We start from the raw sequence: 123755 nt of genomic DNA, 5'->3' as shown, positions 1-123755 counted from the left end.
AAAATTTCCTAGGTAATTGTATCTATTTTATTCCATTAAATAAATTCTTCTATTCCGTCACATGGAAATTTGTACGAATTCCGTTAAATTAAAAATTTGTTTTAAATAAATAGCAAAACAAAAGTACATGAGCGACACTATTAAAAATAGAAAATTGAAGTATTAAATACATTTAGGGTTCGAAATTTTTCAAAGAAATAGTGAAGAAATTTTCTTTTTGTTTACAGGACAATTAAGAATTTTTTCTTGCAGAGTTCTCCTCTAATCTATTATGGCTTGTATACATATGTTATAAATAATTTAAATTAATGTGATCAATTAATTCAAAAATATGACTTCTTCCCTGGTAGGTATGATTTCCAAGACCGATGCTATCTAGAAAAGGTAGCCATGATTTTTGTGGAAACTTCTATTTAAAAGCGAGTTTTTCTGAAGTAACTAAAGAAAATTTTTGTTCTTGAATGACAAGAAGAAAAAAACTTCGATGAATATAATTTCGCTGCAGACAAAATGCATTTTCTTTAGCACTCATTTTCTTTAAAAATGATTGAGGAGTTTTCTGTTATATTTTGTAAAAAAAAATAAGCAATTAACAATTAAAATAAAATAAAACAGTGAACGATAGAGACAAATGATATATTCCACGTGTGAGCGACATCCATTAATTTACTATTGAGTAATAACTCATGTTCGAGAAAGAAATCCAATTCCTGTGAAAGTTCCCCATTCAGCCACTCATACCCTTACCTTAATGATTTTGCCCTATTCAAATGAAATGAGTTTGTGAAATTGATATTAAAATGCACGAATCCCGTTCATGAGACTGAGAAAAGCTAAATGAGAAAAAAAGCAAGAAATATAATTCAAGAAATATACACAGCCGAATCCATGGAAAAGAGTTTTTTTTTCCTTTCAAAATCTTTTTTTCTTGGAGTTTTTTGAAATTCTGGAGAGCACTGAATTCGCACTGTTTTCTGAATCGCAGCTCCAGAAATTGATAATCTAATACTGAAGATGGTTTTAAAGCGACATTTTTATGAGTGACTACATAATTGGAAAGGAACGGAAAAAGGAGAGGCAGCGTATAAGCAAAAATATAGCATGTATGTAGAGTTTTATACTAATTGAGTGCAATCAATTCCACGTTGCCGAGTGTATTCACCTCATTACCCGTTCGGATCTTTCACCTATGTACTGAACAAAAGTCAAGAATTACCTATGCTTGTAAACCTGTGCTTGTAAGCTCTTCAACCGCACGAATAAGAGTCAACAACGAAGAATTTCTATACGACATCATTAGTATTATTATTTTAGCTCATATTTGAGCAATATTCCGACAGTAATACTATGATTGACAACGGTAGTACTTTCAATTCCAGGAGAAAAGTTGGCGATGGCCATATTCATACATAACGGTTGTCTCTTTCTCGATGATCTCCTTAAAGGCATCACCTCACGAATCTGAGGTGGTACGATTTTAAAAAAGAAAAAATTGGAAGAGATGACGTCCATTTCTTCCTAATTGCCGTAAAAAAACGGTCCGGAAGATGAGGCGCGTGCGCAAGGCTGGCGCGCTCCAATCGAACTCCTTGCAGAAAATAGCGTCCCGGATAGCTCGAAGCCGCATCTTCCGGGTCGTTTTTTACGGCAATTAGGAAGAAATGGACGGAATCACCCTCCTCACCATAATCTACTATCCCGTATACGAAAACTCCACCTGAAATCCGTACCACCTCAGATTCGTGGGGTGATGCCTTTAAGTTGATGATCCGCCCTAGTGCTCACCAAGCCTTTTATCCCTCCGGGGTCGATAAATTGGCACCAGACTTGTCTGTGAGGATAAAAACACTGACTTGACCCATCTGCTGGCCCCCGCAAGTCATTGTATAGGCCAGTTACACGTTCGTAAACCTCAAACGATTCTGAGTTGAAGTGAACGTGGGAGCGCAGGTCCCAAGCGGATTGATTAGCGCGACATTTTATCCTTTTTAAATTTTAATAATACAATTAGTACTTTACCTTATTCTAATAGTAATATTAGGCCGACAACTAATTTCTGTTACTTTGCGGCATTTCATTTGCTAACAGTTTATTCTCAAACATCTCGTTCTGAATCACTGACGTATCCTCCATCGGTATCGAAGCTGCCAACGTCCAGGCAGTTCTTGGTGGATCCCCTTCTTGTAGAAGTCCGGGAATCTGCGATCACAGAATGACTGAAGGTTGTTCTGAGCTCATCCTCATCAACGATTTGGCGTCCTTCCAACTGATGAGACAGAGATAGGAAGGAACAACTGGTGATCGGGCGGCACAAGATGGCCGAGTCGAGACCGTGCAGCTTCATCAGAGTTTGCTTCGCGACATGTAAGCCCGCGTTGTCCTTTAAGAAAAAAACTTTCCCTCTATCCCTCCAAGGCTTGTAGCCGCCCGGTCCATCTGATCGCAGCACTTCTCAGCCTTGATAGCTGAATCATGTGACTGAAGAAACTTAATGAATGACTCCTTTGATATTCCGCCAGCAACACAACAGGATCTTCAACACAACACAATTCCTGGACTCTGGTCGAAGCGTTGGGATTCACGAAGTGGAGGAAGAGCACCGCCAGAAGCGTTAACGATAGATTACGGTGTGCCTAGAATAGAAAAATAATCCATAAGGGGGTTATATCCATAAGGTAAGGCTGACAGATCGACTAAATACATTTCTGTAAATCTATAAGAAAAAAGATAGTCTATAAGAAGAAAATCCATAGGATGTAACAGAAATTAGTTCCCAGCCTAATACTCAAAAAATATTTAATGTTTGTCAATTTAATTGGTTTATTGACGGTAAATATTTTATTAAACATTGAATGTGAATTCATAGATCACAAAGGGAATTGCGTCCAAGGAAACAGCACAAAAAGATAATAATGAGACGACTCATATCCAACACTCAGTATAAGAGAAGAAACATCAAATTATAGGGCAGTTTCTCTATAGAACATTATTCTATTTCTTTAAAGTATTGAATTCTTAACGGAGCTGGGAGATCTTCCATTAAAGATGTAAAAGTCTTGCAAACGAAAAAATATTGCTACACAGCTGAATATTTTGGCGCTGTCACCGAATAGAGCTCCAACGAAATAAATACGGTAGTAAATGAAATGCTCATGTTCGGGAACAATAAATTTTCAGCTCCGAAGCTCCTTTTTCCTACCGTAGTCTGATTAAGATCGATTATATGATTCAATTCATCATCGGGATTCAGCATTCAACATATTTAAGCCATGAGCTCCACCAGAATCAACTAAAATCTTGTTCGAAACATATTTTGTTTGATTTCAATCTAATGTTCAAAACCAACGCATATTTTTGTTTTCGAAAGCAATAAAAATAAAAGATTCAGATTTTTTAGATTGAGAAGGGACTGACGGGCCATTTTTTATGAAGATTAAGGATGTGTTAAGGAGTGCTCAGATAGATCACATGTTCTAGGTTCGACGGAAAGTAGGAAGTACAGGAGCATGGATGGAAAAAAAGACAAGATGATCTGTTGATCTTCAATTGTCTCATATGTTGGATGAAGGATATACAAGGATGGAGCTACTGTTGGACCATCTACTCGAAACACAACACGCATACACGCTGAACTCCATCCATCCAATCGATATTTCATCTCCGATAATCCTCTCTAAATGAACGAAAATACCGGCTGTAGTACTCGATCAACGATTAATCATTACGAGAAAAATGTTCCTTTTCCGTTCGAACTGGCCGCTGTTCGGTTTTCTTTTTCTTCAGGACAAAAACTATCCTTGCGAAAAAGTCAGTCAATCCACGTAGAACGAAAAAAAACATGAAAAATTTGAGCGATAAGGAAAAGAACTGGTTTTAGGTGTACTCTCGCATTTTCTAATTCTTTCCTGTGCTTTGAGCCGATTATTCAAAGTTTACAGTGGACGTCCAGAGAACAAACATTTTGAACCATTATGTCAACAACTGGAAGCTGTATTTGCATCTTCCAGTTTTCTCCAAGGCTGGATGGGCTGGAGGGCTACCAACATATGAATTTTCTGGATGTTTTCCATGTTTTTCCCTTCTTTTTGGAAGTCGCCACACTGTCAAAGTAAGGCAAATTCTTTTTAGGTGCAACTTGATACGCTAAAAACTTTAATTTAAAAAAAACCCTACACGTAGTCATCCAGCATGAAAAAGTTGCTGTACGATTCATCTCGGTTATTAATACGACTCATAAATAAAAGTAGGCCGCGTGCAGGCGTGTGGATTCTTTTATGATTCGTACAGGTTCGATCGAGCTCTACCACAGTTTCGATCTGTTTCCCTCGTCCTTTTAGGTCCTTAACGTGTAAAGGTCCTAAGATCTGCCGAACCTAAGTTAAATAAGTGTCTTCAGCACATTTTTAGTAATCTATACAAAGTTTCAATTTTTTTCTTTGTTCTTTGAGATCGCTTCTTTTCCAAGGGATATGATATTTCCCCTGGAGATTTTTCCTGGAATTTCCTCTCTTTTTCTTTGTATTTTTCTCCTCCTCTGCTTTAGCCGAATGCTTCAAAACCAAGCAACTGAATAATTATTTGTCAGCTGAACTCGTATGTTGTACGATGCTTGAAAAATTATTTTAAAAAATGATAAAATAAAGTAGAAGTTATATTAAATGAAAGTAGATATATTCTTTGACACAGATCATCATTTTCTTTAATACTATTGAATTATCGTAACGTTATCGGAAGAAATCCTATATGTTCACAGGATCAACGATATGCACTTCCGTACCCATAGAAACTTCTGTTGCAGCAATTCTGTTGTGTTTTACCGTACACATTGATGTACGGTTTGAAACTACGTACGGAATGAAGATGATTTCAATAATTGAATTTCGGAAATTTAAATTTAAATAAGCAAATTTGACTTCTGAACTTATCCGAATACAATGTTAGAAGATTCCTCTCCAAATTCTCAAAAGTCCCCGCCTGATCTTCTCTTGTTTCGATGAAGAAGTTAGTGATATTTCTTCATAATTGTTTCTTCAAGTCATTCTATCATATTCCACACATATAAATTATACATTATTAGTAATTCTGCTCTAAGCTAGAAATTTTTTTTTGGATTTTGGAAGATTTCTTTCATTTTTCCATTCCTTTTCTTCTAACTATGTGTTTGGTTTTTCTTAGCTTCAGTAAATCTATTAGCACGATAACAAGGAACTATCGATTCAACGAGGAACGAGTCTAATTTTGAATTAAGAAATTTTTTGATACGGTTTTCGAAACTGTTATTTTTAGATGTTTTGACATACATTTTTCTCAGAAGCTTACCTTACGATTTCACACTAAAAAAATTAAATAAACCATTAAGGAAACTAATTTAGTGCAATTTATTTATTTATTGTAACAGTTTGGGATCCCATTACTTCTTGTAATTAATCGCGTCCGTCTTCGGCCGTAGGGTCATCCCTACGTTCGATCGTATAATTTTATTGGCCCTCGTATAGATAAAATCACAGTTAATTGTTGAAGTCAGTTTAGTAAAACGACAAAACTTCCTCAAGCAGAATAACCGCTTTAAATCCTTATTCTGACTTACATTCCTTCAGGAATCGCAGCACAGAAAACCTGTAGATCAGGACTTTTTGAACGATCAGCTGTGAGCACTCATTCTGAAGTTCTTAGGTCTCTTTAAATTGTTGACATTCACTGACTCATACGGTAACGTTCTCAATTCAGTTAATTGCTTGACTCAAATCTCGATCTACTCGAGATTGCTGTAGATATGAGTCGATAAAGTGAAAGTTGTTGTTGTGCAGTGAATCAGTCGACGTGTACGGGTCTCATGAGCTGTCCAGGTGTCATCGTATTTTCCACGAATTTTCCTGGAAGAAATGCGTAACGATACTTAAAGGCATCACCCCACGAATCTGAGGTGGTACGGATTTCAGATGGAGTACTCGTGTAAGGGATCATAGATTATTTAGATTAGAGATTACTAAATCGTCCCTTGCTTTACTGTTCGGGTGACTTATCCCTGCTTATTCTCATTCTACTCTTTTCTCGTTGTTGGATTTTCTATTGTTTATTTCTGGGCATGCCTTTGAGCGTAATAAATAAATAAATAAATAAATAATGGAGACGTGGATGATTCCGTCCAGTTCCGGGGCTCGTAGAAATTGGACTCGTAGAAAATATCGCCCCCGGAACGCTTGAAGCCGCATCTTCCGGGCCGTTTTTCACAGCAATTAGGAAGAAATGGACGGAATCACCCCCTCAATCTACTATGCCGTATACGAATACTCCACCTGAAATCCGTACCACCTGAGATTCGTGCGGTGATGCCTTTAACTATGAGTACGTTTTGAACACAAGAGAAGGCAACGATCCACACCTAAGATTTTACTAATCATACACTTTACCCTCTTCACTACTGGTTTCATAATTTCCAGAAAAATCTGGTTCATATTTGCTCTTCTTCCTAAATTTTCTTATAATCTATTAAAGAGTCGGCTAAAGATAATGTGTATGAGAGAAGAATACATTACGAATGGATCCTAAAAGACTCAAAACATCCTTAAAGTGGTACTGAGATCGGTTGAGGTGTTCTTAACTACTTTTCTTAAGTATTTTCTTTTTGTAAGTTTTCTTGAGTTGTTCCTTAAGTCCTTGATGGACCAAATAAGAGAGCGTATCTGGATAAATCCGAAGGATCTGGGACTCGTCATCGTCACTTGTGAAGCTGTCGAGCTTTCACGATGATGATTGCTAGATGAAGAAACGAATAAAAGCATCAAGTTCCAGGATCTATACGCTCAGCAAGGATATTTCATCTTAGTGTCTAAATAAACAGTATTATTACTGTAGTATTAAAGTAAAAAATTACTCTTAAATAAGGTTATCCCATAAATAATGTGATGGTCAAATTCTGACCTCCTTCACTTTTTAAAACCAGGGTGAACAACGACTTTTTTCAAGTCTAAAATGTAATATGCTTTATTTTTCGCGATTCTCTTCTATGTTTCTGGTAGAACTCTTTCAATCGTATCGTATCATTATAGTATCATTATAAAGGTTGAAGGATAAAGTGCACGAAATTGATTGGCCCCTACGGGGATGTGGACGCCTACGCGTTCGACTTCAATTCAGAATCATTTGAGATTTGTTTGTGAACGAATGCTTGGCTTTGACGAATGACTTGCGGGGGCTAGCCGATCAAAAAAGAACTCAGTATTTTTATCCTCCAAGACACTTCTGCTGATACGAATTGTTGACACCGGAGAGATAATATGCTTGGTTGGCACTAAGGCGGCCTCGAACCAACGATTGTTCGTGGAGACAGGAGGCGGTAGGTCTTACCGACTGCGTTACATCCTTCCTCTCATTATCATTCATCATTACTTTATACTCTTCTTATATTACTTAGATGGCCCGTCTTCACTGGATGTGCGGGCCCCACCATCTCTTCCACTCGTTTCGTTCCCTCGCCATTGTCATCCAAGATGTTCTCAAGTTTCGTCATTCACCTTTTTTTTTGTTCAATCATTCACATTTTTCTGGGATCCTGCTAGTAATAATAATACTATAATAGCATAATAGTAATACTACTGTGATCCCAGTAAAATGTGAATGTTTACCTCAAAAAACTGTTTACTCTCTATTTTTTTCTCTGAGATTTTTTTTAATCCTAGAATTTTCGGACACTGAGGACAATAGTCTTTTTAAAAAAAGCTAAGAACAGATATTTTGAGGTATTTTACGATCGGAAAAGGTTTAGGTTTTCGCATTTTTGGTCAATTCGATCGATAAACTAAGAATAGCATACCTCCTGCTGTACGATCGATAAGTTGAAAACATGTGCTGCGAAGGTGATAGCCAGGGTATTCTGGTTGAAACCCATACAAAAAAGATGCCAGGAAGGATTTTTAATGGATTTACGCGACATTTCATTTGCACACAAGTTTTGTATATAAGTTTAGAGTTAAAGATCAGTATGGAAGTTCGAAAGCATCCAGAACAATTCGATTTCGAGAATGAGGGGAAACTCTGTTATTACGTTTTGAATTTAGAGTTATTAACACTTGTCGAATATTTACATGACAAAATATGCAGAAATAGGAAAAAATTTTTTTTCGAAGAAAAAAGAAAAGAGCGAGAAATAGAACCTACTTTCAACCTTCTGTACTTATATGTTAAGGCAGTGTTTGCGAACTTTTCCGATATAGATTTTCAAGTAGATCATGCATGATCGGTGGCGTAGCTTCCAGAAAAAGAAGGGTGAGATCAGCACTGAAAATTCTCGTGAGACCTGCCTTTGTCATAACTCTGTGTTATTCGTGCATTCATATCCAAGAACCCCGAAAAAGTTCAATCGATATTTGAACTTCGAAGAATCGAAGTTGTTGAGCAAATAACTAGCAAATAATCACTGGAATTATGTCTACATATAAATAGATTACCTCTCTGATCATTTTCCTCTCTTAAACCACTCTTTACCATGAAAAAGTGAAGATCCGTCGATATTCAGGCTCAATAACCGGTTCTATGTGGTTTTAGCACATTTAAGTGTTCAAGTGACTAAGCCTATACACGTATAATCCACTTGTTAAAAAAAAAAACTCACTGTTGTTTTGTATAAATCCATGTAAACTAGTAATGCTACTGGAAAAATTCTTTTCTCTTTTTTTGAAGAATTTATTAAACGCATCTACATACATGGTGATGATTTATCCACTGATACAGTCAATATCCATGAAAAGCACACCTAAATACAATATTTATTAGCACCTGCCATGTTTATTTACGTATTTATTCTATTTTTAAATTTACCATAACCAACTTTTGTTGATGAAAATCAGATACATAGTTAAGTTGTCGACTTTTATTAAAAAGCGTTTTTATAACGATGTTTTGACAATATTCTTCTTCTTTGTATTCATTCATTCGCTCGTTCATTCATTCATTCATTCATTCATTCATTCATTCATTCATTCGTCTGCCCGGTTTTCCAGTCATTTTTCAATTCGTTTCTTCATTCATAAATTAGTTAACAATTTGGGGGCTAATTATTCGTCTATGGCATTCAGCTTAAAGTTTTGATTGCCGTCTTCACCGCATTTCGCTCGGGAAAGCAATGATACCGTGGAAAATCCCGAATGCTCAAGATTGGCTCAGTTCAAAATCCCGGGAGAAAAATGCATCAGCGGAAGTGTTTAGAATGAACCAGTTGAATTTAAACTATTTTGCTTACAACCTCATAATGCGCCGATGTTCCCGAAAGGATCCAGAAAATCCCAATTATTAAAGTGGCCAAGGGAATCTTATTCAACAAAGGAGGATTTTTTTTTGTCCTTACGTGTTCGAGGGAAATGCGGAAAAATCTGTAAGCATTGTTAATGCAGAACCTAAGCACGTGATTTGCATGAGACTATGAACGAATAGAAAACCAGATCCAACCATGGTACTGCAGCAGAAATCGAAATTATCCAAGCTGTTCTAGGCCTCATTCCATAAATTTGTGTCTTGCAAAAATATGTACGTAAACAAGTTTTTGAAGAACCGGGAAAACTTAAAAATTGATAGATCCATAAATCATAGGCGCAAAAATGCGTCTCGTTTGGAAAATTCGTCATGAATTTTACATCCAGAAAGCTCGAGAAAGCAGATGAACGCTCTTTTCAAACGTACATCAATGCTATTTTCAAGAGAAAAAAAAAAAAATGTTAATCAGTAAAGCAAGAAAGAACTGTTTCGCACAATTTCTACATACTTCCGATCGCTTACATAGAATTTGATTCTCTCAATTACTTTTAATTAGCGCTTATAAACACAAACTAATTACAGTATAGTTCTTTTTATTGTAAGTTATTTTTTACCATTTTTATTTTTTCTATTCGTATTTTCATACAACTATTTCTCAGCTTCTTGTACTGACATTTGTGATTTAGAAATTAATAAGTTGACATAAAATTACAAACACACATACAAATATGTAAAATAAACGAATATATAATTATTGTAATATAAGGAATTAGTAAAAAGTAGTAAAATTATCAGAAAAATAACACTTTCACTTAGAAATAAGAACACATTAAGAAATTCTATGGATGAAAGAAACTTGTAGGAATCGTTGTGTGCCTCGTTCGTTATAAATAAATAAATAAATTATTTAATCAATCAAATTAATTGAAAACCATTAATTGACAAACAGTAAATATAAAATATGTTTATAAATAAACGTTCGTTTTTGAAGAGAATCAGTATTATTCAAGTAGGCACTAAACAAGGAGAAATTTAGCAAAATACAAAACTAAGATCCAACACCAGAAAAATCATGTACCATTGAAGTTGTACAGAAATCATTTCTTGCCACTTTTCCAGAAAAAAAAAGAAATAAAAAGAAATAAATTCCCATCCCATCACCTTTCTCCGTTAGCAAACAAACAACATTTAACAGATCTCTATATTCACGTTTTTTTTTCATTCTAATCTATACTAATGTCCTAACACCTACTTTTTTAGTGCTGAAATCAATTTTAGCTTGAAGCTGGTGCTCCACAACTTTAAAGAAATAACATCAGGATGGAAATGCGCTCTGGCTTCGCGGGCGTCTGACTCAGGAGAGGAGAGGAGGAGAACTCGTAATTTCTTAAGAGAAAGTTCATCTAAAACGACGTTTTCTTCGACGTATTTGCAAATATCACTAAAAGAATCCTGGATTTTAATGGTCTATCCAAGCGTTGCAGCAGAATTGGTTGCCGCCGCCGCCGATCACTAGTCTAGGCTGGGTCGTCTACGGGCAGCGCCGCGGTGACCCCTATTAGACGAGGAGTTCGTGCAGGTGGCGTCCAACGAAGGTGCGACGACCGCAACGCATGTACCGTACGCGGCGCGGCCATGATCGTATGTTCCTCACCATCCTCGGTCGGTTTCCGAGTTGTTCATCGTTTTTACGATGCGCTTGACTCGATGTTTGAGCTGCTTTTGATGCTTTACAAGTGTTGAGGTTCGGCTCGGCACTTCATACGGTACTGGTTTTGGCGGGGGCGATCCAGTCATCATCTGTTCACTTCCCCTGCGTATGACTTTGTATTGCACTTTCTCTGTTAACGTCTATCTCTGTCGGTGCCGTGGAATTTCGTTGTGGTTCTTGTCGAAATAACTTTTTACCTTCCACGGCGATGTGCCGGTTCTTTCTGGTATTACTGTGGACTTTGTGCGATTAGCGGTAGAAAAAAGAAAATCTGAAAATCTACTTTTTTCCCTCATAGCATTTATTTTGGTTCTTTGTGTGAACGAATCCTTGGCTGTAATCTTGCTTCATCCTATTCTCATAGTTGTGTTAAGTGCTTCGTAGCGCTTAGTCATCCTCAAATCGAGTTATCATCAGTCCTCGACGAGTCTCCACGGCGGTTCGGCTGCCGACATCAACAGCAGCCTCACGGGGGGCTGATGCTGCACCGGTGAACACTTTGTAAAAGTTTCTCTCATTGCTCATCGCCTGTACAACATTGTCGGTGCACTTTCTGACCCGATCCCACCTGGTTTACCGCCTGCAATCCAGGAACTGGGACGAGTTACCGCCAGGCATCCATGCACACGTTTCGTTTAGTCGGCACTGTTTCGATTTTCTTTGTTCTTCTGCAATCTACTTTCACTATGTTGGTTGTCCTGAACTTTCAGGGATCTGTTTTAGCGCGTATCACTTCTTGATCAAGTAATTTCTCTTGAATCATGTAATCCCGTACACTTTTTTTAAAATCTAAATATGAAGAGCTCAGTAAATATATGTATTAAAAAGATCAGTAGTTTCTGTTAAGTTGATTTTTTTTTCAGATTCCTTTGGATTCTCTCATATTCAGCAGTAAAAATTTGAACTCTGTGAATCTCACTTTTTCTTATGGTCCTCATTCTCATTTTAACGAAAGGGAATTTCTCTGTTCCAGAAAAAAAAACCAATAAAGCTTTGGCTCATCCATGCTTGCATGAGGTGATGCTCTTCAACAGTCGTCACTAAAGCATCTAACTGTTTTTCTGTGCCATTAACGATTTTCCGAGGTAGTGCTGCTCACAGGAGCTTCTAATTTTCTGTAGCCCCTGTATTCTTTAATTATTTCAAGATGTCCTCTCTAAGGTTCTCTAAATTTATTACAAGAATTACTCCTTTTGAGTTTTAAGTCTATTCTACAACCTATCTTTTCCAGAACTGAGTTTCGCTGAGTTTGGATTTAGAGCATTTATTTGCTGGTTAGTGATTCTCTTCAACCCCGATACGGGATTGAAATATGAAATTAGATCTTTTTTTTCGATATAATTATTGTTTTTTGCTAATCAGTTACTACTTATCGTTTGTATCGTTGGCGCATAATTTATCTCACAAAAAAAAGGACAGAAGGAAAGAACAGAAAAAGAACAGAACAGAAAACAGAAAAAACTATGCGAAGTGTGCTCCGGGAAATTGCTGGAAAAGTTGTAGAACTGCGCATTGAATTTACTTCTCCAAAACCCTTTGGAAAGGTCTATTGTCTGCAAGCTGTCCGAGTTGTTCGCGTTTCGTTTTTTTCTGTTCGCCTCGCACAGCCAGCAAGCGACTTCTCTGGCGAGTCGCCGCCGCCGCCGACTTCTCGTTCTCTCAACGATTCTTTCGGTCTCACTCGTAGCACTTTTTTCACGATCATCGGTGCTGTTGCATGGTCTGTACGAAGTTGTTAGGCGGCTGGCGGCTCACACAAGAAGAAGAAGAAGCGCTCATTCACGAGTACTCTCTTTTTTTCCCCAGTCTACATGTGCGCGCCTGCGTCTACGTTCGTACTATAGCTTCGTCATCCTAAAGTGCATGCTATGTCACATCTTCTTCGTATTAAGCGCTTGTGTACATTTTAAATCCGGATCCGCATTGGTAGTTTTACGCCATTAACGTTGTTCGTTGCAACAAAGCGAGTTCTAAATGCATTATCTCAGCTCTAATTGAGGTTGAAGCGCTTTCTCTTCGCTGCACAAAAAAAAAGAAGTTGCGTAGAAGCTTTGAGTTCCTAGTTTACGTAATTACGGTGCAGAAAAAAACGTTTCTTCGCAGCTGCAAAAAGTTCCGAGCCATTCAAACTTCACCAACTTAGCCGACATTAATAGAGCAAGTCTAGCGTAGATCAAACTGGATTCCTAAACTTATCACACCAATTCTTTACCCTTCCTATGAGAAAAAACTGGACAGAAGAAGCGTTCCTGTCATACTCTCATGTTTTTTTGTATTTTTATCAAGTGTGCACATATATGCTATGTTTCGCCTCTACATATTACGGTATTAGATTTTTCCTTAATCTCTTGCTAATCCAAAATAGTAACTGATTATTCAAGCTTCAGTTTGATAGAAGAAAACAGTCAATTCATATCAACATCATGTTTTTTTTCACAGCGAAAATAAAAAAACAACACCAAGAAGACGTTTTTCTTCTCTCTTTTCATTTTGTTTTCTGAAAAACTACTAAAAATGCAAAAATCAACGCAATGATCAATAATTAACTAACATTTTGCCTTTTTCATGTCATTTCGTTCTATTTGTATTTACCGTTTTCTTTCTTTTCATGGAAAACCTTGTTTTTGATTCTCGTTTTTGATTCGATTGTTGATCTGCTGCTGTGCACATTTAAAACTTCTGGATATAATGAAAATACTGGTGTTTCGAAAAATAATTAGTTTTGTAATTGATGTAGATCTACAGAAAGAATTGCTTTCAATCTTTTCTCTATAAAATTTCTATTTGATTTTCCAAGTAAAAATTCTCTTATGGAGAAAAACACTTTATCGGTTTGACTTCAAACGCTAAACGCTTCGCTTTTGATTTATTTTTGAATCAGATCACCGCGTTTCTTCTTCATGGTCACGTTGTCGTTTTTGGAAAAATAATCCGAATCGAAGCTTAACCGAGAATCGATTAGGAATCAGCTATTGATGGTCTTTCCAGTCTTCTCTACATGGTTGTTCCGTCGCTGCTGGTGTATTTTCGTTTTAGATGCTAAGAGTTTAGCGTTTATTATCCTCTACTTGCGCTTAGAAAGCTTTTCAAGAACATTTAAATCCAAAATTTGTACTGGACTTTTTAGACGCCCCTTAAAAACCATTTCTCAGTTTAGCGTTTAGCAGACTCAGGCTTTTTTCGCCCTTGTTTACGGTATTTTTCTTTCATTTATGAAGAGGATCGTACTGAAGAAAAAAAAACTAGTCAGTTCCCCAAGCGAAATTTTTCAGCTACATTGATGGTAATAGTTCAGTTTCTTAACGGATAAAACGCAAAAATAATAATATAAAACAAAACAACATAAACATAAAACATGCAAAAAGTAATGCTAGGGAAATTGCGAACACAAGCGTATCTACAGTTAATTTTAGAATTATGTTACTTTTTTTGCTCATATATTAAATAACGTAGCTTCGAATTTCCAAGTCCCTTAGAAAAAGAAAGTCTCCGATTCTCTTTACTTTCTACTTCTGCTTCGGAACCACATTTTCTTTGGTCAATTTAGTTGCATGAATTTTGTTTATATATCTTCTACGTTTTTTTTTTCTTCATTATGCGTTGCTATTCTGTATTATTAATAGGATAGTGTTACACAACTAGTGGAAATTTACAGTGAGATAAAAAAATACCGTAAAATTCGTCATCGTGCAAAAGCATTCCATCATTTTTTTTCTTCTAACCCCCATTTCTCTCTTTCATAACTGAGTGCTGGTGTTTTTAGCAGTTTTGACGAACTGAATGAATGAAGACACAGAATTCGTTAAAGAAACGAAAGGTGTGTTTATTAGAACGTCGGTGAACACACTTAATAGTTTTACTTTGGTAGTTCTCGAAAAACAATTGTTATTAAAGATGTAGAGATGTGCATTGCTCACTAAAAGTTAATAACATCGCGAAGAGAAACCAGTTTCAGTTAGTTTCTTATGCTTTCGGAGACATCCTTATGTTTAATGTAGTGTAGTGCAGTGTAGTGGGCAGGCTTGACTATCTGTCACACTTGGAATGAGCCATAGCTCGGAAAACTGAAATATCACGCATCCGAGAGATTTGACGTTATCCATTGCTTTTTCCCCTTATCATGCTGTGTTTTACGCTACAATTGTTCTCTGATTTTTTTCCTCTTTTTTACTTGATCAAATCAATCAAAATCTCAATCAAAAACTTAGCCTAGGTATCAAATAAGTTGCAAATTTCACAGAATTCCCAAATTCTCGAACTTTACTTATTGGATACAACCATAATGGTGGCAGTGAAATGCCATAAATGTTTGAGAAGCAAATTCTTGAATAATTCAACAAATAGTTTGTTAATTAGTTGTAAAAAATTTTTGATTTTTCAATATTTTTTTTAAGAAATAGGGTTTTCAATTTGTTTCAGTACACTTAATTAGTATTCTGGTACAATTTTCCATCTTAAATATTCAACATTAGTAATAAAAAATTAAAAACATTTAATAATACTTGTTGAGTATTTAATATTTACTGTATTAAATATTATAATATTAAATATTATTCCAGTATTAAATATATCTAATCGAGTAATCTACCCGTTACAGGAAAATGGTGGATTTAATGACCAGAGCCTACAGAGTCCTTTTATGAGCCGTATGAGGATTCAGATAGTAGCAAGTATAGCGCAGTTGGTTGAAGGTCCGTTGTGGCGGCACGGTCGATGGTTGGTATCACCCCTATTCCCAGCCAAGCCTTTCATCCCTCCGGGATTGATAAAGTGGTATCGGACCCGTCTGGGAGGATAAAAACACTGACTTGATCATCGGCTGATCCTCGCAAGTCATTGTATAGGGCAATACGGGCGTTCCGAAACCTCGATGATTACGAATTCCAGCAAAACGCGTTGGCGCATCCCAAGTGGAGAGATACGCCAGTGACTATATCCCTTTATATCATCCAGATAGGTTGAGTAAGTAAATATTCTAAGTTCAAATAACTAGCGGCATTAGCGGTAAGATATTATTGAGTAAATAAGGGGGCAGCATGGGCATGATTCTCTCTAATAACCCGGAAAAAGGCGTGTGAACTGTCTTTTTTGATCTTGTCTCCCCAACGATACAACTTATTACGGGTAATAGGACGAGCGTTATTCTCGACGCTGTGCGATCTTAGGATGGTTTTGTTGCTTGTTTGAGTTACAAGTTATGGAAGAGGTAGTCATCTTAGTTCTTCGACTTCTCACATCAACCAGCACAACCTGGCCCAGCCATAATTTTTGCATAGGACTTGAAGTAGAATTTTGTTGTTTTCCCAGCTGAAAACGATGCTGTAAATTCGCACTCCTCGGGCCAATTTCACATTTATATTTTACTACACATAAAGACGTGTTTTATTGATGATATAAATCAGATCGCGGACTTTGGACGACGACACAGTTGCCCACATTTCGCTTTGAGGCGTAATAAGTTGTGTCGTTGGAGAGACGGATCCAAACAATCCTGTGCCACATTCCTCTTTTTGGATACATCGAGGGAATTTAGCCGGGTGACTATCATGCTCGTTAAGTACACCCTGAGTCCTAATTCTGGATGGCGAGACCCCGACTTCGCAGTTTTCAAGACTTTAATCAAGCCAAAAAATCTTTTCCCCCAACTCTCGGGTTCAGCTCAAAAACGTTGAATCACTTGATTTGCCTTATACTTCATTTGGTATAAAGCTCAGAGGAAATAGATGCGACAGATAATTTTTTCGATCGGCTACATATTCGACCAGAAATCCGCAATTTTTGCGCTGGATCCTACTTCGTTTCCTAAAGATCTACAGTAGACGTTTGCAAGGTGGAACACTTTCGCATACCCTTCAATCTTTATGCTGAGAACCAGCCTCATGCTCCACTGCAGGATGGTACATATGTTCGCTGTCTACGGAAAAACAGCTGAAAACCGTCCCTGGTATGTACGTTGTACATTTACGCGACTTTTGCTATAAATGAAAACTTTTTACACTCTGTGTAAGCTCAGAAAATGATGTCAGTGTAGAATTTGCAAACGTTACATGACACTATACCATGTGAAAAACACGGCTCAAGTATATCGTTCAGCTGACATTGTTTACTTAAAGGCATCACTCCACAAATCTGAGGTGGTACGGATTTCAGGTGGAGTATTCGTATACGGGATAGTAGATTACGGAGAGAAGGTGATTCCCTTCATTTCTTCCTAATTGCCGTAGACAACGGCCCGGAAGATACGGCTTCGAGCGTTCTGGCGTACTATTTTCTACAAGGAGTTCGACTGGAGCGCGCCAGCCTTGTGCACACGTCGCATCTTCCGGGCCGTTTTTACGGCAATTAGGAAGAAATGGACGGAATCACCCCCTCTGTATAATCTACAAACCCGTATAAGAATACTCCACCTGAAATCTGTACCACCTCTGATTAGTGGGGCGATGCCTTCAAGGACAGGTGGATCCTGGAATGAGCCGAACGCATGCCGTTCAATCCTTTTCTGAAGCGACAACACCTTTATTGGAACATAGATCCAAATTTCCTCACCAGCTACCTCCTTTTCAAGAGATCAGAAATAGTTGAATGCCTATGGCGCTCACTTACTCGGATCACTTCAATGGAACTCGTTATGTGAGCGAGTTATGGTCAAAGCGAGCGTACATCAGTGCCAGAAGAATAGCTCCTTCTGTAAATAATAGTGCCCAGCGCAGGATGAGCGAATACTTCCCTCCCCTTCTTATTTGCCCAAAAACACACTCAGATAGTGTCTATGACAGTATTTAAATTAGCTGAAGTAATTTCTGCCTATTGACATGAATTCCATCTCAAGTTCTGTTCTAAGGGGTTTTGTACGAAGGTTTTTTGTTTTGTGTATTCCTTGCATTTGGCCAGTAGTAGAGTTCGATCAATGCGGTACCAGAATTCCTATCAGGATCATCGGGATAAAATGTGGCATCCAAGGCGTTTTGTATGGCTCCAACGTTGGCTGTGCTTCTTCTACTTCAATTTTATTTGCTTATTTATTCGCTTATTTATTCCCTTATTTAATATGTGGCGATTTTCCTTCGATAAATAAAAGGAACAAACTAGGAAAAGTGCAAAATGGACAATGTAGAGATACCTAATTGATATTCTATCGATCAATATAGGAGGAAACTGGTTGCTTCCTTAGGGATTCCTTCTTAATTGGTTTTTTTTTTCAAATAGTTGCCGCTCGAATGGATTAAGGAACCTTTCGACAATGGTCGATTTAGTTTAAGCCAGGTCTGCTAGCGAAAAAATACTGCTTAATCCGAAAACATAGGACAGTAGAGCCTATTTTAAATTTTATCGATTTCTGTATGGGGAAGAAATCACAAAGTCTCTTGTTTCTCTAAGCATAAAATATGAAGTGGATATCTTCCCAGAGAACTGGTCTGGTACCAATTTATCGACCTTGGACCGACGGACTTGGTTGGCTCTAGGGCGGTTTCAAACCATCGATCATGCAGTAGGAGCCGAGCCGACTATGCTTCATCCTCCACACTTCTCATGCTACTTTAAGCATGAACTGACAAAAAGGACGTGCAAAAAAGGGGTGGATCATATCCTAGAGATCATTGCCTTTTCCTGTACCTATGAAGCTATAAAAAGCGTGCCTAAAATATGGTGTGCTCAGCTGTAATTCGATTGAAAACAACGGCTAGTGCTCTGTATGTACGTACGCTCGTGAGCTTAACGTATTTTTTCACAAGCTTAACTTTATTTTAATCATATTCCCTTCTATTTCTGGAAGCGGAAATCGGATTGAATTTCTTTGGTTTTCCAGTCTTCTGCAAAAAAAAAAGTTTCTGTGAAGTCCTATCAATCCTTTCTTTTGACATAACACCCACGTCTTCTCTTCAGTTCATATTCTTATAAACTGGGCGATGTCATCAGTCTTTTTCTTCTTTGAAATTAACTCCTACTAGTTTTTGGTACGGTATCCGAGTAAAAGGTCAAAATTAAGAGTTCGAAGAAGAAGGTTACTAAGGTTACTGCTCAATATACCGCATGGTATATGCTCAATATATAATACAATATAATATGAGAGAACAAACCTCTAACCACTGACAGCCTCCAGGTTACGTCGACCACAGTTATCACAGCTAGGTCTTTTAAGAAATAAAGTCTAGAAATTCTTATTTTGTCGATTTTTTTGTTCTTTTATTACAATACTAATTGTACGTGCTACTATAGTACATGCGAGCGACGCAAGCGGCCGTATGTAGATCCCCACTAATGCCGCAAATCACGTAACGTCGCGTCGTAGAAACGAATCTCTGACGTAAGTTGATGTCTTACCGCACTCTTCTGACAAGAGAGATGCTCTGAGTTTTTTTTTTTCAAAATAGCGAAGTTGAAGTTAAAGTAAGATATTCACCGGTTATAAGTCACAACATCGTTGTACTTCGGTAACGATTTTCTTTATCGATCACCCCTATTTACGTCTCGATTGATGCGGGCAGGAAAATTCATCCATATTTTACAGAAAGGAAACAATGATGCGTATAATCAGGCTTTGTTCCAAGACCTGTGAACTACATACAGCAAAGTGGAAGAAGGGATTAAATTTTCTTCTATTTATTTTTATCCCACTTGATGTTGGAAAGGATTTCTTTTGTTCTGGATCAGCTGAGGAAAATGTGTCTTCGGAAAATTTCCATAACAGTTTCTCCTAAAACAATTTTTTTCCAAACATGAGTGATTGTCGACGAATTGAATTGCTCCATGCGACAGTTCATCTGCAAAAGACAATTATAGCAAAGAAAAATAAAATGCTTCATGTTTTATTTATGTTTTTCTATGCGCTGAATATCAATCATTCTCCTCAGGACAGTTGTCATGAGAATTAGGAAACGATGAATAAATTTGCAAATATGCTATCTGCAAATTTTGTATTCACTAATTTTTTTTAGAAGTTTTGAGCAATTTATCTTTGAAAATAAGTGAATAACCATTGAAGTGTTTCTCAAAATTGATTTGAGATCTTCTTGCTAGCTACAATGGCGGATAGAGAGCTTACGGGCACATCAATTCAAAATCCAGAGGGAACTAGAGAAGAGATCTTCTTTCCGAAAGCCGCTAGGAGATCTTTCGAAGCACTAAACAGAAGACATTTCCATGTTTTTCTAATTCTTCGGCAATATTTTCCTGCTTTTATCGGCCGGCAGCTTTTCAAAGCACTTAACTGAACACGATTCTATGTTTTTCCAATTCTCTGCAATATTTCGTGCGTTTATTGGCTGGCAGCTTTATCGGAAAAATTGTTTTTATTGTCAAGTGAATAGTTGGTAAGTTTAATTTTATACGGAATTTCCATTGTTTTATTTGTGCATCGCTCTTACTGCTGTGTGCTGATCCATTGATGATTTTATTTGGTCTAACAAAGCAAAAAATTGCTGAAATTCACCAGATCATGGTGGTAGTTTTGATCTCTTTCTTTCTTTCTTCCTTCCTCCTTCTTCTTCTCTTTCTCCTTGTTGCTATCCTCGTCGTATCTCCACTTTTTTTTTACAGTCCCATGACTTTCATTAGCATGCACATGTTTCAGAACATCTGAAAAATTTCATTTTTTTTTTTCGAAAATTTCATGTAAGTCCATGTTCGAGCGAATACAAATGCGCTACAACCACACTATAACAATGTCAATTTACGTGGTGTGGAGAGTGAGGAACAGAGTTTCGTACAATAATTGTCGAAAATTTTCCGGAAGGTTTCAGTCGGATCATATAAAGAATGCGTGCGGCTTATTTTTTTATTCTATGCTACTACTACTTCAAATAGGTATTGATCATTGCTGTTACAGTAATAATAACCATAGATGCGATAGTCGGAGCCGGTGCTCTGACCCCCTTTACTTTTGAACAGTTGGCGAAGGGACCCCCTTCACTTGAGCAGGGTCCGGCTTCTCCCTATCGCACCTATGATGATAACTTATCAAAATTAAATTAGTTACACACTTTTGGTTTTGTTCCTCATTAGTTTCAACATGTATGTTGTGCCTTCCTCACTCAACTCACCCTGATACCACGACCTCAGTGTCGGCAGCCCAGAATCAATGTGGTGGTTGTCCTCTCTCTTTTCTCATTTCTCGGATTCAAAGAGTTGAAATTGCAGAAGTTTGCTGCAGAGCAGCGAATTCAGAAAAAATGAGAACACTTCTTATCAAGAAATCAGGAAAATGTGTGATTTTATGTGCTTCATATGTACTCCGTAAAGCACGCTATACTTATTTTTTAAAATCTGTTTTCGTATTCCAATGATGCATAAAAAAGACGAAAGAAGAAGAATTCCTCCATTCAATAACCTCTTCCCAATTGTTTTTGTTCAATGTTTGGATGACAGAATGATGTGGGATAAAGGATAAGGATAAAGTTTCTGGCGTCAATCAATCCGCTTGGGATGCGCCCCCACGTTCACTTCAATTCAGAGTCGTTTGAGGTTTACGAACACCTAACTGGCCTATACAATGACTTGCGGGGCTAGCCGATGTGTCAAGTCGGTGTTTTTATCCTCCCAGACAAGTCTAGTACCAATTTATCGACCCCGGAGGGATGAAAGGCTTGGTGAGCACGAGGGCGGATTCGAACCTCCGATCGATCGTGCAGGAAGCGGAACCTCTAACCGCTACACCACACCCGCCCCATTAATCCTCAAATGATGTGGGATCCTGTTCTAATGCAAAACACTCCAATCTCTCGACTCCAGAAGCAGAATGATTTTTAACGTACCCTTCGGAAAACAGTTGTTGAGGCAAAAACTTATTTTCATACGGATCACTGAAGGTAAATGTCAACGGTTAGCATGCATTTCCCATCAATCAATACGCTTCGAGTAATTTTTCTGTTCGAGAACAGCGATGAATAGAATTGAAGCAAAAACCCTGAATTTGTCAGAAACTGGATTTTATTCACAGGGATATGCGGTAATGGCACATCACATATGACACATATAATTTCCTCAAATAGCACTTTTTCTATAATCCTACATGAGTTTGTACTCTGGATGATCTTTCATATATGAATTTTTGATGGGACATGAACTATTGATTGCTGCATTCTATTAAAATTTACTTTTGGAGGATGAGAAAAAAAAACCTCGGTGAATTGACATCGCCTGAAATTTCCCTGTGAGCGGGGATGAAACGCAACACTAAAGGAATAACACTGCTACTTACTTCGTCGCAGTAATTAATTAATTAATAATAATTCGTCAAGTAATGTCAAATAAAAGGATTGGTAGAATTTCAGGAAAACTTCTTTTTTTTGCAAAAGATTGCAAAACCAATAAAAGGAGTAATTTGTCGCGAGCCGTCGGAATTCTTGGAAGTGAGCAAAATTAAAATTTGTAAGCACTATTCAATTTTAATTCATTCATATTCAAAAGCATTTATTCATTCATATTCAAGAGCAAATGAGCTGCTGATTTCAAATATACTTAATGAAGTTAGTTTTGACAAATATATGACGAATAGGTGACAAATATGACAACAAGTTCCCCAACTTTCGTTAGTTACTTTCACACCTCTGCAATCCTGCCATTCCTGGCACAGAAGGCCAAGAAGTTAGTAGCGGTGTTACATATAGTCTTATTGTGAAAAAACAATCAGTGAGGTCATTAAGAGTCATCAGTAGTTTATCAGTTTTTCCACTTCATCGAATGCTAGGGGAAAATAAGGAAATTCGATTTAACCTTTTTAATTTGTTGTTTCTTTCTATCTTTTTATGCTTATTTTATCATTTTACTTCTTCTTAACAATTTTTTTTTGGAATTTCGAAGCATAGGTGCGGTAGGGAGAAGCCTCAGGACCCTCCTCGGGTGAAGGGGGTTTAGCACATCGGGTGCAGCTGAGGTGAAGGGGTCCTTTCGCCAACCGTTTAAAAGTGAAGGAGGTCCCTTCCCCGACCGTTCGAAAGTGAAGGGGGTCAGAGCACCGGCTCCTTCTATCGCATCTATGTTTCGAAGCGATAAACTCCGGACTGGTATGGTGGTCTTGTGTGGAGTTCTTTGTTTCGAAATCTCTTAAATTAGTCCTTATTTAGTTTAGTTATGAAAATCCCTTAGCATTTAACCGCTAATATGACCCACTTGGTCAATTCTACCATATTTCCGCTGTCACACAAGTGTTTTCGCCGTGTTCGGGGGTGCGCTAACCAAACAATGAATGAGCAAAAGCTTGCCTGAGCACAGCACACACACACGACCGGGCATGAATTGTACGGTTTGGCTTAGCAGTGCATGGATACTGCACCTGTGCTTTTGGACCTCCACCTCCTCGCTGAAGTGAACGTGGGGGCGCATCCCTAGCGGATTGAATAACGCCAGAAGCTTTATCCTTTATCCTTACCTCCTCGCTCAATGCTTTTTTTTCGAGGATCTTTCACAGATATTTGAAGCGTCGTCACGTTTCTAACTTTCCCAATTACAGAACTATCTCTAAGTAACCCCTTCTTAATTTTTTTACACTTCACTCATTTGAGAAGTATTTGCGATTCAAAAATGATTTCTTATTTAAACTTTAAAGTCTCGTGCTGAATTTTTTTCCACTTTCTCCCAATGGGAATGACGATGAAACTTCATTTAAAATATAGAATTTTTTCTGAGTATTCGACTCCTTTTTAAAAGCCTTTTATGAATCTGGATACATTTTGAAGTATTTAGGGACAAATAAATATTTCTAGCCTTTATGTTTTCTTGTTATGCCAACAAGGTTTAGGTGAAACTTTTTTATTATTTTACTACTATTTTTACTTTTTTATTATTGTATTATTTTATTTAACTCGTCTTTTTCAAGGATCTCGAACCATTTTCAGGCCTTTGAAAAAGACGAGTTTGTCAGGCCAATAAAAAAGTTTCACCTAAACCTCGTTGGCATAACAAGAAAACATAAATACACTTTCAAATGCCGAGGTTTCAAGAAGAGAGAACTTGGAGATTATTTCTAGCCTTGTTTTTGCTTTGGTAACAATGAAAAATTACATTTTTGTACTTGGTCTGCTTCTGCTTCCCCAGAGTTTTGTTTTTGTTTGTTTTGTATAGTATAGTATTCATGCTTGAGGTCAATTCAAAAATTTGGTTGTTGAATAAATATAGATCGGTGATAATAATGGAGGGAACTTTAAAAAAAAATTCTTATGTATGGCGTAGGGGCAGGTGTGGTGTAGCGGTTAGAGGTCCCGCTTCCTCCACGATCGATCGGAGGTTCGAATCCGCCCTAGTGCTCACCAAGCCTTTCATCCCTCCGGGGTCGATAAATTGGTACCAGACTTGTCTGGGACGATAAAAACACTGACTTGACACATCGGCTAGCCACCGCAAGTCATTGTATAGGCCAGTTACACGTTCATAAACCTCAAACGATTCTGAATTGAAGTGAACGTGGGGGCGCATCCCAAGCGGATTGATTAACGCCAGAAACTTTATCCTTTTTATGTGTGGCGTTAAAAGGAACGTCAGTTTTATAACTTAGTTGTCGAGCGGATGGCGTGGGATATTTGCTGAACGATATTGTATGGAATTGCCCTACATATTTACACGTTCTGCTCCAATGTTAACATTTAAAGGGGATGTTGGAGAGAAAATTTTCGATATGAACTTCTCCTCAATTCCATGTAGGGCGCAGGAAGTCTTTTGCAAAAAATACAGTGGAAGGGAGAAGAACTCAACAAAGATATACTGGTCAAAAAAACCATAGATGCTCCAGTTTACCCAACGAAGCAGCTCTTTACACCTATGAGACCATAAAACGATGGCGTGCCCAAGTGAAGCGGAATGGTCAAATTTCCCAACTTAGCTAGTTACTTCTGGCTATTTCAATTCTGTTTTGTCAATTCATTCCTTCATTTCGTTCCACCCTGATGTGATGGTGCAAAAGGTTGCCTCGTCGCGTGAACCGATGCTTTTTTTGTTTTGTTTGATCCTAAATATGACCCTGTGTCTTTTACTGAGCACTTGACTCGATGAGGTTCGTTCTGAACCCTATCCATCGCTGAAGGGAGCTCGTCTGGAGAATTTTAGTCGAAGCAGAAAATTTTGACCATAAAAACAGAATTTTTAAGTTTGTTCTCTCTTTATATGGCCTCATTAGAAAAAAAAACAAATTGTTCCAATTGTAGGAACCCGCTTTTTGTTGCTTTGCCAAATTGTGAACGATTTAGAACCGTAACTAATTTAAAGAGAATAGATTCGGATGTTAGGAAATAAATTAGTTGTTTATAGAAAAACTTTTTCTCTTGCTACTAAGTGGCTATTTGAATTTTTTTCTCAATGAAATTTTCTTTAAATTGCTTCATACCTTTTTTCATGTGTTCCTGCTTTGCATCGTTAGTGGCTAATCGTTTCCGTGGTCTGAGGACCTGATTGACGTTGACTGCTGTCCGGCGAGGGTGGCTGGCTAACGCGACGGCGGCCAACTTGATGTTCCTAACTATTTAGTCAGACACTCTTTCTTACTTTGTTGCCGGTAATTCTTCCTTTTTCATGTTCGACAAGGTTTTTTCTGCACTTTTCTCTCCATTTTTCTATCTTCTTCGTATTTCCAGTTTGAACAGTACTTTACTTCACTGCAAATGTCTCACACGCTGAAATTTTACTATACTCGTCGTAGAAGAACTGTAATTTGATCTGTTATCGAATGGTGCCTAGAAGCAGTCCATTTTTTTAGGACCATACGACTAAGTTTGTTTTTTTTAATTTTTCAAGATAAGGTCTTTACCATTTTCTTACGATTTCCTTAATCCTGAAAAGTTTATACGAAGCTATGTTGGGAAAAATATATTTGCTCACATATTGTCAAGCTCAAAAATCACTCCAAATCAGCTCTCGTAAATATTTTTGTTCAACTAAAATACTTCATTTTGGACGGCATTCGAAAAGCAACGAATGGTGTGATCCAAATTTTAAAACATCTTTTTGTTGGCCACAAATTCAATCGAACACAAGAAATGTTGGAAAAAAAATGTGCCCGGTGCGTGATCTCAGTAATAGAAGTGAACCTCTTCGAAAAAGAACGAAAACAGCACAGTATCCAGAATTTTCGTCATAACACACTTTTTGTTCTCAGTTTCAGGATTTCTTTCTCCCTTTCCTTCCCTAAGGTGAACGTGTTGAGTACATTTGGCGTTGTCTACGTGATCTAAATTACTCACAAGAAGTGAATTTACTTAGATTTCTACTACATTCCTATATTTGCCATGGATAAAGTGATCCCGTAGGGTGTGTTTAGCCCTTAGGGGCGGGTGTAGTGTAGCGGTTAGAGGTTCCGCTTCCTGCACGATCGATCGGAGTTTCGAATCCGCCCCAGTGCTCACCAAACCTTTCATCCCCGCGGGGTCGACAAATTGGTACCAGACTTGTCTGGGAGGATAAAAACACTGCCATGACACATCGGCTGGCCACCGCAAGTCATTGTGGAGGCCAGTTACACGTTCGTAAACCTCAAACGATTCTGAATTGAAGTGAACGTGGGGGCGCATCCCAAGCAAGAAACTTTATCCTTTATCAGATTCTCCTTTATCAGATTCTCCTTTAACAGATTCTTCCTTCATCAGATTCTCCTTAACAGATTCCTTTTGTGATGCTCCGTTAAGATTATTATGATTTTAACTCTGCTCCCATTATAATGCGGAACAATGACCACAGTTGAACAGCACCCAGCAGAAGAAAGGATGCATTGTGAACGAAAAAAACGGTAGTGATTCCTCTGGATTCGGTTCTCGAAAGAAACTTGCAAAACAGCTCAGAGCTGCGTATCGGAAAAAGCGGTATCCATCTATGGTGGTCGAACAAAATCCACACTTTTATTAGATTTCCTTCCCCGATGTAAACATGCGTTCATGGTCTTTTTGGTGGACTAACGACGCGATTTGCTTATCCAGAATCATCCTTCTCGCAAAGCTTCGCAAAATGCGATCTAGAATATAAACCGCTCGGCTGAGCGCTTTTCCTTCCTTTTTCCGAAGGAATTAGAGGACTTCCTCTCGCAGTTACGGAATAGTTCTGCAAAATTTTCTTTCTTTAGTGGATTTCTTCTCGACAAGCCCTTTTTCAGTGTTTAGTGTTTTTTTTGAATTCATCGTGTAGCTCTAGGATTTAGTGCCTTTAGGGCTGAAATGAAAGTGACTTATGATGATAAGGTAGAATTTCCAGTTGAGCGGAACAATTGAGAAAAACTGATGAATTCTGTTCTTCTTTCAAGAGCGGTTTGAAAAAAAAAATTCCAAGTATTGTCGTTATTTGCTGCTATTTGTCTTGTGCTTTCCTTCCTTTGAATACATTAGAATATGTTCCTAGAAAAAATACATTTTTAGAATTACTTGAATAAAGTTCTCTATGGAATTAAATTAGAGAGTGTCATGATATTTCCCAAAAGATTTGTCTTAGTACATATTAATGTAAAATAGAGCTGAACTCTCTACACCCATCGTAAAAACTTTTTTTCCCAATCGTTTTCCTTTATTTTTTTTTTCTGGTCAGGTGGAAAGAACTGGCAGTTATATAATCTCCGGCGTCTGCCTAGCCTTTTTTATTCTTTAAATTTACATTTCCAGTTTTTTTACCGATTAAAAATGACTAGGAAGGATTATGGTATTCCTGTGACCATAGTATTTTTGTGAAGTTTGTCTCACTTTACGAAGAGATTTCCCGAAAAATTTCACCTAGAGTGTTCATCTTTGCGATTCGTTGGCTATTTTTGGTGTCGATAATACTCGAATTTCGGGTGAACCCCTAACCTCTGAAATGTGAGGCATAAGCGATGCACCTTCGCCGATGCTGTTCCTCTTTCCTAGCCTCCTTCCAGGTGGTAGTCTGAATTTCAGCTCATATGTATTGCGTGTTGCGTTAATTTCTGGATCTCTGGCTTCTGTTCTTCTTTTCGTCGCGTGTCGTCCTTAAAGGCATCACCCCACGAATCTGGGGTGGTGCGGGCTTCAGGTGGGTTATGCCTGTACGGGGTCGTAGATTATGGGGAGGAGGATGATTCCGTCCATTTCTTCCTAATTGCCGTAAAAAAAACGGCCAGAAAGATGCGGCTTCTAGTGTTTCGGGGCGTTATTTTCTACGATTTCGATTGGAGCGTGCCAGCCTTGTGCACGCGCCGCATCTTTAGGCCCGTTTTTTACGGCAATTACAAAGAAATGGACGGAATCACCCTTCTCCCTATAATCTACGACCCCACATAGGCATAACCCACCTGAAGCCGGCACAACTTCAGATTCGTGGATGTGATGCCTTTAAATACAGCGTTATCGAACTATCTCGATCTGCAGCAAAAACTCGCACAAAATCCACCTACTTTTCACTGTTGCACATCCTGAGACATTTACTTCTCGACTATACTGGCTAGCTACATAGAGTGGCTGTGGATGTGAGCAGTATCCGACAGATCAGCGTGAGGAAACGGAGACTTGCTTTCTCAAAGCTTCCATGCGTCCTCTGAGTATTTGATCTATCTGGGTGATGTGTTGGGAAGCACATTCTTGCAATAGTTGGGTGACTTACTGTGTAACTTTATATATACCGCTCCCAGAGCGTATACTCAAACGTCCAAGTGAAATAGCATATCTTTGGCCTTCACGAGCAGATATAGTCGGATCAAAACGGCATAAAGCTGACACTAGAATAAGTCATGCATCTGTGTGTAACCTTAGTTCTTTTATTTGCTTTAGGCAGAGGACTTTCAGGAAAATCTTTGGGATAGACAAAAGAACTAGTCGTGGACGGATGCGATCAGATATCCTGTGGCAAAAAAAAAACGAAAACAGCTCTGCGATGCTATGTTCCTAATCAAAGCTTCTAACATTTCGGAACTTCCAGCCCGAATTAAATTTTGCTCGAAGAGATCAGACTATCTTTTTTTTTACTCTTTTTTCTTTTTTTTTCTTTTTCTTTTCTCAAATAGTCTTCGTATGCTAATTTAACATTCGCTTTTCTTTCAAGTTCAAGATTATTACTAGGTCGGCTGAATCCTTTGTCCTTTGGGTTATGGTGTTATGGAAATTTTTCAAAACAATTTGTACATTTTAATGTAAATTGTTGATATTACCTGTTTTGCTTTCACAAAGTAAATTGTAGATGCTTCTTTTATAAAAACAAATGGGAAAAGATTCTAGATATTTGAATGAGAAAAAATCCATGATTTTTGAGGTTGTATTCGAAGCAGATCAGAGATATTGTCCTTGATTTGCACAGAACTCCTGTTTTCGTTTTTTTTTTTTTGTTTTTCAGTGAGAAGCCATTTATTTAGTGCTTACGCAGAATTTTGTAACACTTTACATTCAAAGCGTACACTCCACTCACTTTTTCCCTCCTTCTCTCCTCTCCCCATCTCTCTCTCTCTCTGTCCCTGTGCGTTCACGTCATACTGCCGATTTTCTGACTCGCCGTGCATGTTGCCAATCGTGTGCGGGAAATTGTGCGTGCGTCCTACTCTAAATTCGTTCATCTGAACGTTTTTCCCCGTTTGTCAAGCCTAATGATCCGTTGCGCATCCTCGAAATGTCGCATCCGTAAATGGTTGTCGGTCGCCGATGGCCGTGGAAGAAGGAGAGCGAGGTACGGAGAGAGAGAGAGAAGGATCATCCTAAACGGTAACGAGCGAGGTGCTCTTCGGATATGTCCGTTGTTCTCTCCACTTCTCATCCTTGCTGTCTTCCGTATTTCTCTCTCTCACGCGCACTTATTCGTACAGAACCGCAATTCCTTTCTCCGACACGAAGACACGCGCAGTCCAATCATATTTTCACTGATTCGCTATTCCATGTGTGTGTAACCTTGTTACAACTGCCCCCAAGTTCTTCTTCTTCTTCCACCACCACCCGCACCCATCCATGCTCAGTGCACTGTCGCCTCGTTCCACCAACGCTACTTCTAATGGCGTACCAAAGAGGTTGTCCGAGTTTTTTTTCCCCTACTGTTTCGTTCCATCTTCTTGTCTCATTGCATTCCATGAGCACGACACATTGATGTTGAGTCATTAATGACACTTTTCTTCGACGTCTCTTCTACTTCTAATAATTCTGACCTGTTTTTAACTCAAATATGCGACAGATACGAGCACTTGCAAGAATTTCCCAAGAAGAGTAATACCGTAATTCAGCAGCGTTTCATTATTCCAATTCTTCGATGGAATTTATGAGACATCTCATCTCTATATATCGAAAACGTCTTCGGAATTTGTGCGTTCGAATTGTAGGGCTAATTCTCGTCTTATTCTGAATTTACAACGAAGTTATGCTGTAACACTGTCACCACAGGAGCATTCAGAGGCAATTCCTTGTGGGAGCTTCCTAACGAGGATCCGATTCCTTCGAAGTTTTTTCTTTGAGTTCAAACGTTCTCTTGTCTTGAAACCTCGGCATATTCTGTCTATGTTTTGTGATAGTGATTTTTTCTTTGAATTTTTTCTTTAAAAAACCTCTAATAATCCCAATTTTATAGTTATAAGCCTTTTCTAAATGAATTTCTCTTTTTATTACAAACTCAATAGCTTCTGGGATGATTTCAAGTTGTTTCTTATAGATTACTGTAGTCTATCTTACACATACGCAATCGATTCTAACCAAAATTGTATTTTTTCACATTCGGTAAAAAAAATTTAATTTTATCTAGAAGAAGAAAAGTGGTGGAAGCATGTCGACTGACAGAGTAGAGTCGTCTTATTCATTTACAACTGAGCGCAATCATAGATCGGAAACATCTGATTGGTTACTGTTATCCACAATCGTCTTAGTCTTACTGTAACCGTGTTCATTTCTGAATTATGGCGTTAAGGTCCGTACTGAGACAAATCCAACTTCGAATAAAATCAGTCGGAATTAGTTGAATCCAGAGAAATTGAAGAAATGGTACTAGCTATGCGTGTTCAGGGGATGTTTCTGGTTTGCCTCAAAAACAAGGAATAAGCAAGAAGAATTATTTGCAGAAATTGAAAAAAAATATCTAGAAACTGAATTTCATAAATTGGACCTTTCAATTGTGTGCACAGTGTAACTCTAAAGCTTCATAACGTGCTGCACCTCCTCCCAATCACTTACGCTATGATGTTTCCTTTTTCAAGAAATTTCGTCCGTATTTTACATATTTCGGAAAAAAGAGCTGGGATTTTCACATTTTTTCTAGATGATTTCAATTTTTTCTACACTGTCAAGTCAGCTTACTGTTGGCGTTCTTAGAGAAAGGAACCATTTAGAGTATTTTCGATCAGTGTGATCAATCTGATCCATCTGATTTCTGGATTTTTACGGAGTAATTCTCCTCTTCGTTATGTTATTTGCAAAATATTTCCCGAACCCTATTTATTGCTGAGTAGGTGACAATATTGAAATTTTTCTTCCTTTAGCTTTTCCTTTGATTAGAGGAGATTTAAGCATTTTTCCCGTGCTCTGTCGTTAGGTCCACGATACTGTGGGATGTCGCGTGATAATCGGGTAAGAGGTAGAGACTTCTATTGAAGTGAAATCGAACTGCGAACATCGAGATACATTTCCGATGCATCGCTAGGAAAAACGACGATTACCAATGCATTATTGCGCAACGTTTTCCCCATGGTTCCGGTTTTCGTAAAGCGCAGTCGATGCTCCTGTAATCCACTTATCTTTTTTTTCTCATCGAATCCACAGAATCCGCGCACGTTGCGCATGTGAATCACTTTATTTTCCAAACGTTTCTTTTCTTTTCTTCCACCACGGTTTCTTTTCGAAGATGTTGCCATCGGATCTGATGTGAATTGTCGATCGATGATGCTGTGATATGGAGGGAAGTGCTTAGTTGGTCGAGCGACCTCAAGCGCCTCGCAACAAGTGTTGGCGGTTAGTCGCACTGTCAACATTGCCCCGCTCGAGCGGTCAACAAGGCTTTTCCCAAAAATCTTCCCACCACCACAATCTCCAGTCACGAACTCGGCCTTTCCTCTCTTTTCTCGATTCAGAGATTCTTATTACCATATTAGCAGATATCAGCGTTCAATTGCTTATGTTCTATTTTATTTTCAAATCGTAACGCTTTTTCTACTTGATCCTGAAAAAACTGAATAACTCGCATTTGCATAGCTAATAATTAAATAACTAAGCAATCTATCTCGACGAAAATTGGTTTCAAAATGGTTTTTTAAATTTGCTATCATCCCTTAAAAAATTGCAGATGATGGTCATTTTCACGTTGATTGTGCTCTGGTATGTATAATCTCCTAAACTTGATTTTTTTTTTTTGAATTTTTGACTATTGTAGATCTCATTCGTTGAATTTCCTGCATTGACTGAACGTCTGGGAAGGATAATGCACAAATTCTATTCGAGCAATCGAAGCAGAAGACGGTCCTTTCCATCTTTATTATTACTATTTTTATATTTACTATAACGTATAATAATTTATATACCTTTCACTTTATTTAATATTATCAATTGATATTTTTAAGTCGCTATTGGCTTTTTTCCGATATTGGTCACCTTTTTTACATTATTTCTTCTATGAATCCTCTTGTTCAGTGAATTTGTTTCACATATTCATGCACGTGGGCCTTCTACCCCCTTTTGCATTCTGCTTCTCCCCCTCTACCTTCTATGTTCTTTGTTTCCATTGAACTCAGCATTGCAGCAGTAGTGGATTTTTAAACAGAATGAAAAAATGATAATAAAACAACTGATGAGCTTCAAATTTCGTCCTCATTCGGTCTTTCGGAGAAACTTCTGCAGTCCTCTAGTATAAAATTTTATGTTGTTGAAAACTAGAAACCTACAGAAATTCTCGTCGTCTGGCAGTTCTTTTCGTCATCCAGTACTTCTTTTTTATTCTGTAATTAGGGAAATAAAAATATTCTGTAGGACTGATCTTTGGAAGGAACAGGGCAAACGATATTCGAAGTTGAATCCTATCACAACTCCTAAAATAATATGTATCTATACTTACCTTAAAGGCATCACTCCACGAATCTGAGGTGATACGGATTTCAGATGGAGTATTCGTATACGGGATCGTAGATTGAGGAGAGGGGGTGATTCCGTCCACTTCTTCCTAATTGCCGTAAAAAACGGCTCGGAAGATACGGCTTCGGGCGTCCCGGCTATTTTCCACAAGGAGTTCGATTGGAGCGCGCCAGCCTTGTGCACGCGCCGCATCTACCGGGCGGTTTTTTACGGCAATTAGAAAGAAATGGACGGAATCACTCTCCTTTCCATAATCTACGATCCTGTATACGAATACTCCACCTGAAATCCGTACCACCTCAGATTCGTGGGCTGATGCCTTTAAATAATATGTATCTATCCTTAGCCCACATAGTTCCTAAAATCATCGTAAGTCACATGATTGTGCTCGGATCAACCGATTAAAAATACGCTAAACGCTATTTCAAGAAAGAGAGAGCGAAAATGTGTATGTATGAAACTGTATTGTTGTTTGTTGTTTTCTTTTCCTTATCAAGGCTTTGCCTTGTGTGTTTAAGTAGTTAACGCCTTATGTTTGATATTTTCCCATTGTTTATTTACTTTTTTCCCTTTATCACATGAAAAACATACCACTTATGAGTCCTCTATGACAATAGGTGCGATTAGATACGGTAGAGGAAATGTACTATTTAGCTGAGAGACCATTGTGCATGCAATGTACTGTAGGCAGCAGAAATTGATTAGTTTTCGATGAAATTGAAATTTCCATTCAAGAAATGCGTAGAAATATTTTACTTTCTACACATCAATCCTATAATTCCTATAATTCCGCTTCGTTTTCCTAGTTTTTCCAGAGGAATATTCCTGATGTAGTCGATCCTTTTATAAGTTCTTTTGTATCGTTGGGATATGTAACATATATAAGGTTTACTGTATTTAAAAGTAGCAGCTAAAAAAATAAGAATATCACAGAAACTTGTATTTTTCAAAAATTTTAGTAAATTGAACTGTGTTCGGACAAATATTAACAATAAACCTCTCAGAACTGATGATACGCTAATTAAAGGCATCACCCCACGAATTTGAGGTGGTACGGATTTCAGGTGGAGTATTCGTATACGGCATAGTAGATTATGGAGGGAGGGGTGATTCCGTCCATTTCTTCCTAATTGCCGCAAAAAACGGCCCGGAAAATGCGGCGCGTGCACAAGGCTGGCGCGCTCCAATCGAACTCATTGTGGAAAATAGTGCGCCGGAACGCCCAAAGCCGTATCTTCCGGGCCGTTTTTCACGGCAATTAGGAAGAAATGGACAGGATCACCCTTCTCTCCATAATCTACTATCCCGTATACGAATACTCCACCTGGAATCCGTACCACCTCAGATTCGTGGGGTGATGCCTTTAAAGGAAGTTAGCTTTATGATTATGATCAAGTGTACATATTTTGAGATGCATGGACGAGTTTTCGCTCGCATTGCTTCCATTACTTGTCCACGTGAATCCGCATGCCCATAGATGACGTCATTTTACGTCACTTGGATTTATCCTGAAGTGGTAGTGTCGTGCATTCCTACATCAAATAAATCTGATGGATTTGATGTGCTTTATGGATGAGGATTTATGTCAGATAGTAGGAATTACAATTCGTCGAAATCCACCATAATCCACACAAAAAATTCCTTGATGCCGCCTCTACGCCTCGCGTGTGTTTATCTTTTTAGAATGGACACCCTAAGAAAAGAAATGTGGGGTAAAATATAGTTGGGAGGATGGGCGGCACTCACTGGCGCCGTTATTTCCCGTCGCTCTAACTTTATTTTTCTCTCAGTAATTTTAGGTTACTGTAGGTTACATGCCATAGATCCTCCAAGACCAATGCTTTGGCCCTATGGCTCCGATTGATCTGATTATTTACTTCGAGAAATAAGAGCGGCCACTGAGTGCTCCCCCTTCCCCCTCTCAACTGCACTTTACCCGAAATGTGGTATGAAACACAACGTGAAATTATAATATTCTGGAAGTTATTTTACGGATATGTCAATGATACCGTATCTACCTTTGAAGTTTCCCACTAACAACACTTTTATGCACATAAATACGAATAAAACCGGTTATTGAGACCTCTCAACGGTGGTTTACGTGTCATTCTTCTGATTTCTCCTGTCCTCGCGAACATTCCAGAAATTATCCTCCGCACTCGTTCCCGTATTTGCTGCGCAGCATGCAGCTTCCTCTCTGATATCTCGCTCATTGCAATCACTTCTCCGTCGCCGTTTATATTGATTGATAGCGACGGCATGTTTGGGTGTGGCCGTGGTGGTGAAGGAAGGAGTTTGACCCGGTTCAGCCTGGATCGAGCCTGTGACGAGCAACAACACCTAGATCTCATATTTGGTTCTTTGTCCTCAGATCTGTGGATTTCCCCTGTGTTACACTCTCAAATATTTTATCAGCGTTCTTTGAATCCTTTTTTTGAGTCAAACTGGGAAGAACTGAGAGAAACTCTCTCATTGAGCATCGTTTTGGATGTCCATATCTGGAAGAAAGTGAATTTTTCTCTTGGAGATGGTATTCGTGAGTTTGTGACAAAGATTTCCTCTGGAGAATTACAAAAAGTCGCTTGTTGCGCAAATTACTATTGATCTTTCGCAGTCCTATGTAAATTAGATGCTGCAAAATTAATTCAGAATAAAGATGATACAAGCGATTCATGGAATAATATTTATTTAGCTGGTTTTTGCATTTTCTCATAAAATCTAGCAATTACGCCCACTCTAAGTTAGAATTATCTGCAACAAGAGAAAATTTCTTGAAAAAGTAATTGAAAGTAGTTTCGATGCAAATTTTCAGTGCTAATTTCTCTAGATGCGAATAAGAGCGTAATGAGAAGCCTCGTCAGGTCATTTGATCACTTCAAGTGTTCCCGATGTACCTGAGCTCTAGATTTGTAGGAAATGTTTTCGACGTTTTTTGTCGTGACATTTGCAAAATGCATTCCAGCAAACGCTACAGAAACTCCTAGCTGAACCCAATTTCCGAAATTTCCCCAAATATTATCGCTAATGAATTTCCGAAAACATGCGAATGAGTCATGGAGATGGTGTAGGCGCAAAGAGGGGGGAGTGGCAGTAATCCAGCATAACGAGACGATCGTTCAGAATTGCTGTTGAAGCCATTCATCACTCGCAACTACTAAAAACCATCGCTTTCAAAAGCGAAAAAACCCGCCTCGATCACCTCCGTTGAACGGAGGAACTTGAAAGACTCTTTCTTTTTTCTCGAGGAGGCTGACTTTCCTCATTGATCAAATTATTCCTGATCGATCACATCATCGATTGAATTGCTCGTTCGCGACTTCTCGCAGTTTCTTTTTCTCCTCGTTTCAAGTCATTTAGTCAGTTTGCATCGAGAAGAAAGGGGGATTCACGCTGCTCGACGGTGAATTAGCCGACTTGATTAGGAGTGCAGATTAGCGTAAACGTGGCTGTGGGTGTGGCTGTGCAGCGGGTAGCTGCTACTGGCGTGGACACCGCCCCCGCCCGAATATTTTCCAATGTTTCGGTTTTTGAACCAAATTAATTAGTCTCACCGGTTGACAGCATCGCGTCGGTAAAATTTCTTCCACTTAAACAAAAATCTTCTTTTTCATAAAATCGAGTTCGTTCATTGGTTTGAAAAATGAAACAATACAAGTTTTGAAGAATTCTGTAGAAGTTTTTTTTCATTCAACGCACCGTTTTCAAGTTAAACTCTTTACTTGTTCTTGTACCGGTCTCACTTTTGATGATAGGCTGATAATTGTAGCTCTATGGAAATGTCGAATTATAATAAATGCTACTTCAGTTTCACTAACATCTCAGGATTAGTAGGTAGCGCCTGAAAAGCAAAGATTAGTTCGTCTTTATCCATTTTTATAGGATTTTTTTGTTGGCCGAATCCTGACAAGAACTGTTCTACGATATTTACGGTAACGCTCTTTAATAATTACAACAAAAAAAACCTTTTCTAAAGTTTATGTTGAAGTATGTAGAGAATTATAAGTGTTTGTGTGTTGACGAGAAAAAAAAAACCAGCAAACATTTTCTAATCTGTTTATTTGTTATCATGTTGATGTTACCTTTGGCAACATGAGTAATTTTTCGATTGTTTACTATTTACATTCGCCCCAACACTGTATACTTTAAAAAATCGCATGTGAAGAACTAAGAAAGTGTAAACGATTGAACGATCCCTCTTTTTTGTAACACCGGACGATTTGCGGTCCATTTTCACTGGTTGGATTTCAAATCCTATAAAAAAAATCAACGAAATAAATCTCATCCATTTCCAGGATATAAAGTGAATAGATTTTTTCGTGATCATAATCAGCAGAAAAGACCGTATCTAAGGATTTATTCATCTTTTTATACAGTTTCCTCTGTTTTCCCTCCCTCAAAACTCGAAGCTGAGTTTCATTGAGTTCCCCATCCTATTAGTCGGGTCGATCACCTTATGTCTCGGGCACGGAATTCCCGGTGTTCTGCCGCTCTGTCACTCTGTGGTTTCTTACGAATTCTTCTCCCTAGTCCGACCTGTTTTCCATACTCACATATGCATGCGGACGGACGGACGGACCGAGTCGGCCTTCACTGATAACGCACGATCTCTCGTCCAAAACATTTGTACATCCGTCGATGTACTCATTACTGTACTTTAGATAGAAATCACATGTCTTCTCACACAAATATCCACAGGGTGATGATGTGTGGAACGAGTTCGAAGTATATTTTTTAGATTTTTCCGAAAAATTTCTTCTTCTTCTTGAATCCGTTCAAGATAGCGAGAGAGCAGGAGGAGGAGGGAACGAAAGTAGTTACAAGGATCATGTTGATTTCTCTTTTATTTACTACATTTAGTCGTAGATCATATTGACAATATGTTACAACATATTGACAATATGTTACAACTTTGGTTTTTTTTTGCATTACTTATTTGTAGTTGTTTTCGGGTAATTCTATGATGAGAACTTTTTCATAAACTGAAAAAAAACCGAGAAAAAAGACATCTACACCCTATGTCTATGTGTCTGCTCTTGCACCTTTCTGGATGTACAGCTGATACTGATATGATCACACGTTATCCATAGCAGAACTCCTTTCTCCTTTATTTTTAGCTACGTGAATTTTTGTCAGCTTCTGCTCCCATTTTCCACTCGTCGTCAATCCATACTGTACTTTTCCGTTCCTCAAATCCTTTTCTTCCTTTCTTTCGTCCTTTTGTTTTCGCACATATCCATACTTTCCTACACGGTTTGTAGGGAGGTCGGGAGCGACAAGTGAGTCGCGCTGGGCCTTCACCATCTACCAACCATATCACATAATTCCATATTCAAATCGAGAACACTCATCTCCTCAGCAGAGTGACGACGATTCTTACCGGTTTGACTCATTCCCTTTTTGCTGCTCACATGTTCCTTGCGACTCCTTCTTTATCGTAGACGTCGTCGCAATGACTCACGCAAATGTCAAACACTTCCATGCGTTTCGATATGTATCATTTAAGCAACAGAAATTCCTTTCGACATTTGTTGTTCTTTATCGCTTCATGGAAAAAAAGAGGATTAATATTGACTTGTTAGTGGTAGAAAACGCCTGATACTGGTACAACAATGAACGAAAACGGCCACGAAAGGTCCCAGATTTGGTTTATTGAAAAGAAAGAAAGAAAGAAAGAGAGAAAGAAAGAAAGAAAGAATAGTCTCTTTTTACGTTACAAGTGAAATCTTGCGCTGCCAATTTTTTTTTCTGTTTTTTTTTTGTAGAGTACAAACTCTTCGTTGCGATATTCCATCGTTTGAGACGAGCGATTCTGATACGAGGAATTTCCTCAATCCTACCGTAATCAGTCGAATGTTTTGTAGAGTTCAAATAATTCCATGTAAACATCATCGGTGCAGATTTTGTTTGCGCTCGTTGAAAACGTGTGCACGCAACATTTTTGGTATGTTTGTGAATGTGTAAAATTTGTTTTCTTTGCGTAAGAGTTTCGCACGGAAATGTTCTAATGTTTGTAATTCTTCCGTTAACCTCTTATTTCTCTTCTACAACGGCTGTAAAAACGTTGAGGATATTGATGTGCGCTCCTATTACTGTATAGAAATACTGTCTAATTATTTTCTTTGAACGTTACTGAACAGTAGAACACGAATTGTAAACTAATTTCTATTTACAAAGTTCAAGAATGTCTTCAATGAATAAATTTTGCCACACAATTTGCACATTTGTTCTTTTCCAATCGGGATTCTTTTTCACAGAACAAGTTATTACAGTAACCGGTCGAAACATCCTATTTTAATTTTGGTCTGTTTGTTGAATACAGGTCTCTTTCTGCCGTCTATTACTGTTTTTACTGGAAAACAAATAATTGGATGTGAATATCTGAATAATTTCAAACAACCCTAAGAGAAACATTATTTTCATATGAAATAATCTTATTTTTTTAAATTGATTTTCCTGAGCTGCAGCCAAGATTGGTGTTGATCGTCTTTATTAAACAACACAACAACAACAAAAAATCTTATTTGTATCTGTTCTCCCTTACTGTTGTAATGTAATTTGATATCATGTGATCATGTAATCATTTTTTTCCCTATTCGTGTCATTTCCATCCATATTTCGACAATCATAACCCGTCTTTTTTTTCCAGAAATTCCTAAGCTATTCGCTCTTTTCAAGTCCTGCTTTGTTCCTCTCATTGGAAACATTGAAGGAGTCTTTCACTTTTTTTTTCTAAAATTTACTTTAAAGTCCAAGTTTTAATGCATTTAAACCTGTCATTCAATTGTACTCATACACTAAGTGTGTGTGTGTGAACATTCTTTGAAATCAAGTTCTGTTTCGATCCTGCAGCGCACCGTGTTCACTTGCTGGAAATTGTCTCTAAATGCCTAAATGCAACCATTAGAACAGGGTCACGTTCAAGGTTTCACCGTCTTTTGAACAACTCTCAGCCGTTTCTGGATCTTTTTGTGTGTTTCTTCTCCTGGGTCTACAATTTGTATTTTCAAAATAATTTATTCTACTTTTCTCTGTGGCCATTTTTCCATCGAAATATCCTTCGTTTTCCACATTTGTCCTCCACATATCCTGTATTTTCGGTTCATACCATTGTGTTCTTTATTCTGGAATAACCGTTGATATGATTTTTCTTGTTTATTTTTTTCTAGTGGAAAATTACTATCTTTTTAGATATGTCAACTACTTCACTGTAGAAATGCGACGAGGTATTGACGCCTATCAGAAGTGAGTCTTCCAAAGATTTCAACATCTCTAGTTTCAAAAAAAACAATTCTCATAAATAAGGTCTATTCGTATAAAAATTTTTCATATATAAAAAAATGTATAAAATTTCGCTTCAATTACAACCGTGTTTTGCAGTCGCCAAGTTCAGAAATCAATCAGGTCCAGATTTTTGAGCATCCGGTGGTCGAAGTTGATAACTGTTTGGTCCCTCGGGCGACAACGCCGAGTATAAACTCGATGTTCCAGTCCCAGAATTCAAAAAAAAAGGTTGGGGGTTGTGAACCGTGAAATTTGATGACGAAATTAAATGAACAATGCTGAATCGCCAAAGTTGCCATCACGTTCGCTGGCGGATACGTCTGTTCCCCTAGTCCTCATATGTTGAAACGCTTCCACACCACAAAGAATTTACAAGCGGTGACCGTAAATTCCTTCACAAACGAAAAACTAATTTACAATTATTAACGTTGTAAAAAGACCGTAATCGAAGGTGCGTAGTCAGCTTAGTAATAATTAAGATAACCAAATAGGATTGAAAAAAGGAACTGATTCAGACCGAAAAAACGACACCACTTTTTTTGTCCGAATCCGTTTAGCGAAGTTTACGTGAGCGTAAGAAGCTATGGATGGGAGGGTTAAAGTTAAGGAATTAAGTTTATGGAGACCCATCAAACGTTTTGTAGGCCATTTTCGTAGGGGACTCAGGATGTCGTTCTCAAAAACTACGCACTAAGGATGTCATTCTTAAGAACGGTCGCAAAAACGCGAAACACTGTAAATCCAGGAACTTTCAGAAGCAACCAACAGCATAAATTAATTAAATGAGGCAAATTTCAACTTCTGGAGAGTTAACGAAATGAAATCGCACAAAGCGGATTTCTAGTGAAATTATCCGGCTAATATGTTTTTTTTTTCTGGGAAATTTTCTAAGAGTTACAGAAATTGAATAATACTCGAAAACGGCAGCTTTTTCTGCATTTTCGAGTCTTTTTTGATTTAGACACATTTATAAGCTCATCAGTCCTCATTTGGTAACAGAAAATGCGAATGTAATCGCAGAGGGAAATTTTCCACATGAAATACTATGAAATACTGGATTTTCAGTAGTGATCCTAATTTCTTACTTTCCGATAATCAACTATACATTGTCTTTTGTCCAATACCTCTAAAAACGCTCAGTGCAGAAAGAGAACGAATTGGAGGAAATTTACTTCTCGAAACGATTTTTGGTGCTTTCACTGGCCTCTTCTCATCACTTTCGCTATCACTCTACCAACCATCACGGACGTATGGGCGTTGCTCCTTCGTGGATCACCACGTTTTTTATACGTTTTTAATCAAAGGTGTATCACACCTTCACAGGGTGAATTTTTCTACGCTAAAAAAAAAGAAAAGCAGTGTGGGAAATACACGTTCAGTGTTTTTAGACACCAGGAAAACAACAATGTGTTTCGATTGAATGATGATAAAATCTCGGAAATTTCTCTTTCTCAAATCCGAAAGTTTGGAAATATTGTTCCAATTGAAAAATATTGCGTCCCTCTTGGAATAAGAAGATTTTATTCGACTGCTGTCGCAAAGAGTAGGATTATCATTGGTGACCGAAGGTCTTTCGAATTCTGATAAGATGTGTCCTGAAACACCGAAGAATAAGCTGTACTCAATCCTTTTTCGCTGTCTCAGAAAAATCGGAGACCTTATAAATTTCTTCTTTATTTCCCTGCGCTGCAGAATTTAAAGACTTGCAGATTCTAGCTATTTATTTATTTATTTATTTATTCATTTATTACGCTCAATGACGTGCCAGGAAGGATAATATAACAAGGACGGATACAAAACAAATACAGTAAATACACAGTGAAAAGGTAGAAAAAAAAGAATACAATGAGCAGAGATCAGTTTTACTATCTATATTTGAACAAGAAAGCAGTAATAATAAATAAAAACAATAAACTTATCAAGCACGGAAAACACTCCAAAAATCTCTATAAAATCAAAGATAAAGTGCCTGGCGTTAATCAACCCGGTTGTGATGCGCCACCACGTTCACTTTAAAGGCATCACCCCACGAATCTGAGGTGGTACGGATTTCAGGAAGAGTATTCGCATACGGCATATTAGATTATGGAAAGGGGTGCGGTTCCGTCCATTTCTTCTTAATTGCCGTAAAAAAACGGCTCGGGAGATGCGGCGCCGCACAGGACTGGCGCGCTCCAATCGAACTTCTTGTAGAAAATAGTGCGTTTCAAATCAATGTTTTAATATCAATGTTTTTGCTTAAAAAAGTACTAAACAATGTTTTTATCCTTCCACACAAGTCTGGTATCACATTATCGACCCCGGAAGGATAAAAGGTTTGATTGGCACTAGGGCGAAATCGAACCGAGCGATCGACCACAGCCGAACCTCTTACCGACTGTGCCACATCCCCTGCCACACTTTTTTGCGATATTTGCGATTTTTCAGCACTAAAAAACACGTTAACCCCATTCCTTTCTGCCACCTTATTTACCCGTTGCTGTACTACACACAACAATCCCTCCAGCTCCTCTTTGACGCTCCGATCAGGCGCCAAACAGTCGTTATGTGCCCTTATCGCTGCCGCGTCTTTCCTCGCTGCTCACACCACTTCTAACCAGCGCTCATACATACTATCGTAACTCGTAAAATATTTCATTCTTCGCCGCTACCTTCATCGTACTATCTTAATGATTATGATAGCAGAATTTTTGAAAATCCAGGAAAGAGTCGATGTTTAATCGTTGCTAAAATTCTGATCCTTTCCATTCCACTTTTTCTATTTCAATTTATAAATTTACAATTGAAACTTTACTATCCATGGCCGCTTTTTCATTCTTCACCTTTCACGTCACGTTACCGCTTTCACCCGGCTTAGTTTCCCTATACAATATTGGAATATTCAATATTCTAGCGTATTCCTTGAATACTGATTTCCTTGAGCATCCCGAAGTTTTTTTTTTACACTTTCAAAAGTCGTAACAAAATTGCTACTGTTCAATTACAGATTCGACATGTTCCTGAGAAACGTTCATTTCGTTACTATCATAATCTCTGAATCTCAGGGTTAAGTTTTTCTTCGGCTTAATCCACACAAATATAATCTGAGATTAGACGTTTGTACTTATTTCGTCAGCGGATGATCGTCTGGAACATAGTACGAACATTTAAACAATTTGCAACAATTGTTCTTTTTTTTGGGAATTTACTATCCTATTGAAACGGCGTGATCAATACCCTTCTATCAACGTTTTCCTTGTTTCTTCTGTGCAAATTTTCTCGCCCATCTCGTCCTGATAAAATGTTTTCCCGGGAAACAACCTGAAAACTCCACGGATGATCCCACCTATTCGATCTACTGGTGGACAGCTGAGACTTTAAAAGCTAGCAATGTTTTCAGTCACAGACTTAGCTCCTCAAGCAGTAAGCGTAGAGCGAGGAGCGAATAGCTTAGAGATCGAAATACCTCAACAGTTGTGTAAGCAATTTTAAGGGCATTATTGATTCTAGTGGAGAAATTTGTGGAAATTCTATCCGAGAATTTTATTCCTAGAACCATCGATGATGTATATCTTCCGTTTCCATGACGATCTTGATTGCTTATTCAAATTTAATTTGTTGCTATGATGTGGTGGAGGTCATGCATCAAGAAGGCTTTAATTTGTAGATTTCTCAGATAAATTCAAATTTAGAAAAATCACTGGAATGGCGAATTTGTCCTAGTAATCTTCCTCTTTCCCATTAGCAGCTACAAATTCCAAAATTGAGTTCAAAGCAGCATATTTTCGAAAAAAAAACAGACCCAGTCTACATAAAATGTGCGTAATCAGTGCAGAGGTGATCTGCTAGCCCTCCACTTCTGTGTCATAGGTTCTCAGGTCCTCAGCTGCTTGTCCCCGAATAGGATTGCACCTCGATTTTTCTTGGAAAAATTCCAGTGTTTACATTTTTCTAGCTACACCTCAACTGAGACCGATAACACGCTCTAGTAACTATTTGAGTTGAATTTCCCTCGTTCCAGCGGAACTCACACTTTTACTTTTTTTTCCTAAGTAGTTTAAAAATACTCTCACTAACTACTTCACCACTGGTTCTTGTCTGTAACCACTCCTATTCCCTACGGACTCCTGGATTTTTACAGCGAAATTTTGAATGTTGAAAATGTCTTTTTTTCTCGATAGATCTTTGATATTCAAGTTGATCTGTACAGAGCGCCAGCAGTTGCTCACTGATTTTGTTACCATTTCAGACCACCTCCGTCTGGAGGGTACTATTACTCTCGTGTGGGAGCTGGTCCTCCCTCTAGTGCGCCGTCACCTTCGAGTTCACATCGATATTCCTCACAGGCTCCGATTCCTTATCAAGAGATGCAGAACAGTGCACGTGAGTGTATGAAAAAGAAAGAGTGAAAAAGAATCCTGTGTTTATAATGTTTTTCATGGATGTCATGTGCAAAAGTACAAGTGATGTAAAATATTGATTTTATGCATTGTTGCGTTGTTGCAATTTCAAGATTTCAAGAAGTGGGGGACTTGGAGATTGGTGTAGAATAGGCCGAGTGCAACTGCAACCCCGTGTGGCCCACATTGATTCGGGGTTGAATTGCTGACAAACTTTCCGCTTGATAAGTGACGGATCGCCCCGTTATCATCTCTGCCTTCAACGTCTCCGCTTAGCGCTCTTTTTCCACCAACTGTATAGCATAGTTTCTTCATATATTGATAACAACGAGCATATCATTTCTCAACCGATCCTTCTCGGCTTCTCGGTCTTGCAAAGAAAAGATCTCTTATAATTTCCAAGCTCAAGTTCATCCATGTCTTTCCCCACATAGAAACTTGCTAGTGTCTTCATTTTCTCATCGTTTTTTTTTTCTTCGCATTTGTTACATTATTCTTCGTAAAATGACCCCATCTTTTCATCCTTTTCATCCTGTATTTTTAGCAATCCTACATCAGGTTCATAGCCAGATCCCGCAATAACTTCCTATCCGTTTGATCACATACCTTTCACAGCAGCTCAAGCTACAATTAGGCACTCCAGATACAAAATCCATCTTTGGTTACCTCAGCTGTGGAATTTTCTTCCCGAAACCTGATGTAACAACGGTTTTGCGACGGCCTGTTAATGTTAGTACAACGCACTAAACCTTATCTTACCTTATCACTGTTTCGCCAAACTCGCCCCAAAACTGCCACTTCCATGTGAGAAATATCCACGGAATTTTTCCGAACCTCACCTCAACCTTCGATTAGCTGTCAAGCAAGCTGCTGCTTTTCTGCTTAAGGGGAGAGTGCATTTCGTTCCTCGCAGCGTTGATGCGCAGTGACGAGTAATTGTACGACTGAGACAGTCAACAACCGGCTTCTCGTTGTTCGTTCGCTTGCCGCCGCTGCGCTAGGCGAAGCGCTGGCGCACGTACTCCGCTGCCTAATTCACTGATACCACCTTGATTTGCTTCATTCAGTTCAGCACATCGTTCAGGAATGGGATCTCGCATTGATGACGTCACGCCGTCGTACTACGTCGAGCATCTGGCTACGTTCGCTGTTGGACGGCAATTTGGCCTCACCTTCCCGGCCGATGGCATCCGGAAACTGAAGCAAATGGAGAAAAACTCGGCGATTTGGGCACAACCGTTGGTGTTGAGATTCCGTCAGAACGGTGTCACTGTGGAAGATGAGAATGGAGATCTTGTCGAGCAGTTCCCGTTGGATCTAATCGAGCAGCCAACTGCGCACGTGTCCAGTGATCCGAGAGACACTTACAACAACATATTGTTGTTTATTGTTCGAGAAGACACACGGAATAAACGCTCGTCAACACCCACAGAGATGCATATTTTCCAGGTAAGATATGGATCTACCGTGAAAACGGGCATTTTTCCAATTATTCGCTTTTTTATTCGACTGCACAGTAGCTTATAATTATATATAATTCGTATTGAGAGCTGCTTCTAAGAGATTTTATGTGAAATTTATGGGCGTTTTTCTTTCGTTTTATTCTCTTGTAACGTTCTTGTGATGTATATTTGATGACCGTTCTTATTCCTCTGATATTTAATCTCTTTCTCTAAACGATACGATCACTGCTTAACATAATACGCCACTCAATTGGAGATTAACTAACGTAACAATAACTTTTACTGCCTATTAAAAGTAAAAATCTCCTAATAAGGGCAAAAGTAACGTTTAGAAGCGTAAACGTTCGACCTTCCTTGAATCTTGCGAAAAAGATTGCAACTTGTCGATTACCAAATTTAAGCAAGAGCCAAGAATCCTTACACATTTTTTTATGGCTACCGTTTCGGCGTCGACGCTTTCGTCAAAGCCTGGAAAGTCAGATCACTTGTGACATATCCTTTCGAAGCTTCATTCAGAACAAGTCAGCATTCCATAAGATACTACATACGAATCCGAAACCAAAAGAATCCAAATCGTTGTGTTTACCTGAGTAGCCGTGATTTGCCTCCGTGTGATAGAATCGCTCCGCTAACACTAATTAGGATGTGACCCGCTTATGACCGCGTAGTTCACGTGAAACCCGCGAAAGTCTTGGCACAGAGCCAGTTCGTTGGCACGGCTATGCACGTTTCCTTTCTATTTATTTCTGGACTTTAAGCGTTTATCCAAAACATCCCCAACGTTCTACGAGCCACAATTTCATGTTCTTACGACGTGATCGTGGCAGCTATGCAGAAGGGAGCATTTTCCATGACTTTGTCTGCGATGAGTTCCCAGAGGGGTTGTTGCGTTTGAATGTCTCATCCCATCTACATGTTCTTCAATACAAACACTTAGAGGTCCCCTGTTTTGCCAATGTATTGTTCGCCACATGTTTTGCACGAAATTAAATAAACTACACCAGAGACCATGCAGTCGCCTGCCTTACCGCATGAGCACTCACAGTTTCCAGTTAGGCAGAAACTATCGTGCATTCTGTTACGGTCTAATTGTTTCTTGAGATTTGTGGGAGGTATTTCCACAATTCTCACTTGGTCTTCCAGACCACATCTAACCAGACCGGCCCTAATCGGTCTACTCAGCTCGTCGGTTATGAAGCGCAAACAGAACTTGGTCTTCTTTGAGTCGTCCATTGTGGCATAATCTCGCTGCGCAGTAAGACGAAGGCGACGACGTTAAAACGTTAGCCATAATAAAGTGTATTAACAATCTTAGCTTCTGCTTCAAGCTTTGATAATCGACAAGTAAAAGAAAGGAATTTTCGATTCTGACTATCTTTAGTTGCTTTTGACAATAAATTCGCCCGATAGTCATTAATCTTGATATTAACGCCATAATTTGGATGCATCTAAGCGAACAATTTTCAACACGATCCATAATCACCAATTATTTCTTCTGAAAGTTGAGAATTTTAAATCAAATGGAAAGAATAATAATTATAGGAATAGTAATAGTAAATTTTTTGGACTTTATATCTAAAATAAGTTGAACTGCTAAGAATTAAGGTGATTAACCTCCTTCCTACTTCTACCAGTTCAGTGTAATCGAGTGGCAGCAACCGAAGTGGCAGATGACCTACAATGGTATATTCGTGGTCAGTTCAGGAAAGTACGACCTGGGCGACGAAGCAGTGGCCCTGCTCCAGTCCATGTACCTCAAGGTAGATTTTAATGAGCTCATTTCGTTACTCAATAGTTTTCGATATCTCAAATTATTTAGATTTTCTACATTATCCAGCAGATGAAATCTCACTACATGGTGATAATGCAGAATTGTTTGAGAGAGACGTGGTAAGTGTTCTATCCACAGATTTTGTGAATATCTCGAATTTTTGTCAACGTTTTCCAGAATACGCTCAATCGCTGTTTCGATGACATAGAGAGGTTTGTGGCACGGATTCAATCGGCTGCCTTTGCACAAAGGGAACTTGAACAGCAGGTAGGTGGCTCATGTGTAGCTCTTTGGTACTTTCTATTTGATCTTTGATCTACGTTTTTATTTACGATTTGCATTGAAAACAAAGAAATATGAGTGAAATTAAATAATGTTACTACGGTGAGTTTAGCCATAGATTTCCTTTTATGTTTTCGGTTTGGAAAAATCAAGATCTTCTATTGTAAATATACCTATTTTTTCTACTCATTATTCTTCCGTAAAATTTCTGCTTTAATTCGTTTATGGCATTCCTACTCACAGCACTTGTCTGGTAAAATCTTTTTTTCCTTTCTTCTTCAATTTAATAGGAAGATTTCGCCAATGTACTCTATACTTTCTTAAGGAACATCTTCCTAATATACATAAATAAATAAAGTCTATGATCAAATTTTTCATAGAGAATAATCAAAAAGACAATAGAAATATAAAAACATAAAAATAAAAAGGAAAAAAAGAAAAGAAAATATAAAGGAAAAATAATGTTTTCAAAAGAGAACTCCAAAGTAGAGACATTATTTCAATATGAGCTCGTCCCTTCCTAAATATCATACTGTCGTACAGCAGGAGTGTTTTCTGAGCACTTACTAGAACAAAAGTATTTTTTTTTTCATCCTGCCTTTTATTTGCCACTATTTGTTGGAACCATGAAAAATTGTAGTGAATCGTTTTGAAGTTATATGTCTGGTTTATTTATTTTTCACAATCTCAGAATTTATGAGGAGTTAGGATTTTACGCAGAATTAGTGAATGAAATCTGGTTATTCAGGCTCACCGCTACCGAACTGCGCAACGTAGAGACAAAAGGAGCGGTCCACCTCCACCTGATCCGAATGGGATACTTCAAATGCGGGCGCAGCTACCGATTGAGCCCGAGTTCGTGGACATATTCAGGAAGTTCAAACTGAGCTTCAATCTTCTGGTACGTGCTTGCCTTTCTTTTGACGTTTAAAGAATAACACACTGTATTATCTGTTTGAAGGCCAAACTCAAAAATCACATTCACGAGCCGAATGCTCCTGAACTCTTGCACTTCCTCTTCACGCCATTGACAGTCATTTTGGAGGCCTGTCATTGGGGACTTGGGCGAAATATCGCTCCTCAGGTACCTCATTCTCTATTTCTGAATAAATATGTGGCGTCGACTTGACGGCGTTCTTCCAGATCGTATCGCCCCTGCTATCTCTCGAAGCTCGCGAGTTGATGCAAAATTGCCTCACAAGTAAAGAATCGGACGTTTGGATGAGTCTGGGTGAAACGTGGAGGACACCTCCGTGAGTGTTTTTTTTTCTGGTCTTTTATTAATAGAAAATATTTTCTCCTAGACACAACTTCAAATTTTCACTGTTTTAGCGAGGATTGGGTCGGGCCACTTCCGCCCCCGTATAAGCCTGTATTTGTGGACGGATTCGCTCCGTACGGGCTCCCAGAGCAACAGCGACCGCCTCCGGCAGCCGCTTATCCTGCTCCACTTCACCGTGGCGAATCAGCTCCTCCAGTCAACTATAGACAATATCCACGAGATAGGAGTGTAGATACTGTAGGTTTTCCTACATTATCACTCTTGAAACTTCGCATGCAAAATTTTCCCTTCTGTTTTACCTCTCCCTGAAAATCGTATTAAGCCGGTATGGTGTGTTTGGCAGCACGAAAATGAACATTAAAGGCATCACTCCACGAATCTGAGGTGGTACGGATTTCAGGTGAAGTATTCGTATACGGGATAGTAGATTATGGAGAGGGGGTGACTCCGTCCATTTCTTCCTAATTGCCGTAAAAAACGGCTCGGAAGATACGGCTTCGGGCGTTCCGGCGCACTATTTTCTACAAGGAGTTCGACTGGAGAGCGCCAGCCTTGCGCACGCGCCGCATCTTCCGGGCCATTTTTTTACGGCAATTAGGAAGAAATGGACGGAATCACCCCTCTCTCCTTAATTTACTATCCCGTATACGAATACTCCGCTCTGAAATCCGTACCACCTCAAATTCGTGGGGTGATGCCTTTAATGGTAGGATAACCCAATGTATCGTGAAACATGTTGCTTGTCCTTCATGTTTCACTTAGAACCCGATTGGTATACAGTTCTGCGATTCTTCCCAGTCTTCCTCGGTCTTTCTAGGATATTCCGGAATCTCTTGAGGAGTACACCCCCTGAAAATCAACGACACCTTAAATAAATTATCAGGAAAACCGCTGAATTGAATTTGATTTTTGACAGTAACGAGCACCATTTGTTATGTTAATTTCGGTTGTTTTTGGCAGCCCTTAATTTCTGTTCTCCTTTTCTTCCCTAAATGTTTCCTCTACTACAGGCTCCTTCCACCCCCCTAAATAGCAGAACCAAATCACGTCCACAAAGGAATATGAGTGTCGACAATGTAAGTACTCTCTATTGTGTTATGCATGTCACCGTTCATTCCCTTGATTTCCCTTGGTTTTGGAGTCTCTGATCGTTTCTTTTTTTCAATTTCGCCAAACGCATCTATCGCAAAAGCGTTTCAGCTTGATTTGGATCGTCTTTCATTAGAAAGAGAACGGCTAGACTTCGAGAAGCAGAAAATGTTGGAAAGAGAGCGACGTCTTCTGGATGAGGAGAAAATGATCAAGTACTCTTTTCTCGTTCGCCTCATTTTTTTTACACGAAGCCTTTATTGTTTAAGTAACCTTTAATATTTAGGGCTGAGCGTGCACGACTAGAAGCTGAGCGAAAAATGATAAAACAAGAATCGGATTCTATGAATAGCAGCCGCTCTAAGTCAATATATGAGCCGTAAGTGGAGTCGTTACGTTGTTTTTTGTAGAATTGAAGAAAACACATTTGAGTTATGCTTTTCTTTCAGTCCACCATCTTCTCAAGCGTCACCTATGCCGCCCAGGGGTGGCCGCCCAGTAATACTTCCCGATTTGGGAGATCAATCACCCCGGCAAAGGTGAACAGTCTTTTGCGGTTTAGGTCCATTTATTTGTTGCCAGAGGTAAGGAAAGACAAGTACATGCGGATATGGAAGGTAGTTCTGTCCTACTAAGTTGAAAAGGTGGAGGGAGATACGTCGTTCTTGGTGGTTCTTGTTGTCATCTCCCAGGTTTGCAGTGCAGTGGGGAAGTGGAGACCAAAAATCCCAGCAATGGACTGGATCACTCACACTCAAAGAGGCTGACACTACCCATTCCAAAGTTGTGGCCTAGATCCTTCAGATCCTTGTGGGCGCTTCCGTTTGAGGGCTCAGTGCTGTCTCATCTTCTTTCTTTTTTCACCTAATTAAAGCAAGTAGTGCTATTACAAGGATTTTCTGGCTTGTACTCACGCGTCGCCAGGCTGTTGCCGCTAATGGTTACATGGTAGCAGACGGTAGAAATAACACAACCAACAAATAAGTGGATATATACTTCTTCAGCGGCTACTCAAAGACTAATTTTTAAACCAGAACCCACGGAATGTTTCGGTGGTCGAGCCTCATGGCCCGGAATAAGGGTCCTCAACTCGATGGGAGTCATAGTAGCCGACTTGAAACTTCTTCTTTCTACTCCAGCAGCGATTGATGTCAACGAATGACTGCCATATATGAGAGCAGACGGATAAGACGGGTACTTTTAAACGGCGCCACAGTAGGAAGTACTGTAGGAGGGAGCGGGCGACGAGACCTCCGCGACGCCTGGAGTCGTCCGCAAGGCACTGCCGACGATCGCTTTTGTTTCGAATTCGCTCTTCAGCATCGGGTTGGGAATTGCGTTTTCCCCAAAAACTTCTCATCCTTGGTTGCATTTCAAAGTTTTGTCGCAGAATATTGCTGGGAATATCACCAGAACAGGTCAACATAGAAGGTCTACATACGGGAGAAGACGACATGAAGCTTGGTGCAGTTGCGCAAGCGGGTGCGTTGGATTGTGGCGGTCAGGATCCAGTGAGGACCCTAGCACCATTTTTTGCTTCTTTAGTCGCACCTTGACTCCACCCTTTAGCTTTTTAAAGGCACTCCACGAATCTGAGGTGGTACGAATTTCAGGTGGAGTATTCGTATACGGCATAGTAGATTATGGAAAGAGAGAGAGGTGATTCTGCCCATTTCTTCCCAACTGCCGTAAAAAACGGTCCGAAAGATGCGTGCACAAGGCTGGCGCGCTTCAATCGAACTCTTTGTAAAAAAAATAGCGCGCCGGAACGCTCGAAGGCGTATCTTCCGGGCAGTATTTTTACGGCAATTAGGAAGAAATGGACGGAATCACCCTTCTCTCCATAATCTACGATCCCGCATACGAATACTCCTATACCATGATTCTACGATGTTACAGCAGTTCGCATGGAGTTTCACACGGCGTAGATTACCATGGCACCCTTCTGTATCTTTCGAATTCTATTATATGTCTTCACCTCATTCCAGGGCTTTCGTACAAGATGCTGTTGGAAGGGGAAGCAAATTAGTGGTAGCCACATTCGACAGAGTAGCTCAGAATGCAAAAGAATTGACTGTTAGTCGTGGAGAATACCTCGAGGTAGGTCTTCTTCTCTTATCTTGTCTTCTTTTTTTTTTATTCAAATTCTGGTGCCACGTCATCGAAGTGATCAAATTCAAGGTCCTGGACGATGCGAAAAATTGGTGGGAATGTCGTAACGTTCACCAACGGGTCGGCTACGTGCCTCATACAATTCTATCTGTGGTTCCTTTGGATCAAACTGATATTCGCGAAAATTACGTGAGTTTTTCGTGGAGGGTTCGTACTGCTTTGAGTTTTCGTGGCAGAGACTGCAGCTATGGTGAGCGCTAAAGGTGCTCACCTTTGCCTTCGATTCAGTCAGGGCAGTGAGAAGGGGAAATTCGTGCGGAAGAGGGAAGAGCGGAAAGACTGTACGTATTTATATGAGACAGTTGTCACGTTCAGTAATGTGGACTACAGTTTCTTACTTTTTCCGCTCTCTTCGTACTGGTTTCGAACATATTTTCTTGGTGTTATTCGAATGCAAATTTCTCCCTGCTAAACTAGTTTTTTCTTCTTTTTAAGCAATCTCAAACCTGTTTTCTTAGTCTTACTGTACATCCAATGTTTTGAATTTTCGGGATCTGCCAATCTGATCGAAATAGATTACGAAAATGTGGATCATACGTAGTCTTTCCCAGCATCTTAAGTTTTCGCATCTTTTTCAAAATAGTCGTGATCGCCATGTCCCTTAATATCGTTTTCTTTAAATGGTTTCGTCGTGCTGACACTTAGAGATAAACTAATTTACACCCCAAAGGTATAGTTACCGTAAAAAATCGGGATAACTGGCTTTTTTTTTGCCTGTGATCTATGAATAGTATTACATCATCTCAGCACGGTTTTTCATTAATTTCAGCTTTTATTTTGCTCCCAGAATGTCTCTTGAACTTTAGCTTGTTGGGATTTAATCTCTGTCCTATTTCTTGTGTAACTGCACACCGTTTAGCATCTTTTATAGTAATGAAAAGAAGGAAATTTTATTTTGGCTAGTTTGTTTTTTTTTTGATGCTAGGACATCTGCTCGAAGAATTTAGTTTGTGGATTGGATTTTTGACTCACCATTCGCGTAATTGTTCGCAGTTTACTTATATCTGTAATAGATTTTACAGTTTCAAGGAGATTCCTATTACAAAAAGTACTAACCATAAACAGTTACACGAAGAAATGGAGGAGAAGTCCAATCTCAGGAGGCTAAAATCTTAAAACCCGCCTAAGAACAAAACAAGCGACAAAACTAATGGTAATGATTCTGCCGGAATCTTGTGCTTTAACTTTAACTCTATTATTACTGATTATAAGTATTGTAACTGCCTGTTTCACGCGTGTCTCAGCCTGTAATTTTACCAAATTACTATCACACTTGGCAGCGTACGTAGGGAACGGTTCGGAAGGTAGGGGATGATGCCGCTGATAAATCAAGAAAATTCTTTATTTGTGGAATAAATCAATTTGCCGCAGTGTCACAAGTGGATATTCTTTTCTTCTTTTTTTAAAGGAGTCGTTAATCTCCTTTGTTTTCCTTCTAACTTTCTAATGCAAAATTTGCGTGGGATTTGAATGGGACTTTGAGTATGAGAGCATTCATTGGACAAAAGATTTTTTTTTCGCTTGAATAAATGAATGTGCTTGTCAAAAAAAATATCTTTGATCGCTGAATGTCATTGCAAGGCCTCCATAACTTACTGTTATCAGCGTCCTTTTTATGGCTGCCAGAATTGAAGGATCAAAGAGCAGAGAAGCCTATTGCTAGTTCGATATGCAGTTTGCTAAAAATTCCTAAAAATATCACATTCGAAGTGGTCCTTTCTGAGATCTGCATTATCTGCATTTTATTTCAGACGGCGATCCGTGAGAACCACTCCATACCGAACGGTCACGTTCACGGGAACAGCCCAAAACAAGGTATGCTGCCAGACGATGCCCCTCCTTACGTGAAAGAACGTCAAGGCAGGCGCGGCGAGTTCCGATATTTCTAAACTTTGTCGTATCGTACGCTTACCGTAGGAGCAGCTATTGGAAGCGATTTTCTGTGATATAGTGATGATGGATCTGCATATATCGGCTATAAGCGAGCCGCATTTTTGTGCTACCGTTCTGCTAACAGCTAACGGTTGCTTTCACTTATTCCCGTTATAAAATCGCCGCTGCTGCCGCTTCTGTGCTCAAATGTTTTGTGTGTATTCTTGGCGTTTGAGTTGTGCTTGTGCCAAATTTGTCGAGTCGAAGAGTTTTGGAAGCGTGCCCGAGTTCGTTCCTCGGCTATTGCATGGCTAGGGCTTGCATGTTCACTCTCTTCACATAACACACGCATCGTCAGTACTAATCCATACATGTTGTGGTCACCAGACATTCCTTTTCACCCGTCACTCACTAACACTTCGCCCACTTTTTTTCGAGAGTTCAGTTCACCATTCGTAATCACATATATGTCCTTGTGCACTCAGGACTGAAGCGTAGCATGACAGTCTGCCACTAAAGCCATTCCCTCAAAGCACTTCTGAATGATTCCCCCGTCACTCTGTCTCTAACAAATGATAAATATTCTCGTTATATAGTAATAGATGGTTTTTATACGTATATCTAGCGATTCTGAGCTTTTTCTAGATATATCTGATTAAATAACACAAGATGATGTTGCATTATTCAGCTCAATTGATATTCTCTTGACATAGTGCCTTTTTCATTCATGTTACATATGAAGTGAATGAAATGTTTGTAACCGAATTGTTTTCCACACAGCAACATAGATGCGCATTAGTACTGACGATGTACGTGTTCGTCTCTCAGATTCAAAAAAAAAAATCACTTCAAATGATTGTGTTCGCAAATGCATTACAAGACCACAAGCACATTCCTCCTAAAACCTTCCCGCTCCTAAATGTAGGAATGACTGATTCACTGCGTTTTCGTAACTGAAACGGTTAAAGGCGTCACCCCACGAATCCGTGGTGGTACCGATTTCAGGTGGAGTATTTGTATAATAGATTGTGGAGAGGGGGTGATCCCGTCCACTTTTTCCTAATTGCCTAAAAAAAACGGCCCTGAAGATGCGGTGCATGCACAGGGCTGGCGCGCTCCAATCGAACTCAATGTAGAAAATAGCGCCGGATCGCCCGAGGACGTATCTTCCGGGCCGTTTTTTCACGGCAATTAGGAAGAAATGGACGTGTTCATCCTTCTCTCCATAATCTACGATCCCGTATACGAATACTCCACCTGAAACTCGGTACCACCTCAGAATCGTGGGGTGATCTCTTCAAACTGTATGTCCACCGTTCATGGAGTTGTGCTGGAATTTAGCGATCAGATTTGGTCACGGTTCACTCGGGGATGAAACTATGCACTAGAGGCTTTTCTACAATGATCGTCGCTTATCCGTTACTCTCATCTTAAAATTGTACTTATTTGAATCAATCTCAGCAACAAACATCTCTTCCTACTTCCAAGTACTTTTTTCTTGCTCTTTTTTTAAATGATTTTAGGATTAACACTACACTTTGGCAGCCGTTACTACATTTTGTTTTCGATTACGGGCATTTCCGGAGATATATAGAATTGAGATGATATCCAATCTCCCATACAACTGCGTGGAAAATTAGAAACACCGTGAAAAAAAAAATAAGGAAACAACAAAAAAAGAACCACGAGTATTTAAGAAATAGACTACATGTAATAACTAGAGCTGCCATTTTTTCAAAAAAAAAAAACTACATCGTGTGACTGTCGATACAAACATATAAAAAATAAAATTAAAAAGTACTTTAAGCATAAATACTGTACCAATCCTATGAAACAATTCAAGTCATTAGACTAAGTCAGTCATCTCTCGATCATCAGATCAGGATTGCTCCGTCAATTGAAGGCATCACCGCACGAATCTGAGGTGGTACGGATTTCAGGTGGAGTATTCTTATAAGCGATAGTAGATTATGGAGAGGGGGGTGATTCCGTCCATTTCTTCTTAATCCCCGTAAAAAACGGCCCGGAAGATGCGGCGTGCGCACATGGCTGGCGCGCTTCAATCGAACTCGTTGTAGAAAATAGCGCACCGGGACGCTCGAAGTCGTATCTTCCGGGCCGTTTCTTACGGCAAACAGGAAGAAATGGACGGAATCACACCCCTCTCCATAATCTACTATCCGGTATACGAATACTCCAACTGAAATCCGTACCATCTCAGGATTCGTGGGGTGATGCCTTTAAAAGGTCGACTTGTTTGGTCAGAAAACCTAGCCACATAATATTTTATACTTTCCTGCAATTAACGAGGAACTCGAGCAGGTTGAGCGCTGTCCGTACTCGGGCCTACCGGTAAGATTTTACTTGAGCATTTACGACTGTATGACGCCGAGTAGAGAACTTTATCCATTAAAGCTAAAGAGAAAAATAAATAATAATCATAAAGCTTTTATAGTTTATATATAGTTTTTGGCAACAATTCGCCGGGACTGACATCACCCTGAATGCGTACTAGTGTTAGATTAGAACGTTTCTGAGTGGTTCAGTAAAATTTCCGGTGGTTTTATTCCGAACAGAAAGATAAGTTTTGCTTAGAAGACCAAAGGGCATAGTTTCGCTTTATCGATCTTTAGGACGAGTTGTCCTCCAAATTCGTTGAACACCATAGAAAGTAAGTAATAAGTTGATCCTTTTTCGTCCTGTTATATGCCACCACCGGAATTTATGAGATCTTTCATATTTTCTTTCCACTCATCTAAAGAGTAATTGAAGTAATCGTATTAGGAGGAAATGCTATTTTTAAAGGAACATTTTAGCGGATGTGCGCAAATCCGCGAATTTCAACTAGTGATGTAGAAGATATGTTCATTTTCCTGTACTCTTACCAGTGTAGTGAATAATTAGGAGAGAAGACCATCTTTTTTTCTTTTATTCAAGGGATTTTTTTATTCTTTGTTCTTATTTTTTCATTCTTTATTAATAGTCTTTATTTTTATTTATTTTATTTTTTGTTCAAAGAACTTCTATCAGTGGATGTATGTATGAGTGTTTTAGTTGATGCGCGGTGAAATCAGAGGTAATTTTCACCCGTGGATCACCCATAACGGTGCTCTGAACTGAATTCGTATGCTCTTCCGCTTATGGCGACTGGTTTCCATTCCATTCGCACGAAAATGTCATTTGTAATATCTATTGGGGACTTTTGAAAATCGATCATGAATTTTTCCTCATTAGGTAATCAGTTAAGGGTAAGGATAAAGGATAAAGTGTCTGGCGTTAATCAATCCGTTTGGGATGCGCCCCAATTAGGAATCGTTTAGGTTTACAAACGTTTATCTAGCCTATACAATGACTTGCGGGCTGGTAAGGTTTTTATCCTCCCAGACAAGTCTGGTAGCAATTTATCGAGGAAGAATAAGCTTGATCAGTTAAAATCTCTAACACTACACCATAACAGTTTTTTTTTTTTTTTCCCGTGGTTCTGGCTAAAGAAGGGAAGAATAAGCGATCAGTTATTTCCTGACATAACGTCTTAAAATTTTGTAATTTCAGCAGCACTGGTCGATTGAGCATTTTACCGCCACATCTCTAAACACTTTTGCTGCTATTGGACAGACGAATAAGATGAGAACTTTCTTTCAAGACGAATAATACGCATAAAAGTAGAGTAGAGACCATTAGCAAAATGATAGAGGTTTTTCGTAGATTATTTCTTTCTCTACCTAATATCTTTTTGAAACTTGATTTATTCGATTTTTATGTATTATGTTTGCATTAAATGAGATCTTGAGTGGACAAAACTGAACATCTACGACACTTTTTGTTTGTTGTAATCGAGGTGTTAGAACCGCCGGAACAGCGCATAAGACTTAGCCTGTTAATGGTGTGGATCGAAAGTTGGATGAGAAATTTTTGAAAAAAAAAACATAGAATGTCAAATGCGAGAAAAACAATTATTTCTTTTAAAAAAAATATGAAAATAATTAATGTGAAGCATGGAGAATCTTACTGAGTGGTAGCAGGAAGCCGTTGGGAACGAGTTAAGGGAAGAAACGGAGACTATATTATTGATCTATTTTCTGTAGTCTTTTTGTATCAGCAAAGTAGAAGAAAGTAAATTTTTCTTCCTTGGTCAATCGTTATGTGACTCGTGGTCGAGGTCAAAAATTCTCGTTTTGATGCGCGAAGGCCAAAGGCAGGTGGGAATTTTAGGTGTTTCTCCTCCTTCATGTACACAGCACTGATCTGAGATTCAGCGACTTTATCATTTCGATTAATTGTTAAAAAAAAAGAAAAGGTGTCTCAAATATTCATGTTGTGTGCATAACATTTCAATTTAATGCAAAAATAAAGCTAAAAAAATCAGAAGGATTAAAAGGTTAAAACACGCCATCCTGTTGAACAAAAGAAGTCGCCATCAAACACCGTGAACAATTCCTCTAACGTCTGTTTTTTCACGTGGATTTTTTACTGCAAAAAAAATTCGCTATTCATTTGTCTACATTAATAGTAAACATAGACGAGAAGAACAAGTTTATCATCGCTTACTGACGCTGATGATGCATGTTTGACCGTTTTTCTCATTTCTAATCTGGAGTACAGGAAAATTTTAATCAACCTACACATGTTTCTCGCTTTACCGGAGGTTTTTGATTTTTATGTGATTGGTTTCACGAATATATATCCCAAAAACAAATTAATCGTGAATTAATGGTGAATAAAGTCCAACTTCTTTGCTGAAAGTAGCGAATATTTTTTGTAAGTAATAGTTATTACTTTTAGTAAGTAAGTAATAACTCTAGCGTTGTCATATGTACATATGTAGAACATCTGCAAGTTGTTTTTTTCCGGGTGTTTTTTCTTGGTTTCATTTACGTCCAGTTATTCTGGCACGTGCAGGAGTCACTTATTGAGTTCTTCATCATTTTTATTTCAAGGAGTTCGCTAGATTACTTTCTCTTCATTTTATATGACTCACATAAATGCAGCTAAGTTCTTAGTGTTATTTCTTGAGAGTTTTTGATGAATCTGCGAAAAGCTGGTAGTTCTGTCTCGAGACGAATAACTGCTTCAAATTAGGAACAAAATATGTGCATCTATTGAATATAATTCATATATATTACGTGAATGACGAATAATTCCCTTGTGATTGCTACGAAGGGTGATTTTCGATGTAAAAGTAGCAGTTGATCTCTGATGCTGCATTGAATTCTATCATTAGTTCCAGTAGTTCGGTTTTGAATACCAATTTTCCGAATTATGTCTGAATTTCTGGAAGCACTTTAGCCATTCATCAACTACTACACGAACACGATAGATTTAAGTGAATTGACTTATTATCAGATTGTATGAAAAATATTTTTAAAAATATTTTGAAATTGAAAGAGGCGAACGCTGAAAACAGCTTATTAATCTCTCCATCGCATGAGATACAATTTTCAAAAGGCTACAACATGATTACTTTGCTAATGAACAATTATTTTCACTGTAAATTGGTGAAATTTTGCCAAGTTTTTCGACGAACTTATGGATGAAACCTGATTTGTTTCATGTGGGACATAGCAAGAACGAAGCTTATCACAATTTCTTCTTTGGACTATGAACTGTTTACTCATAACGCTACCTCATGCTTTGAAGGGCCAGTCTTGTTGTGTAAAATTCAGGCGAAATTCTAGTGAGCTCTGTTCCATCTTGTTCTTTTTTTGTTTTATGGCACACCTGCAGGTGTTTTCAATAAACAAACAAATAAATAAATAATGGCAACACAAATATTTGGTGATCTTTGCGTTAACCTCCAGAAAAAAATAATTTTGCACATGAATGATGTTAAATGTGCGGTTTAACGGGTGCATGTGAAGAGGGTCCCGCCAGATTTTCGACCATGCCTCGATCATGCCTCGGCAGAGCAATTAGCACTGGTGCGAGGAAGAGATTTACCTTCGTTGCTACCTAAATAGCTGACTCCGCTTACCTATTGCTATTCATACGTTGGATCACCAGCCTGGATATAATTAACGAGCTACTAATACTTTTGGAGGATCACAGACATCAACTGGAAACTTGGGATGTGAAATGATCTCAAATTTGTAATCGTAGCAGAAGCAAGAGAATTAACCACGTGAAATATGAGAGAACAATGCATCTAATAGCTTCAAATATGAAAAAACTCGCTCTCGTTCTCTTCTTTTCTACATATTTCTCATAACTGTGTAGTTATTTACGTCTCTATGGCTAAAAAAGCATCTAAGGCGGTTGTTTGAGTCTCCATGAACGAGTGGAGCGTGACCTCGTCGAGATATGTCCGCATATCCCCCGGGCATATCCACTGGACACTCTAATGTCTCGGAAGAATTAGCACAGATTCGCCGGGGCCCCTTCTTACCGTTCCTCCGGTCTATCAGTCTAAGTAGATTAGAGACTTATTTCCATTCATTAACATTTCCACAGAGCGTCCGCAATCATCAGAAGCCGGTGTGCAAACGAACGTTCATCTGACATCCACCCATCCAGCCTCAGTCTCTGTGAGTTAACGGATCTTTTTTTGGCTTCGAAGGATACCAGCATTTCTCAACCTCTGCTATTAAGTCGGACTCATCATCAGTAATACGCGATTCCACATCCAGCCCGGTCCTACAATCAGTAAGCGCAGCACCGCAGAATTACGCGCCCACTACGGATGTGCCCAACTACGTGGTGAGTCTTGAAGTTTTTTTTTTTTTAAATTCAACTTAGCACAATCATCACAATAATTATTCTCATTTGTAGTAGTATTTCACTCATTACTAGTACTTTTTATTTTATTATTCCTCTCGTTTTAATTATTTTGCGTTTAGCCTCATGAACCTGCTAATACAGTGCAACCAAAACCCAGGATCACTGTTGTGAAGAGGACTCCGGGTAATTTTACCTCAATTTCTCCTTGCACCGTGCCTAGAAAGTACATTATCGATTAGACTTCTAATTAATACACAGAAGTAATGCACAAAACAATTTGTCATCTGAAAAGTAGTTGAAACCTATTTTATGTGAGTGCAACATATTTGCACGCACTTACAGTATTGTCCAAATTTGTGCTATAGGTCAGAATGGTCAAAGTGACATGTAGCACGGTGCAGTTGCATAAGCAGGTGCGCTCGAAGCGGTGCTGTGGAGACAGCGTTTAGAATCGAGGTGGAACCATCGCAAACTACTGTAAGAAATGGTTTCAGCAAAGATTCTCCTAGATTCTAACCGCTACGTTCCCCCACGCTTCAAGAGCAACCGTTTACGCAACCACACCGAAATTCATGTCCCTTTGACCCGGCTATACACTCCATTCTGCATCCAGCGTACTGTACTGTTTTAACTTGTATTGGGCTTCGGTGGTTGACAGCCTCGTTATATGTGCCACGCGGGATACAACTTAGCAACTTTATTCGGCACTCCGTCAAACTTGGGTAATTGGACCATAACAGTAACAGTAACAAAGGCTAGTAATACATGAAAGCAAAGAAGAGCGAGCAAAATGACAAACAACATGAAGAGCAAGAAAAATGGCACAGTGAACTTTTTACGACTATTTATACGGTACATTGAGGGCGAAGTAGACTATGATTATGATGTCCTGCACATGCTAACACAAAGAAACACTCGATTGGCCTGTAAACATCTTTGTCCAAATGAATCATTTTTTGCAGCTGCGAGCCTAAGAACTACAAATTCGGCCGCCAGACTGCGTTAACTCAAGTTACATTATGAATCATCGGCAGACAAACATTGCTATAAGACACGAGAAGCAACTATTGAGCTAATTAAGTAGTATCACGTTCGTAATCCTCCCACCCGCGAATAGTAGAGAGTTCATGTGAATTTGATGAAGGGCAGGAGCTTTCTTCTCGAACCACAGCGTGTTACGTTGGGAGTTGAGGTCGTCCTCGATCATCTTCAGCTCTGGTAGCGGGCATATGGCCGAATGATGTTCTTCCTTTCGGCAGTACCCACAGCATCTTACCGCTCTGCGGAATTCCGAAATTCGGTGGTGTGTCCAGACAGCGTGTACATCTGACCATCCTCTGTTCTTCTCTTGCTGTCCTGTATGTCGGACAGCTGTCACTGTAGAGTTGGCCTTTAACGTCGCAGAAGGCACATCTCAGGAAGCGTTCTCCGTCGCGCAAACTGCTATGGCGCGAGAAGATTCCGTTTGGCATTTGTGATGATTTCTTAAATTGGTGAAGGAGCTATGCCATGCCAGCTATCTCTTATCCATTTCTTTCGTCTGTGAACATGGCGGTAAGGTCATCTCGACCTTGACTTTTGCATTTCACCAGTATCTTTTCTTCCAGCGGTTGTCCATGTCTCTTTGTCCTTTACTTGCTCTGAGGGTTCGTCTGCTTGGACTGGCACATCCGGTCGACTTTGCACCTCTTCGCCACCTAGGTCCAACAGGTCCTCTTTGACATCACCTTCAGGGGGTTTCATTTGCTAGTCAATTCTCACTGCTGTGGAATCATCTGACATTGGAGTTTGCTCGCGTTTGCGAGCTGTCGACATCAAGTTTCGATGTCTGGTCCCCATGTCTTCTAGGAAGGCTTGGAACGATGTTAGTTTTTCTCCAAAGCGTGTGAATTCCTGTCTGATGGTGTTGCCAAATTCTTCCATAAGTCGCTGAGACTCAGTGAAGGCCTTTAACGTTTCCACGTGGATGTTCTGGTCTTCATTTTCGATCTGTTGTATCGCCTCATGCATTTCCGTTTCGATGCTTCTTTGAAGCTCATCCAAAAATTCGAGCTCATTCTTGGTGAATTCATTAACGAAATCTGGCTCGAGTGAGATATCGTCCATTTCCTGGCCGATGCACCACTTGTACTGTTTGACTTGTATTGGGCTTCGGTAGTTGACAGTCTCTTTATATGTGCCACGCGGGATACAACCTAGCAACTTTATTCGGCACTCTCTCAAACTTGGGTAGTTAAACCATATAACAGTTATAGTAACAAAGGCAAGTAATACATGAAAGTAAAGTAAAAATGCAAAATGATAAACAACATGAAGAGCAAGAAAAATGGCACAATGAACTTTTTACGGCTATTTATACGGTACACTCAGGGCGGAGTAGAGTGTAATGATGTCCTGCACATGCTAACACAAAGAAACACTCGGTTGGCCTGTAAACATCTTTGTCCAAATGAATCATTTTTTGCAGCTGCGAGCCTATGAACTACAAATTCGGCCGCCAGACTGCGTTAACTCAAGTTACATTATGAATCATCGACAGACAAACATTGCTATAAGACACGAGAAGCAACTATTGAGCTAATTAAGTAGTATCACGTTCGTGATACGGACCAGCATTAGGCGTCTATGTGGTGAGACTCTAAGAGTTAAGTGCTACTAAAGGAGCGAATTGTTGCAATTGCCGTTGAATGATATTTTTTGGCAAAATCTTGGGTGATTCCATCGTTTTTGTCGTTGGATACAGGCTGCAGTAAGGTACCTACACAACACTGATCTCTTAAAAGCAGCATACCACGAATCTGAGGTGGTGCGGGTTTCAGGTGGAGTATCCCTATACGGGATCATAGATTATGTAGACGGGGTTAGTTCCGCTCATCTCTCCCTACATCACTGAAAACAGCCCCCTCCCCCAGAATGCTGTTTTGTACGACGCCATCTATTGCAACGCTCTACCCCTTGCGCCGCCTCCGCCCTGCGATTCGTCAAAAATCAGTTCGGACTTCCCATGATAGGCAGTAAGGGAGCTAAGCGTCCAAGGGTGGCGCGTTCCAATAGATCGTGGATCATCGTACAAAACAGCATTCAGGGGCCGGCTGCTTGTAGTGATTCAGGGAGAGATGAGCGGAACCACCCCGGTCTCCATAATCTACTACCCTGTATACGGATACTCCACTTGAAATCCGTACCACCCAGATTCGTGGTATGCTGCCTTTAAAACTGCCCCAAGGTTCGGCACAAACTACTCCTCGTTGTAGCACTCGAGCCATCGACGGCAGCGCACTTTTTTTGTGCATCAATGAATGAACGTTGGGAACTAAGTGTCATTGTAAGTGTGGAAAATAATCATTGAGAAGTGCTGGTCATCAGCGACCCGCGCTGTCGAGAAAAAAGTTAATTAATAAGATCTTGTGAAAAATTACCTTCAATTATAGAATCTCAAGCGTTGGTCACAGAATTGCAAGAAACAGTTGGTAAAAGTGGCGGACAGGTAGTGCGTAGGAAAGCCGGTAATACTGTAACAACAAAGCTCAACGCAAACTCTACTCCTGACGAAGTATTGACATGGTTGCAGGAGAAAGGTTTCAGTATGAGGTAGGTTAATTCTTATATCTATCCAGAATCTATTCAGAATTTTATCCAGAAGAGAATCCCTCAATGCTTTTGATGTTCAGAGTGATTGAGTTGCTAGATGGGCAGGATGGTGCGAACCTGTTCGCTTTGAATAAGGCCAGCCTAATACAGGCTTGTGGTCGGGAGGAAGGAAGTCGTCTTTATAGTCAACTTCTTGTCCAGAAAAAACAGAGTGACGTGAGTGTTTTTGACAGGAACCGTTTGAAAAAATTTAAACTGTTTGGACATTTTGTCATCACTGATTCGCTTCTATACTTGTGAGACCTGTGTCATCCTTTTTTCCAAGATGTCTGTCTCATTTTGTACCTATTTTCAAGTAGATCTAAAGTTTTGATCAATGATTCTTTTCAAAAAAAATTGATAAATTTAGTCTTCTTATTTCAGTATCGAACATATTCAAACGCGGAGCTGAAGGCTATTTTGAACTACCGCCGGAATCATGTTGAAGTGACTAACGAGGCACCGGACAACGAACCAAAGATCGTACCCATCTAACAATTTTCTCATCCATTTTTAATGTTCCTCGTATGTTTTCTCACCCTTTCGTGCAAGAAGAATTGCTCGTATACTCAAACAATAATTATTGTATTTTAAGAAGGTTTGGTGAAGCTTTCCAGAAACACTGCAAGTATTGCCTTCTCGCAAAAGCTGCGAACTGAACTGTGATAGAATTCTAAAACAATAGAATATTGTTAGATTTTACATGATATGTTTATGCGTGCCTTGAGTTATTGATCGAAACTAAACAAACTCATATAAATAAGTTTTTAATTAACTTTCCATAAATGACCTGTGCTACTCATGCTGATGTCGTAGAAATATGCGGAAGTTTATGTGGGGTTGAGTAGACGTCACTGATTCAAGTGTGGGTGATGTTCAATTCACATTCGCCTCAGCTACCCTCCTTCGTTCTTACCATTCCCATTCTTCTGCATGCAGCGACTTGTGGGCTTGTAGACTAATGTTCACTAGGATTATAGATCCATGTTGAGGTCATATTCGACTACCTCTTTATTCAAAAACACTGCTCACTGATTTAAGTAAACTTTCTCCTCCTATTGGGTTGTCCAAAAGGAGCATCCTGGGAACGGCGCTACAAGAAGTTTTTTGAGCGGATTTTGAATGTGGATATCCATAGCAGAAAGTAAATCACTCCCAAGTTTTTTGCCATGATTATTCAAGATAGCCTTATTTTCACTAACTCTTGTTATTTTTTCACATTTGTTGGTGCCTGTTCATAACATGTCTATTGTATTTTATCAGTTCATAAAGTGTGATAATAATAATCTTCTTCTATTAGCGTGACGTATCGTTCTCAACCGGTGCTGGTTGTCGATGGAGGTTCTGTTAATTCTTGTATCTGCCACCGCTGTTGATGTTGTTGCACCATTGTCTCGATGTACATTCTGAAAACATGCGCAAAACGGTGCAACTTCTATTAAATAGGAAAAATCTGCCTTCTAAGGCTTTTTCGTTCCACTGAAGACAAGTATATCCTTCGGCAAGTAGAACACTTCCCCTTTTCAGGCAGGTACACAGGCTTTTTCACAACATTTTTGACCTCCTGCACTTGATCGTCTAAGCATTTGTGCATAATGAGCGAGTGCTTGTAGAGGTTTTGCATTAGAAACGGGATTTTACCACAGACAGAGCATGTTCCGGAAGTTTACATGGCGAAGCAGACTGAAAACTGCTTCTCTTTGAAATTACAAGAGGAAGAGGAATGAAAGACAAAGCAACTGTACATGTAGATGTAGCGTATGATGAGGAAAGGAATGAAGAGACTATAAGGAATTAGTGTTATTTTTTTTCCTTGTTAAAATAGTCTCCTCTTACAAAAAAAAAACACTTTTCTTATGTGCGACTGAGATGGTCTTCTAGAACATCCTACGAGGTGAGCTTTCAGAGTCCATTATATACAGTTGAGTAGATCTTCTAGAATATTCTACGAGAAGCATTCCGAGTGAAAGGTCATTATATATGACTGGTGAGGCATTCTAGAACATTTATGTTCCATACATTCATGTTGTTTTGTATGCTGTGTACTTAATATAAGTATGCTCTCGTTTGTATGTTATGCATCTAGCATAAGCATGTTTCCAACTTTCCAGTCCTTAACGTCGGAAAAATAGTCGAGAGACGCGCCTCTCGTTCTGGAATGTCTAGAGGTGTTATCAAAATGGAACATTTTGCATCCATAGACAAAAATCCTAGAAGACTCATCTAGGAGACGGGATGATCGATGTCAAGAAGTCTACAAGTTACCAGCTAATATATATATATATATATATATATATATATATATATATATATATATATATATATCAGTTAAGCCTCTATCCTCAACCTTGCAATCTCCTGTTCTAGTGCAAGGACCGCATCGCCCATCAGGGCGCGCCTACCATGCAGTGATCGTGAAGAGCGAATATGGATACCGACACCCGCCTTAGGATCAGACGACTTCTTGCCGTAGATAAACGTGGTGTGGAGTTATCGGCACAACCTTGAAAAGAGCGTACTACGAAATTGATACAGAGACCGAAAAAAGTAGAGGTTAGGTCGCAGATTACAGAGGCAAGCGTGGAACCGCTCACTTTCTCGTAGTCGTCCTGAAAACAGCGTGGGAACCAATCTAGTTCCTACGAGTTATGTTAGAATGCAAACCCTTGTACTCACTCTGTTTTTCTCAGCAGCATATTCATTAGTTTTACTTAAATATACTGTGGAGGAGAGCTGATCAATCCTTGACATCTTCCACATGGACACGTTATAACTGATTTCGTAGGAAACAAAGCTGTCTCCTACGCCATCATCGAGCAATTAGGGAATTATGGGCGGAGCCACGCTCGTTTCCGAAATCTGCAACCCAAACTCTATTTTTCTCTAGGGTATCCGTATCACGTCAGCATCGAGATGCGCTATCTTTGAGAAAACATACTGAATCATATTCACGCCGAAATTCATTAAAAACCGTACATAGAGACAATTAGCCCAAGTTGCCGACCCCATCTGAATGTCCAACATGGTACGGCCGACGAGCCGTTCCAGCAGTACCTAAACTTCACCAATTCAGCAAACAATTCTGCTGATTACCCTGTGGACAAATGTAGTGCAATGATGAGAGGGAACTAGTACATCTGCGTGATCGGTGGTTCAAAACCGTGCCTTACATAATCTATGGAACCAAATTATTTGCATTGTTGGGCACTGTAGTATCCAGGCCTAAATTTGTGCAGAAATGATTGTTTTGATAGAAGGGCTAGAAAGCTTGCTCCTTCTCTGATACCTGATAAGAACAATTCTCAACGAAAGTTGGATGAGTTGGTCTCATTTACTAACTATGCTGCTGTCCCCCAGTCATATTCCTCCTGAAAAATCGGCGCCTTGTCCAAAAGAATCAAGAGAACGCTGTTCTCGATGTGGTCGATTGCGCCCAAAGAAGAAAAACAAAAAATCTGGTGAAAAGAAGCGTGCCGCTGATGAGGAAGTAGCTTCAACTAGATGTATTTCACGTTTGTGACATTTTTCTAGCATACTCTCCAGAGTAATGTGTATTTTTGACCACAGATGTCCATGAAATTCTGGCCGCTGAGCACGCTTCAACAGGGACTGGCTCGAAGCTACAAGGGTAGGTAGTAAATTAACACTTTAGTTACGTTTTTCTGCTGCTCTTCTGTAAAGCAACACTTCTGGATTAAAAGGGAGTAAACCGTAATCGAAATCAGTTTTTCATTTATGGAAGTGCCACTAACCCACTTCAGCCGCTAAACTGTTCCTAAACTTTGGTGTTGAACTCGAAGACTTCAATTATTTCGCGCAGCTCTATCACAGTTTTGGGGAAGAGCCGAAATAACGAGGAACAGCGCTGAGAGAATCTCATGGTAAAAACTAGGCTAAACAAATAAATATGAAAAAGCAATGGTTCTCGGCGTGTGTTTTGGCTTGTCGACAAACCTTGGTCTCTACTCCCGCTCTTGATAATTTTAACGACTTCTGAGAAATCTGAAAATGTAGTATGGCCAAAACCACATGAAGCACGGGACAATTGCGTATGTGGCTGCGCTCGAAGAGGCGCTGTGGAGAAAGTGGTTTGAGTCGTGGTGGGACCGCAAACTACAGCGAGGAATGGTGCTGGCAAGGGTCCCCCTAGATTCTAACCGTTACCTTTCACTGCATCACTTCGAATGCAGCCGCTTGCGCAACTGCACCGCGCATGACTGTAAATAATGCTACGGTCTTCAGGAACACGCATAAGTTGCTCGTTTAGTTGTTGGTTCCCTTTCTTTAAACCCTAAGGGTATATAAGTCTTCAAATTCAAGTATTATTATCAATACAAATTAAAGGCGTGGTTCTGTGTAGGTATTTCAAATATTGAGAAATGTTCCGTTTTTCTTTTTTTTTGGAGTCATATTGCCATTTTATGCGGTTGAAGCCACACGTATGTAACTTTTTTGGTGATTGCTTCTGTTGATTTTTTTCACACATATGCTTACTTTTTTTTAACTTTTTTTTGTATAAAGGTAATTGGTAAAAATAAACAAGATTCATTGCAGTCATAGTTAAAACGTGTGACTATTTCAAACCCATGAAACTACCATTTAAGCATGACGGATGGAGCTGCAACACACATCGGACAACTTGCAGCGTCTTGTTTATTTGTTCCCCTATTCAGTTGTTCGATCAAATGATGTCGATATATCTTTCATTATACTTTCCCGCGATCTCACTGATGTACAAATCCTTAGATCTTAAACGCTCTCTTGTTCCAACTTTTCAACATCAACGCACCAATCTTCCAAAGATCCCTATGGTAAATTCAGTACAATAAAAGCATTTTCGCGCGCAAAGGCGCAGACACAACGCACACGGACTAGGCGCGGTATTATATAACATCTTTCTTATAATAACAAGGTTATTTTGTCTATCTATGTCTGTTTATTTTATATGTGGGTGACTTAACTCCAGAGACCGGTAAGGCAGCTACAACAGAGTTAGATAGTTGTGCTGTTGCTCCTTTTCTTGCGCCTTACCGCTGCCGCTACACTCCCCTTCATGCATATTCTTTTGCACGCTTTCCTCATTAGGTTGGTAACGTCCTTCCCCCAGAAACTGGAAATTTGCGTGTAAACGGCCGATTAAATACTTGTTGTTTACGTGATCTGAAAAAACCAGAACTTGATCCTTATTAATACGATGATAACGCTCACGTCATTTCATGTTGGTACGTCATTCTACGTTTATTGCTAGGGGACAGGAGATAGAAACCTATACCTCGAGTAATGTTTCCAAATTGTAGCGATATCAAAGGAGTATGGATGTAAAATCAAGTTCTCTTTATTCCGCCAGATCATCGGCTACAAATATATTATGTTTATTAACTTCTCCACTGACAGCCTATCAAAATCACTCGATATTCGAATCTTTTCATTTCCCGCTGTGGATCTCCCGGAATAATCAGCTTGCAGGCTCCAGCTTGAGGGATACTCCTAGCACCGTGTCGAACACACTTGCGCCACGGCAAACAGTAATTCAAACACTCACGAGGTGCATCATGGTATCCAGTTCACCACATGAGATGTAGAGCATACACTAGAACAATTGGGAAGTACGAAAGATATTCAAATTCGAAAAGCGAAGAACATGCAATCGATTAGAGTAACCTTTCTAGTGCACGTAGCATGCATATGCGTATAAATGCGAGTGGATTGGGGGTGGCTACGTGGGCTAAATAACGAGGCAGATGTTGGTCAGCCCTCAACGTCAAGCTTCACTTTTTGAAGCGTGAAGGCAAGCTGCAGGCGGTGTCATCACGAAAAGCTCCTTCTCCTTGCACAATAGCAATCTTGAGAACGGTCTGGAAGTGTCCATGTGGCGCGCCGCTTCGTATCCAGAAGTCTAATGAGCATCGATAATTGCATCCTCGACTCCTGACTGCGTCATAATCGCCAAAGTAGCTTGGTTGCTCCTCTTGGGCTACGTCTTCTTGAAGCCCCGGCCATGACACTCTGTACGCCTATTTGCGTATTTCTGCCGCTGCGCCTGCCCAGTTTGAACACAGATCGAACAACAAAGAAAGGTGAATAATGACAGAATTTGATTAAACTTTGTATAAAGCAGAGTTGTTTAAGAAGTATGCATAAGTTGAATACTGTTCAGAAATGTTGATGGAAAAGTTTATTATCCTGTTTTGAATTGTTAGATTGAAGCCACCCATACATCTCCGGAAATGCAAGAGATGTTTCAAAAAATGTCCCACTGATCGATTTCATACTTATTCTTTTACTTTTCTCGCTTACCAGGCATTTCTTATTGCACATCCAAATAACCAGAATTGGCATCCAATCTCTGACGAGACACGAAGAATATAATAGATGATGCGAAGAATGCCTCGCAGGCACGCATTGGATCTAACCCTTATCTCGAAGACGCAGAGGTATTTGTTTGGCACCCACACATCTAATCAGTTAAGTTGATTTTATGTGAAAAAGATAGAAGTGAAGCGAGAAAACGCTTTAGAAAGTAGAAAAGAGTTCATAGAATTACAAAAAGTAGTATGGACTGATATGTCTACTTAGATCGTTGATCGAATTCATTTAAGCCTTGCAAGTTGCTGTGCATGTAGTTACTGAAGTTGAAAGTTGAAAACAGATAGGGAATGAAATGAGTGGAATAATGAGATATGTGAAAATATATGCATATTAGTGTTTGCCCGGGACCGCGTATACAATTGTTATTGTTACCTGTTCGTGGTGGCTATATGGTGCAAGCTTCCCAAACATGGCGAAAACGTGCTGTCGTCCAGCACGCTGCCTGAGTTTATACTCTTATAAGTCGAATGCCTAGAGAGAGCATAAAATATTTGGCTACAAACATCTGTTTCGGGACGTTGAACTGCTCGCAGTCGAGTGAACTCGAGGAAGCATCTCGGCACAGACTCCTGCGACACCTCACGCGCCGTTTGCTTTATTGCAGGTAACGCGGATCAGAGTACTTCTTGTCATCAGCACAAAAACTATACAAATACTGCAGCGATGCTGGTGACAAGAAAATAGGAGGGTGCGCGGTGAAAAACGACTACAATAAAATGGTGAAGGAATTTGACCCAACGTCGTGAGGAAGCGCCTTTGTACGAATGCTGGGTCGCAGAGGACACCGACTCTGGCTCGCAAGTGCTGCTGATCGCAATGCTCGTACACCTACGGAGACAGTTAAGGACTATCACAAATGCGCTTTTTATGATCAATTCAACACTTTAAGACCCAGCCAGCAGGCGGTTATCGTCGGCAGCGGAACTAATGCGAACGCGAAGATGTGTCCCGAAGAACAGTCCTGGAAAATGTTATTATCCCGCGAAGCGGAAGTCGGATAACGGCATTAGTCTGGCAGATCTTTGTGAGCAGATGAATCCCATCATTGTATCCACGTTAAAGAGGAATCATTGACCCTATCAGCTTACCTGGCAATGGGCAACCCCTTTAACAACAGTCCCCAACAACAGTCCGACGTGCTTGGAAAATGCCGGAAGATCAGCTCCAACGGAAAATGACAACTCTTAAAGTTCAGCTCGACTACGTTCTGACAAGAAACATTTTCTTGTCGGATATCCGAAAATCTAGAGCCAGCTCTTCTCAGCTTGATGGTGATGTTCCAGAAAAGGAGTAGTTGAGTTCAACATCAATCGAAGATCGGCTTGGCAGGACTGGAAGAGGAAGGATGCGGTAAGAAGTTCCACCAACGAGTGTCGATAAATATTGAAGCGCGGGCCAAAAAGACGCTTGAGGACGCCGACTCCCTTACCGGTTGTGTTCAGGATGCTGCAAAGAAGACGCTCCCAGTTTTGATGCCGAGAAAGAAGTTCGCCATTGCATCTGCAAAACCTGGATCCACATACAATGCTGGATTCTGGACGAGTTGTGTTATTTGGGTTACTCGCTAAGAAACGACGGCAGCTACGAGAGAGATATCCAGGAAAGATGTTCTAAGGGCGCTTCTGCATTCAACTCCTTAGAGAATTACCTGTGGTCTACCCCCCCCCCCCCCCTCGACAACGAAATCAAGCTGTCTACCTTTCCACAATTCGCCCTATCATGATGTGCGGATCGGAGACTGGGGCAACGCTGTCAATGGTGATGGAGAAGCTCGGCTGCATGAAAAGGAAGCTGTTTAGACGGATGCTTGGCAACTTTTGTTCAATGATGTCCGTATTCTTACTCTAAAGTAGTCGCAAAAAACCACCTTCGCTTTCTTGGCTCCATTATAAGGAGACCATCGGATCGGCTCGTTCAGGTTTTCCTGAAGATGGTGCTAGACCTAAACTGGAGAAGGCCATCCTTACGTAAAAGAAATTACTGGACGGAAGTGGTGAAGGAAGACTTCAAGAGACCTGGCATCGACAAGCAGTTCAGGCGAGATGTGAAGTTTCGCAGAATAATGAACAGGAACGTATGGATAGATTCTGAGCGAGCTCCAGCTGAAGGGTGAACAGGATGGGCCCAAACAGGTTCAAGGACAATCCACCTCAGCTAGGATGCGAATAACCGGCATTCACAAAATTCGCCCACCGTTCAAGTAAAAGTAAGCCAGTATTACTCCTGAAGCATGTTTTTGTTGTAGTCCTCATATGTGTGAAGTTTCTGATGTTGATATAGGTCTTGCATATCACTCTTATCACTCACCATATCACTCTTCGATAAGCCTCTGATGGAATATCATTTAATATGATAGAATGATCTTCTTCTTCCCTCCAATTTCCGATAATATGCGCTCAGTTGGTGCGGTGCAGCGTAGTGCAGTCGGTAGGAGATTCCGCTGTAGCTGCAGCATGATCGATCGGAGGTTCTTTTACCCACTACTGCCAACCAAGCCTTTCATTCAACCGGGATCGTAAATTGGTAGCACATTTGTCTGAGAGGATAAAAACACTGACTTGATACATCGGCCAGCTCCCGCAAGTCATTATATTTGCTAAATATGCGTTCATGTTAATGTGTTCCTCAAACGATTTTGAAATGAAGAAATTCCGGTTGCGCATCCCAAGCGACAAACATAAACTCCAGACACTTTATCCTTTAGTTCTTGTGCTGAGTTTTCCACATTCGTATATCAGTAATTGCTGCGTCAGTTCGCTTTTCGCTTTCACACCAACGCCGAACGGGAGGTGGTGTGCTCCCTTCTTTCCAACAAGTGATTTCATTATCTGTTGTAATGCAGCTGTGAACAGCTTCTGTTGTATATTATCGCCTTGTCGTACCAGCTTTCATCTGGGTACGGTGAGGTGGGGGGGGGGGATGAAAAAGATCATGGTCATGGTATGTATATCATGGTCATGTATCATGGTGGTTCATTAGCGGTAGCAACTGGCTATTGTGTTCACATGCAACGCGTCTACACCTCGATCGACAACACTGTCAGCATTGTCTTTTTGAACACTTTTGAACGAATCGTGGTGGTGCTTCGCCAATGAAGACGATCGAGATTTACACAGGAGTTGACGGACAGTGGAGGTTCAAGTAGAAAATCTTCATGATGATTTTTGTCACGCGAGGAGAAGAGGTGCGAATCTATCTTTGCTCAGAAAGACTGTTTGCGGAATATAATGTTCGCGGAGGTCTCATTTTCACCCTTAAGAAACGCCAGAAGCTATTCCTGAAGCCAGTAGTTATTTATTGAATTAACACTACTTTATTCTTCTAGGCTCATTACATTACAAACTTCTGTAAAGACCTATAGGTCCGATGGATCGACAAAAGAATCGTCGAGGAAAACTGGTAAGAAGAAATCAAACAGATCGAAATCCAAAAAATCGAAATCCAAGCGATCGAAATCCAAGAGAGCGGAATCCAAGAGATCGAAATCCAAAATGTCGAAATCCCAGAAATCGACGGCCAATAATTGTTCAGAACGAGAAAGATCAGGCGAAGCTACCGTCTCCAAGTACATGAAGAAACAGTACGTAATAAGTTTGTTGTTCTTTTAAATTTGCAAGGTAAACACTACAGATATAGATGAATCGCTTGCACAAGGTTGGTTGCCTCACGCCTCTCTAATAGGGATGCACGATCACCAAACAGGAAATAAATTGATTGAAATACGATATTTTAAAGCGTAGGTCAACGAATAAGTAGTGCAAAATTCTGAAGGTGTGAAAGTAAACCATCGCTTTGATGAAAAGGCCAGTCACATGATTTTTGATCTCTATCAGACGAAGTCGCTATCATTTCTCCTATCAAAAGGCTATTTTGTAGGGAACTTTTCTTGTGAATATTTTTTCTGCTTTCGAATTATTAACTTTGAACCCTAAGCATTCGGCTGTCGGCTATAGTGAGGCTCTGAAAGTTTCAAATTCTACTAATGAATAGTACTGCACTAATGCATATGGTTAAAAAATGAACACGATAAGGAATACCTACGGTAATCACTACGTTTATAATAAGCTGTGCGCTATATGTTATGTTCCAATGCTCATTTTTTGTGACTTTAAGGCATCACCCCACAAATCTGAGGCGCTACTGATTTCAGGAGGAGTATTCGTAAACGGGATCGTAGATTATGGAGAGGAGGGTGATTCCGTCCATTTCTTCCTAATTGGCGTAAAAAATGGCCCAGGAAGATACGGCTTCGAGCGTTCCAGCGCACTATTTTCTACGAGTTCGATTGGAGCGGGCCAGCCTTGTGCACGCGTAGCACCTTACGGGGCGTTTTTTATGGCAATTAGGAAGAAATGGTCGGAATAACCCCCTCTCCATAATCTACTATCCCGTATAAAAATACTCCACCTGAAATCCGTACCACCTCAGATTCGTGAGGTGATGCCTTTAAATGTAGCAAGATCCCGCAGATTGCACAGCGCGGTGTAGACGCGGTAAAATTTTTGATTCTTAGTAAGAAATAAAGTAGAATTTGGTAGACGATTTCTTTTGTTATTTTGGTAGAGTAAACATGCAGTCAACATGTTTTCGAAACGACATAAAATTTCGCACCTCAGGAAGTTTATTTTCTGTTTCGCCTTTGAACCGGTATTGCGTGAGACAAACAGTGATAAGCAAGCTTCACACCTCTGTTCCCTCTACAGAGATTAAGTCATTTATCCTTTCACTAGGACAAATCCAAAAGCGAACTGTTTTAATTGTGAACTCACGAAATGCCTTAGGACCGCCATAGCTTTGCTGGCAAAACAGACTGCAGCGCTGCCTCTTTTCCTTCCAAGACAAGACAACTACAGAGTTTAAACCAGACAAGTACAGTGCTAGCTTTCACCTGAAATGCATAAGTTCCCTTTTGTAGGAGAAGTTTCAAGTTTGTAGTTTTTCTTATACCTCCATTTGACTTTTCGAGACTTTCTTCTCGCGCAATTGTTGGGTTGCTTGTCAAATTCTCTCAACAACTTTTTCGTGCGCTTGTTTTAATCCAAAGGTAAAGATTCGTTTTTGTAAGCATTACAACCTTCACTTTCGTCACCACATTCGATTTTTTTGAATTAAAAACACGTGAAGCATAAATCTAACCTTATATGTAGCCATAGAAAATTAGAAGAACTCTTATTCTAAGCAGTAGTATGGAGTAGTATGGATAGAAAAACCTGTTCTGTATATTTTAGGACGACTGAACTACTTTTCTACTTTCAGCTTCCCTAATCGAATTCCCTAACAGTTTCTTTTTTTCTTTTCTAATATTTTTCCTTCCCTAATAATTGAATTGAGGGCAAAAATTGAGTAGCACAACATAGAAGCTCAGCACAGAACGAAATGTAGAACTAGAATACCTCTCTACTAGGTTTACAAACTCATTCACCAGTGCGAGTAGTATCTGCGCATTCATCTTGGTATAATATCGCCTAGATTGCAGACATTAGAGCAAATTTCACTTTAATAACTAATTTTGTTACTATTTTTACCGTACAATGACTAAGAATGCAGCAGCTTATATCCGCTTTAGCTTTTTACGAATCAGTCTTGATGACAGCAGCCATAGTTAGTCCGTATACATCAGCATATGTCTCTAAAAATTCTCGACAATGCTTTTTTTTGCAGCGGATACCGAAAATACACGATGTATCGAGACAAGCGCGGAAGATTCGTCAGGGTGCCACGTCGCAACTGATTTATTCTCACTGTGTGATAAAAAAAAATATCAGAATAATTTACCGGGAATGTTGCTCACCAGCTAACTGATTCTTTGGAATATGTCCAGATCCTTCGAACTAACTCCACATTCCAATCAGATCTTTGACTTTGTACCATAGTGAGGGTGAGCATGCATGAAGTCATTGTAACTAACGTATGATAAAAACTTGTTGCGGAATTTTGTTCTGTGCATTGTGCCTGTGGATGTTCGAGTTACAAATTTAATTTTTTTTCAGATTCCAAATTTTTCCAAAAATATATTTTTTAAACTTTTTTCTGTTCCTCTGTTTTCTTTCTGTTTTTTGTTTGGTTCTCACAATCTTTCATTACTACTACAATATTTATTTCACGGGCGGCGTAATCGATATGTATCTTAACGTCTGGTGCCGTCTTCAAAGAATATGCCACCGTCAATAGCGCAATATTTGGGGCAGATACCCTTCTCTCCGCCTTTACCAGATGTTCCAGGTGGCCCAACAGGTCCGGGTCCACCGTCAGGTCCAGGGGGACCATCAGGACCGTTTGGTCCTTTCGAGCCAGGTTGACCTGAAAGAAACTATTAAATTGTAAATAAAGAAGAACGTCAAAGATTCTTTACCAGGTGATCCGTCGGCTCCTGGTTGTCCGGGTGGACCCGCTGGACCCGATGGACCCTGATCTCCGGGTGATCCTGGTTCGCCTGGGACAAGATTGCCTGGTACTGCTGGAGCTCCTTGCTCTCCGGGTCCTCCTTGTTGCCCAGCTTCACCAGGTGCTCCTGGTGGTCCTTTTGGTCCTGGTTCTCCGGGAGCTCTAGAAATTTTAGTATTTTACTAACCACCGTGCTAAAGAGTTGAGAATGTCCAGTACTCCTCATTTTAGAAATATACGAAGAATCTTAAGACGGAGTAAAACTTTTGCCAAACTAGCCACTTTATCAAAACGAACTTCTTAATCTCAATTCGTACACAGTACAATCGAACCGTTTAGGCAATCAAATCCATACTTACCCATCAACTCCATTCCTTCCGGCCTGTCCAGGTGAGCCGGCGTCTCCTGGAAGTCCTTCCGCACCAGGTGCTCCAGGCGCACCTGGAGGGCATGGTTTGCATGGAGGTGGTGTCACGGCTTCACATACTGGTGCTCCAGGTTTACCAGGAGCTCCTGGCATTCCCGGTGCTCCGTTCTGTCCGTTTTTGCCGGGCTGTCCACCACGTCCAGGAGGACCAGGGGGACCTGGATTACAACAGGGCTCGCAAGCTTGAGCGGGCGCTCCCTCTCCTGCGTTGTAAGTGTTCTGACGAGTCACACGAGTGTGATTGGCCGGAGAATTTTTGAGCTGAGAAACTTCATGCCAGATTTCCTTGGCGTGGCTCTGAAAGTTCAAAGTTAATGACAGACATTCTCTTCATTAATTCCTCGTAATGACCGTACCCTACAGAATCCGATTTCAGAGTGCATTTGATCGCGTACGTGCATTACGTAGCTATAGATCATTGGCACAGTTATGCATACCTTAAATTAACAAACATAAGTCAGAATAATAAGAAAAAAAAAACGAAAACTTACAGAGAGTACTGCCAGAACAGAGAATGTGATTGCAAAAGAGGCGACTGCCTTGTAGGCACGTGTCCGACTTTCGAATTCCATGACGACGCGGAATCGAAGAGATTCGTCTGACATTTATAGCTGCGATCAAAGTAACTAGTTTCGTTAGATCGCGCCGAGATTCTCATAAAGTTGCGGAAATTCAGATCAGCGATAAGCTTCGGCTAGATTAAATGTTCAAACATATGTCAAAGTCTCTCACATACTTATGTGGTGGTTCCGGTTTTAATTGAGAAATGAGTGGAATGAAATTTCCCTTTCTGATTTAATCGCCCGATTATTCTACGGAATATTAGTAATTACATAGAGCTAACGTACTTCTATATGTTCATTATATGTACATATGTATATTATATGTGTACTGACATCCTTGGAAGATTCCTGGTAGGAAATCTCGTACTGTGGATCCGTTCTTGTCGTTCTTTTTTTTCAAATGACGGCACAATAATTCATAGAAGGAAATATCCATCTCGAATTGCTTTTTAAGGACAAAATTACTTTGTACGATAAAGTTTTTAGTGGTCCTACATCCAATGCCATTCGATGCGCACTTTAATCCTCCTTCTTCGTTATGATATGATTTAACATCATCAAAAAACCGAAGAATGACGACTTAACCGAGCAATAATGATAATAGCAATAGTAATAACAATATTAATAATAGTTTGAGATTAGTCTTGCATTTATTATTGATCTATCATTTAATAAAATAGAATCTTCCTTTTTTGTTTCCTATACGTTTGTAATTTACAAAACCATATTCTATTCCGAACTAGCTGCTATTTTTAATTCAATTTGATTCATTAACAGCGTCAACGAATAGACTAAATTTCTGTTAAATATTTTTCCTACATTTTCAATACGTGGTTGTCTTCTTGAAAAAGAATATGACGCAATTCCAAATGTTTCTTTCAATCGTGGAATTCTGCAGTAGTAAGGCGACTGAGAAAACTACTGTTGTTGGGAGAAGGCTTATATTTCATGCTAAATCCTAAGCAAATAAGATTAGGATAAGAACAGCTTGTTCGTAGGGTCCCAAGTTCTTAAGATTGACAAGAAATCTCTAGTTGTAAGCATCTCACGGAGATTAACAATACTAATAATTAAACATCTGTTTCACGTTAAAACTGTGCATCATTAGCTGACCATGCAAAGGTGAGAGGGTTCAAAGGGCTGGTCTAAAGGGTGCATCTGTGACTAAGTTGGCTGCTCTTCCGTTGATCTCAAGTGTGTTGAAGCCAGGTGAAGAATCACTGATTAACAAACAAAGTACGTTTATCCCCGGACTCTTTATCCCCACGAATTCAAACGCACAACTCGCAGATGATTGAATTCAGTCGCCAAAGTCGAATTTTCAGATCATGAGTCAGCGCTTTGTACTTATTCCGTGTCCAAGAATAAAGTGGATAAAGGATAAAGTGTTAATCAATCGGCGTTAATTAACGGGATACGTTCACTTCAATTCAGAATAGTTCGAGGTTTTACGAACGTGTGGCTGGCCTATACAATGACTTGCGGTGGCCAGCCAATGGGTCAAATCAGTGTTTTTATCCTCCCAGACAAGTCTGATACCAATTTATCGACCCCGGAGGGATGAAAGGTTAAGTGAGCACTACGGTGGATTCGAATCTCTTATCTGATCGATCGTGCAGGCAGCAGCAACCTCTGACCGCTACACTACACCCTCCCTTGTCCAAGAAAATTCTTGAAGACATTTCTCAGGACTTTTCTCCCTCAATGCAGAGGTTCAGAAGTAGTTGGCAACTATAACAACAAGAATGTGAAACACCGTCTAGAAAAGCAGGAGTCAGTGGCATCAGCCGAAGTCTCAGTGTGAACAACAGAGCAATACTCAACACCCACAATATAGATTAAATGAAACCTCTTGAAGAGGATTTTATTACTCAACAGAATCGATGGATAACGAACACTAATAAATTATAAATTAATTAGCAAAATGAAGGATAGGTTGAGCTTAAACGAACAGAGCACAGAGATACGTACCATTTCAAAAATTCGATGATGGAACACCAGTGAACGCCCAGTCGGGGACAGAAAAAATAGAATAAAGGAACCGAGAAAAGTTCAGAACCTAACTTAAAAAACTAATTTAATAAAGCAAATGGAGAATGTAAAAAACATTTCCTAAACAATTCTTATCCAAAACTTGTAAGGAAATGGAAAAATACGTTAAAATACCGTACGTTAAAAATTTTGGCGATTCATTTCTATCGTTCTTTCCTGTATCTTACAATTCTCAAAATGACGGCTACTGCAAGACTCTAGTTGTTAAAAATTTTGTGGGAACTGAGGCAATGTTTGGTAAAGCGCTGTTCGCAAGGCTGATCCGGAAGATTTTATTACGGAGCCATAGTTATACGATAAAAACCCGATTACGAATATAACTTTTTTTTTCCTGATTTTCCTTATTTTCTTCTTACGACGCTTCTATTTTACCATAAAAAATAAACCGTCTAGCCGATAAATCAAGTCAGTATTTTTATCCTGACAGACAAGTGTTTGGCCAATTTTCCGAGCCGGGACGGATTAAGGGACCGAGCGCACCCGCCCATAAATAACCTCGTGACTGAGATTGCTTAAATAGCTTTTATTAGCGGAAACTGTGCTAATCTAATGCTTCTTACTGTAGGTTCTTTAATAATAATTTTGAACATGATGTCAATTGTGAAGGTATCATTTTGTGGGTGAACCTCAAACAAGGTTGCAATAATTTATATTAATCTAACTTTTAGATATTCTATAACTTAGCTACAACCGCTACGTACAAAATTACATGAAATTCTCTATTTATATGTCAGGAAAAAATGAGAAAAATAAGGTTCTGCTGATCAGCGAGGTCTACAGAACAGATCTCTGCATGAATTGCACGATAGTCCTTTAATAGGCACGTACACATGATTAGAGAAAGAAATAAATTGGCCTTCTTCTATCATGTCCCTATATCGAATCCCTTCTGATGTGGAAGATACCAAATCTGATGTTAATGAGGGACGAGATGCTACGAGGAGTAGAAACACGCCACAATGACGACCTAAAAAGGGAATGTGTGGAAGATTCGTGGAAACGACGAGGACGACGTACCTGCTTCCATGCATCTTGCAGTGGGGATGATTGTTATGAGGTTTTCAGCTTGAGCAGGATGCCATTGTCGGCCAAACACGTCCTCCACGCACAAATCCGTATTATTTGAACAATAGTACGAGCCAATCGAGCCCAATGAAGTAGTGTCGCTTGTAGAAGGAGCATACGTGTACTCCATTCCAGAGGAGCAGATACACGAACATAAAAACAACTTTTGTGATCCAAGAAAATGTTCGTACGAACAAATCTGAAGAGTTCAACTAACTGTTTTTTGGTCCGAGCTGACCGTAAGTTGGTAGACTTTGGGCATTGTATGGGACAAAGAATGTGACCTGAAAAAAATGCGTTGTGTATCTTCTTATGCACTTTATCCAACGTGCGCCTATATACAACTATTATTTTCCTCAACTACAATTATGTCAAGCAACACACACAATAAAGTGATATAGTGAAATAGTTAATACAGCAGGAAAAATCGTTCACTGTCAGTAAATGTCCATTGTCTTGGAAAGTTTAGTTCCTTGGCGGCATTAAAATAGTCCAGATCCTCCTTTTCTCTTAAGCTGCCTATCCCATTTTCTTAACCTCACATTCCAGATGTTTTAATTTTATTACATAGCTGGGATTTTTCTCCCTGAATCACCGCTAGCAGCCGGCCCCTGAATGCTGGTTTGCACGATGTCTTCCATTGCAGCGCGCCACCATTGCACGCGTAGCGTCCCTTACAGCCTATCAGGGCAAAGCCAATTGATTTTCGACGAATCGCAGGGCAGAGGCGGCGCAAAGGGTGGAGCGTTGCAATAGATGGCGTCGAACAAAGCAGCATTCTGGAGGCGGCTGTTTGCAGTGACGCAGGGAGAGATGAGCGGAACCACTCCCGTCTCCATAATCTACGACCCCGTGTACGGATATTCCATCTGAAATCCGCACCACGTCAGATTCGTGGTATGCTGCCGTTAATTATGGAAATAGCAAATTTGGAAAAGGAGGAACCGCTGCACGAAGACTGCCGCAGAAAAGAGCAGTGATAAAGGTTGAACTGGTAGACATGAAGTTACTGTTATACTATACTTATAGTTTATAATGAAGTAAAGATTGTGATGTTGTAATATTGAATTATGAGAAACAAAAAACTTTCCGAGAGATCAGAACAATCGAGGATAAAAGAAATGAAGAAGGAAGAAACGTTTTGAACTAAGTTAAAGTAAAATACATATAACGAAATCCACATATCTAGGTTGATGAGAGATGGCGTGTCCTTTACTTCTTAAAACTGTACGAAATGTAGCGAGCATTATAAGAATTTAATTTCACTGGAATAAGAGTAATTCGAAAATGGCAACTACACAGATTGTGATGTTGTCATCTAACTATGACAGATACGATCCACATGCGTTTGAGAAGGAACGACATAACCAGAAAATCAGTGTTTTTTTAATCAATACTAATTTGCAAGAAGAACTTTAGTGTGTCTATTCATTGCGTCTACGCAAATAGTTTCATTCGTGAGCGTGTCACCCAAAAATTTCGGAAAGTTAATCTCTGGGAGCAACATGTCGGAAGATCTCTGGAATAGTGAGAACAAAAAATCCATTAGTTTGCTTCTTTGGTGTGATTGCAGAAAACACTAACTTTAACCTTAACGTATCCTTCTGGAGAAACAAACGAGCAAGCGCTTATGCCCAGCAAAAGCAACAGGTTCAAAAATACGAGTAGAACTACTCTGCAAGACTCACTTCCTCCTCTACAGGACTTGGGCAAACGTTCCGTGTGTTCTGACTCTGTTCTCCAGGCCCATTATTGTTTGTGTGCTGTACCTGCGTCTGCTGTTCCCCTGTCTGTTGTTGATTATTCGTTTGACTTCCATGCGTGTCGTAGTATGCTATCTAAAAAAAATCTTCAAGACTTCAAAAAAGCGCACTTGCCACCTTATTTTCTATTCATTGAAATCAAAACCCCCTAACATCGTCAGTTCCTTCTCCCTGTCCTTGAGGAGCTTCAGGATAATAATAGTAGTAGTCATCACTGTTCTGCTTCTTCTTCCCTTTTATACGATCCTTGTTTCTATCGCTTTGCTGTCGTTGTTGTGGCTGTTGAGACTGCTCTCTTTGTTGAGGAACAGAGGAATCACCCTGATCTAATTTCAAGAAACATACTAGACATGTCCGTCAGATTCCAAAAGGACTTACCAAGAGGGCTTGTGCTTTGTGGGTTGACTTGTGCAGGCGCCGAATTTTGTGAGAGAGGTGAGGGTTGTGGCAAGAGGTTTGATTGCGGTATCAACTGCATACTTACTACCGGATTTGAAAATGAAGGTGAATTGATAACTGGCTGTACTTGTACAGCATTAGGAAAAATTGGTTGTGCATTTGCCACACCGAAAGGAGGTGGTTGGAATAAAGTTATTGGCTGGGGAGCCACAGCCTGCTGTGGTAGTAGAACAGGTTGAGGTGCTACAACCTGAGCAGCTGGATTCAAATAAGAGGCATAAGAGCCATATGAAGTTCCAGTAGAAGGTGTAATAGAAATACAAGCAGACGAAAGTTGACCCAGTACGGTAGCTGTTAAAAGAAGTGACAACATCATGTCACCTAACGATAATAGCTGTGGGCAGCTTTATATGTGCGAGCGGAAAAAGTCCGGTTAGCCTAGCCGATTCCCCGAGAAAACTTCGTAATTAAGCATAGGATTTGGGTCGCCCTCTAATGCACTGCAGGGACCTAATAAGCATTTTATAACCCTGTACCCAATAGTTAGAATTTATGAACTTGGAAGTTAAGGGCACGAAATGAGTGAGGAGGTTTTTCATGGCTAAACAATTGAACTTCTACCTCTATTTTCTCCCCTTCACTGCCTTTTTCTGTTATTGATTAGGCTAGCGTTAATACAGCAGTTTAAGTCTGATGAGTGAAAAATTCCAATAACTGAGCTGCATCATATTCGCGCTAGCAACCAGGGGAGTAGCTAAACCCATAAACATTGAGATCTTTTCCGGATATCGAATACTGGCGTAATCGCGGAGAGCGTAGCGAAACCGCGAAAACCCGCACTTTCAACAGAGTTCTCCAGAGATCACTTTGCATGCTAACGTTGCTTTTCAAAGAAAAGGGATTGCAATATGGAAAGCTTATTAATCGGTGAACATACCTTTTGAATCCCCATACACAAACGCAGAAAAGAATACGAACGAAGATCAAAATCTTTCATTAGAGAAGCACTTGCTAAAATGGCTAAAAGCTTATATTAAGTAATTAAACTAATTCTAAGTCTTAACATCAACTAAACATTGGTGTAAATACCGATCCTTCAACCTCCGGACTTTCTAAATCTTTATGGTGCTCGCTTTCCTTAAAGGCAGCATACCACGAATCGGACGTGGTTAGAGAATCCGCTGGAAAATCTAGAGATGAGGTTGTGAATTGGGGGTTCCGGGGCGGTTTCGCTCATCTCTTCCTAATCCTCGAAAAAAAACGCCGTGGGAATCGCTTTTGTTCCTACGAGGTACGTTAGAACGCTTCTCTACCTGTACTTGTTCCGGTCCCCTCAGCAGCACATTCATTGGTTTTCCTTCAACAAGTTGGTGAGTAGGCCCACTTAATCCTCGACCGCTCGCACGTGGATGCGGCACGTCCAGAAGAGTGGAACGTAGCAACTGAAATCGTTCAAAAAAAAAAACGTCGTCTTCCACGCCGCCTTTTTCACCAAGATAAGGGAGAAATGGGCGTAGTCACCCGGATCCCGCAATCCACAACTCATCTTTAGCTTTTACCGCTGATTCCCTCACCACGTCAGATTTGCGGTACATTGCCTCTAAGTGGTGGGGAGAAGTTTCAATTATGGAGCACTTTTATTAAATTTCCAATCACAGAATCACAACTGTCGTTCAAGTTGAAGTGGTTTATCTCTCCTTCAGAACTGCTGCACCTTTTACAATACTCTCTCTTTCAAAATATTATATCATTGTATTAAAATTTTAAAATATCAACGGTTTTGTTCTTCTCTAATTCGACCTACGCACCTAATTCTCCTCTCTTTTTTTTGTCCTTTTATGAGATTAATTAGTATTTAGAAATATTTCATAGATTTTAGAAAAGAATAGGATAGAAAATAATTAGAAAAAATATTTTAATTCCAATATTTCAACAACAACAATAACAACAAAATTTCAATATATTGAATTGACAGACAACCGAGAACGGTCGCAGGACCTTTGGAGGAGGAGGAGGAGAAGAAGAAGAAGAAGAAATGAGTCAAAGGAGGATCGTATTAAAAAGGGTCGCGTCCCATGACTACGGGTGACCCTGACAATGGACTTACTTTTCGAGGTCTTAAAACTGACCAATAGAGAACCTCAAGAAATATCACCTATCATGAATATACGTGGCTGCAGAGATCCTCTCTTCATCCCAAATACCCTAAAATCCCATAGATAAGAGCGGTCCATAGATAAGAGCGGTTTGTGCTAGAAAATGAAAATTGACGTTTGTATACGTTTTTTTTTGGCGTTGTGTGCTCATGATTATCGCAATAATAGCCTACAACTCTACCTTTATTCTTACTGTTTTCTATACTCTTTCTATCCTGTATCACCTGCTATGAAACGTCGTAAATCGATACAGCAGCTTTCAAGCTAGACGCCGTCAATTATCGTGATTTGCATGGAACCTTGGCAGCGGCTAGTCATTTTGAAGTCACTGAAGCAATGATAAGAAAGTGGGTTGTTGATCGACAAAATCTTCAAGAGATGCCAGCAACGAAGAGAGCCCGACGATACAAAAAACCAAGCGTTGAAGAAGTTGAAGATGCCATCTACAACTGGGTTGTCAAAAACGAGAAAAAAATAGAGCTGTCACGGTGAAAGAAATAAGGACCAAAGCAAAGGAATTAGCAGAAGAGCATGGTCACCAAAATTTTAAAGCATCTGCGCATTGGTGCATCCTGTTTATGACGCGAAAAAAGCATCAACAAACCGTTTAAAGACCACTTGAAAGCTGGCTGGGAAAAATGGATGAGAGATGAAGCTAAAGCAACTTACACAAAAAGTGGAATAAGGGAAGGATGAGCTACGAAGAAGCTGCATTTTAGTTAGATTCCAATCCATTTCATCTGATGTTATTCAACATAGCTTTGAAAAAGCATTGTGTGATTTGGAAAATCTCAAAAACGATTTTGCCATGATGAATATAAACGATGATGACGAAGTAGAAATTGGAAAAGTTTAGTGTTATGTTTAGGTATGTTGAAGTCCTTGTTGTTTAATATACAAATAAAATTTTAAAAATATTTTTTCAAAATCATTTTTTACCGGTAAATTAAACCGCTCTTATCTTTGGAATTTTACTGATCGAATGGGCTCTTCAAGTTCTATCCAGAGATCAAATTCCGGCATTTCTAGGGAGATTCCCGCAGAAATTCCGTTAAAATCGCTATTTTTCTATATGAATTGTTTATTAAGTGGGCGGGGTTTAGAGTTGAGGGGGTGAGCTTCTTCTAAACTTCTTCTCCGATTTTTATTTATCCATCCATCAAGTTAGAGGGGTGACTGCATTCAATTTCAATTTCATTCCAATTCATTTTTCACCGGTAAATTAAACCGCTCTTATCTATGGGATTTTAGGGTATTTAGATCCGCTGGCAACGATAAATAGATCAGATTCGTTTACGCTCTGTATAACCTAAGCTGTATCGTTTCTACATCTAATTCGAAGAGAAATCTCTCTTCAAATTGTTTATAGGAGAAATTTCTTCCGGACAAGTGATTATTCATCTAGTTACATGTAATACAGAAGATTAATTGGAACTATTAGAAGCTTGTCTTAAAAACAAGATAGAGGCTAAAGTTAAAAAGGTGGATCATAGAAGTTACAGAACGAAGTGAAAAACAAAGAAAGAATACCACCTTTTATGATTCAAGGTAATTTTAAGCGTTTTAAATCTTAAGAACAAGATTCTTGTCTGGTAATTGAATGGAGCTCGGGACACATGAATGCTATACAATGAATGGGCAAAGAAAGCATAATTACAGTGTGTATGGACTTATGTAAGAGAAATGAGCATTTGTAATTCATTAAAGTAATTTACGGACACTCTAATTATGTGGGAATGACTAAGATAAAAATAAAAGGATAAATAAAAATATATAAAACAAGAATGTATAAAATAAAAATATATAAGATAGAAAAAGTAGATAAAAGAAATAACAAATAAAATAGAATCAAAGAACTATTAGATAACTCAGATTGTGTTTCCCTCATTTTTTTCTGTACGAGAAACGATTACGGTGTGTTCACATGACGCTCTAAAGTAAATAACTAAGTACATAGCTCTAAAGAGTACATAAGTTATATGTGCCAAGTAGGATATGTGAGTACTAAATTACAAATGCTAGAGAAAGTGAATAACTAGACTAACAATGAAGACTTTTTCAAACAATTCCAGATAATATGTTGAATAATAGTGTGTACTGGATACTTCAATAAGTAGGTGCAGTTGAATCAGACGCAAATTCTTTAGAGCAGATTTATTTAATTAAACCACATGAAAGAAACAATGTAAAAATAGAGGAAACATATCACTTTTATCCTTATACATTTCTTTGGTAAGATGCTGTCAAAAAAAGGACATGGCCTTACTCTTTAAGATGTGAAAGTGTGTTTAACCAAACCTCATCGGAGGAATGAGAACGAAACGATGTCTCAAGCTTTTGGCTTTTAATTATTTAATTATTTTCAACCATCTAGTTGTTATTTTGCTGTTTTAATTACTTTAATATTTCATATAAAAAGAATAGGCAGATTGAGTGATTGAGTGTAACAACGTAACGCAAAAGTCAAGTCAAGAAGCTCAACTATAGTTGGAAGTTGAAATTTGTTCGGGTTTACACACAGGCACAATTTTTCGAGGCCGTTCAAAATTATTGTATGGATGGCAACATCCACACAGGCGCGATTCTGGACAGTGCTGAGGTATGAGCATGCGTAGATGTGAGAAAAGATAACCATACCTTAGACGCCTATACAGCAGAATCGCTGAAAAGGTGAAAATCGTTTGCAAGCCTGGAAAATGAGCTATTTCTATAACTCGTGGTAGTTTTCGTTGTCCTTTACACTCCAACGGTAATTGATGTTGTACATCATCGCAAAATGTTGGCTTCACAGATTCACCAAACCTTTGACTCCTGAATAGGTTATAAGTAAATGTACGTGTGAGTGGAGTACTGAAGTATGAGCTACGAAAGAAATACGAAGGCCTCGTGGCTGGCATTACAACAAATTTCTCCAGGAATTATGAGTTTGAAAGTCTTTAAAAGCCTTTAAAAGACTTTAAAAGTTTAAAAAAAAACCAGCAAAAAATCAACACTCTGTTCCTAAGATAAGACAATAGTACGACCCAGGTTCGACACCCCGCTGAGTCAAATTTTTGCAAAAGAGTGAGAAAATTGAAACCACTTGTGGAAGATAGAGAATTTAATTCTACGCAGTCTGCAGCAGTTTAAAAATGGATTCATTGAAATTTAATTACCAAAAAAGCTCGGTTTCTTTGCACATTATTAAGTGTGGGAGATCCCGAATAACTTCGTCATGAGAGGACCAGAAGAGAAATTTTAGGTAGTTTCCAGAGAAAAAGGTATGCCCTAGAAAATAGTCATATCTCCGTTTTTCCCACGTCCTTGTCTTCTTGGAATTTCTTGATGGAGAAATTTTGAAATTTCCGGACTTTTTTTCAGATTTGGCACATCTTAATTTTAAGAGAACCAGACGGTCTGGAAAGGAGAAATTTTGCATGGTTTCCTTTGTCCCTCTGTCCGAGTATACTAATGATTGTTTAATACGCCGTAACATTTTTCTGGAATTGGAAAACACGCCAAAATCCCAATATTCGCTCGCGCACCAGAAAGTGTGTAATCTTGAATAAAATTCAGTAACTCAGAGTAACTTAGCGCGAAGGAAACGATCTTTTAGTACATTGTACCCGAGAATCTTCTCTATCAGATGCTTCATCAGTCAATTTCCAGGACGTCGCCATTTTTCCAAATTTTTGATGATACAAATATGGAAAAAATGACATTTTTCCCATCGTTATCACAACAAAATTCCAAGATAACTAGGAGGTGGAAAAAACAGCAACATGACCATTTTATAGAGCAAATTTTTTCCTCTGAAAAACTACCTAAAATTTTTCATTTGGGGCTCTTATAACGAAGTTATTCGCAATCTCCCAGTCCTAACGATGTGCACAGAATCTGAATTTTTTTGGTCATTAAACTCCATTCAATCCAGAATCTTTTAAACTGCTTAAAACTACGTATAATTAGATTCTTTATCTTTTAGAACCGGTTTCAAGTTTACAGGTCCTTGCAAAGATTTCACTCAGCGGATGTTGATTTTTTTCTTTTGCTTTTTTTCGTCGTTCTTATCTGATTCGACCTATGCACCTGACTCTCTTCTTTATTTTTTGTCGTATTATGTGCTTTAATCAGTGTTTAAAAATATTCCGTAGATTTTCGAAAAATGGAATGGAAATGGAAATGTTTCAGCACCAATCCCTAACATTGCTTCATAAAATTTGCTTTTTCTACGACTTGGTGGTAATTCGCTTCTGTCTGGTACAGAATTCCACATTTTCCATTTGTTCCTCAGCTAATTTACGATTTTGGTTCTTGGAAACACACGAAATCCTAAATATATCGAGTTGACAGCGACCAGGAACTCTCGCATAAGCACTGGAGGAGAAGAAGAAGAAGAAAGAGAAGGGAGGAACCTTATTCGAGAGGATCACCACGCTTGACCCTGACCAAGCCCGTCCCGCAAGATTATAGGCAAAGTCAAGTACTAAGCCTTCTGGTCTCGCAACGAAAAGGCACCGTATCCCTTTCCCCACTGTCGAGCAGTCATATTTCCTTTCCTACTTCTGGTTTTTGATATTTTATTCGCTTCGTTTATTTCATGATTTTTAGGTTCCCAACTAGGATTCGTTTTGGTTACCATCTTAATGTGTCTTTCAACTAGTAGCATGGCTTAGTTTGGCTTCAACTCTTTTGTGTATAGCTCCTCATTTTTTAATTTTTGTTAGTATTGAAGTAAGTTTTGATCACACTGTTTTCTCTCTCCATAAAGGGTTTCTTTTGATTATTTGTACCGCAGGTATCTATCTTTTTTCTGTTGACGACATTTGAGATCAAAATGGTATTGTTTCAAAACGTTTCATAGGTATTGTTAAACTTTTCTGTATTTCAGGGTACCCCTAAACTTGAGTACGGTAGAAGATGGTAAGCACTTATTAGTAAGAATTTGGAGTAATTCTTCTATTGCCTGCTGCTTTCAGGGTATCGATATCAACCATAAACATGACCGTAAGGTCCGCAGAACAGCTCCAAAGAGCGAAGATCCGTATCTCAGGATTCTTGCCAAGGTAAGTACCTCTGATCGTCTCTGAATGTAGGACTCCCGTTTCCTCTTTTTTTTTACAACCTTTCATGTTTATTGTGATGATTCAACGCGCTCTCATTGCAGTTGTACACCTTCCTGGCTCGACGTACTGGCGAGAAGTTCAACAATATCATTATGAAGAGGTTGTTCATGTCGAGGCGATTCCGTGCACCTCTTTCTATTGCTCGTATCACCCGCATGCTGAAAAAAAAGGGGAACGCTGACAAAATTGTTGTCACCTGTGCAACAGTTACAGATGATGCTCGCCTTTATGAAGTCCCGAAGTTCACAGTAAGTTTCGAATTTCTTTTCATCTCGACTAATTTCTTTATACTGTTGTCAGCATGCTCAATCCGTCATGCTTTTCAACATAAAATGGACTTTCCTTTTAGGATCATCCCCTTTTTGTTTGTCGTCTGTTTCCTTCTTCTAGTTTTTTTTTTATATTCGTTTGTTTAAAAACGTTCAAATATGATGTTTTCCGAATGGAATTTGCATTCATATTTTTGAAACTGATTCTTTATGTTTCGTTTCTGTTGTGGAAAGAACTTTTTTTTGGTTTACTGCTCTAATCTTCCTTTTTATTAGACAAAGAGTTTGTTCGAGTTCGACCAAATTAGCCTATTTGTAGCCTTTTATACGCATGTATTGGCCATTTGTAGGCTCTACCTAGCGTTTGGTGTTTTTATAGGTCGGTCATTACCGTAGTCGAATACGAACTCTTTTTTTTTTGCCAATATGGGCAACGAAACCCTGTACTATGTTCTATAATCGGGTTTATAGAGAAATGTGACGTTTAGTTTGGGTTAAGTCAATGTTAATGATAATTACACGTTTATATTGCTGTTCTGGAAGTGGTGTGGTTTTATGGTATTTCGATCTTTTAGCGGGATCTGTTACCACCGAAGTATTTTTCGATGCCATATTTCCAAGTTGGTGCACTTTATGTAATAACGTAAACGAATTCATTATTAGAATAGTAGAATGTACATGAGTGCTTTTAGCACCAGCTCTCATCTTCAAGATTTTATACAGGGTTAAACTCATAGTTAAAACAACTGCTAAAGATATGTCTATAATGGTGCTAAAATTGTCACTGCCACAAAACCTGTATTTTGGAGATACTTTTGTAGTTTCCACCGAAATTTTTCCATATTAAGAAATTTTTGCGAAACCACTGCTTATTTGTGTTGTATGCAGGAATTCAAGACTGTGATTGTGATTATCCAATTGGGCTGTTTTGGTTTAATTCAAGTCTTAGTGTTTTCTTGTATCTGTTACTTCCAAGATCCTCTTCCACACGTTCTTAACTTGTGTTTATTTGGTGAGACGCTTCGCGTTAGCTGTATCACTTTTGGAGTTGTGTTAGAGTTGTTGCTTTTGAGTGGACAGGGCGCTAGCAATATCACACCAAAGGAATCTCCAATGTGAAGACAGTTATAAAAAACTTTTCAATCATACGTTTGAAATGCGTCATATCGAATGTTTCTACTCAAAATTTTTTCTTTAAATAGATTTCTTCAAAAAAAATTTATTTCTGTGTGGGTGGAAAGTGCTTTGGATTTGTTTTAGATTTTTTAATTTGATTGTTAGTACTCATATGGTTTGTTATTCAGCAGTTATTTGACTGCCATAGTTCGAAGTTAAATTCCGCAGAGGAGGATTTCTTCATCATTGATCTACTTTTCTCCAGCGACTTTAGTATCGCAGTTGAATGCAATTATTACTTTTGTTAGTTGCATCGGTTTTTTGGTGTGTTGTTCTTCTTTTCAATTTCCATCTTTATAGGTAGCTGCTTTGAAAGTTACCGATTCTGCTCGTGCACGCATTCTCAAGGCTGGAGGCGAAGTGATCACATTCGATCAGCTTGCTCTTCGCTCGCCCAAAGGAGAAAACACGCTCCTCATCCAAGTGAGTTCCTTTTATCAATTCACTCTACTCTTTTGTGCATTTTCTCTTTTTAGTTGTTTATTTTTTTAACAACCAAAGACAAGTTTACGGTGAGAGTATCACCACAGAAGGGAGGAAGGTTAGAAGTAACAGATGTGGGGCCCTGAGGGAAATAGAGAATGTGGTGATGATAGACAGCCGAGAATTCTCTCGCTTGAATTTTGTAAAACTGAGAAGAGCGCTTATACGTCCGTTCGTGCAACACAGACGGATAACAACTTCTAAGCTTATTTTGCAGATGAAACGTTGCGCATAGTTGCGTACCTGTTATGGAGGCTTTATCTTCCTTTTTTTGGAAACTAGATGTGAGGCGGACTTGAATCTTGACAGAATCCCCACCTATTCCTCACGCACCTTTTGGAAGCCATACGTTTACATAGCAACCTTTCCTCATATACTTGTGCATGGTGCACACTTTGGATAATAGCAGCGTTCAGGAGGGGTACTCATCCATGTAGTTTCATTTAGAGAGATCTCTCTTTCTTTTCCTATTTTCCCACTGGGAATCTCACACAATTCTGCTGCTGTAGTATCAAGATGCAACGATAAAACATCAGAACAGAGGGGTTTTTATAACTGTTGAAAACCTATTTTCTTCGTAAGTAGTGTATTTTTCGAAAGTTTATGAAAGTTAAAGATCGAACCACTTAGCCCATCCGCGGCTCTAATCCGTCAAGTTCAAATTCCGTATTTTGACTTTATTATTTTATTGGCTTCCGATGTACTTTCTGATGCACTTATCTTTTCTTAATGCTTGCAATATAATGAAGGTTTTTGTGACTGCAACCCCGTCTTTCATCGACTTAACTTCATGTACAATCACGAAACTTTCGGTGAATTCTATCCAATACCTTCTATTAGGTTGTTTTCTTAATATTTTTCTACCTTTTGAAAAAATAACGCTTGAATGCTAGGAATACCTTTTCTCCTCATAGGTGAGGTAAAAATTAGGTGGATCTGGAGACGGAGTTGCTGCCCGGCGACTAGACGGTCGATGCCAGAATATGCAAGCGGCAGTTCCGTTATCTGGCAGCCGCAATTTGAAAAAAAAACTATCTAGGCGTGCGTCGCATGTCGCTGCGGCCACTCGCTGCCAACTTGAGTACTAGCCTTTCAGCCTCTGGTCCCAGGGGATTGTACCTCTCCAAAGAAGATGGAACACTGTGAGAGACGCTCATGTTAAATACATACATGAAGTGTTACTTTTCTCTTTTTCTAATTTTGGAAATTATGTGGGGTAGAAGGCTTTATGCAGTTGTTGCGAAAAGCACGGATTTCCTCTATGTTATGAATATCAGTATTTGCTATATCTTACTGACGAACCTCCTATACTGATTGTAAACATTTTGAAATTGGTTAGCATCAAACAGGCGGAGTGTGACAAGTTTTAAATTTGGTATGAGGCAACGTTGCTAACGTGACAGCGCCTACGCATTGCGGAAAACTGAAGTAGTTGAAGTCTTAGTGCTGTATTTTGACGATGCCTCCAAAACGGTCGGACATATATGAACGATGCCATTTGACTACATATATGAATATGTAGTCAAATGGCATCATTCGTTAATTAACAAGTTTCTATTTTCATGGCTTTAAACGCCTAGAGGAGCACATTATATTACGCAATCAAGAATATGAGGAAGAAAATACCCGGTACCTGAGTAATTGCATGCTTTCTGTCATACATTCTTAACAGTTTCTATTCATGGTAGATTATTAATGTTGATAGTATATCCAGGAATAATTTCTTTTTACGAAATTGACAACTTCCAGTGAAAACAGCTTGAGATCCCAACAGTTTTCCAAGAAAGTTTTGGAGGCGCTTTGTTGACGGAACATGGGTCTAATGTTTTATTTTAAAAATTAACATTTTGAATATGATAACGAAATTTCTTTGCTTATTTGAGCATTCTGTGTTTGACTTTTATAGAAGAAAAAAATGGGCTACATATTGCTTAGATGTTTTCTTCATTCGTTTGCGGTTGTATACTTTATAAACTTAGTTGAAGCCGGCTGATTTCCAAGTGACCTCCATTTTTAAATCGACTACACGATACGGCAACATGTTGTTCCGCCATTTTTAACTCAAGCAAGTTAATTCGGTATGGGAACTAGCTCTGCTCAAATCTTGAAATGTCCCAAGTATTTCTCAAGTGTCGTTCTCGCAGGTGGGCAAAAGTTAACTTAGCACATTCTGGGTTATGACATCTTAGTGAAACTCTCCTTTATGTCTTTTGCTCCTAAAAAAACCTAGACTTTAATTTAGAAGTCCCAGACAAACTTCTTCTAGTGTAAGGTGAGTGTACTTCTTCTCCGCTAAACGTGAATGGTGTCTCCATTCACGTTAGAGGCTTTTGGGGATTTTGTTGATTGAGCTTGTTCGATATTGTCCTATGCTTTTGTACACGGTCATAGTTATTGGCTGGTGTGAGAGAATGGAATGAACAAAAAAAACTTACTAAAAGTTACGTTTTGAAACGCACCGCATTGTCGATGCCTTTTCATACTTATTCATTGTATTGAACGTATTAATCACTCACATAGTTGTGTTTGGAAGAAAATCTCACCAGACTAGTTTAAAAATGCATACTATTGGTTATTTGCACAGCGAATTAATCTCATATATTTGTTAAATAACCGTTTGGGTGAATATAATTAGTGGATGTTCTTTCAGGGACCCCGTAAGGCTCGTGAGGCTGAGAAACACTTCGGTCCAGCTCCGGGAGTCCCACACAGCCACACCAAGCCCTACGTTCGTTCGAAAGGCCGCAAGTTCGAGCGTGCTCGTGGTCGAAGAGCTTCTCGTGGATACAAAGCTTAAACTGTTCTGTTGTTCTTTTTTTGTTGCAAATTACTCTGCTGGCATTTTACATGTCGGTTGGTAATAAAATATTGTTTATAAGATATTTTGTCAACTTCTTCATAACTCAAACGTTTTGATGAGGGGTCCTGAGGTTCTTATCCGTAAACCTATTAACCTGTGTTTCTTTTGTGTTCGATGGTTTTTAGATGTCAATTTAACTGACATCGTTCTTTGTGTGTGCAGGCGTGTCGGCGCTGTTGTTGTTGGTCCTCATAGCTACGTGGCACCGTCTCTATGGAAGGGCTTGCCACGCATTCACCTTCTAGCAGCACGGTTCTTGCCTACGCATTCTGGCTTCCTTCTCTTATCACTGTTCCTGTGTCATATTCGGGATGGTGTTTACACAGTTATCTGAAGCGTTCTAAAATCTCCCTTCCAAGTGTGCTACAGATCGCTATCAACCAACTCAAGTGAAAATCTGGCTGTTCCTGGCGTTTGTTTTTGACTGTTGATTTCTCTTAACTACCGAAATCTCTGGGTAAACGTTTAAACTGAGCTTCTTTTACCGGTCTTCATCTGTCTTTTTAACGTAAATTAGAAATACCAACAAAGTAGTGTGATTATGATTGATCGGACTGATTAGTTTATGTTCATTGTACAAGTGGTACGTGACTTCAATGAACTCACGTACGCAGCGACCGAGATGACACGCTTTTCATGGTCGGTCAGTTTGAGTGCAGGTCGTGCGTTGCAGCGTTTTAACCATCGCATTGCAAAAAACCAAATTGTTGGGACGTATCACTGTAGAAATAGCTTGGAGCGCGACAAGAATACAATAGTATTCATTCAACATCACTGAACATGTTAATAATATCCTTGATAGAGAAGAGGACGGATTTTCTTTAAGACTGAAAAGGTTTACACACAACGTAGCTTATTTTCGGTTCCATACATGTGGAAGATTGTTCTCATATGTGTTTCGGAGTTTACGTCTACATAATTCTTGCTGCTTCAATGATATGTTAACATTTCAGGACTCGAGGTCGCGTAAGCGGAATATTAGGGAATGTGAAAGTTTTCACTATAAGTATTGTGTTAAATATTACGATCGCACACATATAACGTGTACATCAATCTATATCTATTATAGTAACCCGAAAAGATATATGTGGGCCAATTTACAACAACGCAAGACCACTTTCATTCTCATCTGCACGTTGTTCACCACGGTGGGGCGGTATTTGACCACAAGGTTACGCTCGCAAGACAAATTGAGAGCTGAACTGTTCGACTCGATGCTTCATTACCCGAAATTGTAAATATAAAGTGTTTGTTATTCTATCATTGCTTTGATAACATTTTAGGAATGGGCTTAAGCCGATATGTCAGTCGACGGTATATTAGTCTATTGAAATATGTAATTGCTATCGGGTGTTTCTATATAGTTTATGGTTTCTTTTTTGCGCCTGGAATTAGAACAGCGAAGGAGTTCAGAATAATAGGAAGAGCCGATAGTAAGTCAATGAACGTAGCTGTGTCGCCTAGCAAATACCACTATTACTGTTTTGCAGGGGTTGGCGAAGAAGGTCATAATGCTGCTCAACATGGTGAACCATCCATTGAGGATCCTTTTCTGAAGTATCGTGGGAAGCGGAAAGTTGTGAGGAGTTTGTAGTGATTTTCTTTTCTTTCTGGTTAGTGAGTTTTTTTTTCTTTTAGAACTGGGAAGACGTGGATGCTTACAAAGCCGATCAAGCACGCGTTGGTCCAGGAGAACAAGGTCGCCCCGTCACACTTCCAAAAGATCCTAGTGTCGAAAGAGAAGCTGTGAGTAATTGGTTTGAGAAAAAAATGTAGTTGAGTTGTTGAGGGAGGGGAAGGGGCACTCGGTGGCTCTTTATTTTTGTAAGTAAATAACTAAATCAGTGGAGGCCCTAAGACCTAAGCAGATCGAGCTGAGAAGCGAGCTAGAGGATCTATGACATGTAAGCTAAAGTTACTAAGAGAAAAAAAATAAAAGTAGTATAAACGGTCCAGAAATAAATATTATTTATTTGTGAACAATTATGGGTTAACACTATCGTTGATGTTTTTCAGTTGGCATTATACAAAGCAAATGGTTATAACGCCTACATTTCCGATTTAATACCATTGAATCGTTCTATGAAAGATATTCGTCACGAAGGATGTAAAAGAATGGAGTATAATTCACAACTCCCCACTGTTTCAGTGATTTTTCCCTTCCATGAAGAGGTAATAAATTAATTAATGTAATCTACTGCCGTATTTTCCTGTGAAAAGTTTTGTTTATTTTTTCCTAACGAAAGTGATCCTTTTCTGTTTACAGCATAACTCCACATTGCTGCGTTCGGTGTACTCCATTATGGACCGTTCTCCTAAGGAATTACTTAAGGAAATAATACTGGTTGACGACTTTAGCGAGAAGCCATTCCTAAAGAAACCTTTAGAGGATTTTTTGAAGCGCAATCACCTTGATAAACTCGTAAAAGTAGTCCGGACCAAGTAAGTTTGAGCAGTGCTGTAGTTTTCAGCACGATTACTTCTAAACAAATTAACTGAGTAACGTTTTTTTTTAAATTTAGCTGGTCACAAAATTACTTCAGAAAAGAGAGGATTTGGAATCACTCAGCAAATTGACCAAGTAGTAGATGTTTTCTTGGATCTTTTTTTATTATGGTATAGGGATATGTTCAGAAGCAGAGAAGGACTTATTCGTGCGCGGCAACTTGGCGCCGAGCAAGCTACGGGAGAGGTACTCATCTTCTTAGATGCTCATTCAGAAGCAAATTACAACTGGTTGCCGCCTTTATTAGATCCCATTGTCGAAGATTACAGGTAATTGCTCTGTTAATCAAAATTTCAGCGGTCTTAATAATTTAGTTTTGTATTGTCTATCACGAAAACTTCATCATCAGGAGTACAATTGGAACTCGCCCAGCGGCACATAATGATGATAGTTTCAGAACTGTTGTATGTCCTTTTGTTGATGTGATCGACTGCGAGACCTACGAAATTCGACCTCAAGATAATGGTGCTAGAGGTAAGTAGTTCTTTCATATTATCTTCATCTGCTGCACTCTTTCGATTTTAGAAAGAGACCCTCTCGACTGTACCTTATTTTGTTATATTTCGTGATGTTACTTCTATCTTAAACTTACTTTTTTTTTTGAGAAACGATAGGCCATAGCTGTCACAACCCACAACTAGAAGAAATGAGTCTAAACCATTTCTGATGGTTGAGACTTTCTGGTGGTTGTGGAATTATTCGTGAGCGAAAGAGGTCATATTTGGACACAAAAAGAGTCAACCATTTTTAGTATTCGAGATATAGCATTTTCTTTTGAATTCCATATACCCTCCATTGCTCTTACGATTTCCTCCTACAGGTCAGTAGATGCTTCGATATTTCATGTTGTTTTTTTTAAATGTTTTCCATCCTTAATTTTATTCGATGCCCCCCATGCACGAACCTCACGAGAAGCATCCATGACAGTAACACTTCAATTAAATGCAGAAAGCAAGTTCTCTGTAAAATGCCTTATTTCATCCACTTGAAATTCCATTTTCATTCAAAAATCTGTGAAATTAGAAAGCGATCAAGACGTACTATCTTATAAAGCACAAGCACCTCTTTTGAATAATGTAAATCATTTTGGCAATGTATTCTACTTCCGTGTGCATCTTTTTCAAACCTGAGGAAAAGAAAGCTCGTAAATTATTCCTCAACACTACTGCACTGCAATCGGCTTCAACTTTCACGAACTGATGGAAATTGTTATTCCTCTTATTGTCTGAAAAATGGCAATACCACAAAAAAGGGACCAAAGTTTGAAATAGAAAGATGAAATATTTCTTAAAAAGATGAGTGCTCTCATCAGTGAGATAGTTTCTGGAACTTGGCATGCACTTTTTTTAAAGTTTGTTGTAATATAATCAAAAGATGACCACTGCATATCTTTTTCAAATTGCATGGGTTTTCATTAATACTCAGTGATGTTTATTTCAAATGCCTCTACTGTATATATATATTGTGCCATGATAAACCCCGTGCCATGGATTATGTTCGCGGTAGGCTTTCTTGTGAAAAATCATTAAGAAGGAAAACACGCTTAGGTGAATGACTTAGCCGCAAGTTCTTTTTGTCTATATCTCCGTTCTTATCCGATCAATTTCGTGTGTTCTGTTGCGTTTGTAACTTTCGTTCTGCACTCTGACCTGTTGGTGTAGTGATATTGCTGTTTACAACCACTTATGAGTTGGGTCATTCTAAACACTGACGTGCGTAGCACTTTCGAGGAAGTGTAATCTGTTCAGAAAACAAGTTTTGCAACAGTTTTCCTAAGAATACCCAATAATTCAGTTCTTCACTTCTCCGAGTGACCGATAAATACGCTTCCAACGAAGCGCAAAATTAAATCATTGCTCTTTTTTCCGACCGATTGACATCTAATTCTAATTTTAAGTCTCATTTAGCGGAAAGTAGCTTAAAGCATGCTATAATCGTCAGTTCGGAGATGTTTTTTCTTTCCAAATGTTGGCTTATTCTCTTGAATCGTTCTTGACATAATAGGTTGTCAGAGAGTTATTCTCACCACAACAGTAAAGGTGCGCTAAAGTAAAGCAACAAACATTAAGGCAACATGTAGTTGTGAAGGCAAACAACATAATTTATCTTGTACAGCACATTGGCACATGTTATCCCCGTCAATTATGAGTAGTCTTTTCCATAATTTATGCAATTCAAAATTTAAGAGCTTCTGTCTTATAAAGAGAGAAATTCTAGCGGAAAGTCCTTTATGGCCATTTTTGATTAAACACTCATGAGAAGAAAAGGTAATGAATAGTGCTATGCGTTCGACTTCCATTCGAAATTATTTCAGCTACTCTCTCCCCATCAGAAAACTATTGCCTGGAAATTTCCGTCGTTTCTGTCTTGCCCTAATATGTGTAGAAACGTCAACAGTTCACTTGAGTACCCATTGAATGGGCTCTCACTGGTAAATTTGCGGACCATCCGCAGAGTTTTTGATGCACGAGGTTTTGGTACTTGTCGTACTGGTCGTATTAACAGCAGAATGAACGGGACCTAGATCCAATTGGTCCCGATGTTCTTTTTTTTTAAGCATCCTGTTTTTCTAAATCCTTTACATTAGTTAGGACATCCTAATTGCAAGCTTAAAGAAAGTACTAGAAAGGAAGAAATGAACTATGTTGACCGTATATATTTATTTAACAGGTTCATTCGATTGGTCTTTCAACTACAAAAGATTGCCTTTAACGAAAAAGGACCGTGAGAATCCCACAAAACCGTTTCCAAGTCCTGTGATGGCGGGAGGATACTTTGCCATATCAACAAAATGGTTTTGGGAACTTGGCGGTTACGATGATGGTCTCGATATTTGGGGCGGTGAACAGTACGAGTTGAGCTTCAAGGTATGAATTAACGACATTAAAACTGAACTATATGAAATTTCTGTTCTGTCTAGGTATGGCAGTGTCACGGCCGAATGGTGGATGCACCATGTTCTCGTGTTGCGCACATATATCGTTGTAAATATATGCCATTCAAGAATGGAGGGAAAGGTGACTTTGTCAGCCGAAACTACAAACGAGTTGCTGAGGTACGTCATCCTAATACTTGTCACCGTAACACTATTCAAGTAACTATAGGTCTGGATGGATGAGTATAAACACAACCTTTATAATCACCGTCCAGGCGTTTCGGACGCTGATACTGGTAAGATAACTTGGATTCTCTTCTTTTACAGTAATCTTTTTCTACTTTTTTATTTGCAAGGTGACCTTTCCAAGCAAAAAGCGGTGCGAGAGCGTCTGAAATGTAAGTCATTCGATTGGTTTATGAAAGAAATAGCCTTCGATCAAGACAAGTACTACCCAGCCGTGGAGCCTAAACCGTCTGCGAGTGGTATGTTTTACACATGTTTCATATATGCATTCTCCTACACGTTATTCATGAAGTGATCCTGGAAAGTGCGTTCCAAATGTTCACAAAAAGAACTCATTTAGGGGAGCTTCGAAACAAGGGATCTAATTTGTGTATTGACACTCAGTTCAAACAGGCCAATCAACGATTTGGATTGCGGAAATGCATGAGCGATGATCCGAACTCAGAAGGAGAACAGGTAAAATTTGCTTAGTAATTTCTGCCTTGTCTAATGTTCCTTGGACTGTGTTTATCAGAATCTTCGGCTTACTCGTTGGCACGACATACGACCAGAAGGACGTACTGTGTGTTTCGATTCGTCTAGGTCTGACGACAAGGCTCCTGTCGTATTGTTTGATTGGTTAGTTTTCAGAAAGGCCTTACCTTTTGCTCACGAATCACTATATTGTTTAGTCACAGCATGAAGGGTAACCAATTATTCAAGTACCGGACGGAAACTCAAATGATCTTTCACCCTGTAAGCAAATTACAGTTTTCCTAGCACTGGTCTCATATAGAAAAAGGATTATCAGTGCCGTGCTCTTTATGCTAAATTTAGGTGTCTGGGCAGTGTTTATCTGCTGAGCCAGATGGATCAGGTTTCGTTTTCATGCGGAAGTGCGACGAAAACTCTCCTACTCAAAAATGGGTATGGCAGGTAAGAAAGAGGTGCCTACCTATGTAATGGCATTGATGAGTGTTTCCATTTGAACAGGTTCTTGACAAACAGCTACTGGATGAGCGACAAAAGGCAGAGCCTAACGAATTTGAATAACTGTCCAATTGCCTGTTATGTGAACGAGAGGTGGAGTATTGATTTACACTCTTACATTTACAATGGACAGCCATAGTTAGTTCTTTTCATATAGAATTTTCAGTTTTCTTTCAGAAAAGAAAGGAACCATCCGTTTCGAAATGAAACGATTGGATCGTTAAATATTGTCAAACATTTCAAAGTGATGTATTCATATTCCTGCAATCTTGCGAGCATGGAGTTGTTTTAGTGTTTTCACAGATATGACTTCAAGTTATTCGTGAAATCTGTTGCGCAATTTAACAAAAAAAGTCTGCTAGGCCGTTTGAACTACCACGGTATTTCATGTGTTCAGATTTTCAACTCCTTGCAGCTAATCTTGAGATACAAAACTTTTGTCGAGTGGTAGAGATCAGATGGGCGCCTGTATAGTCAGGTGTCTAAGATTCCGGTCTCTGGTACCATCGATTCTTATCGATGAACCAACAATCATTTTTTTTAAACGATATAGAACAGGAGAATAAGGTTCACATATACTTCCTTTCAGAATGAATGCGTGTTTCAGCATCATCGGATGGCTACACAAACGCAACGAAATAGCGTTCTGTTGATTTTTCGTTGATAAGAACATATTTGGTATTTCATGTAGCATTCCTTCTGTTCCAATTTTCATTCATTCCAAAGGGTTGACTTCTTTGTTTTTTTTTTCTCTTCTTTGACAGAGCTTTGCCAAGAAATAACTTTCATTACGGTAGTTAACATTCCTCGGTGTCTTCTTTGCACTTCAACGGAAATATTAAATCACTTATATAACTTCTATTATAATCAGGGTTCTGCGAGTTGTTGTCCGCGTAATTTCGTACGCTTTGTTGTTTGTGTATTTTTGAGAAATGTATTTTGATTATGAAGGATAAATATGCTCACAATGAAATGGTTAATCGCAAAGAGATCAATGGAAAAATCACGTTACATAGAAAACAGGAGAGATTTTTTTAATGTAATGGCAAAAAAAAGTTTTGGTTCTGCCAATATAAACTATATATTATAAGAATATGATACTCTATATATTCTAATCAATTTTATTTTAAATTATAGTATTTTCATTTTAAATTGTAGTCATTGTATTAGATTGTGTGTTTTTGTGAACTGAATAGTGTTCGTGAGGACGATAACCGCAAACCAGTGAACCACAGAATAGACGGGGTTATTCTGACCAATGTTTTGATAAGCGGTTAACTGGTTTTTGTCTAAATACTCTTTCCGTAACATAGATCAAAAAAGTTTCTAATCAGCGGTTTTTTTTCTGTCGGCAGTGTTACCTTTTTCTGATCGTGATTCTTCTGAAGAATATCCTGTTGGATTCTACGGCTTGGATTCCACACCAACAAATTTCTAGTCACTTGACTATACCTGAGTGTTGTTACTTCAGCAATAGACTGATCAATATAATAGAATCTAGGCATCTAAATATAAAGTTCTATTCTTCTGCACATAGGCTTATCATCTCATCGTCGTCATCATCTTCTGGAAGCGGAGCCACACAGTACTTCAAAGGAATCACAAACACCTAAAATGGGCATTTTTTTTTGTCTCGTTTTTCTCCAGTTCTATTCGTATTTTCTCATTTTCTCCCAGAAATGAACACCTACAGTTATGTCGTCGGTGGACGCGCTGCCTCCACTGTTCATCGTCCATCGATGTCCGTTGCTGCCGCTCGGGTAACCCCTTGCAGCGCTTGCCAACTCCTGAGCTGCCATACTGTACCTAAAATTCCCGGCAAATATGAGTAAATATATATCCATATAAGAAGTCTTGCTGGTAAACATCCGCTAAGAGTACCGAGAGTGTTCGGTCTGTTCCGTGGCAGAAAGTAAAGAGCGTACGATCATGCCGGCTTCCTCATTGCTCAACACATCCCACAATCCATCTGAGCCAATAATAAGTACGTCTTTATCTGTCAAGGCATCCAAGCTGCGCAAGTCGAACACACGAACCTGCAATCACTACAGTCTTTCCGTTCCAGTCATTTCACTGCATTCAATTTTTTTCAAATAGCTAAAGGCATCAGCCCACAAATCTGAGGTGGTACGGATTTCAGGTGGAGTACGGGATTTTAGATTATGGAGAGGTGGGTGATTCCGTCCATTTCTTGCTAATTGGCGTAAAAAACGGCCAGGAAGATGTGGCGTATGCACACGGCTGGCGCGCTCCAATCGAACTCGCGGTAGAAAATAGCGCGCCGGAACGCTCGAGACTGTATCTTCCGGGCCCTTTTTACGGCAATTAGGAAGAAATGGACGGAATCATCCCCTCTCTCTAATCTACTATATCTCCCTTATAAGAATACCCCACCTGAAATCCGTACCACCTCAGATTCGTGGGGTGATGCCTTTAATAATAAAAACAGCAACTTATATAAGCAATTCACTTTTGCTGTATTTGATACCAGTTGATACCAACTCATTGTGAAAACAGGAAAGAACTGTGAATTTCCAGCATGATTAATTTGTAAAATTTCCAATTGAGTAGATTCAACAATCATATTCCTTAGCTGCCAAATACCTCCTATCTCTACTCTGGGATTCTTCCTATTTCGACGTTCAACCCTTTCAAAAACACCTCGTTATTCCTAGCTTCCATTATTTAAATATAAACTTCTGATCTCTCAATCAATTTCTATAAAATGTTCATGTGAAACTTTACTATAGTTGGGTCAAACGACAAGACGTTAGTTGCGGTAACGTAAGCGGCTGCTCGTGAAGCGTTGCGGTAAAGCGTACCAGTTAGGATCGTAGGCGGACCCTTGTTGGCACCACACACTGCAATTCGCGATGGTCCTACCTCGATCGAAAGCGCCAGCTCAACCGCGCCGCCTCGAGCGCAGCCGCTTATGCAACTGCGTCGGGCTTCATGTCGTTTTACCCTATGTCTCACATTTGAGTTGCTGAAAATTCGTGGTACTAAAAAGCAACACATTTCTCCTCGGATTGCATGCACTCAAGTTTTCGGCAATTCCAGAAAAGTAAAGTAAAAGTCTATGGTGCGTGAATGAAGACGAAGACGTGTACTGAGACTGGAACTCACCTCTGGAACGGAGGAGAGGAAAGGTTTGATCGGTAGATGATCATCAACGGTGTATAGATGATGGTCTCCAAATCCACGAGAGACTCCAATAGTGTTGAGAAGACGTCTCTGGAAGAACAAAATTGCTGTTAGAAGAAACATTTGTTAAGGGATAGCAAAAACAAATAGAACTTGATAGTATCGAGGGAGTTTTTGTTACACAAACATTTGTCATTAATGATAAAAAAGAACGGATGCACCTTTCTTGAAGATTCGCTTATTAACGGTGGTTTAAGATCGCAATCCTTCACAGTTTTCGAAGCCCAGCCATCCATGAACCAGTCCCTTAACTTTGTTTATTTATACTAGTTAAAGATCCTGGCAAATCTTGTGTTTCAAAGTACCTGAATAAAACTCTAGTTTTTAGGTCCTTCTTTGTGAGTGCTCGAGAGTACTCAAGTCGAGAAAAACAGTTTCCAATCAATTCTGGATTCTGATATGCCTACAAGATAATAGAAATTGTTTGCTGGCCATTCAAGAAGAAAACGTCAACGGAAATAGTACAAGTGTTTGTAGTCGCTTTCGTTCCGTGGCGGGAGTGAAATCAGAACTAAGCGCTTTTGATCCTTCGTCTGTCACCAACACAGCACGACAGTCACCCGCATTTGCTGTAAACACAAAGCAGTTATTTAAAATTGACAATTTTGCGAGTAGTGAAAAAAAATCATCTTGGTCGCGCAAGGTTACTGATTCCTTTTTCTCTCCAAAGCGGCACCTTCTGAGGTTCCTACTCATATATTCCTCCATGTTCAAGAACTTCTCTGCCAGAAAGTGCGACATACCCGTGACCGTATTCTTATGATCTCTACTTTCCGGAAGGCATAAGTAGGGCGACAGCAATTTTCTGCGTGAACGCTAATCTTTGGAATTCTTGCATAGACACGTTGCGTTTATCTCCGCCATTGAGTTCTGGTGGTTCTTGAGTGGAAGTGAATTCAGGTACAAGCAATTGTCTACAACTAAGTTCTTTCAAGATATTAGAACAAGGAATAAGTAAATTCCCTGTTCGCTGTGCTCAGAATCCCTTTAATTCTTACGAAGAAGAAAGAAGAGCGCGGCAAACAAATAAGTCCGTTGCACCACAATGACAATTGAATCAATATTTTAGTTTTTTCGAGAGACATGCTTTAGTGGTTGTGGAGATATTTTTCACAGATCGCGGATATCTACCACAGAACAAGCAGTAGAATTCGTAAGGAAGACGTTGCCCTTGACACGTTCATGGACACCCGGTGTTCACATTTTCCGTTTTGGTCGTTCTGTAAGTGATAGCTGCTCCTTAGAGTGAATTCAGAAATTATAAGCAGCGATAGTGATGATGTTCTACAATTGAGTTTGTTCAAGAAACTAGAGCAAGGGATAAGCACTTATTTACTAAAGACACGGACAGCAACGATTTTGGAGAGGAAGAGCTGTTGAGGTAGCATGAACCTGTAGGCGTTGTGTTTCATTGGATTATTGTAGTAGAATTGTGAACACTTTTAATATCAAAATATTGTGTTCGTTGACTCTTGTCACATTTGTCGGCTGATCGCTGACGTAGGGTTCCTGCGTAAGGTTACGGAGCATGCCAAACTCGGCGTCTTTCTTTCTAAAGAAAGTGTAAGTGGTTTAGTTTGTATTCAGCCGAGCGAGGACCGGTATTTGATTGCGAATTGACTAACGGTGAAGGAAGACTTAATTTTGGCAATGCTTAGAATAACCAAAGAACCGAGACCGGTCCCTAGTGGAAATCAGTTGAGCATCGACCCGCTGTAGATTTGCCGGTGAGAAGTTTCGTGTGACAATTCAACGGGTAACGAAGAGCCCATCTTAGATGCGGCTCAGGAAAGTGTGACGTAGGGCGGCTGAGGAAATCCCGCATCATTGATCCACAACTTATGCAATAGAATATAATCCAATAGTTATTTGTTTTATTGCTTTGGTAACCTCAGGAGTCATAGTAATCTCAAAAGTTCCTCATCAATCTCAACAGTTGTACCTCATCCAGTTATTTACCGACACCGCATTCGTTATTTGGATAAACCCACCTCTGTTGGCAATGAGAACGGTTTATACTGTGCATGTATTCCATTTGGTACTACTTCGTGTGGTTGTTTGGGAATGTATAACCATGTAGACCAACATCGTACTTTCAGGCAGCAAGTTTGGCCTCCGTATCCAGAGGTTGCTGGTGAAACCTTGCGCAAGGGAAATCTCAGGAAACGTCCGGTCATAAGGACTGCGCAAAGTTCCTTTTTTAGGCTTTACAGAGCTCCTTATGACTCGATAGGGCGACCTCTTGTGACGGAGATAACTTCTTACTGTTATTCATGGATCTGGAGTACAGCATAGCTCGCAGGGGGGGAAATTTGAAATGAAGTCCTACTTAAAGGCAGCATACCACGAATCTGAGGTGGTGCGGATTTCAGGTGTATTTATACACGGGATAGTAGATTAAGGAGAGGGGTGTGATTCCGTCCCTTTGTTTCTAATTGCCGTAAAAGAACGGCCTGGAAAATGCAGCGCGTGCACAAGGCTGACGCGCTCCAATCGAACTCTTTGTGGAAAATAGTGCGCCGGAACGCTCGATGCCGTATCTTTCGGGCCGTTTTCTGCGGCAATTAGGAAGAAATGGACGGAATCACTCTTCTCTCAATAATCTAGAATCCCATATACGAATACTCCATCGGAAATCCGTACCACTCCACACTCGTGGGGTGATGCCTTTAAGATACGTATCAGGGCTGTTAAGACGGTTGAACGAAGCATGTCTTAGAAACGGTAAGCTAGCAAAACAACTAAGGACAACTTGTGCAAAAGTTTAGTGTGGTTAAGTTTGTTAATATTAATTTCTTCGCAATCACGTGAATCTCTCCTTACTCGACAGAAAAAGAAAAGACTTTTTGGTCTTTGGCAGAACTTGACTTGAGCCCAGTACATGCTCATTGTGTCACCTTCAACACTACATAAAACTCACCAACGAATAATTTGCCGAGAAATACGAGAACGGCGATAGCTGCACACCCACCGGAAATTCGCCATGTCTGTTTATCCTCAGCGATTTGCGAATCCTTAATGAGTAACGTGTTGGTGAACATCGCAACGATTAATATGCATGCGAAAACTTACCATATCTACAAACGCCGCCTCTAAAGCACCGATAACCAATTCATCGCATCGAACTGGCACAGAATCAATCTGAAACCTTGCAGCATCAATCAATTAAGTGCTGAAATCGACATTGCAGTAACATTTCTAAGGTAACATATCACGAAATGGACGATGTTGGGATTCAGGACGATGTTGGAATTCCTCCGAGAAAGACAGAGTTACGAGCAAACTAAAGTAATTGAGAGCGACTGCACAGAGATGGCGCGTTGCAAGGTGTCTCGTAAGAAAATCCGGATAGGAAGGCTATTTCCCGTTTTCCAGCTATTTTTGAGGGGGAATGGACCGTAGTCACCCCTCCCCCCTCTTCCTCCTTATTCGTAGCCTACACCCCAACCACGACTTTTCCTGGGTAGATCCCAACCCTCAATTTCGTGGTATGCTGCCTCTGAGGGTAGGATGAAAGACTGAAATGAAGAATTAGCCTTAATCATTGAGCAAAAAAACCTTATTTGGTATTAATCGCTTTGACCTCATGCCTACTGTATATATTACGGTCGGCGACGGATTTGCTTGAATGCATTTTGTTCTTCTTCAACTCCTTTCCAGTCGAACGCGCTTCTGCATTGCTTCGACAAAAAGAAATCTAGTAGCAAATTTGGAACCTTCATATGAAATCATGAACGAAGTAGAGGTGTACAAGAGATCCAGTTGAGCTTATGAAGAAGCAGTTAATAGGGTAGGGATGTGTGACAGGAAATAATGTCCGAATTTATAGGTTATAAGAATTTTTATTTACTTTTAATTATTTATTTATGATTATCGTGGATTTCACTGGAGACACGCAAGATTGTCACCCAGCTTTTCTGAGAAATCTCGAAAATTTGCATGAAACAAACAGTTCCAATATACTGTACCTTACTAATGCTGTAAGAGGAATCCGAGTGTCCTCGTCCCGATAGTAAAGTCTCATTCCTGTCAAGATGTATAATGGATTCCAATACGTCACCTAGTCGAGTCTGAATAAGTGGAAATTCAGTTATCCAGGAAAAAAAAACCTTGAAAAAATAAAATTTCTTACTTTAACATGTTCATGCAGGCATTTACTAGCCACTAGTGCTGCACCAGGGCCAGCGTGTCCATCAAATATTGCAAAAAATGCTGCTTCTGCTCTTGCAGAGGCTACAGAACCGGGCTAAATGTGCAACGGTCATGCGCGAAAATCAGCTTAAAAACATCACCCCACGAATCTGGTGTGGTATAGATTTTCGTTGGAGTTTACTTATATCGGGTCGTAGATTATGTATACAGGGATGGTTCCGCTCATATTTCCCTGCATCACTGTAAAAGGACGGCTTGGGAATGCGGTTCCCTACGATGTCCCCTATCGCATCACGCCACCTTTGTGTCCCGCCCTCGCCTGCGATTCGTCGAATGAATTGAATTGCTTATCGAAACATCCGAATGAATTTTTAACAAATTGCAAGCAGGGGCGGGGCGCAAGGGTGACGCGTTGCAATAGAGTACGTCACAGGGAACCACATTCCGAAGCCGTCTGTTTCCAGTGATGCAGGGAGAGATGAGCGGAACCACCCTACATTCATAATCTACGACCCGATATAGGTATACTCCTTACGAAAATACATACCACACCGGATTCGTGGGTTGATGCCTTTAAATTGCAAGTTCCATATCTCCAGTGCAGCATTTTGGTGGAATTATTCCTTCGAAATGTAGTTAATGCACAAAGAGAAATTCATGACCTAATAACCTACAGTACTACCGCCACTCGGAGACATCAAATCATCGTCATCCTTCGAGGAATTCTTTCCAGATGAATTGCTGAAAAAGAAATCCTGTAATGGCCAGCTCGCTTCAGGTATTTGGCACAATTAAGAAAATGGAATTAACGTTAGAAAGAATACGTGCCTTGATTAGCATAAACGCATGAAAACTCACTGATTTTGGCAATGTTCCAGCTCTTTGGCTTCCTCAGCTTCATATCCTTGTTGAACTAAAGTCATTATCCTAGCGGACGCTTGGTCTTCGTTTTGAAGAGTTTTTCCTGTACTCACAAAACGTGTAAGTGCCATACAATGAAATAAACTTTGAGTGACGTTGAGTATTATTGTGAACAATTCATTGTTTTAAAGCTTATTCCCTCGAGACACATCTAGAAGTTGTCCTCTTCCAGCAAACATATATGTTAGGTATTTAATTGTGTGTTCACTCTTCATTTATTTGTTGGTTTTCTGTTCATTGTGGTGTTCATTTGATCATGTGATACATCTAACGAGCAGAACTAAAATAAGACAAAAAATTGAAATTTTGCTAATTTGTTTGTGCTAGGAAAATGATCTGGTTTAATCTTTTTTAAGCTCCATTAAGATAAATTATACTAAAAATCATCTGATTTTTTCAATCACAAACGAAAATCTCCTGATTAAAGGTATCACCCCACGAATCTGAGGTGGTACGGATTTCAGGTGGAGTATTCGTATACGAGATAGTAGATTATGGAGAGGGGGGAGGGGTGATGCCGTCCACTTCTTTCTAATTGCCGTAAAAATCAAACCGGAAGATGCGGCACGTGCACAAGGCTGGCGCGCTCCAGTCGAACCCCTTGTAGAAAATAGTGCGCCAGAACGCCCGAAGCCGTATCTCCCGGGCTGTTTTTTACGGCAATCAGGAAGGAATAGACGGAATCACCCTTCTCTTCATAATCTACGATCCCGTATACGAATACTCCACCTGAAATCCGTGCCACCTCAGATTCGTGGGGTGATGCCTTTAATGAAGTGGTTCCATAAAAAAACAGGTCTAAGCACGATATACCGTACTCCAGATCAACTTGGAAACATTTTCTTTCAAATCTTAGTTTTCTCACCTGCATTCACCACTTCCGCATATCCTGCATACAGCGGCATTCTAGACGGATATTTAGGGCACAGTACCGGCCGAATACATTGATCAGCCGAAAGTGTGATTTCATCTTCGGAAAAATACAGAAATTCGGGCCGAGAATATGGATAAGGGAGTTTCTCCACCAGTGCTGAATTAGATCAAAGTAATCAACGAATTAGCTTAAGTTGAGATACGTTTCAAATCAAACATACATGGAATTAGCCCGCCTATGAATTTCGCATCGGCAACATCCACAACCATGCCCACTTTCGACGGTTTCGTCCGTTCTGTTGCCTCAGCGACTCTAGTGACGGCTGAGACTACTCGTGAGGCTAAGTCCATACCCTTAAAAACAAAACACTTTAATTTAAGGACTTAAAAATCCAAAGACACCAGTCTTTTTCTGCAATAGCAATACATGTGAATATAATAATATTAGGCTGGCAACTGATTTCTTTTGCACTTTGCAACACTTCATTTACAAACTGTTTACTCGCAAACAACAACTTTTCAATCGCCTACGTATCCTCCATCGGTATCGACGGCATGTTGCCAACGTCCAAGCAATTTGTAGATCCCTCGTAGAAATCCGGAGAACTGCGATCAAAGAACGACTGATGGTCCATTTTGAGCTCATCCTCGTCAACGAAGTGGCGTCCTTCCAGATAATAAACCAGAGATTGGAACAAATGGTAGTCGGACGGGGAAATATTCGAACTGTGGCGGATGGAAAGGATGATCCAGTCGAGACTTTATTGACTTGTCTGAGTCAGCCTCGCCACATATGGGCGGGCGTCGTGCAAAAAGAAGACCCTCCAAATTTGCAGCCACAGCAACAAAGCATGATCTTCTTGAACTCCAGTTGATTCCTTCGATTTCTTGAACGGGACGAAGGAATAGCACCACCACAATCAGCCATCAAGGGTGAGTGTTAAGGATGGAATATGAAGTAGTTAGGATAAACTAATAATCCATAGTATTGAGCTAACAAGAAAACTAAATAAATTCCTAGAATTAAATCTCTAAAATGTAACAGAAATTTGCTGCGAGCCCAATATTTAAAAGTTTCTAGAACGACTCAAAATCACCACAAATGAAAGAAAAAAAGCAAAAGAGAAACGAATCACGAACTGAGATGGATGGAGGTGAAGCAGACAAATATAATACATACCTAGAAAGCTCACACAGAAAAGAAATAACAATAGGCAACATAACAATTAATATTGGAGGTAAGAACAACAACAGATCGAGGCTATCTCCCTTCTGATAGTCTACGTCATCACGGAAATGCAGTCATGGGAGTTTTTCTAGAAATTGTCTTTTTTCGCCTTAGAAAAAATGGCTTCTACTGCCTTTTTTTCTAAGAAGAAAAGAGACAATTTCTATATCTGTTTTGATTATATAGCCTCAAAGGGTTTAGACCAAATTTATTGTCAACATAGATCAATTGAGACTGTGCGCGTATGAATATTAGATGATTTCGAGAATAATGACTGCTTTCGCTATGCAAGATAATTTAAAGGAAATTATTGAGGGATGAGAAAGATAGAAAGCTGCTCCTTGTTAATATAACAACGTTAAAAAACAAATAAACCCAATTCCAATTTCTTGTGCGGTAATATCCCTTCAAAAAAATTCTTATGAACAAAATCTGCAAATATGAATAGAGAACTTTTTAGACCTCACCATACGAACGCGGACATGAGTGGAATTTTTGCAAAAAAAAAAAGTAAAATTGCATAAAACTCCCCTAACTCATAAAATGGACATGTTGGATGTGTCTTACCACATTCTAGCTTTCTAAAATGCCTTTTTTTCAAGGAGGAATTTACTGGAAATAGAAACCGAAAACACTAACATCTCACCGGTAAACTCAATAATTCATCTGGACAGTGCCAGATACCACAGTTTGAAATTCAAATTTTGAAAACAAGCTGGAGAGGATTAGCAATACATATGATGAGAAACAAATGTGTGCATGCGCCAATCAATGCACTATTGCTTTTTAACGAGGACAAATCTCCAAAAAAAAAAACACGAGGTGAACTTATTTGCAGCAATTGTGCTTTTGAGGCCGTCATTATGAGCCACGAAAAAAATCGGTAGGCACGTGTCTATTTACTACGAGAATCAACTTGTCTTCTACAGTAGGAACGAGTTGAGACCACATATGGTTTGATATCTCACGCTGGTAAAATCTCATGAACTGAACGAGAACAAAAAATATACAACTGCTATTCAGTTTCCCTGATTCCCTCTTTGGAACCTGGGCAAACTAAATAATTTCAATTGCAGAAAATGGAGTAATTAGCTAGGAGTAGAATAGAATTCAAATATCGTCTTGTTGTTCTCGAGTAAGTTTGATGTACTGCGATTGTTCATTCAAAATTCTGAATCATCTTCAAGTCCGCTGAAATGTGTTTCGAGCCTAAGCATGAAAGGAGAAAGATCATCCGATTTGAACGATCGAACTCTTTTGGCAGCGGTTGGAGCGGATCAGGGTCCGATCACAGTGGTCGCTAAAAAGTATAAAGGTGAAAACGTCTGCCGTTAATCAATCACCTTGGATGCGCCGCCACGTTCACTCCAATTTAGAATCGTTTGAGGTTTACGAACATCTAACTGGCCTATACAATGACTTGCGGGGTTTAGCCGATGTGCCAAGTCAGTGTTTTTATGTTGCCACGCAAGCCTGGTACCAAATTTTCGACCCCGAAAGGATGAAAGGCTTGGTGAACACTAGGGCGGATTCGAACCTTCGATGGAACGTGCAGACAACAGAACCTCTTACCGACTGCGCTACACCCCCGCCCCACCAACTTCTGAGCTGTCTGTTTGTTTACAACAACAATTACCAGCCAAAAACTTCCTAGCAAGTTGTTTTTGGATCGGCCCAGTTAATTACTTGTTCCAGTTGTTTTTAGCAATTGTCTATTTGCAGCCTTTTGACAGGGCAGCAGTCTGCTACCGCAATCCGCACCCAGCGCAATGCTGACACATCCCAAAGCAGAATAAAGGATAAAGTGTCTGGCGTTAATCAATCCGCATGGGACACGTTAACTTCAATGAGGCTAGTGAGGGTCTACCCTCGATCGAAGCCGCTGGCTTCAACGGGCCACTTCGAGCGCTGCCGCTTACGCAACCGAACCGATCTTCAAATCGTTTTGACTCAACTGTATAAGCCCTAACCGGAAGGACTGCGCTTGTTTCAAATCACCGCCTACTGCGCCTGCTCCGACCATTTCCCGTGCTTTCGCTTTCGTCTAAATGTAAACGCCGAAAAAAATACAACTACATGACCCGGATACATGTTTTCTTGTTTTGCCAACAATGTTTTAGTGAAATTTTGCTTATTCTCTGCTGTTTCGACGACCTAGTATTCATAAAAGACCAATCTCGCCTACTAGCAGGATTGATGAACCGCCGCGTTCTTACAAATTGCCACCCAAGTATAGCAGGGTCAAAACGACATGAAACACGGTGCAATTGCGTACACGGCTTCTCTCGAGGCGGTGCGGTGGAACGTAGCGGTTAGGAGCAAACCCTTGCTGACACCACCCATCGCTGCAGTTTGCGATGGTCCAACTGCTGCCTTCACCGCGTCGTTTCGAGCACAAATGCACGTGCTTCATGTCGTTTTGACTCGACTATAAGTGCTCATTTTCTCGAATAAAAGGACGATAAGTAATGTTAAAAGTACATGCGAAAATAACAGCGAAAGGGAAGCTTCCAGGATTAGCAAATGCCTAATAACTTCATTCGTTACTGAATAAACATAGACCACATCATAATTTTGTTTGGAAATTGAATGCAAATGAAATTTTGTTGCAGAAAAATCGATGCATTTTGCAAGAGATTGACGTAACGCATTGTTGATATTTTAGCTCTGAGGTTTTATGAAGCAATAATATTCCTGAATGTTCCTGAGAAGTTCACCATTTGAAAGTAGAGGCTGTGGTTTCAACAAATAAAATCAGGCAATTCCCAAAATCCTATCCCAAACTCAGAATGAAAAACAACTAGTTTCTTCAATTTAGGAACTATTTCTACGTATAGGTTCAGGCAAAAAAAAAACGACGAGAACTCCTCACGTAGATCTTTCTGATCCTAAGATATTTAAAATGGTTTCAGCTATCCACGAGATTTACAAGATATAAAACATGAACATACTGTTCGGAAAACATGAACATACTGTTTTATATTTTATATGTTCTACTCTCAGAAAGAGGCTCTCAGAAATACGCGAACTTCGTCACATGACCTCAGCATGCGGTTCACAAGGGGTCCTCGAGCAAAAAGTGATAATGCCCGAAAGCGATTTGTGTCGCCGGTCTTAAACAGAAGCGGCGGTGGTCCTGGGCAGCGCGAGACTCCTTTCCGCTTCCCTCGTCAGAGTGTTTCACTCACTATAAATGTAGTTCTTAGTTCCAAAACCGACTTGAAATGAAAGGATCAGGTGGGTGAATGAAGTTGTGGTTGCGACAGGATAGTCCGTTGACATTTCTATGACGTTAAATACAGCACGCTCTAACTAAAGTAATCAAATCGTGGATCCTGTAGTGGTACGGCAGATGGACGAATAGTTAGACAGGTAGTTTTCCCTTCGCAGAGGAAACGGACCTTCTAAAGACGAAAAAAAGACAGAGAACAAAAATAAGGCGAACATGAGAAACTGAAGCGGATATTTGAAAAATATATTTATTTCCTTTCTGACTCTATGAACACAATTTCAGAGATTACGTAAAGTTGTGTATGAACTATTGAATTGCATGAAAAATTTCCCAAACTGATAGGGTTATGCAAAGAGGCGCGCGTTTCTATCGATTTCCAAGTTTTTAAAATGTAGGACTAAACCGATTTCATGGAGTTCCCACTGATTCGTTCGTTACGTCCGTGGGTATGGATGTTCCATGTTTGTCGTTAATTCGTCTCGTAATAACTGATGCGTCAGGTTCCTCGCTGGGAGTGGAGAGCGTAAATGGCAACGCCGAAGCAGCTGTCGGATGAAAATCGTGCTAAGCACGTGCCAAAGCTTTACTTTTTCTACAGAAATATTTATATTAACATTATTTCTGTTGGTGCAGTCAGTAAGAGCCTCGGCTGTAACCTTACGACCGATGGCTTGAACTCGCTCTGGTGCCAGCCAAGCCTTTCATCCCGCAGGATCGATAAATTGGTACCAGGCTCGTCTAAGAGGATAAAAGCACTGACTTCATACTCGGCTGGCTACCGCAAGTCATTGTATAGGTCAATACGCGCTTATAGTAACGACCTGAAGCTCAGCGCTGTTGCGTAAGCTGCTGCGCCCGAAGCAGGCGGTTAGGATCGAGGCGGGACCATTGTTAGCTTTACTCCCTTACTGCAACGATGAGTTCTAACGAGAGTCTCTCTATCCCAACCGCTGCGCTCGATATCGTCGCTTCGGCTTACCCCGGCTTACGCAGCAGCATCGAGCTTCAGGTCGTTTTGAGCCGGTATGCATTAATTCGTTCGAGTGTAACTGTAAACGTCAACGATTACAGTTACACTCGAACGAATTAATGCATACCACGCAGATATGTACGCCAGAAAAATCATTCTTCTAGTATCCTTACCTCCGAAATAAATCCAATAAATAGAAGATTCTCAATTGTTACCTCTGTCCTTGTCAGTATACCCTTGCAGATCGCCTACGGACGAATAGCACTCTTATAGTTAGACATTGTTACAGTTTCAAAAATGGAGTGTTTTCGTCCGTTGTTCCTTTGATATCGAAACAGGTGAACAGCACTGTTTGTCTGTGTGTTTTTCTAATTGTGTGCAACGAATTATTATATCATATCATATATATCCATAGGCATATCCCGCCCTATAGTCGGGTCAAAACGACATAAAGCACAGTGTAGTTACACGAGCAGTCGCGCTAGAGCAGCGCGGTTCTCGGCCGCTTTGCAGACGCCTTGCGACCAGTCAAAAAGCGCGTTGTTCTAGCGCGACTGCTCGTGCAGCTACACCGTGCTTCATGTCGTTTTGACTCGATTATATGTTCACATGCTTATTTTAAAAAAAAACCAGTCTGAATAAAACAAAATAATAAAAAAACCAGTCTGAATAAAATAAAATAATAAAAAGTGCCACGGGTCCAGTCCACAGTTACACCGGCTAAGCCGGACGCCAGATACCTATGGAAGGTAGGTTCGACTGGTCCACTTCGGTCATCAATGAAAGTTCGCAATAGCTAGTGGTGTTTTCTGTAAAATTAGATGGTTGCAGTTTTTTTAAAGCAACGCTTTCCTTCGCTTCTTTATATCCTATAAATTGAGGCGAAAGTTATTACGTTGTTTGTTCGCCTCTAAACGGTAGCATGTCGCTCTCAGAATTTGGAAACACGCATGCAAACAGGTGCTTAAATAGTAGCAAGATGTTTATGTGGTCTGACGTGGAACGTTATCTTTATTAGTAAGATGATGTCCTTCACCTCATTTTATGCCGAAACATCATTCTTTGATAACTGTTTATAGAAAACAGGAGAAAAACCCATATTTCGCGTGATACTTTTAAATTTTGTCTATAATATATTGATAAGGAGTGTTTGAAGCTGAAGTTCGAATGTACTCCAAATGTAGAACTGACGCGTTTAGAAAGAAGACTATGAAATATTTCGCTTATAGTTATAATATAAAAAAGGAAGAAAGATTGTTGGAGTCCAATTTCATAAAACTAATAACACTAATATTAATTTTCGTTGATTAGTGAAGGCGAGCGAAGCAAGCAAACAACACAGAAAGTCTGAAGTCCGGTATAAGCCGGACGCTCAGACTGGTATAGATACAATTTGAAAGCATTACTTGAAGTATGGGTATTCCTCCTGATTTCCCCCAATAGTTATCACAGAATGATGTTTTAACATAAAATGACGTAAAAGACATCATCCTACTGGTAAAGATAACGTTCCACGTCAGATCACATAAACATCTTGCTACTATTTAAGCAGCCGTTTGCATGCGTGTTTCCACTTTCTGAGACTTGACTTCGTGACTTACAAACTTGAGGCGAGCGAAGAAGGAAATAGGCACGCGGAGGAGCCATAAAGGTGAAGAGCAAAGCGCCCAGTGATCACGGCTATGAAAAGGCTGCAACCATTTATTTTTGCGCCATGCATATTACCACCATATTATAGCAATCTGGCGCCGGCGTACCAATCTGACGCCGTTGGACCCGTCGCACCCCCTTTTTCTTCCTATAGGTATAAAAAACACAGACACACACACGGTGGACACACACACCGACACACACACACACACACACACACACACACACACACAAACACACACACACACACACACACACACACACACACACACACACACACACACACACACACACACACACACACACACACACACACACACACACACACACACACACACACACACACACACACACACACACACACACACACACACACACACACACACACACACACACACACACACACACACACACACACACACACACACACACACACACACACACACACACACACACACACACACACACACACACACACACACACACACACACACACACACACACACACACACACACACACACACACACACACACACACACACACACACACACACACACACACACACACACACACACACACACACACACACACACACACACACACACACACACACACACACACACACACACACACACACACACGGACTAAGCTCGTTATTATATCATGATAGTGGATAGCATGCAGGAAAATTGGAAGGCACGGAGGACAGGTCTGTGAGCTTAGTAACCTACGATGGCCCTGACACAAGAGAAACTTTGGCTCGTCTCATCACAATTGTTGTGCTAATCACAATTTTTGGTTCTGTTTGTTGTTTTGGTTCTGACCCCTCCAGGATAACTGCCACTATTTTTTCGCGCGACAGTTGGGTTAAGGTTCCTCCTTGTTCATGAATATTTGTGAAATTGCGGATGTAGACAACGATATAGTGATGCGGCTAAAAGAAGCACCATCATTAATGAAAAGGTTAATAAATTCTAGTGAATAACATGCTATGATATGTATGTTATAATAGATTAAAGGTGAAGAGAAAACTTCTCAAAACTTAACATTTACGTCTATCTGATCCACTTATACCCTTATTGAATAAGTCACTACTCGGCAAAGGAACTGAGCTAATTGTCGCACAAGACATTAATTCCGGTTTTTTGCCAAGTGAAAATTTCATTAAATTGTTTAAGAGGTAATGATAGAAGTTTGAGAGGTATACCATTTATGAGGTAATTAATCCTTGTGAGCGGACATTGCGGTACCGTGAAAGCATTCACTTTTTTTTTTCTAAGAGCGTGCGCTAGGATTTCAAAATAGAAAGAATTCTATAGGATTCTCCGATCTAACAGAGGAATCTCATCAATTTAAAATACACAGAAAGTAGCTAAACAGTGGTTTTTTGACAGCTTTCTAACCAACTCTCGCAGGACAATTCTATAGGACAATTGAATCCTTCAATAGCTGATCTAATAAAAATCACTGCCAGTTCTTACTTCGAGGAACTGCGGAAAGAATTGGTGTTGTCTAATATTTTCTAATATTTGCTTAAATGAAACGCTGCTGCAATAGTCGTTCTATAATGTACCCGATGAGAGTGTCCGTGATAGCACTTCATTCTGATATGTTATAGCCGCAACAAAACGACATGAAGCTCCGTGCACTTGCGCAAGCGGCTGCTCTCGAGGCAACGCAGCGGAGGTCGGGATCGAGGTGGAGCCATCGCGAACTCCAGCGGTGACTAGCACTAGCAAGAGTCATCTTTCTATCCTGACCGTTACGTTCTACCGCATCGAGCACAGCCGCTTACGCAACTGCACAGAACTTCGTGTCGTTCTGGATAAAGGACAAAGGATAAAGTGTTTGGCGTTAATCAATCCGCTTGGGGATGCGCCTCTGCGATCACTTCAATTCAGAATCGTTTGATGTTTACGAACGTGTGACTGGCCTATACAATGATTTGCGGGGCATAGCCGATGTGTCAAGTCAAGTTGGTTAGCAATAGCGCGGACTCGAACTTCTGATGATAGTGCAGACAGCGGAACCTCTTACCGACTGCGCTACACCTTGCCCCACCAACTTCTGAGCTGTCTGTTTGTTTACAACAACAATTACCAGCTAAAGACTTCCTAGCAAGTTGTTTTTGGATCGACCCAGTTAATTACTTGTTCCAGTTGTTTTGAGCATATGTCTATTTGCAGCCTTTTGAATTCATGGAAGGCAGCAGTCCGCTGCCGCAATCCGCACCCAGCGGCAATGCTGACGCATCCCAAAGCAAAATAAAGGATAAAGTGTCTGGCGTTAATGATTCCGCTTGGGACACGCTAACTTCAATTAGGATCGTTTGAGATTCATGAACGTGTAACTGGCCTACACAATGACTTTCGAGGGCTAGGCGATGTAACAAGTCAGTGCTTTCATCCTTCCAGAAAAGTCTGGTATCATCTTACCGCATCTTACCGGAGGTGAAAGGCTTGGTTGGCACTAGGGTGGAGTCGAACCTGCCATTGATCGTGCAGTCACAACGGGTCTCTTACCTACTGCGCTGCACCCGTCCCCTGCGCGCAGTATTTCCCGAAAAAAAGTATGTCGAGGAGAGCGTCGAGAAAAATCGCGGTCTACGTAGCAGTACAGCACCACGGACCACTATCTTCTAATTTTTGAGAGGTTTAACGTCATTCGACTTAAAATAGTCAAATTAAGCGGACATCAAATAGATAGTTTATTGTTCTATGCTGCAATTAACTATTTCTGCTCATTTGGGTTTTTTGGGGGGGGGGGGGGGTTGTCCATTTTCAAAAAAAAACAAAACCCCCCAACAATCTCATTAAAAAAGGAAAGCATGAAGCCGTATTTCTTTTTTGATTGAAAAATAGACGAATCCCTTAAAATTCAATACTCTTTTTGAATGGCAAAAGCAGTAAACGGTCGTATTTTGTGCGCAAATTGTGTGTTGCATCCTACGGATACAAATCATATCCATAAACACTAATTATATTTAAACTTGTGCAATATATAGAAATTGGAGTACAAATAAATTTAATACTTCTTTCGCATTGATTAGTTTGAGCTGTAGCCATTACTGTTATTGATCCCTTGAAGGATGTTATTGGTTTTTTGAATCGAAAACTTCTAGAGAAATCAATATCAGACCAAGTAAGTAAAACCAAATCATTGTGATAATCAAGTAGAGAAAAGAACTTTGTACCACAGTTACTTTCACTGAACGTGCAGAATAACAGGTTATACAGTATAAATGGTTAGAATGTCAATCTTGGACGATAGAGAAGTCACGTGGACGAATAATGTAACTCAAAAATAGTGCACGGATGTCTACAAATAGCTGAAAGCTAAAAAAAATTCGAAAACGGAGATTTTGATATTCCTTGAGGAATCTTAAGGAACGTAAACGACTGGACGTGTTCAATCGGGACGATACACTTGACACATTTCTTCTCTCCACTGCGTTTCTACAGTTGAAGTCGCGCTTGCGCAGTTACACGCACTCAGCCCCATCTTTGCACTTTGACTCGGCTGCTCCCGTAGTCAGATCAGAATAACAAGGGATTCGGTGCAGTTGCGTAAGCGGCTGCGCTCGAAGCGGCGCGGTCGAGTATGCGCTTGCTGGCTACTCGGCCTGCGCAGATAAGCAGAGTTCACGAGGCTCGCACCTGGATTGCAGCAGTTATTCTCACCGCGCCGCTTCAAACGCGGCAACAGCACTGAGCTTCAGGTCGTTCAAAACCTGACCTTGACATCTCACAGAATATTTCCTAAAAGTGAGTTCACACAAAGTTCAAGATGCGGAATACGGTGCATGCAGCCTGAAAGTCGTATTTTCCACTAACGAAGGGAACACTGTTCAGTTATTTTAGTTGTCATGGTCAAACAGATCCTCATGCAATAAAAGAAGAGAGTGCTTTCCTACTCTTCCTAAGTAGAAGAGATCTATAAACAAAGATTCAGCGTTGCTGAAATGTCGCCGTCAAATGCTGAGATTAATGGATGTGTCATGCGGAAGAACAACAAATCGATTCTGACGCTGTGTGTCTGTTAGCCTTCCTTCCATACTAACAAGCTTATTAACCGCCTTTAGAGTCCTACAGATAGCAGAATAGAATCCTAAATTCCAATATAACGGGTTGATCTGTGGTGTAATATGGAGGGATCGCTTACATACAAATTTAACAAGTGCCAACCGCTTCGTTTCTTCGCTGCTGTAGGTACTTTTCTCGTGATCTGCACACGAAGGATGGTTTTTCAAACTCATTATGCATTATAGCCTACAAATTAAAAATGTACTCTGCGTGTCCAGCCGAGAGACACGCGAAAAAAGTACGTAACACAGACGTAGCGACGTTTCTGACGTCGTGGATACAGTGATCAGTTCGAATAGCGTTCGAGTTGAGATTGTTTAAGACATTTTTGAGACAAATACTTCCCGTACTGTAGTGAAATCTTGCCCTTCTCTCATTATTTAAGAAGGTCAGGAAGTTTGGGTCACCTCGTAGATGAAGCTTAAACGTGCATCAAGTTTAAAGGCATCACCCCACGAATCTGAGGTGGTACGGATTTCAGGTGGAGTATTCGTATACGGGATAGTAGATTATGGAGAAGTGGGTGATTCCGTCCATTTCTTGCTAATTAGCGTAAAAAACGGCCCGGAAGATACTGGTTCAGGCGTTCTGGCGCACTATTTTCCACAGGGAGTTCGACTGGAGCGCGCCAGCCTTGTGCGGCGCCGCATCTTCCGGGTCTTTTTTTCTACGGCAATTACGAAGAAATGGTCGGAATCACCCTCCTCTCCATAATCTACTATCCCTTATAAGAATACTCCACCTGAAATCTGCACAACATCAGATTCGTGGGGTGATGCCTTTAAGCTTTAAACTTTTAACCTTATAGTTGTGCATCTCAGCGATGCGAAGTTAAATGAGCAAACGAGACCAATTTTCGTTTTAAGGCGAATGCGACACATACTTAAGCCTACTGAAGTCCATGTTCAGCAAAAAAAAATTGGGAAACGACTATCAAGT

General features: G+C 39.7%; 10 protein-coding genes across 19 annotated transcripts; 4 read left to right on the top strand and 6 right to left on the bottom strand.

Moving 5' to 3' along the window:
- Positions 1–31424: 31424 nt before the first annotated feature.
- Positions 31425–31808, bottom strand: RB195_000766 (uncharacterized protein; the record flags this gene model as incomplete). The annotated part of the gene is made up of 1 exon (XM_064197273.1): positions 31425–31808. One exon carries the CDS (start codon positions 31806–31808, stop codon positions 31425–31427), a length of 384 nt encoding a protein of 127 aa, XP_064053154.1.
- A 6163-nt stretch (positions 31809–37971) lies between these two features.
- RB195_000765 (uncharacterized protein) lies at positions 37972–38202 on the bottom strand (the record flags this gene model as incomplete). Its single annotated transcript, XM_064197272.1, has 1 exon — positions 37972–38202. The coding sequence occupies one exon, from the start codon at positions 38200–38202 to the stop codon at positions 37972–37974; it is 231 nt and encodes a 76-aa protein (XP_064053153.1).
- Positions 38203–40114: 1912 nt separating this feature from the next.
- RB195_000763 (uncharacterized protein) lies at positions 40115–65331 on the top strand (the record flags this gene model as incomplete). 4 transcript variants are annotated; one of them, XM_064197269.1, is made up of 23 exons in its annotated part: positions 40115–40143; positions 44411–44544; positions 45646–46010; positions 47664–47784; positions 47844–47914; positions 47973–48062; positions 48826–48978; positions 49039–49161; positions 49221–49330; positions 49410–49596; positions 50370–50435; positions 50560–50663; positions 50735–50827; positions 50898–50987; positions 52437–52548; positions 52630–52749; positions 54372–54435; positions 60940–61013; positions 61078–61185; positions 61326–61389; positions 64638–64797; positions 64878–65013; positions 65221–65331. In XM_064197269.1, 23 exons carry the CDS (start codon positions 40115–40117, stop codon positions 65329–65331), a joined length of 2685 nt encoding a protein of 894 aa, XP_064053149.1. The 4 variants fall into 4 exon arrangements, with proteins under 4 accessions (XP_064053149.1, XP_064053148.1, XP_064053152.1 ...); XM_064197270.1 differs by lacking the exon at positions 50370–50435; XM_064197268.1 differs by lacking the exons at positions 60940–61013; positions 61078–61185; positions 61326–61389; ... (1 more) ...; positions 64878–65013; positions 65221–65331 and having other exon boundaries at positions 54372–54509.
- RB195_000764 (uncharacterized protein) lies at positions 62953–63312 on the bottom strand (the record flags this gene model as incomplete). The annotated part of the gene is made up of 1 exon (XM_064197271.1): positions 62953–63312. The coding sequence occupies one exon, from the start codon at positions 63310–63312 to the stop codon at positions 62953–62955; it is 360 nt and encodes a 119-aa protein (XP_064053151.1).
- Positions 65332–68176: 2845 nt separating the features above from the next.
- RB195_000762 (uncharacterized protein) lies at positions 68177–76936 on the top strand (the record flags this gene model as incomplete). 2 transcript variants are annotated; one of them, XM_013441284.2, is made up of 4 exons in its annotated part: positions 68177–68339; positions 68404–68464; positions 74567–74785; positions 76867–76936. In XM_013441284.2, 4 exons carry the CDS (start codon positions 68177–68179, stop codon positions 76934–76936), a joined length of 513 nt encoding a protein of 170 aa, XP_013296738.2. The 2 variants fall into 2 exon arrangements, with proteins under 2 accessions (XP_013296738.2, XP_064053147.1); XM_064197266.1 differs by having other exon boundaries at positions 74531–74785.
- A 396-nt stretch (positions 76937–77332) lies between these two features.
- RB195_000761 (uncharacterized protein) lies at positions 77333–78621 on the bottom strand (the record flags this gene model as incomplete). Its single annotated transcript, XM_013441285.2, has 5 exons — positions 77333–77505; positions 77558–77751; positions 77949–78313; positions 78373–78453; positions 78508–78621. 5 exons carry the CDS (start codon positions 78619–78621, stop codon positions 77333–77335), a joined length of 927 nt encoding a protein of 308 aa, XP_013296739.2.
- Positions 78622–81395: 2774 nt separating this feature from the next.
- Positions 81396–84234, bottom strand: RB195_000760 (uncharacterized protein; the record flags this gene model as incomplete). 3 transcript variants are annotated; one of them, XM_064197264.1, is made up of 6 exons in its annotated part: positions 81396–81598; positions 81649–81696; positions 81914–81980; positions 83385–83534; positions 83613–83785; positions 83838–84234. In XM_064197264.1, the coding sequence occupies 6 exons, from the start codon at positions 84232–84234 to the stop codon at positions 81396–81398; spliced, it is 1038 nt and encodes a 345-aa protein (XP_064053145.1). The 3 variants fall into 3 exon arrangements, with proteins under 3 accessions (XP_064053145.1, XP_064053146.1, XP_013296740.2); XM_013441286.2 differs by lacking the exons at positions 81396–81598; positions 81649–81696 and having other exon boundaries at positions 81909–81980; XM_064197265.1 differs by lacking the exons at positions 81914–81980; positions 83385–83534; positions 83613–83785; positions 83838–84234 and having other exon boundaries at positions 81649–81826.
- Positions 84235–88568: 4334 nt separating this feature from the next.
- Positions 88569–95844, top strand: RB195_000759 (uncharacterized protein; the record flags this gene model as incomplete). 2 transcript variants are annotated; one of them, XM_064197263.1, is made up of 5 exons in its annotated part: positions 88569–88613; positions 90973–91059; positions 91161–91367; positions 92865–92987; positions 95698–95844. In XM_064197263.1, 5 exons carry the CDS (start codon positions 88569–88571, stop codon positions 95842–95844), a joined length of 609 nt encoding a protein of 202 aa, XP_064053144.1. The 2 variants fall into 2 exon arrangements, with proteins under 2 accessions (XP_064053144.1, XP_013296741.1); XM_013441287.2 differs by lacking the exon at positions 88569–88613 and adding an exon at positions 90914–90916.
- A 628-nt stretch (positions 95845–96472) lies between these two features.
- Positions 96473–102566, top strand: RB195_000758 (uncharacterized protein; the record flags this gene model as incomplete). Of its 2 annotated transcripts, XM_064197262.1 has the most annotated exons (19): positions 96473–96546; positions 96977–97141; positions 97191–97210; positions 97272–97340; positions 97398–97486; positions 97546–97653; positions 97924–98079; positions 98174–98349; positions 98542–98682; positions 98811–98887; positions 101084–101280; positions 101334–101468; positions 101518–101584; positions 101645–101773; positions 101875–101990; positions 102049–102152; positions 102206–102269; positions 102351–102449; positions 102507–102566. In XM_064197262.1, 19 exons carry the CDS (start codon positions 96473–96475, stop codon positions 102564–102566), a joined length of 2046 nt encoding a protein of 681 aa, XP_064053142.1. The 2 variants fall into 2 exon arrangements, with proteins under 2 accessions (XP_064053142.1, XP_064053143.1); XM_064197261.1 differs by lacking the exons at positions 96473–96546; positions 96977–97141 and having other exon boundaries at positions 97193–97340.
- A 1456-nt stretch (positions 102567–104022) lies between these two features.
- Positions 104023–114904, bottom strand: RB195_000757 (uncharacterized protein; the record flags this gene model as incomplete). Of its 2 annotated transcripts, XM_064197260.1 has the most annotated exons (17): positions 104023–104112; positions 104195–104309; positions 104385–104539; positions 105630–105737; positions 105869–105953; positions 106013–106110; positions 106173–106276; positions 108628–108721; positions 108780–108848; positions 109676–109777; positions 109840–109953; positions 110534–110600; positions 110718–110823; positions 111646–111810; positions 111875–112007; positions 112185–112240; positions 114811–114904. In XM_064197260.1, 17 exons carry the CDS (start codon positions 114902–114904, stop codon positions 104023–104025), a joined length of 1755 nt encoding a protein of 584 aa, XP_064053140.1. The 2 variants fall into 2 exon arrangements, with proteins under 2 accessions (XP_064053140.1, XP_064053141.1); XM_064197259.1 differs by lacking the exons at positions 112185–112240; positions 114811–114904 and having other exon boundaries at positions 111875–112004.
- Positions 114905–123755: the final 8851 nt, after the last annotated feature.

Source organism: Necator americanus, chromosome IV (assembly GCF_031761385.1).
Source record: "Necator americanus strain Aroian chromosome IV, whole genome shotgun sequence".
NCBI lineage: Eukaryota > Metazoa > Nematoda > Chromadorea > Rhabditida > Ancylostomatidae > Necator > Necator americanus.
The sequence above is the reverse complement of the archived record's forward strand: the minus strand, read 5'-3'. Positions and strand labels throughout refer to the sequence as shown.